Source organism: Dryobates pubescens, chromosome 28, assembly GCF_014839835.1.
Source record: "Dryobates pubescens isolate bDryPub1 chromosome 28, bDryPub1.pri, whole genome shotgun sequence".
NCBI classification, from domain to species: Eukaryota; Metazoa; Chordata; class Aves; order Piciformes; family Picidae; genus Dryobates; species Dryobates pubescens.
In genome coordinates this window covers 944,115-1,080,881 of record NC_071639.1, presented here as the reverse complement: position 1 = coordinate 1,080,881, position 136,767 = coordinate 944,115, and the positions used below count along the sequence as shown (strand labels likewise).

Here is a 136,767-nt window from a genome sequence, read left to right as displayed (position 1 = left end):
GCAGAGAGGCACTGAGCAGAGAGGAGGCACTGAGCAGAGGGGAGGCACTGAGCACAGGGGAGGCACTGAGCAGAGAGGCACTGAGCAGAGAGGAGGCACTGAGCAGAGAGGAGGCACTGAGCAGAGAGGCACTGAGCAGAGAGGAGGCACTGAGCAGAGAGGAGGCACTGAGCAGAGAGGAGGCACTGAGCAGAGGGGAGGCACTGAGCAGAGAGGCACTGAGCAGAGAGGCACTGAGCAGAGAGGAGGCACTGAGCAGAGAGGAGGCACTGAGCAGAGAGGCACTGAGCAGAGGGGAGGCACTGAGCAGAGAGGAGGCACTGAGCAGAGGGGAGGCACTGAGCACAGGGGAGGCACTGAGCAGAGGGGAGGCACTGAGCAGAGAGGCACTGAGCAGAGAGGCACTGAGCAGAGGGGAGGCACTGAGCAGAGAGGCACTGAGCAGAGAGGCACTGAGCAGATGGGAGGCACTGAGCAGAGGGGAGGCAGGGGAGCAGGGCAGGGCAGGGAGAAGCAGGGCAGGGCAGGGCAGGGCAGGGCAGGGCAGGGCAGGGCAGGGAGAAGCAGGGCAGGGCAGGGCAGGGCAGGGCAGGGCAGGGCAGGGCAGGGCAGGGCAGGGCAGGGCAGGGCAGGGCAGAGCAGGGCAGGGCAGGGCAGAGCAGGGCAGGGCAGGGCAGAGCAGGGCAGAGCAGGGCAGGGCAGGGCAGAGCAGGGCAGAGCAGGGCAGGGCAGGGCAGAGCAGGGCAGGGCAGGGCAGAGCAGGGCAGGGCAGGGCAGGGCAGGGCAGGGCAGAGCAGGGCAGGGCAGGGCAGGGCAGGGCAGGGCAGGGCAGGGGAGAGCAGAGCAGGGCAGGGCAGGGCAGGGCAGGGCAGAGCAGGGCAGGGCAGAGCAGGGCAGGGCAGGGCAGAGCAGGGCAGGGCAGGGCAGGGCAGGGCAGGGCAGGGCAGAGCAGGGCAGGGCAGGGCAGAGCAGGGCAGAGCAGGGGAGAGCAGGGCAGGGCAGGGGAGAGCAGGGCAGGGCAGGGCAGAGCAGGGCAGGGCAGGGCAGGGCAGAGCAGGGCAGGGCAGGGCAGGGCAGGGCAGAGCAGGGCAGGGCAGGGCAGGGGAGAGCAGGGCAGGGCAGAGCAGGGCAGGGCAGGGCAGAGCAGGGCAGGGCAGGGCAGGGCAGAGCAGGGCAGGGCATGGCAGGGGAGAGCAGGGCAGGGCAGGGCAGGGGAGGGCAGGGCAGGGCAGAGCAGGGCAGGGCAGGGCAGGGCAGGGCAGGGCAGGGCAGGGCAGGGCAGGGGAGGGCAGGGCAGGGGAGGGCAGGGCAGGGGAGGGCAGAGCAGGGCAGGGCATGGCAGGGGAGAGCAGGGCAGGGCAGAGCAGGGCAGGGCAGGGCAGGGCAGGGCAGGGCAGGGCAGGGCAGGGCAGAGCAGGGCAGGGCAGGGCAGGGCAGGGCAGGGCAGGGCAGGGCAGGGCATGGCAGAGCAGGGCAGGGCAGGGCAGGGCAGGGCAGAGCAGGGCAGAGCAGGGCAGGGCTGGGCAGGGCTGGGCAGGGCAGGGCAGAGCAGGGCAGAGCAGGGCAGGGCTGGGCAGGGCTGGGCAGGGCTGGGCAGGGCAGGGCAGGGCAGTCAGAGCTCTCCTCACCTCGATCATGCAGCGAGTCCTCTCCTGCTGGAAGCGCTGCAGGAAGGGCCCCACCAGGTGGTAGACATAGAGCAACTGGAACTCAGTCTGCACGATGGGGATCAGCACCTCTGTGAGGAACCTGCAGGGCACCACACACTGCTGCAGCTCTCTTAGCCTTGCATTGGTTTCTCCCTTCTTTCCCCCAGCCCAAGTTCTAGACAGAGCACCACAGCTCAGGGAGTGCAGCCTGGTAGCCCTCTCCTCACTGCAGCTCTGCTGAAACCCAACCAGCTCTTCATGGCAGTGCTGTCTTGGACTTGCTGGAAAGGACCTCCAGAGGTCTCCCAGTCCAAGCCCCTGACAGAGCAGGGCACCCAGGGCAGGGCACCCAGAACACATCCAGGTGGGGCTGGAAAGGCTCCAGAGCAGGAGACTCCACAACCTCTCTGGGCAGCCTGCTCCAGGCTCCAGCACCCTCACAGGGACAAAGTTTCCCTCCTGTTCCCCTGGCACCTCCTCTGCTCCAGCTTGCCCCCAGTGCCCCTTGTGCTGTCCTTGGCCATCCCTGAGCAGAGCCTGGCTCCAGCCCTGCACATCTTTATCCCCAGCCATGAGGGCAGCCCTCAGGCTGCTCTGCTCCCAGCTCCAAGCCCCAGCTGCCTCAGCCTGGCCTCACAGGAGATGTTCCACTGCCTGCAGCAGCTCTGTGCCTCTGGGATGGACTCTCTCAAGCAGTTCCCTGAGGTCCTTCTGGAGCTGAGGGGCCCAGAACTGGACACAATATTCCAGCTGTGGCCTCAGCAGGGCAGAGCAGAGGGGCAGGAGAACCTCTCTGACCTACTGACCACAGCCCTTCTAATCCCACTTCTTGGCCACCTGGGCACATTGCTGGCTCATGGCATCCTGTTGGCTACCAGGACCCCCAGGTGCCTTTCCCCAGAGCTGGTCTCCAATAGGTCAGTCCCTGCCCCATCCTTTAGCCAGCAAATCATCTCAAGGTGCAGCCAGAGACTGCTTGCTAGAACTGAGGACACATTTGCTGCTGACAGCTGATGCCTTAGGAGCATTCCACAGGCAGTGAGGGAAGATGAAAGCAGGAAAGCTAATCAAGCTTTCAAAGGCTCATTAAAGGCTGTCACACTCTAGACAAAATCCCTGAGGCTCAGAGATGGTCAGAGTGGAAGAGACCTCAGAGATCACCAACCCAAGCCCTCTGCCATGGGCAGGGACACCTCCCACCAGCCCAGCTTGCTCAAGGCCTCATCCAGCCAGGGAGGAGGCAGCCACAGCCTCCCTGGGCAACCTGGGCCAGAGTCTCCCCACCCAGCAACAGTTCTGCCAGTGGAAGAGGGAACTGGGGAAAAATCTCTGGTGATCTCCGGTGAGTTTTGGAGCTCTGCTGCCCCTGTGTGCCGCTGCTGGAGGGCAGCTGTCAGCTGGGACTGAGCACAAGTCCCAGGCACCACTGCACCTACTTGGGAATGAGAGAAAGCTGCCCAATGCTGGAATGGTGCCAGACAGCATGTGCCAGAGCCAAGGTGTAGCTGCAGCTCATCTCAGAGTAGGACTGGTGGCAGGCTGTGAAGTCGAAGAGCTGGAAGGGGTAGCCGACCCACTCGGTCTCGGAGGTGAGGCTGGGGCTGTTGATGACGCTGACGATGCGGTCGTGCAGCACGATCCAGTACGGCTCCTGGGGAGACACAGAGGCTGAGGGGCTCCTGCAGGGAACAGCTTCTGCAACTAGGCTTCCTCAAGTGCTGCTGCAGCTGCATGGGGGCCTCTAACCACCTCTGAGGAAGATGCAGTGGAGAAGCACAAGCCAGGAAGCAGTGCGTGGGGCAGGGGCGAGGCTCTGGCGTTATCCAGGCACGGCTCAGGAGCTGCAGTGCTCTCAGGGAGCTCACACAGAGGCCTCCTAAGGAAGCAGGGCAGAGGCCTTAGGGCAACGAGGCTGAGAAGTACAGGCACAGACTGAAACCCCAGGAAACAACAGAACCAAAAAGGTACCAAAGTCAGAGCATGCAGATGGAGATGCAAGGAGAGGGAAGAGGAGGAAACAGCAACACCCCTGAGGATGAGATCCAGGCTGGCTCTCTGCCCAGAGCAGGAACCCTGTGCCTGGGGAGAAGGAGTGGCAAGGAAAGAGAAACCTGCAGATGGGAGCAAGCCCAAGATGATTCAGGCAAGCCTGCTCAGGCACCAGGAGAAGGGCTAAGTGCTGACCATGGCCTTTAACCCTGTGTAATGGGTTGGGGCAGACCCCCTCCCCACCACAGGCAGAAATAACAACTCAGACAAACTGATTGCAAAAGTAGTGGAGAGTTTAAATAGAGAACAGTGAGTGTGCACAAAAGGAAACACAGTGACAAGAAAGGAACCAAAGTAAACCCAGAAAAACTCCAAACCCCACCTGAGGGTGCATCCAAAACCCCCAGGGCTCCTTCTTCCCCCTCCCTCTGCTGGGCTAGTCTCAGCTGGCCAGGCCTGAGACTGCCCATCCCCCTGTGGCCTTGGGCCCAGTCAGGCCCATGGCCGGGAGATCTCTCCCCCAGTTACCAAGTCTCGGAGAGGGAAGGAAAGAGGAAGTGCCAGACTCCACTGCAAAATGTATAGTGGTGCAAGGGATTATGGTAGAAATACCTAATTTCCTGAGTCCACCCACTGGGATGGACTTCTGGACACAGGAAACACCCCTGTAGCAGAGGGCACCCAGCCCAAACTACGACACCCTGCACACATTGCAGCTGCAGGCACACCTCACTGGCATGGCTTGAGAGGTGCAGGACATGCAGCACAAGCAGTAACAGAGCTGTGCTCTGGGCCTCCTGATTTCATGGCTCCAGCTCCCACTCAGTACCACACTGATGCTTTCCAGCAGCACTGATTTACCTCTTCTCATCCCAGCCTGGAAAAGCAGAAACCCTGCTGCAATCTCCCTGCTGGAGCAGCAGATGTTCCTCAAACACACCAGGGGAGCACACAGGTGGTGGCTGTGACACAGCACACTGCAGCAGTTTCTAGGCCATGCCCTAGCAAGGTGCTGAACTGCAGGCAGGGGAGAAGCTGGCTGTGCCCTGGCTGCCCCCCGCCACTCACCGGCAGGGCAGTGATGATCAGTCCGATGGCGTTCATCCAGGCCGTGATGTTCTCCCTTGGCACCAGGGGCTGGCTGGAGACAAGGCAAAGGCAAACTCACAACTGCACTCTTGTGCTCCTGGAGCACCAAAAGACAGGGTGCACTTAGGCCCACAGAAACACAGAGCTCTTGAGGCCGGGAGAGAGCTTGGAGATCATCCAGTCCAGCTGCTCACCACCCAGAGCTCACCCTGCCTCCACTGCTGCCAAGCCACTGCCACCATCCCAGGCAGAGGGAGAGGCAAGGGCCTGAAGCTGTGCCAGGGGAGGGTTGGGTTGGAGATGAGGAAAAAATGTTTGCTGCAAGAGTGGTCAGGGAGTGGCAGAGGCTGCCCAGGGAGGTGGTGGAGTCCCCATCCCTGGAGATGTTCCAGCAAGCTGTGGCCATGGCACTGGGGGCCATGGTTTGATGGCCATGGTGGGGTTGGGTCGATGCTGGACTGGATGACCTGAGGGGGCTTTGGCAACCCAAACAGTTCTGTGATTCTGGGCTGAAACAACTGATGCTGCAGCCCACACAACCCCTGCAGCACTGACACAGAATCATCCAGGTTGGAAGAGACCCCTGGGATCACCAAGTCCAACCACCGACCCTGCTCGGCAAGGCTCACCCCTGAACCACAGCCCTGAGCACCACAGCCAAACCACCCTGAAACACCTCCAGGGCTGGGGACTCCAGCACCCCCCTGGGCAGCCTCTGCCAGTGTCTGACCACTCTGGTGTGAAAAATGACTCCTGATGTCCAGCCTAACCCTGCCCTGCTGCAGCTCGAGGCCATTCCCTCTTGTGCTGTGGTTAATTCCCACAAGAGACCAGCAGCAGCCTCTCCACAGCCTCCTTTCAGGGAGGAACTGAACAAAGGACTTTTCTGCCTTGCTTGGCCTCCACAAACAGTTCTGGGTGAACTCAAAGCATTTCTGCTCAGCTAGAAATCAGCATCCCTCAGCACCTCAGCCCTCTGCACGCACTGGAGGAAGAAGTGAAGCCCCCACATACCTCTTCAGCACGACATCCAGGAGGGCATTGCCCACATCCTTGCCAGGAACAGCCAGAGCCATCAGCTCAACACAGGTGACGTGGAGGGCGTGGGCAGCTGGGTTGGGAAACTCATTGAACCTCCAGTCACAGTTTGGGAAGGGCCCAGGTGATTTGCCTGCCATGGGTGACAGTGGTTAAGGAACAAAACCACCCCAGTAAAGCCTCCTGTAAGCAGCACCTCTGTGTGTGTGCTGCACTTCAGTGTGGGGAGAGGCCAGGTGCTGGGGACAAACAGCACATCCACAGGTCACTAGAGAGGAGAGATGGACAGGAGCAGGATACAAGGCAGTGAGGTTGGAAGGGACCTCAGAAATCAACTACTCCAGGCCCCCTGAAGCCACAACCTTGCTGGGCAGCCTGTGCCAGAGTCTCACCACCCTCACACTGAAGAACTCTCAGCTCCAGTCTAACCCTGTTCTGCCTCAGCTCCAAACCATTCCCCCTGGGCCTGGCTCAGACCCCCTCAGCAAAAGTCTCTCTGCAGCCTTCCTGCAGGATCCCTTCAGGTCCTGGCAGGCAGCTCTGAGGTCCCCCTGGAGCCTTCTCCTCTGCAGGCTGCACAGCCCCAGCTCCCTCAGCCTGTGCTCACAGCAGAGCTGCTCCAGCCCTTGGAGCATCTTTGTGGCCTCCTCTGGGCTCACTTCGACAGTTCCTTGTCCCTCTCCTGCTGGGGACAGCAGAGCTGGAGGCAGGATTGGAGGTGAGGTGTGAGCAGAGCAGAGCCCAGGGGCAGAATCCCCTCTGCTGCCCTGCTGCCCACCCTGCTCTGGCTGCAGCCCAGCACACAGCTGCCTGAGGGCTGCAGGAGGCACTGCTGGCTCCTGGGGAGCTGCTCAGCACCCAGCACCCCAGTCACTGTGTCCATACAGAGCTATGAAGATGCTACACACAGAGGGCATGCAGGGGAGTAAGAGGTGGAAGAAAGTGAGACCTTCTCATTCATCACCTGCTTACAGGACAAGAAGATTAAAGGAAGAAGGATTTGCTGCTGTGCAGAACATGACACCATTAATCTGCCTCAGTGTAAGATCTCCCAGCACCCTGCTGGGGAACAGCTGATCAAAACCAGCACCTGCTCAGTCTCTGACAGTACTGCACTGAGGGGAGCTCCAGAGAAGCTGGAGAGGGACTGTTTGTAACAAGGGACAAGGGGCAACGCTCTGCCATGACAGCAGGGTAGGTGTAGGCTGGACTTCAGGAAGAAGTTCTTTAGAGTGAGGGAAGGGAGACTCTGGAAGAGGCTGCCCAGGGAGGCTGTGGTGCCTCACCCCTGGAAGCGTCTAGGACCGGGCTGGATGAGGCTTTGAGCACCCTCCAAGGTGTCCCTGCCCGTGGCAGGGGGTTGGAACCGGATGGTATCTAAGGTCCCTCCCAACCCAACCCATTCTGATTCTCTGCAGTTGGAGGCTTTGCCTCCTGTCCAGAGAGGGGAATGGAGCTCCGTGCTCGGCAGCGGCAGAGCCGCCGGCACACGGCGGGAAGGATATTGTCCACCAGCCTCCCGATCAGCTTGCAGTAGTAGGCGTCGTCGGGCACCCAGGGGTTCTCCTCGCGGGCGTTCATGGCGCACTTGAGGTAGGTGTCGCTGAGGCACCAGCCCAGGGGGCGGTTGTCCTTCAGGGAGCCGATGATGGCGTGCACCAGCTTGCGCTTCAGGTTGGGGCGCTCCCGCAGCTGCAGCTCGTAGTAGTGCAGCGTGTTGTACAGGTAGGTCACCGGCCGGTCTGCACCGGGGAAACGCACACGGCTCTGCAGCGCCCCCTGCACGGCACTGCGGCACAGCCGGCATTGCGGCACAGCTGGCATTGCGGCAGAGCCAGCACTGCGGCACAGCCGGCACTGCGGCAGAGCCGGCATTGCGGCACAGCTGGCACTGCGGCACAGCTGGCCCAGCAGCACAGCCAGCACTGCGGCACAGCTGGCACTGCGGCACAGCTGGCCCAGCAGCACAGCCAGCACTGCGGCACAGCTGGCACTGCGGCACAGCTGGCACTGCGGCATGCCCATCACTGCAGCATGCCCAGCACTGCGGCACGCCCAACACCGCGGCACAGCCTGCACTGCGGCATGCCCAGCACTGCGGCACAGCTGGCACTGCGGCATGCCCATCACTGCAGCATGCCCAGCACTGCGGCACGCCCAGCACTGCGGCACGCCCAGCACTGCGGCATGCCCAGCACTGCGGCACAGCTGGCACTGCGGCATGCCCATCACTGCAGCATGCCCAGCACTGCGGCACGCCCAACACCGCGGCACAGCCTGCACTGCGGCATGCCCAGCACTGCGGCACAGCTGGCACTGCGGCATGCCCAGCACTGCAGCATGCCCAGCACTGCAGCACGCCCGGCACTGCGGCATGCCCAGCACTGCAGCACAGCTGGCACTGCGGCATGCCCAGCACTGCAGCATGCCCAGCACTGCAGCACAGCCGGCACTGCGGCACGCCCCGCACTGCGGCATGCCCGGCACGATGGCACTGCCGGCACTGCAGCATGCCCAGCACTGCAGCATGCCAGCACTGCAGCACGCCCAGCACTGCGGCCCGCCCAGCACTGCAGGGCATGGCTTTGCCACTGTGCTGCTCCTAGGCTGGTGGCTGCACTGAACGATGCAGCTTTGGGCTCCCCAGCTCAAAAGACAGGGATCTGCTGGGCAGAGTCCCGTGGAGGCTATGAGGATGATGAAAGAGCTTCAACGTCTCTCTCATGCAGAAAGGCTGAGAAGAGATCTGAGGAGTGGGGGCAGGAAGGGGCCAGGCTCTGGGCAGTGGTGTCCTGGGATAGGACAAGAGGCAATGGACACAACCTGGAACCCAGGAGCTTCCACCTCAACATGAGGAGAAACTTCTCAGGGCAGACTGTTACAGTGTCTGAGTGTGCCACAGCAATGGCTTCTGTACACAAACTTACTGCAGAGGTGCAGGGATGGAAGTGGGGGAAGAGTCAGGCTGAGTTATTTGAGTAACATCAGCCCAGGCTGGAGGATGCTGAGACTGAGAGCAGCCCTGCAGAGAAGGACTTGGGGGGGCTGGCAGGGGAGAAGCTGGGCAGGAGCCAGAGTAAGATCCCCCAGAGCAGTCTGCACAGGAATGTGTCCAGGTGGGGTTTGAAAGGCTCCAGAGGAGGCTCCACAAGCTCTCTGGGCAGCCTGCTCCAGGGCCCTCACTGTAAAGTTCCTCCTCATGTTGAGGGAAGGATAAAACCCTGCTGTGGAGGCAGCCCAAAGCTGTCAATGAGACGGAGGAGGGCAGCGTGCTCAGCACAGGAGTAAAGCTCTGTGCCCAGAGAGACCTTACCATGGAACTTGTATAAACCTCCCAGGTGGTCCAGCAGAGTTTCCAGCGACTTGGAGACCGGGAGCAGCTCCAGGAACCGGTGGATGACGATGTCAAAGACCGGCAGGAAGCGCAGGCAGACGTTGCCGAAGTAAATGGGCAGGTACTGGGGCTGGATCTGCACTGGGGGGTTGACTTGCTCTGCCAGGCCTTCAAAGTACAGCTTCTCAGGGTATTTCTGGAGGGAAAGGTAAAGCCCCCAGAGTCAAGAGCTCCTCCCTTACAAGCAGTGTGTGAAACATTCAGACGCTTCACAAGGCTGATGCCCGCAGAGCAGTGCAGGGAGATGCCTGCACCATCAGCTCACCACAGAAACCTCAGCTCTGGGAGAAAGGCCTCTGCTACTGGCACCAGCAGCAAGAGCTCCCTGAGAAAAACCCAAACCAAACCACCTTGCACCACCACTCACAGCGGGCATAAGACAGCAGAAGATGGGACAAGAGGCAATGGCCTGGAATTGTGCCAGGGGAGGGTTAGGTTGGAGATGAGGACAAATGTCTTTGCTGCAGGAGTGGTCAGGGGCTGGCAGAGGCTGCCCAGGGAGGTGGTGGAGTCCCCATGCCTGGAGGTGTTCAGGAAACCTGTGGCCATGGTGGTGTTGGGCTGAGGGTTGGACTGGATGCTCTCAGAGGGCTTCTCCAACCCAACCAATTCTGTCACTCTGCTTTCCTTGCTCCCACCTTGCTCCTCCTCTTAGTACCATTGGGAGTCAGAGGCAGAATGGATCTTCTTTGGTCTGAGGGATGCATGGGTAACCTCTAGGCACTAGCTCTGAGGTGTGAGGGAGGTGTCCTCATCAGAGATAGAATAGAATAGAATAGAATAGAATAGAATAGAATAGAATAGACCAGGTTGGAAGAGACCTTCAAGATCATTGTGTCCAACCTATCATCCAACACCACCTAATCAACTAACCCATGGCACCAAGCATCCTGTCAAGCCTCGCCCTGAACACCCCCAGTGACGGTGACCCCACCACCTCCTCAGGCAGCCCATCCCAATGGGCAATCACTCTCTCTGTGTAAAACTTCCTCCTAACCTCCAGCCTCAACCTCCCCTGACACAGCTTGAGACTGTGTCCTCTTGTTCTGCTGCTGGTTGCCTGGGAGAAGAGACCAACCTCTGCCTGACTGCAACCTCCCTTCAGGTAGTTGTAGAGAGCAAGAAGGTCTCCCCTGAGCCTCCTCTTCTGCAGGCTAAGCAACCCCAGCTCCCTCAGCCTCTCCTCACAGGGCTGTGTTCCAAGCCCCTCACCAACTTGGTTGCCCTTCTCTGGACACCTTCCAGCAAGTCAACCTCCTTCCTAAACTGAGGGGCCCAGAACTGGACACAGGACTCAAGGTGTGGCCTAACCAGTGCAGTGTACAGGGGCACAATGACCTCCCTGCTCCTGCTGGCCACACTCTTCTTGATGCAGGCCAGGATGCCATTGGCCCTCTTGGCTGCCTGGGCACATTGCAGCCTCATGTTCAGCCTACCATCAACCAGCACCCCCAGGTCCCTTCCCACCTGGCTGCTCTCAGCCACTCTGCCCCCAGCCTGTAGCACTGCCTGGGGTTGCTGTGGCCAATGTGCAGCACCTGGCACTTGGATGTGTTCAATCTCCTGCCCTTGGCCTCTGCCCATCTGTCCAGCCTGTCAAGGTCCCTCTGCTCCCAAAGGCCCCCTCCCCCACTGCAGTAAGGGCAATGCATTTGGCATTCCTTCTTACCCTTGCAGAACAGCAAAACTCAATTTTGCCTTCAGTTCTGCACTGTTTTAAAGCAGCCTCAGCTGGACAGAGCCAGGCTGCCAGGGAGATGGCTGAATCCTCACCCCTGGAGGTGCTTCCAACAGGCAGAGCTGTGCTGCTGAGGGACGTGGTAGAGTCAGAGAATGCTTGGGACTCAATGATCTTAAAGCCAGTTTGGGTGTCAGGTACAAGCTGTTCCCCATGAGGGTGGTGAGAGCCTGGCACAGGCTGCCCAGGGAGGTGGTGGCAGCCTCCTGCCTGGAGGTGTTTGCAGCCAGGCTGGAGGTGGCTGTGAGCAACCTGCTGTAGTGAGGTATCCCTGGCCATGGCAGGGGGTTGGAACTGGATGAGCCTTGAGCTCCCTTCCAGCCCTGACAATTCTGTGTCCCATGCCTGGAGATACTCAAGGTGAGGCTGGGCAGGGCTCTGGGCAACCTGATCTAGTGGAGGATGTCCCTGCTGAGTGCAGGGGGGGTTGGACTGTGTGAGCTGTGGAGGTCCCTTCCCAGCCAGACCACTCTGTGATTCCAGTCCTGTGACTCTGTGACTCAGCATCCCAAGGCAAAGCTGAAGGCAGTGCTTTGTGTTCCTGGTTAAGTGCTTCAGGAGGCAAGCCTGGGGAGAGCCAGCACTGCTGGGCTGCTGCACCACATGCTGGGTGAGAACAGGAGCAGGAGCCTGCATCTGCACACTCCTACAGAAACAGCCCTTCTCTGCTGCTGTTTAACACCAGCCTCAAGCACTCCCTGCTTGCTAAGTCACTCCCCAGCCCCACAGAGCTGTGCTGTGGCTCAGGGACAAGAGGCTCTGGGGCCGGTCTCAGGCGCAGGGGAGGCAGGGCAAGAGAGGGCTGTGCTCACCTTGTGGTAGCTCATGTGCTTGGTGTGCCAGTCGTTCTGCAGCCAGTGCTCAGGGGAGTTCTCCTTCACAAAGTCACTCACTCTGTTCCTGAAGTCGTTGGGCTTCAGCAGCAGCAGCTGGATGATGAAGTAGCAGACCTGAGCCTCGTTGCCCTCGTGGCTGCGCATGGCCTGCGGCGAAGGGGAGCAGGAGAGAGGCACTCAGGGGGCTGGGAGCAGCCAGCAGCACCAGCCACAGCTGGCCAGCATCAGCAGCCACAGCTGGCCAGCATCAGCAGCCACTGCTGGCCAGCATCAGCTCCATCTGCACACACTCAGCAGAAGGCCTTGCAGCTGCATTATTCCAGTGAGGACACAGAACAGGGGCAGGTTCAGTCACTCCTCTTACAAGCACCTCTCACATCTAATCCAGGGGCCCAAAGTCTCACAAGCTCCACACTGACAGCACAGAGCCCAAGAAGGCCCTGCAGGTGCCCAAGGCCAGGCTGGATGAGGCCTTGAGCAAGCTGGGCTGGTGGGAGGTGCCCCTGCTCATGGCAGGGGGTTGGAGCTGGATGAGCTTTAAGGTCCCTTCCAACCCAACCCATTGCATGGATCTATAAAAGTTTAACTCTTCCTGCTGCCAGTTCCCTGCTTGGAAAGAGCTAATTGATGATAAGGAAGTTAAGACTGCTTCAAACTTCTGGCCACTCTGGACTTTGCTTTGAAAACCAAACTAAAGCTGAGAGAAGCAGTTGTGCAGTGAAATGAGATCTTAAGCTATAAATGCAGGGTAACTCCTGAGGGAAGATTTCCTTCTCCCCATGCAGGCTCTGCTTTATGTTGTAGGGTAGGCTGCAAGAGAGAGCATGGCACTGCTCCTCCTCTGGTGAAGCAGGCTGTGAGGACAGACTGAGGGAGCTGGGGTTGTGCAGGCTGGAGAGGAGAAGGCTCCCAGGAGACCTCATTGTGGCCTTGCAGGATCTGCAGGGGGCTCCAAGAGAGCTGGGGAGGGACTTTTGAGGGTGTCAGGGAGGGATAGGACTGGGGGGGATGGAGCAGAACTAGAAGTGGGGAGATTGAGATTGGCTGTGAGGAAGAAGTTGTTCCCCAGGAGGGTGGTGAGAGCCTGGCACAGGCTGCCCAGGGAGGTGGTGGCAGCCTCCTGCCTGGAGGTGTTTGCAGCCAGGCTGGAGGTGGCTGTGAGCAACCTGCTGCAGTGTGAGGTGTCCCTGCTCATGGCAGGGGGTTGGGGCTGGCTGAGCCTTGAGCTCCCTTCCAGCACTGACAGTTCTGTGATTCTGTGATTTCTAAGCAAATCCTGTAGGAGGCACAATGAATTCTGAGCAAAGGCAGCACACTGCTCACTTCTGAACCATGCCACAGCCCTTCTGCCTCTTCAGGCTGCAGAAACAGCTGCAGAGCTCCGAGTTCAGAGGCACCATGCACTAGTAACAACATCTGATAATGCCAATTCAAGTCTGGCCATTAAATAACCAAAGAAAGCTTCCCCTGAAGACTGACAGAACTGCAAGGCTTGGCTTTTTGTGTTGGTGACAGAAGGAATCTCTTGTTTGACTTGATTCCTGGGGGAGCAAATGGTCACCATGCAAAACCAGAAGACTGCTGCCACCAAAGGGCCTGAGAGAGCAGAGTCTGAGTGAATCATGGAATCACAGAATCAATCAGGTTGGAAAAGACCTCAGAGATCAGCAAGTCCAAGCTGTCACCCAGCACCTCCTGACAGCTAAACCATGGCTCCAAATGCCACATCCAGTCCCTTTTTGAACACCTCCAGGGATGGGGACTCCACCACCTCCCTGGGCAGCACATTCCAGTGGCCAATTCCTCTTGCTGTGGAGAACTTCCTCCTCACCTCCAGCCTAAACCTCCCCTGGCACAGCTTGAGACTGTGTCCTCTTGTTCTGCTGCTGGCTGCCTGGGAGAAGAGACCAACCCCCACCTGGCTCCAACCTCCCTTCAGGGAGTTGCAGAGAGCAAGAAGGTCTCCCCTGAGCCTCCTCTTCTGCAGGCTAAGCAACCCCAGCTCCCTCAGCCTCTCCTCACAGGGCTGTGCTCCAGACCCCTCCCCAGCCTCCTTGCCCTTCTCTGGACACCTTCAAGTCTCTCAATGTCCTTCTTGACCTGAGGAGCCCAGAACTGGACACAGGACTCAAGGTGTGGCCTGAGCAGTGCTGAGCACAGGGCACAAGGACTTCCCTGCTCCTGCTGGCCACACTCTTCCTGATGCAGGCCAGGATGCCCTTGGCCTTCTTGGCCCCCTGGGCACACTGCAGGCTCCTGTTCAGCTGCTATCAATCAGACCTGGCCTCTCCTCTCCTGAGGCAGTGCTTACCAGACACAGGATCAGTCTGTCCAGGGTTACAATGTTGTATTTCCACACCATGTCATTGAGAATCTCAATGCACTTGTTGAGCTGCTGGCCTCCTGCAGAGGTGGAGAATTCATACACCAGGAAATCTGCAAAGGTCCTGACATGTGCCACCAGAGCTCTGGCCCCAATTCTTTCCAGCACTCTGGCAGGGAAGAAGCAAAGCAAAGCAACAAGACAATGAAACAGAGCAAAAGCACAAAAAAAGGTCAGAGTAAGGATGGTCAGAGGTTAAAACAGCCAGAGGCAACTGCTGCTGCTCTCAGTCTGCTTTGAACTGCTCCTGTGGACAGGAGTGAGTGCATCCTGATAAAAACCCAAACCAAATCCCCTCCCTTGGAGAAATGAACTAAGAAAACAGCAAACCCCAGCAAATCCCAACCATGACCAACCAACCAGCACCTCATTCATGCTTATAAGGATGTGAGCAGTGAATGGCAGGAGCCAGGCTCTGCCCTGGGATGGCCAAGGGGCACTGGGGGCAAGCTGGAGCAGAGGAGGTGCCAGGGGAACAGGAGGGGAAACTTTGTGACTGTGAGGGTGACAGAGCCTGAAGCAGGCTGCCCAGAGAGGTTGTGGAGTCTCCTCTGGAGCCTTTCCAAGCCCCCTGCACATATTCTGCGTGCCCTGCCCTGGGTGCCCCTGCAGTGGGGTTCCAACCCCTAACACCCTGTGGTTCTGTGAGTCTGTTTTCTGCCTGAATTGCTGCCAAACTGCCTCATTCCAGCACCTCACTCACAGCCTTCTGTCTCCCCAGGGAGAACAGCCCCTGCACACCATGGTGTGCTGTAACCAGCCCTGGACAAAGCAGCTGTGCTGAGATGCTTGCTCCCAGCCAGCTCCATTCCTTGTTCCCATGCTCTGCATCCATCAAGCACCAATGGAGCTGCTAATGCTCAGGGCCTGTGCCCTCCTGATTCATAGGTTCACAGCATGGGTTGGGTTGGAAGGGACCTCAAGGATCATCCAGTCCCAAGCCCCTGCCATGGGCAGGGACACCTCCCACCAGCACAGGCTGCTCAGGGCCTCATCCAGCCTAGCCCTGAACACCTCCAGGGAGGAGGCAGCCACAGCCTCCCTGGGCAACCTGTGCCAGAGTCTCACCACCCTCACTGCCAAGAATTCCTTCCTCATCTCCAGTCTCAGTCTCTCCTCTCCCAGCTCAAAGCCATTGTTCCTCATCCTGTCCCTCCCAGCCCTTGCCCAAAGTCCCTTCCCAGCTCTCCTGGAGTCCGTTTGGGGTCCTGCCAGGTCACTACAAACACAGCTCCAATAACTCTGGGGCAGCACATCCTTTCAGGCTCACCTGTAGCCAATCTGATTAATGTGGTCAGTATCTAGCAGCATCTTCCAGAGGAGACAGAGGAAGAGTGGGGGTGAGCCCTGGATGGAGAAGTGTGTGATGATGTCGTTCTCGTTGCTCATCGACTTCCACTTGCGGTACTCCTCCTCCACGTTCTTCTTCAGGTTGAAGCGGCTCTCCTGAGGGACATTGTTCTGCTTGAAGAACACCTGAAACACAGCAGGCTCTGCTGGGACTGGCAGCACAACACCCCAACAGGCAAACCTCTGCCTGACTCCGCACCTCAGGAGTTTCTGCTTCCCTCTACCACTCAAAGCCTGCAGGGAGGGCTGTGGCTTCGCTGTGACAAGCTGCCACAGGAGGAGGTTCTTCTTGGTTCTCCTCCTTTAAACATCTGATTCACCTTCACTGAAAGCCCCTGCTGGCCAAGCCCTGCCTTAGAGTGCCCCAGGAACAGCTACTGCATTTCTGCAGGCACAGCAGTGTTACCCTGCACTCTCTCTCAGCTTTGGTCCCAGAGCAGACCAGAAGCCTTTGTGCCCCTCCCAAGGAGTGAACTGAAAATGCTCCTCCCAGAATTGGACCTTCAGGTGGAAATACCTTTACAAACACTGCACTATTGACACAGATGCAAAGCACCCAAACTCCCATCCCAGCTTACAGCAACCTCAGCAAGCCAAAAGCCTTCCAACAACCCAGGCTCCAGTGCCCCCCAGGCCTCCCCCCCGAGCTCCCTCTCCCCCAGGCTAAGCCGAATGGCACAGCTACAGACTTAGCTTTGCCCAGGCTGAGCCAGGCTGCAGACCTGCCCCACACTGCAAGGGAGGAGAGATCCACACTGGGAAGAGAGAGAGAGAGAGGCAGAAAAGGGCTGAGTTGACTCTGCAACCCTTTTATACAGCAGAGGCAGGAAGGATGCAGAGAGACTATTGGCAAAGGCCTGCAGGGACAGGACCAGGGGCAATGGCTTCCAACTAGAGCAGAGCAGATTGAGATTGGGTATCAGAAAGTAGTTCTTCACCAAGAGGGTGGTGGAACACTGGCACAGGTTGCCCAGGGAGCTGGCTGAAGCTCCATCCCTGGAGATACTCAAGGTGAGGCTCAACGAGGCCCTGGGCAGCCTGAGGCAGTTGGGGATGGCCCTGCTGAGTGCAGGGGGGTTGGACTGCATGAGCTTTGGAGCTGCCTTGCAGCCTGGACCATGCTATGATTCCATAGCAAAACAGTCACAGATTACAGTCTAAGCTGTCAGCCCCTGGCTTGGACAGCAGCTCTCTGAGCTGGGTTAGGAACTGGCTGGAGGCTGAGCCCAGAGAGTGGTGGTGAATGGTGCCACAGCCAGCTGGCAGCCAGGCACCAGTGGAGTGCCCCAGGGAGCAGTGCTGGGCCCCAGCCTGGTCAATATCTTCATTGATGATCTGGAGGAGGGCATTGAGTCCATCAGCAGTAAATGTGCAGATGACAGCAAGCTGGGGGCAGATGTTGGTCAGTTAGAGGGCAGAAGGGCTCTGCAGAGGGACCTCGACCGACTGGACAGATGGGCAGAGGCCAACAGGATGGCATTCAAGAAGTCCAAGTGCCAGGGGCTGCACTTTGGCCACAACAACCCCAGGCAGACCTACAGGCTGGGGTCAGAGTGGCTGAGAGCAGCCAGGCAGAGAGGGAGCTGGGGGTGCTGGTTGACAGCTGCCTAAACATGAGCCAGCAGTGTGCCCAGGGGGCCAAGAAGGCCAAGGGCATCCTGGCCTGCATCAGGAAGAGTGTGGCCAGCAGGAGCAGGGAAGTCCTTGTGCCCTGTGCTCAGCACTGCTTAGGCCACACCTTGAGTCCTGTGGCCAGTTCTGGGCTCCTCAGGTCAAGAAGGACATTGAGAGACTTGAAGGTGTCCAGAGAAGGGCAAGGAGGCTGGGGAGGGGTCTGGAGCACAGCCCTGGGAGGAGAGGCTGAGGGAGCTGGGGTTGCTTAGCCTGCAGAAGAGGAGGCTCAGGGGAGACCTTCTTGCTCTCTGCAACTCCCTGAAGGGAGGCTGTAGCCAGGTGGGGGTTGGGCTCTTCTCCCAGGCAGCCAGCAGCAGAACAAGAGGACACAGTCTCAAGCTGTGCCAGGGGAGGTTCAGGCTGGAGGTGAGGAGAAAGTTCTTCCCAGAGAGAGTTGTTAGCCACTGGGATGTGCTGCCCAGGGAGGTGGTGGAGTCCCCATCCCTGGAGGTGTTCAAGAGGGGATTGGATGTGGCACTTGGAGCCATGGTTTAGTCATGAGCTCTGTGGTGACAGCTTGGACTCGATGACCTTTGAGGTCTTTTCCAACCTTGGTGATTCTGTGACACTGTGATACAGTTCCCTGTGCCTGTCCAGCCCCTTGGAGGACTTTTCAACTCCATGGTTAAGACGTCCAGGTCTAAACTCACAGCAGGGACTTGAGAGGAGAATCTCACAAACAGGCAAAGGATTTTGTTAGGAGAGGAAATCCTCTGGTTATAAAACCATCAGCTGGAAGTCCTTACCTGCAGGGGAGCTGGGAAGCAGTCCAGAGTGTGTGATGCCCAGTTGTGTGGAGTGAAGCTCATGATAGTCTGCAGGATGTCCTTGCACCAAGTTCCCTGAATGGAATCAGAGCCTGTGAAAAAGTCTAGAGAGCAGATTGCTGAGATTAGAGCTCCACACAGGACAAAACCTCCCTCCTTGGCACACCTTCTGTAAGCACAGGCAGCAAGCTCAGGAGGGCTTCCTTTCTGGCCAGCCCTTCCCCCCAGCCCCTCTCAGTCTCATCTGCACTCCAGGCCAAGCTGGATGTTGTCTTTCTTCCATGCTATTAACAATAACAACTCTATTTTTAGCTTCTGAGCCAGAACCAAAGCAATCATGGCTTAAAGATTGCCTAATTAATCTCCTGTAATCACAGCATGACAAACTTCTGCTGATGAACTGATTAGAGCAGAAAAAACCAGCCTGAGGAAGGGAATGATGAGGAAATTGCCACATTCCCTTCCATGCTGAGTCAGAAGGACCCTTCCCAATGAAGCTGGAGAAACAAAAGATAAGCCCCAAGTGTTCCTTCACCCCTTCAGGCCTGGTGCTCATTTCACACTAAGGACTGAGCAAAGGTTACAAACCAAAGAGGAACTAACACAAAGCAGCCCTTGCCCTTCCCAGCCACCTCCACCACTCTGGGAGCAGTCAGCTCTTCCCTCTCCAGCCAGGCTCCAGACTTGCAGCATAAAATGAGATGGAGAAAACACTCCCCTCAGAGCACAGCCCTGCCCTGTGCACTGCAATGCACAGCACAAGCTGGCCCCCTGCTTCCCCAAGGGAGCAAACCCACAACACACACCAGGGCTGAAAGGACAGTGGAGAGGGGGTGGCCTCCACATGAGCAGCATGCTTGGGGAGCCCACCCCAGGGGGCTTTAGTGGCATGGACAGGAACCAGCCCAGGCAGTGCCACTGAAAACAAGGAACAGAGGAAGGAGGGAGCCCAACCCCAGCTAACCCCAGCTAGGCCTGAGAAGAAGAGAGCCCAACCCCAGCTAGGCCTGAGAAGAAGAGAGCCCAACCCCAGCTAGGCCTGAGAAGAAGAGAGCCCAACCCCAGCTAGGCCTGGGAAGAAGAGAGCCCAACCCCAGCTAGGCCTGGGAAGAAGAGAGCCCAACCCCAGCTAGGCCTGAGAAGAACAGAGCCCAACCCCAGCTGGGCCTGGGAAGAAGAGAGCCCAACCCCAGCTGGGCCTGGGAAGAAGAGAGCCCAACCCCAGCTAGGCCTGGGAAGAAGAGAGCCCAACCCCAGCTAGGCCTGGGAAGAAGAGAGCCCAACCCCAGCTAGGCCTGAGAAGAACAGAGCCCAACCCCAGCTGGGCCTGGGAAGAAGAGAGCCCAACCCCAGCTAGGCCTGAGAAGAACAGAGCCCAACCCCAGCTAGGCCTGGGAAGAAGAGAGCCCAACCCCAGTGAGGCCTGAGAAGAAGAGAGCCCAACCCCAGCTAGGCCTGGGAAGAAGAGAGCCCAACCCCAGCTAGGCCTGAGAAGAACAGAGCCCAACCCCAGCTAGGCCTGGGAAGAAGAGAGCCCAACCCCAGCTAGGCCTGGGAAGAAGAGAGCCCAACCCCAGCTAGGCCTGGGAAGAAGAGAGCCCAACCCCAGCTGGGCCTGGGAAGAAGAGAGCCCAACCCCAGCTAGGCCTGGGAAGAAGAGAGCCCAACCCCAGCTAGGCCTGGGAAGAAGAGAGCCCAACCCCAGCTAGGCCTGGGAAGAAGAGAGCCCAACCCCAGCTAGGCCTGGGAAGAAGAGAGCCCAACCCCAGTGAGGCCTGGGAAGAAGAGAGCCCAACCCCAGCTAGGCCTGAGAAGAATCACAGAATTGTCAGGGTTGGAAGGGACCTCAAGGATCAGCCAGTTCCAACCCCCTGCCACAATGAGGTCTCCTGGGAGCCTTCTCCTCTCCAGCCTGCACAACCCCAACTCCCTCAGTCTGTGCTCACAGCAGAGCAGCTCCAGCCCTCTGCTCCTCCTCCTGGCCCTGCTCTGGACACCTTCCAGCCCCTCCAGATCCTTCCTGGCACAGAGGCTCCAGCACTGGCCCCAGAGCTGCAGCTGTGGTCTCAGCAGAGACCTCCAACTCCTCCTGAGAAGCAAACATTCCAACCCCAAGCAGTCACACTCTGCCTCTGTGTAAGGGAAGCCTTTAAGCAGTGCCTGAGCCCAGCTCTGCTGCTCCCCCAGTAAGGCTCTGCCCACACACGAGCAGCTGGCAGTGAAGATTCTGCCTGCTCTCCACAGCAGCAGCGCAGGGCCATGCCTTGTGACTGGGCTTAGCCACCACTGGAGAGAGATGGCTGGGCTGCAGTTCGCCCCCAGATGTTACCTGTCACATGTGTGGCCCTTGCCAGGGTTAGGATCAAAGCCCTGTTGAGCTCCTCTGACTCTGCTGAGAGCACGGTCTTGGGGTCGCTGAGGAAGCGCGTGAACTGCGGCTGCACCTCCGAGCTGCCCAGCGCCGTGATCAGCCGCAGCGCTGTGCTCTCCACACTGCAGGGGGGAAAGAGGGCAGGTAGCAAACTCTGCTGCCCAGGCTCCACACATCACCACTGCCCCTCCATCCCCCCTTCACACAAACCCACAACACCTGCTTGGGGAGCGATGTGCTCAGCCTCCGGGCCAAGCCTGCGCTTCCCACCGGCTCCTGGCAGCCAGCAGCTCCCCAGGGGCTGGAAGCTGCCAGTGGGATGCACATCCTCAAGAAGGGCTGGAAGGAGGAACCTGCAAACTCCAGGCCTGGCAGCCTGAGCTCAGTGCCAGGCAAGATCATAGAAGAGATCATCCTGAGTGCAGTCACACAGCACTCACAGCATGGCCAAGGGCTCAGGCCCAGCCAGCATGGATTCAGGCAGGGCAGGGCCTGCCTGACCAACCTGAGCTCCTTCCATGCCCAGGTGACTGCCTGGTGGCTGTGGGGCAGACTGTGGATGGAGTCTGCCTGGACTGCAGCAAGGCCTTTGCCACCATCCCCCACAGCAAGCTCCTGGCCAAGCTGTCAGCCCCTGGCTTGGGCAGCAGCTCTCTGAGCTGGGTTAGGAACTGGCTGGAGGCTGAGCCCAGAGAGTGGTGGTGAATGGTGCCACAGCCAGCTGGCAGCCAGGCACCAGTGGTGTGCCCCAGGGAGCAGTGCTGGGCCCCAGCCTGGTCAATATCTTCATTGATGATCTGGAGGAGGGCATTGAGTCCATCAGCAGTAAATGTGCAGCTGACAGCAAGCTGGGGGCAGGAGTTGATCTGCTGGAGGGTAGAGAGGCTCTGCAGAGGGACCTTGCCAGGCTGGGCAGATGGGCAGAGGCCAACAGGATGGCATTCAACAAGTCCAAGTGCCAGGGGCTGCACTTTGGCCACAGCAACCCCAGGCAGAGCTACAGGCTGGGGTCAGAGTGGCTGAGAGCAGCCAGGCAGAGAGGGAGCTGGGGGTGCTGGTTGACAGCAGTTGAACAGGAGCCTGCAGTGTGCCCAGGTGGCCAAGAAGGCCAAGGGCATCCTGGCCTGCATCAGGAAGAGTGTGGCCAGCAGGAGCAGGGAAGTCCTTGTGCCCTGTGCTCAGCACTGCTTAGGCCACACCTTGAGTCCTGTGTCCAGTTCTGGGCTCCTCAGGTCAAGAAGGACATTGAGAGACTTGAAGGTGTCCAGAGAAGGGCAAGGAGGCTGGGGAGGGGTCTGGAGCACAGCCCTGTGAGGAGAGGCTGAGGGAGCTGGGGTTGCTTAGCCTGCAGAAGAGGAGGCTCAGGGGAGACCTTCTTGCTCTCTCCAACTCCCTGAAGGGAGGTTGGAGCCAGGTGGGGCTTGGTCTCTTCTCCCAGGCAGCCAGCCCCAGAACAAGAGGACACAGTCTCAAGCTGTGCCAGGGGAGGTTTAGGCTGGAGGGGAGGAGAAAGTTCTTCCCAGAGAGAGTAATTTGCCACTGGAATGTGCTGCCCAGGGAGGTGTTGGAGTCCCCTTCCCTGGAGGTGTTCAAGAGGGGATTGGATGTGGCACTTGGAGCCATGGTTTAGTCATGAGCTCTGTGGTGACAGCTTGGACTTGATGATCCTTGGGGTCTCTTCCAACCTTAGTGACACTGTGAGACTGTGATACAAGGAGCAAGATCCTGAGGCTAAGGAGAATTCTCTCTTCACTGGTTCCCTTTCTCCTTGCTGAAGGACAAGAAATGCTGTGCAGCAGGCTGCCTCACTGTGAGATGGCTCTGCTGGGGCTGCTCACCCCCCCCCGAAATACTCTACTCCAAGAGCAGGATGTTCTCCAGCTTTCCCACCACAAACCCCAGGTTCCAGACACAAACTCTCACACCCTCCAGCATTTCAAACACAAGCTCAGCTCAAAGCTTTACCCTGCACATCAACTCCAGAGCTGCCTTACCCAGCTTCTCCATCTCTCCTGGATGCAGAGCAGCCCCTGCCCCCTGGGTGGCTGGAACTGAGTGGAGCCAGCTTGTCATGGAATTCAACTCCAGCACAGGAGGTTCCACCTCACCATGAGGAGGAACTTCTTCACTGTGAGGCTCCCAGAGCCCTGGAGCAAGCTGCCTAGAGAGGTTGTGGAGTCTCCTGCTCTGGAGCCTTCCCAGCCCTGTCTGGATGTGTTCTGTGTGACCTGTGCTGGGTTCTCTGCTCCTGCTCTGGCAGGGCTTGGACTAGAAGGTCTCAAGGACTTCCCTGCTCCTGCTGGCCACACTCTTCCTGATGCAGGCCAGGATGCCCTTGGCCTTCTTGGCCCCCTGGGCACACTGCTGGCTCATGTTCAACTGCTGTCCACCACTACCCCCAGGTCCCTCTCTGCCTGGCTGCTCTCAGCCACTCTGCCCCCAGCCTGTAGCACTGCCTGGGGTTGCTGTGGCCAATGTGCAGCCCCTGGCACTTGGATGTGTTCAGTCTCCTGCCCTTGGCCTCTGCCCATCTGCCCAGCCTGGCAAGGTCCCTCTGCAGAGCTCTCCTACCCTCTAACAGATCAACTCCTGCCCCCAGCTTGCTGTCATCTACACATTTACTGCTGATGGACTCAATGCCCTCCTCCAGATCACCAATGAAGATATTGACCAGGCTGGGGCCCAGCACTGCTCCCTGGGGCACTCCACTGGTGCCTGGCTGCCAGCTGGCTGTGGCACCATTCACCACCACTCTCTGGGCTCAGCCTCCAGCCAGTTCCTAACCCAGCTCAGAGAGCTGCTGTCCAAGCCAGGGGCTGACAGCTTGGCCAGGAGCTTGCTGTGGGGGATGGTGGCAAAGGCCTTGCTGCAGTCCAGGCAGACTCCATCCACAGCCTGCCCCACAGCCACCAGGCAGTCAGCTGGGCATGGAAGGAGCTCAGGTTGGGCAGGCAGGACCTGCCCTGCCTGAATCCCTGCTGGCTGGGCCTGAGCCCTTGGCCATCCTTCAGGTGCAGTTATTGCCCCCAGGATAATCTGCTCCATCGCTTTCCCTGGCACTGAGCTCAGGCTGCCAGGCCTGAAGTTCCCAGGTTCCTCCACCCAACCCTTCCTGTGGCTGGGGATCTGACCCAAGCCTGCTGAATACCCACAGACAGGCCAGCTGTAGCACTGAGCCCCAGCATGTCCTCATGTCCTGTGTAAGAGTTCAGGCACAGCTCTCAGCACATGGTGAAGGAGGCATCTGAGATTAGGGCTAAAGATGGCCACCACCACTCACCAGAGGTGGAGCTGGTTCTGGTTAGTCTGTGGCACAGCAGCCAAGGAGTGGAGGTGGCTGAGCAGCTGGACTCTGTAGTGGGGCTGGATGTGGTGCATTCGGTAGCTGAACATCTCCAGCAGGGTGTGCAGGATGCCCCAGGCATGAGACTTGAACACCGTGGGCAGGAGCTGGCCTGAGGGGAGAGAGTTTGCACAGTAACTTCTGGAGGTGGTTACAGTTCAGAATAAACAACTGCAGAATGCACTGTGGGCAGAAGGCTACACTGAGCTGCAGCTCACAGGGCACTGCCTCCAGGACATGCAAGGGCTGCCTGCAGCAGCTGGGAGCGTGGGGAGCTCAGTCAGCTCTGGGGGGACACACAGCAGGCATGCCCATTGCTGCAGTCACCACTGCACTCTGCTTGCATTTCACTTGCAGCCAGGGACTTCATTGAATTCAGTGACTTTGCTGACAACCATTGCCCACTGAGCAGAGCTGTGCACAGTGCAGGGCAAATAGCAAGGTCCTGACCATACTCTGCTCTGCTCTGCTGAGACCTCACCTGCAGTACTGGGTACAGGTTTTGAGTCCTGAATATAGGCAGGACATGGAACTGATGGAGAGGGCCCAGAGGAGGCCACAAGAATGCTCAGGGGGTTGGAGCATCTCTGCTATGAGGACAAGCATGAGGGAGCTGGGGGTGTTCAGCCTGGAGAAGAGAAGGCTCCAGGGAGACCTAATAGCAGCCTGCCAGTACCTGAAGGCTGCAGAAGGACTGTTGCCAAAGGCCTGCAGGGACAGGACCAGGGGCAATGGCTTCAGACTAGAGCAGAGCAGATTTATACTGGATGTGAGGAACAAGTTCTGTACCAGGAGGGTGGTGGAACACCAGAACAGGTTGCCCAGGGAGGTGGCTGAGGCTCCATCCCTGGAGATACTCAAGGGGAGGCTGGACAGGGCCTGGGCTGGACAGGGCTGTGGGCAACCTGAGCTGGCTGGGGATGTCCCTGCTGAGTGCAGGGGGTTGGACTGGATGAGTTTTGGAGCTGCCTTCCAGCCTGGACCACTCTGTGCTTGTGTGATTCTCTAGCAGTGGTGGCACAGAGGGCCAGCAGCTCACAGCTCTGAAGCTCCCTGCAGCACAGGCAGAGCTCCTGCAGCTCCTTAGCACCCCAGTAACAGACAATGCATCAGTGCTGCACAATCACCCTGGGCCTCCAGCTGTCATTCAAAGAAAATGCTGCTGAACAAAAGGAGGAGGGGGGAAGAACATTGAAAGAGCAAAAGAAAGGTTTCCTTCCTTACTGATGAAGCCTTTGATGCCCAGGGACTCTATCTCCATGTAAACCAGCAGGCGGCTGTAGGTCTCCACCAGCGCCGGAGCCAAGGCCAGGCTGGACTTGGCATGAGCCAGCTTGATCACCCGAGTGGCTATGCTGTGGATCAGGCTGCAGGGAGAGAAAGCATCCAGAGCTGCCACACAGAGGCACCTGGGGGTGCTGAGTGGCAGCAGCTGAACAGGAGCCAGCAGTGTGCCCAGGGGGCCAAGAAGGCCAAGGGCATCCTGGCCTGCATCAGGAAGAGTGTGGCCAGCAGCAGCAGGGAAGTCCTTGTGCCCTTTGCTCAGCACTGCTTAGGCCACACCTGGAGTCCTGTGTCCAGTTCTGGGCTCCTCAGCTCAAGAAGGACATTGAGAGACTTGAAGGTGTCCAGAGAAGGGCAAGGAGGCTGGGGAGGGGTCTGGAGCACAGCCCTGTGAGGAGAGGCTGAGGGAGCTGGGGTTGCTTAGCCTGCAGAAGAGGAGGCTCAGGGGAGACCTTCTTGCTCTCTGCAACTCCCTGAAGGGAGGCTGGAGCCAGGTGGGGGTTGGGCTCTTCTCCCAGGCAGCCAGCAGCAGAACAAGAGGACACAGTCTCAAGATGTGCCAGGGGAGGTTTAGGCTGGAGGGGAGGAGAAAGTTCTTCCCATCAAGAGAGATTTGCCAGTGGGATGTGCTGCCCAGGGAGGTGTTGGAGTCCCCATCCCTGGAGGTGTTCAAGAGGGGATTGGATGTGGCACTTGGTGCCATGGTCTAGTCATGAGGTCTGTGGTGACAGCTGGGACTTGATGATCTTTGAGGTCTCTTCCAACCTTGGTGCCTGTGACACTGTGACACTGTGATTTGGCAAGCAAGCACAAGGGCCTGAGAGTTAAGAACATCTGAAGAAGACCTCCCGGCAGGCTGGAGAGGGACTGTTCAGAAGGGGCTGTGGGGACAGGCCAAGGGGCAGTGGTTTGAAACTGGAGCAGGGCAGAGTTAGGTTGGACATCAGGAGGAAGTTCTGCACCATGAAGGTGGTGAAATACTGGAACAGGCTGCCCAGGGAGGTGGTTGAGGCCTCATCCCTGGAGACATTCAAGATCAGATTTGATGTGGCCCTGGGCAGCCTGCTTTAGCTGGAGGTGTCCCTGCTGCCTGCAAGGGGATTGGACAAGGTGAGCTTGGAGGGCCCCTTCCCACCTGATGCACTCTGTGCTGCTGTGGAATGTAGGAAGCAAGCAAACAAGGGCAGAGCCAGGGAAGCTTTCCTGGTGAGAGTTAGTTCCACACAAACTGACAGCTGTCAAACCCCACTCTGGCTGCAGCACTGTACCTCATTTTGGCATGAACTGTGAGGGAGTCCAAGAGGTTCATTGGCAAGGGGGTAATGGAGCCTGATGCCATGCAGTTAGTCCCTGGAAGAGGGATCCTGACGTTGCCATTGCCATAAATGGTCTCCACAAGCACCCCCATGGGCAGGGTGAAGCACTCTGAGTTGGTGGAGTAAGCATTGCACAGCAGAGCAATCTTGTAGTCATTCATCTGCAGGCTCTTGTTCCTCAAGCTCTGCTGCAGGAACCTGTGTGCAGGAAGGAGGACAGCACTGAGCACCAAAGGCACTGTGCAACAGAAGCCCCAAAACATTTGGTGTAGTATTTACTGCAATGGTTTTATACAGGCTCACAGCTCACAGAGGTCAGGGGTTGGAAGGGACCCAAAGAGATCCTCCAGACCAACCCCTGCCAGAGCAGGAGCAGAGAATCCAGCACAGGGCACACAGAACACATCCAGACAGGGCTGGGAAGGCTCCAGAGAAGGAGACTCCACAACCTCTCTGGGCAGCCTGCTCCAGGGCTCTGGGACCCTCACAGGGAAGAAATTCCTCCTTGTGTTGAGGTGGAGCCTCCTGTGCTGCAGTTTCCATCCATTGCCTCTTGTCCTATCCCAGGCCACAGTGAGCAGAGCCTGGCCCTGTCCCCTCCCTCCTGACCCCCAGCCCTCAGCTATTGATAGACATTGATTAAATCCCCTCTCAGTCTTCTCCTCTCCAGACTAACCACCCCCAGGGCTCTCAGCCTCTCCTCTCCAGGCAGTGCTGCAGTCCCTTCAGCATCCTTGGAGCCTCCCTTGGACTCTCTCCAGCAGATCCCTGTCCCTCCTGAGCTGGGGAGCCCAGAGCTGGATGCAATATTCCAGGGGAGGTCTCAGCAGGGCAGAGCAGAGGGGGAGGAGAACCTCCCTGGCTCTGCTGCACACACTCTGACTGCACCCCAGGGCCCCCTTGGCCTTCTTGGCCCCCAGGGCTCATTGCTGTCCCATGCAGAGCTTGCTGCCCCCCAGCACTCCCAGGTCCTTCTCCTTGGGGCTGCTCTCCAGCAGATCCCCTCCCAGCTGTGCTGCTGCAGTTTATTCTTCCCTCCCAGCTGCAGGACTCTGCACTTGGCCCTGTTGAGCCTCATTTGGTTCCCCTGTGCCCAGCTCTCAGCCTGTCCAAGTGTTGTTGGATGGCTGCACAGCCTTCAGGTGTCTCAGCCAAGCCTCCCAGGGTGGTGTCAGCAGCAAAGCTGCTGAGCAGCCTCTCTGCCCCTTCACCCCTGGTGAGCTCACACTGCTCATTCCAGCACTCACTGCACACCCAGCAGCTCTGCTATGCTGAAAGCAGGCTGTTGGGCAGCTTTGCTCTGAGGTGTGTGCACAAACCATCACCACATGTGCACTGGAGATAGATGACCACAGGATACAGGAACAGCAAATAACCAGAGTAAACCACATCTCCCTCAGAGACATGTATTGTGTACATGGGGGAGAGAGATGGAGAGAGGCAGGGGAGAGACAGAGAGGTGAAACACCTCTAGTGAACCACAGCAAACCAGCTGCACCTCATGCCCCACTTCCACCCTGCTCTGACTTCCCTGTGCCACAGAAGCCTCTCAGGACACAAACACACTTTCAAATGCAGCCTCAGAGGTGTTGCAGCTGCTGGCTGTGTGCCAACAGCAGTTCCTGACTTTGAGCTCTCTCTTAGTCCTGCTGCATGGGTTTGGCAACCCTCACACCTGCACAGGACCACAGGACTGTCCCTCCAGGCTCAGCCAGTCCCAACCCCCTGCCATGGGCAGGGACACCTCCCACTGCAGCAGGTTGCTCACAGCCACCTCCAGCCTGGCTGCAAACACCTCCAGGCAGGAGGCTTCCACCACCTCCCTGGGCAACCTGTGCCAGTCCCAACACCCCTGCCATGGCCAGGGACACCTCACACTGCAGCAGGTTGCTCACAGCCACCTCCAGCCTGGCTGCAAACACCTCCAGGCAGGAGGCTGCCACCACCTCCCTGGGCAGCCTGTGCCAGGCTCTCACCACCCTCCTGGGCAACAACTTCTTCCTCACAGCCAATCTCAATCTCCCCATTTCTTGTTCTGCTCCATCCCCCCCAGTCCTATCCCTCCCTGACACCCTCAGAAGTCCCTCCCCAGCTTTCTTGGAGCCCCCTGCAGATCCTGCAAGGCCACAATGAGGTCTCCTGGGAGCCTTCTCCTCTGCAGCCTGCACAACCCCAACTCCCTCAGTCTGTGCTCACAGCAGAGCAGCTCCAGCCCTCTGCTCCTCCTCGTGGCCCTGCTCTGGACACCTTCCAGCCTCTCCAGATCCTTCCTGGCACAGAGGCTCCAGAGCTGGCCCCAGAGCTGCAGCTGTGGTCTCAGCAGAGTGGAGCAGAGGGGCAGAATCCCCTCCCTGGCCCTGCTGGCCACACTTCTCTTGCTGCAGCCCAGGCTCTGCTTGGCTCTCTGGGCTGCAGGTGCTCCCTGCTGGCTCCTGCTGAGCTTCTCCTCCCCCAGCACCCCAGGGCCCTGCCAACTCACTCGTGGTGCAGCTTGAGGGAGTGTGGGATGGGGATCTGCAGCTTGGAGTTGTCGCTGTGGGCCTTGCGGTTGAGGTGGATCCAGATGCAGGTCATGGCGAAGGCGTGGGTGGAGTGGGGCTTGGTGATGTCAGGCACAGGGATGCACTGCAGGCACAGGGATGCACTGCAGGCACAGGGATGCACTGCAGGCACAGGCAGCACTGCCACACGCTGCAGCCACTGCCCAGGGTGCCAGCAGCCTCCTGCTGACTGCTGGCACCTGCAGCAACAGCTCCAAGCACAGCCCCTGGCGCTCTGTGCCTGCACCTGGGCAGCCAGAGCCCGGCAGGGACCCTGCCCCAGCAGCAGGCTGGCAACAGCCAGGGCAGGGCACAGGGCACAGGGCACAGGGGCACAGAGGCACAGAGCGCAGGGCACAGGGGCACAGGGCACAAGGGCAGAGTGGCACAAGGGCACAGGGGCACAGAGGCACAGGGGCACAGGGCACAGAGGCACAGGGCGCAGGGCACAGGGGCACAGAGGCACAGGGGCAGAGGGGCACAGGGCAGAGGGGCAGTGGGGCAGAGGGCACAGGGGCAGAGTGGCACAGGGGCAGTGGGGCACAGAGGCACAGGGGCAGAGGGGCAGAGGGACACAGGGGCACAGGGCACAGAGGCAGTGGGGCACAGAGGCAGAGGGGCAGAGGGACACAGGGTCACAGGGGCAGTGGGACACAGGGCAGAGGGGCAGAGGGGCAGAGGGACACAGGGGCAGTGGGGCACAGGGCAGAGGGGCACAGGGACACAGGGGCAGTGGGGCACAGGGCAGAGGGGCACAGGGACACAGGGGCAGTGGGGCACAGGGCAGAGGGGCAGAGGGACACAGGGGCAGTGGGGCACAGGGCAGAGGGGCACAGGGACACAGGGGCAGTGGGGCACAGAGGCACAGGGGCACAGCATGGTTTGGGTGGAAGGGATCTTTAAGATCATCCATCCCCAGCCCCCTGCCATGGGCAGGGACCCCTCCCACCAGCACAGGCTGCTCAGGGCCTCATCCAGCCTGGCCTTGTCCCCTCCAGGCAGCAGGCAGCCACAGCCTCCCTGGGCAGCCTGTGCCAGGCTCTCCCCAGCCTCTCCTACTCTCCCCTCTTCCAGCTCAGAGCCATTGGCCCTCACCCAGCCCTTGTCCAAAGTCCCTCCCCAGCTCTCCTGGAGCCCTTCAGGTCCTGCAAGGCTGCTCTGAGGTCTCCCTGCAGCCTTCTCTTCTCCAGGCTGCACAGCCCCAGCTCTCCCAGCCTGGCCCCACAGGGGAGGTTCTGCAGCCTCTGAGCATCTTTGTGGCCTCCTCTGGAGCCTCTCCAACAGCTCCAGGTCCTTGTGCTGGGGGCCCCAGAGCTGGAGGCAGTGCTGCAGGTGGGGGCTGAGCAGAGCAGAGGGGCAGAATCCCCTCCCTGTGCTGCTGCTCTCCCTGCTCTGGCTGCAGCTCAGCACTCAGATGGCTCTGGGCTCTGGAGCTGCTGCTGCAGCTGCAGCTGCATGGCTGCAGAGATGTTTCATCTCCAAATGGACACTCCCAGGGTCTCCTGGCTGTGGCTCCCCAGTAACCACATTTGTGCAGTGGTTTTTAGGGGCCAAAAGGCTTCTGTTGTGCTCTCTTCCTTGGCTGAGGTTGTGAGGAGGCTGCTGAGGCACTGAGGGTGCTGCTTAGGAGGGATGTGGAGCTTTAGCAGTAGCTCTGGAGTGTCACAGAGTGATACACAGAGACACTTTCAGGTGCAAAGCACTGAGCAGGACATCTTGAAGGTGCTTTAGAGTAGAGGTTACTTAAACCAAATCCCATTGGAATGGAGGATCCTGAGGGGCAGGGGGGGGTTAGGGGAAGCTCTTAAGCTTCCATTGTGACAGCATGGTCAGCATCAGGCCCTGATGGCTTGCCCTTCTCTCAGTGCCTCCTGTTGGTCTGCAGGCAGGTTGGCACAGCTGTGGTGCAGCAGGCTGAGCAGCCAGCAGCAGTCTCTCCTCCCCTCCATGGGGCTCTGACTCACAGCAACTCTTGCACACAGTTTGTTCCATGGGCTCACAACTGCTTCTGTCAGAGCAGTGCAGGAGTCAGGGCTGCTCCTCCTGGCTGTGTGATGGGCTCAGAGCTGCACTGAGTCCATCAGCAGTAAATGTGCAGCTGACAGCAAGCTGGGGGCAGGAGTTGAGCTGTTAGAGGGTAGGAGAGCTCTGCAGAGGGACCTTGCCAGGCTGGGCAGATGGGCAGAGGCCAAGGGCAGGAGATTGAACACATCCAAGTGCCAGGGGCTGCACATTGGCCACAGCAACCCCAGGCAGTGCTACAGGCTGGGGGCAGAGTGGCTGAGAGCAGCCAGGCAGAGAGGGACCTGGGGGTGCTGGTTGATGGTAGGCTGAACATGAGCCAGCAGTGCGCCCAGGCAGCCAGGAGGGCCAATGGCATCCTGGCCTGCATCAGGAGCAGTGTGGCCAGCAGGAGCAGGGAGGTCATTCTGCCCCTGTACACTGCACTGCTTAGGCCACACCTGGAGTCCTGTGTCCAGTTCTGGGCTCCTCAGTTTAGGAAGGAGGTTGACTTGCTGGAAGGTGTCCAGAGAAGGGCAAGGAGGCTGGGGAGGGGTCTGGAGCACAGCCCTGGGAGGAGAGGCTGAGGTTGCTTAGCCTGCAGAAGAGGAGGCTCAGGGGAGACCTTCTTGCTCTCTGCAACTGCCTGAAGGGAGGCTGGAGCCAGGTGGGGGTTGGGCTCTTCTCCCAGGCAGCCAGCAGCAGAACAAGAGGACACAGTCTCAAGCTGTGCCAGGGGAGGTTTAGGTTGGATGTTAGTAAGAAGTTCTTCCCAGAGAGAGTGATTGCCCACTGGAATGGGCTGCCTGGGGAGGTGGTGGAGTCACCATCCCTGGAGGTGTTCAGGAGGAGATTTGATGGGGTGCTGGGTGCCATGGGTTAGTTGATTAGGTGGTGTTGGATTGGTTGATAGGTTGGACTTGGTGATCTTGAAGGTCTCTTCCAACCTGCTCTATTCTATGTATCCTATGCCAGTGGCTTTCCCCTCCCTGCAGGCTGGATGAGGCCTTGAGCAGCCTGTGCTGCTGGGAGGTGTCCCTGCCCCCGGCAGGGCCTGGGGCTGGATGGTCCCTTCCAACCCAACCCATTCTGGGATTCCATGAACTCAGCAATGAGAGGAGAGGCCTCAGCAGCCTCCCCAGGCTCCTTCCAGCCCCCAGCCCTCCGTGATGCTGGTGCCAGGACATTCAGATGTGAGGCTGCCAGGCTGAATGCCGAGGCACTTACCTCTTTCTCAGGGTAGAGGAGGTCGAAGAGCTTCATGACGGGCAGGAAGTCAGCCAGGGCGTTCTTCTGGATGCTGCCAGAGATGAACTGCAGCAGCACCCACATCAGGTGGTCCCTCCCCTTGATGAGCCCACGGCCTGCCAACTGCCAACAACACTCAGGAGCAGGGAAACACTGCATGCAGAGCTAAAACCACTGCAAGGAGTACCAGCAGAGCAGGGGGCACTGGGAATTTCACAGCAGGAGCCCTGAGAGGGGCAAGCTGTGCCCTCAGCAAGGTGGCAAACAGCTGCAGTGGGGGCTGGGCTCTTCTCCCAGGCACCCAGCACCAGAACAAGAGGACACAGTCCCAAGCTGTGCCAGGGGAGGTTTAGGCTGGAGGTGAGGAAGAAATTCTTCCCAGAGATTGGCCACTGGGATGTGCTGCCCAGGGAGGTGGTGGAGTCCCCATCCCTGGAGGGGTTTAGGGAGAGCCTGGATGAGGCCCTTGGTGCCATGGTTGAGTTGATCAGATGGTGCTGGGTGAGAGGTTGGACTTGATGATCTGAAAGGTCTGTTCCAACCTGGTTAATTCTATTCTATTCTATTCTATTCTATTCTATTCTATTCTATTCTATTCCATTCCATTCCATTCCGCTCCACTCCACTCCACTCCCCTCCACTCCCCTCCACTCCCCTCCACTCCCCTCCACTCCCCTCCACTCCTCAGCTGGAACACAGAACAGGACTCTGGGAGTCCCACACCAGCTGCTGCTGAAGTTTGTATTCAGCTCTTGAGGATTTGCCTTGAACAATTAGCAGCTGCTAAAGCCTGGGCTCCAGCTGTCCCCACCGAGCTCTGTGCTGGCAGGCCTCAGGGGCTGTGTTGGCTCTGTCTCTAAAGGAGGCCTCTGGACCAGAGCAACTTGGACTGGATTCACCTGGAGCCACCTGGAGTTGTTGTTACTTAACTTCCTGACCTGTGAAAGCAATTCTCTGCTAAGCAGTACTCCACTCCTTACCTCTCCTCTTCTCCAGCTTGCCTGAGCTTTAAATTGGAAGGAGGAAAAGCTTTCCCCATGAGCAGAGCCAGACATTGGAAGCAGCTCCCAAGGGCAGCAGTGGAGTCCCCTGCCCTGGGCAGGTTAAGGCTCAGCTTGCCAGGGCCAGCTCCTTGCAACTCTACTTTGACCTAGGAAGGTTTGGGCAGATGATTCCTGGGGCCCCTTCCAGCCTGGCACTCTGGAATTGCATGGTGTTGGATGCTGCCTGTTGTCTCTGTGGCTCATGAACAGGAACTGAAGGAATGCAGCCCTGCTAAGACTAATTTCAGGGACACCACAAAGAGCAGAGAGCCAGGATCCATCCCAAGGAAACCACAACAGACACAGAGCAAACTGTGCTGCAGCAGGGAAGTGGGGAGAGCAGATGGAGCAAAGTGCAGTGCATGGCAGACACTGCATGTGAAGAGCCAGAACCTAAACCACAGTGAGGAGGGCAGAGCCCTTCCCCACCAGCCACACCAGCTCACATGCAGCTGACCCTCCAGCTCCTCATGGAAGGCTGGCAGCAACCCCCTCCAGAGTGAGAGGCACTGAGCAGCAGGGAAAGGCTGGGAAGTGCAGCAGGGGTAAGTGGAGGGACACCAGCTCTGGCCTGGGCCTGCCAGCACTGCTGGGCCTGGCCTGTCTTGGACAGCACTGCTCTGCTCAGGCAAACCCAGGCTGCTCCACCCATGGGCATGGCAGGTTCCTTAGCACAGAGGCTGAGCAGGGCTTTCACTCTGCAGCTGGGCTGCAGGCTGCCTGCAGCAGCACAGTGTTGGAGCTTCTGATGGTGCACTTCATCAGAGAATAGCTCAGCTTGGAACAGACCTCAGCAGCCATCTAGTTCCAACCTCCCCACCATGGACACCTCTCAGCTACACTCAGCCACTCCAGGCCTCATCCAGCCTGGCCTTGAGCATCCCAGGCAGGAGGCAGCCACAGCCTCCCTGGGCAGCCTGGGCCAGAGTCTCAGCTCCCTCCTACTGAAGAACTTCTTCCTCAGCTCCAGTCTAACCCTGCTCTGCCTCAGCTCCAAACCATTCCCCCTGGGCCTGGCTCCAGACCCCCTCAGCAAAAGTCTCTCTGCAGCCTTCCTGCAGGATCCCTTCAGGTCCTGGCAGGCAGCTCTGAGGTCCCCTGGAGCCTTCTCCTCTGCAGGCTGCACAGCCCCAGCTCCCTCAGCCTGTGCTCACAGCAGAGCTGCTCCAGCCCTGGGAGCATCTTTGTGGCCTCCTCTGGGCTCATTCAACAGTTCCTTGTCCCTCTTCTGCTGGGGACAGCAGAGCTGGAGGCAGGATTGGAGGTGAGGTCTGAGCAGAGCAGAGCCCAGGGGCAGAATCCCCTCTGCTGCCCTGCTGCCCACCCTGCTCTGGCTGCAGCCCAGCACACAGCTGCCTGAGGGCTGCAGGAGGCACTGCTGGCTCCTGGGGAGCTGCTCAGCAATCAATACCCTCAAGGCTCTTTCTTCAGGGCCACTCTCAACCCACTCTGCACCCAGCCTGGGTTTGTGCCTGGCCTTGGCCTGTCCCAGCTGCAGGACCTTCATCTCCTCATGCTAGCTATCAGCAGTCTGAACCCACACACATCCACAGTGCAGCCTCCTGTAACCCAGTGCACTGGCCACAGACCTACCTCACAGCCTCAGCAGAGCCTGCCTGCCTTCTAGAGAGCACAGGGATCCAAACTTCAATTCCTACACCTCAGACACTTCCTGCAGGGCTGTGTCTGGGCCTTTTGAAACCTGCTGAGCTGTGCCTCTCACACCTCTCTCCCCCCAGGGGAGCCAGCCACACGGTTTACCTTTTGATGGAGGGACAGGACCATGTGAGGAAAGCTGGCAAACTGAAAGAGCACAAAGAAAATGAGCTGGCTGGAGAGATGCTGCCACAGAAGCTGACTGGTTCCACCATCATCAAACTTCTCTTCAGTCTCAGAGCGCTCCATGGCATACACCACCAGATCCACCAGCTGGTCCTCCAGCACAGGGCAGCGCTGCTTGTGCTGTAAGGCAGAGATCAGATACAGTATTCCAACGGCTTGGCCACCCCCTCCACCCCTTGCACAGCTGCACTCATGGTACACAACTTGGACAGAAGGCTGGGAAGCATGAAATGAAGTCTGAGCTCAAGTTAAGGATAAGCCAGTGTGTTAAAGCTGCACTATGTTACAGGCAAGCCCTGGAGGCATCAGCACCTGCCCAGCTCCCTGCTCGGCTCCCAGCCACAGATCACACCGGGGGCCTGCCGCTGCCTCTCACTCAGCTCAAGCAGCAAGCAGTGGAAACAGAGTCCCTGCTTCCCACACACTGATGGGGCTTCTGCTGCTGACTTGGGGGTGCCCTCCTTTTCTCCTTCCACTTCCCCTCAAAAGCAGAGGGCAGCAGGAGGACAATGACACACACCAGCTGCACCCACAGCGAGCAGCCCCGAGGGCTCCTGAGCCACAGCTGGCACAACTGGCATCTGATCACACCCTGACAGCTGGCAGCACAACTGGCATCTGATCACACCCTGACAGCTGGCAGCACAACTGGCATCTGATCACACCCTGACAGCTGGCACAACTGGCATCTGATCACACCCTGACAGCTGGCAGCACAACTGGCATCTGATCACACCCTGACAGCTGGCAGCACAACTGGCATCTGATCACACCCTGACAGCTGGCAGCACAACTGGCATCTGATCACGCCCTGACAGCTGGCGGCACAACTGGCATCTGATCACACCCTGACAGCTGGCGGCACAACTGGCATCTGATCACACCCTGACAGCTGGCAGCACAACTGGCATCTGATCACACCCTGACAGCTGGCGGCACAACTGGCATCTGATCACACCCTGACAGCTGGCACAACTGGCATCTGATCACACCCTGACAGCTGGCAGCACAACTGGCATCTGATCACACCCTGACAGCTGGCAGCACAACTGGCATCTGATCACACCCTGACAGCTGGCACAACTGGCATCTGATCACACCCTGACAGCTGGCAGCACAACTGGCATCTGATCACACCCTGACAGCTGGCAGCACAACTGGCATCTGATCACGCCCTGACAGCTGGCGGCACAACTGGCATCTGATCACACCCTGGCAGCTGGCAGCACAACTGGCATCTGATCACACCCTGACAGCTGGCAGCACAACTGGCATCTGATCACACCCTGACAGCTGGCGGCACAACTGGCATCTGATCACACCCTGACAGCTGGCGGCACAACTGGCATCTGATCACACCCTGACAGCTGGCAGCACAACTGGCATCTGATCACACCCTGACAGCTGGCAGCACAACTGGCATCTGATCACACCCTGACAGCTGGCAGCACAACTGGCATCTGATCACACCCTGACAGCTGGCAGCACAGCTGGCATCTGCTTAGCACCCTGACAGCTGGCAGCACAACTGGCATCTGACCACACCCTGACAGCTGGCAGCACAACTGGCATCTGCTTAGCACCCTGACAGCTGGCAGCACAGCTGGCATCTGCTTAGCACCCTGACAGCTGGCAGCACAGCTGGCATCTGCTTAGCACCCTGACAGCTGGCAGCACAACTGGCATCTGACCACACCCTGACAGCTGGCAGCACAGCTGGCATCTGCTTAGCACCCTGACAGCTGGCAGCACAGCTGGCATCTGATCACACCCTGACAGCTGGCAGCACAACTGGCATCTGATCACACCCTGACAGCTGGCAGCACTGGCACCTGGTTACCACCCAGCACCAGCTGGGACCAGCCCAAAAAGCTGAGGATCACTCCAGGCGGTTTGCTGTGCACTGTGCCTGCACAGCACCACAGCTCAGCTCCGCAGGCGCTGGCCGGACACAGCCACAGGCAGCTGGGAGGGCAGCGCGGGCTGGGATCCATGCCTGCCCTGCTGCCTCTCCGTCATGGCCAAGGAAGGACTGAGATACTCACCTGCTGAGATACTCACTCAGCTACTCATTCATCTCCTCAGCTACTCACCTGCTGAGCTACTCATCTGCTGAACTACTCACTCATCTTCTCAGCTACTCATCTGCTGAGCTACTCACCTGCTGAGCTACTCACTCAGCTACTCAGCTACTCACTGCTGAGCTACTCACTCAGGTACTCAGCTACTCACCTACTGAGCTACTCACTCAGCTACTCAGCTACTCACCTACTGAGCTACTCACTCAGCTACTCAGCTACTCACCTACTGAGCTACTCACTCAGCTACTCAGCTACTCACCTACTGAGCTACTCACTCAGCTACTCAGCTACTCACCTACTGAGCTACTCACTCATCTACTCAGCTACTCATCTCCTGAGCTACTCACCTGCTGAACTACTCACTCAGCTACTCAACTATTCACTCATCTCCTAAGCTACTCATCTGCTGAGCTACTCACTCAGCTACTCAGCTACTCACCTGCTGAGCTACTCACTCAGCTACTCAGCTTCTCATCTGTTGAGCTACTCATCTGCGGAGCTACTCACTCAGCTACTCAGCTACTCACCTGCTGAGCTACTCACTCAGCTACTCAGCTACTCACCTGCTGAGCTACTCACTCAGCTACTCAGCTACTCACCTGCTGAGCTACTCATCTGCGGAGCTACTCACTCAGCTACTCAGCTACTCACCTGCTGAGCTACTCACTCAGCTACTCAGCTACTCACCTGCTGAGCTACTCACTCAGCTACTCAGCTACTCACCTGCTGAGCTACTCACTCAGCTACTCAGCTTCTCATCTGTTGAGCTACTCATCTGCGGAGCTACTCACTCAGCTACTCACCTACTCACTCATCTCCTGAGCTACTCACCTGCTGAGCTACTCACGCATCTTCTCAGCTACTCATTCATCTCCTGAGCTACTCACCTGCCGATCTACTCACTCAGCTACTCAACTACTCACTCATCTCCTCAGCTACTCACCTGCTGAGCTACTCACTCATCTTCTCAGCTACTCATTCATCTCCTGAGCTACTCACCTGCTGAGCTACTCACTCAGCTACTCATCTGCGGAGCTACTGACTCAGCTACTCACCTGCTGAGCTACTCACTCATCTACTCAGCTACTCACTGCTGAGCTACTCACTCAGCTACTCACCTACTGAGCTACTCACTCATCTACTCAGCTACTCATCTCCTGAGCTACTCACTCAGCTACTCAGCTACTCATCTCCTCAGCTACTCACCTGCTGAGCTACTCACTCATCTACTCAGCTACTCATCTCCTCAGCTACTCACCTGCTGAGCTACTCACTCATCTACTCAGCTACTCATCTACTCAGCTACTCACCTGCTGAGCTACTCACTCGTCTACTCAGCTACTCATCTGCTGAGCTACTCACTCAGCTACTCAGCTACTCACCTGCTGAGCTACTCACTCAGCTACTCAGCTACTCACCTGCTGAGCTACTCACTCAGCTACTCAGCTACTCACCTGCTGAGCTACTCACTCATCTACTCAGCTACTCATCTCCTCAGCTACTCACCTGCTGAGCTACTCACTCATCTACTCAGCTACTCACCTGCTGAGCTACTCACTCATCTACTCAGCTACTCATCTGCTGAGCTACTCACTCAGCTACTCAACTACTCACTCATCTCCTGAGCTACTCACCTACTGAGCTACTCACTCATTTACTCAGCTACTCACTCATCTCCTGAGCTACTCACCCACTGAGCTACTCACTCAGCTACTCAACTATTCACTCATCTCCAAAGCTACACACCTGCTGAGCTACTCACTCATCTACTCAGCTACACACCTGCTGAGCTACTCACTCATCTACTCAGCTACTCCCCTGCTGAGCTGCTCACTCATCTCCTCACCTGCTGAGCTACTCACTCATCTCCTGAGTCACTGACCCCTTGAGATACACCTGGTAGTACAGGTGTGTGTCAAGCAAGCCCCCTAGCAGTGCTTCAGGGCTCAGCCTCTGCATGTTCAGTGTAACACCCTCACAGCACCACCTCTCAGGCCCCTGCTTCTGTGGAGTTTCACTCCAAGGACAACTGCTGTGGGCAAGAATCTGGTGTGGAATTGAGCTCCTTCCAGTGATTGATAATTTAGCACTTTGGACACAGCCTGAGCTCTGTTTGTTTACACAGTCTCTACTCAGGCCTGGCTCTGCTGGGGTTTTCCCCCACGTCTGATGCCTGTAATATAATGCAGCCTTAATGCAAACACTATTGCTGTCACGACACCAAAGGAGAGGAACTGAGCTGCTCAAACACTGACCATGGAAACACAGAATCCCTTTCCAGAGGCAAAAGTGTGTGGCAAAGGAGTCTGCCCAAACACTTGCAGCACCTTGCAGGGATGCCTTAGGTGAGGTCTGTGACTTCCTAGGCAGGCAGCCTACAAACCCCCTTTGAATTCACAGAGGAGGAAAAAAGAGAAGGGAAGAGAGGTGCTGAAAGGAGATGCTTGCTCTACCTTCATCCACGGTAGTCTTTTGCCATGAGAACCAACCCCAAAGATTCTCTCCAATTCAAAACAAAAGGCAGGAATGGGAGAAGCTGAGAAGCTCCAGCAAGCAGTGCCCCTGCTGCATGCTCTCCAGCTCAGGAGCCGCCAGGGAGCCCCGGCTCCGGCAGCGCTCGCCTGAAGCATGCTCCGCACAAACCTCTCGCGGGACAGGAAGCATCGAGCCCAGTCTCCCCTTCTCCTCCAGGGCAGGGATCCCCCAGGGGGCAGCTCCACAGAGCAGGGCGAGCACCACCAGTGGGAGGAGGCTGGTGAGCTCTTGCTGCTTTGGCTCGGCCTTTTTCTCTTCCCCCTCCCAGAGCAACTCGTTATGAAGCAGAGCAGGGTGCAGCAGACGAGACTACAGCCTAGGTTGTGATCCAGCATGCACACACTACCACGTACAGGGCTTGAAATTTAGAGTTGGCTAAGCACTGGGTTAATGTCCACAAGCCTAAACATGTTAGGCTACATGAATTTAGAGTAAAAGTTATTCAAGGAATACAACAGGAAAATATTACTGTGAAAAAGAGAGTCAGGATTTCCAGCAGGCACTGGCACCAGCCTGGCTGATCTGAAGCTTGGGGAAAGCTTAGGACTCAGGGAACTCAACCAGGGAAATTCACCTTGGGCTGCTTGTTGCTGTGCTGAACAGCTCAGGCTTGTGTGGCTTTAAGAGTGGCTTTCAGCCTCACCCACAGCAGCACTGTCTGCAGCCATTTCCCTGCCTGGCTCTCCCCCCCTGTGTTTTCACACTCGTGCATTTGGGCACACATTTGGTGTCTGTGGCTTTGGAGCACTCCAAACTGCCTGGGCATCTGCAGAACTGGGGCCTCCTTTGAGTAGCTGCTGGCTGCTGGAAGAACATCTCAGTATCTACTGAGAGAAAGACAAGTCCAGGGGCAGGCTGAAGGCCTTCATGAATCAGCAGGAATCCAGGTTTGGGTATGGCTTAAACAAGACAGACCCAAACAGAAGACAATGCAGACCATGGTTTGGAGCACAGATGGGGAACTCCAGCAGCCAAGCCCACTGGCTTCCTACTAGAACATCAGTCAAGCTTTGCCAGGCTGGTGAGGGGTCTGGAGAACAGGGCCAGTGGGAGCTGGGGTTATTGAGCCTGGAGAAAAGAAGGCTGAGGGGAGACCACCTGGCTGTGCCCAGCTCTGAGAAGGGGTTGGAGCAGGTGGCTCTTGGTTTCCTCTCCCAAGGAACAAGTCACAGGACAAGAGGGAATGGCCTCAGGTTACCCCAGGGGAGGTTCAGGTTGGGCACAGAATCATGGAATCACAGAACTGTCAGTGCTGGAAGGGACCTCAGGGCTCAGCCAGTCCCAACTCCCTGCCATGGCCAGGGACACCTCACACCACAGCAGGTTGCTCACAGCCACCTCCAGCCTGGCTGCAAACACCTCCAGGCAGGAGGCTTCCACCACCTCCCTGGGCAGCCTGTGCCAGGCTCTCACCACCCTCATGGGCAACAACTTCTTCCTAAAGTCTAATCTACCTCTCCCCTCCTCTAGCTTGGATCCATTCCTCCTAGTCCTAGCCCTACCAGACAGCCTAAAATGTCCCTCCCCAGCTTCCCTGTAGCCCCCTACAGATATTGCAAGGCCACAATGAGGTCTCCTGGGAGCCCTCTCCTCTCCAGACTGAACAGCCCCAACTCTCTCAGCCTGTCTCCATAGGACACTTTCTTCCCCTTGAGGGCTATCAAGGCCTGGCCCAGGCTGCCCAGGCCAGTGGTGAAATCCCCATCCCTGGAGGGGTTTCAGAGCCATTAGGGAGATGTGGTGTTGAGGGGCATGGTCTAGTGGTGACCTGGCAGGGCTGGGTTCAGGGCTGGGCTTGATGATCTCAAGGTCTCTCCCAACCAAAACCAGTCTGCAGGTCTGCAGCTGTGTTCCATAACTCCACCATTGTCCATCTGGCCCAGAAAAGAGGATTCCATCATCCAGCTGCTGCTAAGCCAGAAAGCAATACAGGGCAGGGAAAAGCACTCCTGTGACAACCTGAGACTCAAACTTCTTGATGGACCAGTGGCACTTTGTAAAGTGGGTTAAAGGCTCAGCTGGGGGTTGGGTGGTTGGGTTTGGGGGGGGTTGTGAGGGGACAGGGGTAGCAGAGTATGTTATCAAGCCACTCAGGCCAGCTGCAGGCTAGTGTGGTTGGGGGGTTTGAATGGTTTCAGCAAACAACATTGAGCTTAAAAACCTTTCATGTCTCCACTCAAGACATGGATTCAGAAGAGCAAAGTGCATAGGCCAAGATCCTTGCCGCAGCAACTGCTGTGTCCCCAGGTCCAGCTCAGAATGCAGGAGTTCAATGCCTGAAGACACAACTGCAGCCTCCTGCTGCCATTGCCAGAGAGTCCTGCAGTGGGTTGGCTTGGAAGAGACCTTAAAGAGCATCCAGTTCCAGCCCCTTGCCATGGGCAGGGACACCTCCCACCAGCACAGCTTGCTCATCCAGCCTGGCCTGGAACACCTCCAGGCAGGGCACAGCCACAGCCTCCCTGGGCAACCTGTTCCACTTTCCAAACTGTATGTTGCCAAGATCCAAACCCTTAAAGCTTCTTGGTTCTATGATGCCTGAGTCTGTTCCTGCCAAGCCTGTTGGGCATTCCAAGCTTTCCTCTTTGGAACATGGAGTCAGCTGCACCAAGGGAGCTGCTCTCCAGTGCTCTCCATCTTTTGCAGTCAAAAACACATGACAAAACCTGCTGCCAGCCCCAGCTTTAGGCACTGTGCCATGCTGCCAGCAGGCAGCAAATGCCCACCATCAGCCTGCAGTATTTTACAGCTACAAAGGAATGGAAGGGAACCCTCTGAGCATTGCCTGATGGCATTGCTGTCCTGCAGTGCCTCTGCTTAGAGAGGGCATGGACAGAGAGGAAAGCAAGCACACCTTGCCCAAGCACACCCTGCTGCTCTGGGGCTCCCCCTTCCCCTGGGCAGAGGATGGCTTCCTACCCACAGCTGCAGGCTTAAGAGGTGAGCACTCAGAGAGCAAACTCATCAGCACCAGAGCTGCTAACTGAAAGGTTGTGTAATGTAAATGAGACACCTGACAGCTCCCTCCTGTCAAAGGCTTCCCAGAGACACCTCCAAGCTTCACCAGGATTCTCACTCTTCAGATGGCTGCAGCAGTCCTGGCTGCAAAGCCCAGGATCACCCCAGGGACTCCTGCTTTGGCCAGGGGGTTGAACAAGGGGGCAAGGAGGCTGGGGAGGGGTCTGGAGCACAGCCCTGTGAGGAGAGGCTGAGGGAGCTGGGGTTGCTTAGCCTGCAGAAGAGGAGGCTCAGGGGAGACCTTCTTGCTCTCTGCAACTCCCTGAAGGGAGGTTGGAGCCAGGTGGGGGTTGGTCTCTTCTCCCAGGCAGCCAGCAGCAGAACAAGAGGACACAGTCTCAAGCTGTGCCAGGGGAGGTTTAGGCTGGAGGTGAGGAGAAAGTTCTTCCCAGCAAGAGAGATTGGCCACTGGGATGTGCTGCCCAGGGAGGTGGTGGAGTCCCCATCCCTGGAGGTGTTTAAGAGGAGCCTGGATGAGGCCCTTGGTGCCATGGCTGAGTTGATCAGATGGTGCTGGGTGCTAGGTTGGACTGGATGATCTCAAAGGTCTCTTCCAACCTGGTTAATTCCATTCTATTCTATTCTACTTGTTTAACCAGAAAATTTTCCTGTTCACCTTCCAGCATATTGGAGAACCAGGAGAAAATTAGCTGAACCATAGCCAGGCTGTGATGCCAAAAGATTCAAAGGGAGGCTCCACTCCTGCACCTGGATCTGTGTGACTACTGACAGGGCAAACAAGCAGCTTGGCATAGTTAATCATAGAATTGTCAGGGCTGGAAGGGACCTCCAGGCTCAGCCAGTCCCAACCCCCTGCCATGGGCAGGGACACCTCACACCACAGCAGGTTGCTCACAGCCACCTCCAGCCTGGCTGCAAACACCTCCAGGCAGGAGGCTGCCACCACCTCCCTGGGCAACCTGTGCCAGGCTCTCACCACCCTCCTGGGGAACAACTTCTTCCTCACAGCCAATCTCAATCTCCCCACTTCTAGTTCTGCTCCATCCCTCCCAGTCCTATCCCTCCCTGACACCCTCAAAAGTCCCTCCCCAGCTTTCTTGGAGCCCCCTGCAGATCCTGCAAGGCCACAATGAGGTCTCCTGGGAGCCTTCTCCTCTCCAGCCTGCACAACCCCAACTCCCTCAGTCTGTGCTCACAGCAGAGCAGCTCCAGCCCTCTGCTCCTCCTCGTGGCCCTGCTCTGGACACCTTCCAGCACCTCCAGAGCCTTCCTGGCACAGAGGCTCCAGCACTGGACCCAGAGCTGCAGCTGTGGTCTCAGCAGAGTGGAGCAGAGGGGCAGAATCCCCTCCCTGGCCCTGCTGGCTTTGAATCTCTTGCTGCAGCCCAGGATGTGATTACTGATCAGAAATCAGTAATGATCATTGCTGTGAGCTGTTTCTGGCTTTCAATCTTGCACTGCTGGCATTTCTAAGTGCCTTCTGTTGCAGTCCCAATTCACCTCTGCAGCTTAGCTCAGCTCCAATAATAAAAAGCACAACCCTCAGCCACTGTCAGTGACAGCAGCAGGAGTCACCCAGCTGCTGCCAAGCCTGCTGCTGCCTCTCATGCAGTGTTTGTGGCTCCACTAACAAATGCCCTCCAGTTCATTTGCACCCAGAAGCAAGCCAACTCTCCAGGTCTGCCACAGCTCTGAACAGAACACAGGAATGCTTGGCTGGAGCCTTCTTCCCTCCTCAGCACCACTGCAGCACCCCAGCCTAGATGGGGATTTTCAACAGCCCAAACACTTCCTCGCTGCTGGCAGTGCAGGAGCACAGCTACAGCTCCTGCTCTGTCTGCTCTTCCTTTGCAAGCAACATCCCTCAAGCTTGGCCATCAAAATCCAGGCCAGGCTGAACCTTTGGGGGGGGGATTCCTATACTGGTAGGCAACTTGTAAAGAAGCACAGCTGAATATATTCCCTCCTTTCACTGCACGTCCCTTCAGTGGTGACATGCCAGTGATTTAAACTCATGACATGCCAGTGACTTGCACTGAGGACAACAAACTGACTCTTGAGGGTGCCAGGGAGTGATGGGACTGGGGGGATGGAGCAAAACCAGAACTGGGGAGATTCTCTCTGCTGAGACCACAGCTGCAGCTCTGGGGCCAGCTCTGGAGCCTCTGTGCCAGGAAGGATCTGGAGGGGCTGGAAGGTGTCCAGAGCAGGGCCACGAGGAGGAGCAGAGGGCTGGAGCTGCTCTGCTGTGAGCACAGACTGAGGGAGTTGGGGTTGTGCAGGCTGGAGAGGAGAAGGCTCCCTGGAGACCTCATTGTGGCCTTGCAGGATCTGCAGGGGGCTCCAAGAAAGCTGGGGAGGGACTTTTGAGGCTGTCAGGGAGGGATGGGACTGGGGGGGATGGAGCAGAACTAGAAATGGGGAGATTGAGATTGGCTGTGAGGAAGAAGTTGTTCCCCAGGAGGGTGGTGAGAGCCTGGCACAGGCTGCCCAGGGAGGTGGTGGCAGCCTCCTGCCTGGAGGTGTTTGCAGCCAGGCTGGAGGTGGCTGTGAGCAACCTGCTGCAGTGTGAGGTGTCCCTGCCCATGGCAGGGGGTTGGCACTGGCTGAGCCTTGAGCTCCCTTCCAGCCCTTGCAATTGATGAAATTAAACTGATGACATTCAACAGACTCAAATTGATGAAGTTAAATGGATTTAAATTGATTCAACTCATAGAATGGCCTGGGCTGGAAGGGACCTCCAAAAGTCACCCAGTTCAACCCCCCTGCAGCCAGCAGGGACATCCTCCACCAGAGCAGGATGCTCAGAGCTGTGTTAAGCCTGACCCAGTCTCATTTCTGCATTTCAGCAGATTGTGTTAGCCTGGAGAAGGCTCCAGGGGGAAGTTAAATTGATTGAAATGGATGAAATTCAATTGATTGAACTGGAGCAAATGAAACTGATTGAAACTGATGAAATTGAACTCTTAAATGGAGTTCTTTTAGAGGACAAAAAGTAGGGAGTCAAAGGCAGCATTATTCACACCAATGTTTTTGACCTGAAGGCACACAGCAGGAAGAACAGCTGGCCCCAATACATCTGTGTTTTGCCTAGGACACAGGTCTGTGTTTGGGTTGGATCTCAAAGATCATCTAGCTCCAAGCCTCCTGCCAGGGGAAGCTCTTGCACTGCTGTTCCCTCTTGCACTCTTCAGCAGCTACCAGCTGCAGAGAGGAACAGCTTGATTCACAGGAGCATAGCATGGCTCAGCTGGGAAGGGACCTCAGAGATCACAGAATCAGTAAGGGTGGGAAAGACCTCAGAGATCATCAAGTCCAACCTGCCACCCAGCCCCTCCTACAACTAAACCATGGCTCCAAGTCCAATCCCTGCCCTGGGCAGGGACCTCTCTCCTCTAGACTTGGCTGCCCAAGGTCTTTATGAAGTGAGGAGCAGGCCCAGCATACAAACAGCACTCATGGCAACACTGAAGCTGGCAGCCTGTGTCCAAGGTTTACCATTTCAGCTGCATTAGGGCTCAGATACCTTTGAGCCTGTGCTGTACTCTTGGCCAGGATGTTCAAGAGCAGTGTCCCAGGAGAGGAGGAGCTCTGCTGTATTTCACTTACAGTGTGTGGCAGGCTGAGGCTGCTGCCAGGGGAACTGCCCAGCTCCTGGGTAGGAAGGGGCAGAATGCAAATCAATTACCTTGGATGCTGCTCAGGACTAACCAATCCCTCTGCTCTGAGACCTCACACCAAGTGAGTTGGATAACCTATTGCTCTCTCTTCCTGGGCTCTGGGCTGTAGCTGAGAGCAGCTGGGGGCTGCTGCTTGGCTGCTGCTGACCTTGGCTGTGCTCTTCTTGTGGCTAAGTAACTAAGAGCTGCTCTCTGCTCTCCTCTTGTCTTTGTCCAGGGGGAAGGAGGCAGAGAGGGGAAGCTGTTGGTAGCTCTCAGGTTTTGCCCAGGGGGTCCTTGTGCTGCTTATAAATTGCCCACCCATGGCAGTGTTGTCTGTTTGGTTCATGCTCAGTGCAGCCCAGATCTCTGGACTGTGGCTTGCCTGGCACCAGAGCTTCCTTTGCTGCCATCTGAGCTACTCTGGCAAATCCAAGGAGGCCAATGGCATCCTGGCCTGCATCAGGAAGAGTGTGGCCAGCAGGAGCAGGGAAGTCCTTGTGCCCTGTGCTCAGCACTGCTTAGGCCACACCTTGAGTACTGTGTCCAGTTCTGGGCTCCTCAGCTCAAGAAGGACATTGAGAGACTTGAAGGTGTCCAGAGAAGGGCAAGGAGGCTGGGGAGGGGTCTGGAGCACAGCCCTGTGAGGAGAGGCTGAGGGAGCTGGGGTTGCTTAGCCTGCAGAAGAGGAGGCTCAGGGGAGACCTTCTTGCTCTCTGCAACTCCCTGAAGGGAGGTTGGAGCCAGGTGGGGGTTGGGCTCTTCTGCCAGGCAGCCAGCAGCAGAACAAAAGGACACAGTCTCAAGCTGTGCCAGGGGAGGTTTAGACTGGAGGTGAGGAGAAAGTTCTTCCCAGACAGAGACATTGACCACTGGGATGTGCTGCCCAGGGAGGTGGTGGAGTCCCTGCCTCTGGAGGTGCTCAGAAAAGGCTTGGATGTGGCACTTGGAGCCATGGTTTAGTTGTCAGGAGGGGTTAGGGATTAGGTCATAGGTTGGCCTGGATGATCTCTGAGGTCTTTTCCAGCCTGGCTGATTCTGTGATTCCCTGAATTTTATTTGGGAGGTAATTTTCTGCAAAGCAGTTGGGGGGAGGTAATTTCCACCCAGCACAGAGTGGCAAGGACACTCAAGGGTTCAGGATCAGATCAATTTTATAGTCAGGTCACAAACCTGGCAAAGTTTGTGACATGGCAGCACTGACACAACCTTCACTGTGGCACTGCAGCAGCAGTGCTCATTGGTACCTCTTCAACAAGGGCTGTGGAAAGCAGCTGGCAAAGTGGTGCCTGGCAGAAGGGATGAGCTGGAAGGGTAACAGCTCTCATGGCAAATTTCAAGCAGGAGCCCCCTGGGATGATTTGCTCAAAGGGGATTTGTTCCTTCAAAGCAGCAGTCAGATTTTAAGGAGCTACTGTTCAGAAGGCATTTCTGCAGGGCCTTTCCTTCACCCAGCCTGCAGCATCTTATCACTGCCTGGGGGGAAGTTTGGAGCATGAAGGCTGGGCTCAGAGTGGCTGAGAGCAGCAGGGCAGAAAGGGACCTGGGGGTACTGGTGCACAGCAGCTGAACAGGAGCCAGCAGTGTGCCCAGGGGGCCAGGAAGGCCAAGGGCATCCTGGCCTGCATCAGGAAGAGTGTGGCCAGCAGCAGCAGGGAAGTCCTTGTGCCCTGTGCTCAGCACTGCTGAGGCCACACCTTGAGTCCTGTGTCCAGTTCTGGGCTCCTCAGCTCAAGAAGGACATTGAGAGACTTGAAGGTGTCCAGAGAAGGGCAAGGAGGCTGGGGAGGGGTCTGGAGCACAGCCCTGGGAGGAGAGGCTGAGGGAGCTGGGGTTGCTTAGCCTGCAGAAGAGGAGGCTCAGGGGAGACCTTCTTGCTCTCTGCAACTCCCTGCAGGGAGGTTGGAGCCAGGTGGGGGTTGGTCTCTTCTGCCAGGCAGCCAGCAGCAGAACAAGAGGACACAGTCTCAAGCTGTGCCAGGGGAGGTTTGGGCTGGAGGTGAGGAGAAAGTTCTTCCCAGCAAGAGAGATTGGCCACTGGGCTGTGCTGCCCAGGGAGGTGGTGGAGTCCCCATCCCTGGAGGTGTTTAGGAAGGGCCTTGGTGCCATGGTTTGGTTGATGAGATGGTGCTGGGTGAGAGGTTGGACTGGATGATCTCCAAGGTCATTTCCAACCTGGTTCATTCTATTCTATTCTGTAAGAAAAATCCACTAGGAAAACCTTTTGGTGGTTTTTTCCCCCTCTTTTTAAAGAATGCTGTATTTACAGCTGTGTACTCCTGCAGTGCAGAGCAGAGGCTGTTTCTCCTCCTGCATGAGCAGAGACTTTTGTCACCTTAAGAATCTCTCCTCAGCCGCAGCCTCTGGCGAGCAAAGTGAAGGCTCCTGCGAGGGGCAAGGGAAGTGGCAGCCATCATTCCAGGGACAGTTTTAGGACCAAGGTGGTCAGCTGCAGGCTACATCTGGAGGGGGGTGGTGGGCCTCTGCCCTTGGCTGGTGTGGTGGCAATTTCAAGCCCTGGCTGTAGCTGGGGGGCTCTGTGGGATCAGTGGCTAGGAAGCGGCCGGCGGGGCGTTAGTCACAATACAACAGTAAGGTCGTGAACATACCTGAGCAATGTTCAAGGTCTAGAGCATTGGAGGATGGGCAGGACAAGACAGGACAGAACAAAAATAAAGGAAGAAAAAAAGAAAAGACAAAACAGTGACTATGAGGCCAGCCTCAAGGATCCCCAAGCCAGACTAAAGCCCTCCCACTCTAAGGTAGAAACAGAGCAACCTGGGACAGCCCAGCTCCAGCTCCTCACTGCTCTACTGCCTGACCATGCCCAGGAAAGAGAAGTGCTCCTCAGCCCAGGGAACAGCCCCCCCCTTGTGCTGCTGCAGCCAGCAGGCTCCTGCTGTCTGTCAAAGGTGTGCTTGAGGCTGGCCTTATAGGAAAAAAAAGCAATGCAAAAAATAACAAACTAAAATAAATCCAAAGAAAAACCAAAAACCCCAAAACTCATCTTTCCAGGCTCTGCTTTTTGCAGTGGCACACTGGGAAAGCAATACACAAAGGAGAGGAACAGCAGTGTCCAATCCACCTGGCAGGAGCTCAGAGGAGAAATCAAAGCAAAATAAGAACAGTAACAAAAAAACCAACCAAACAAAAAAGAACTCAAATGAAAGCCAAGAACCTTCCCTCTCTGGCCCTGAACTGTTTTGCTGAGTTAAGCTGGAGCAAAGAAAAGGGGAAAAAAAGAGTAGTGCAGATTCTATGCAGAGCTGGAGCAGAGAGCAGAGTGCAGCACAGTACCTGCTTGTTCAGCCCTAGCATGTTGCAGACCATGTCCCTGGAGTAGGGCTGCTCCAGCACGTAGCGCAGCAGGGCAGTCTGGGGCTCAAACAGGTCCTGGGGGAAGAACACAGAGCAGTCACAAACACCTCCTGCTCCACACTGCTTCCTCCTGCCTGCAGCTCAGGGACTGGGGGAAGCAGTCACAGAGTGCTAGGGCTTGGAAGGGACCTCCAGAGAGCACCCAGTCAAGCCCCTGCCAGAGCAGGGCACCAAGGGCAGGGCACACAGAACACATCCAGGTGGGGCTGGAAAGGCTCCAGAGCAGGAGACTCCACAACCTCTCTGGGCAGCCTGCTCCAGGGCTCAGCAGCTTCACACCAAAGAAGTTTCTCCTCAGGTTGAGGTGGAACCTCCTGGGTTCCAGTTTGTGTCCATTGCCTCTTGTCCTATCCCAGGACCACTGCCCAGAGCCTGGCCCCTGCCTGCCCCCCAGCCCTCAGATGTCCCACACCACATCCTGGTCTCCAGGCTGGTGCCACATGGGTGTGATGGGTGACCACTAGATGCATACAGAACAGGCTGGATGGCTGCACCCAAAGGGTGGCTGTCCATGGGTCCATGGCCCAGGGGAGGCCAGGGACAAGCAGAGTCCCTCAGGGATCAGTCCTGGGACCAGGCTTGTTCAACATCTCTGTGGGTGCCATGGACAGTGGCACTGAGTGCACCCTCAGCAGGGTTGCTGATGGCACCAAGCTGTGTGGGGCAGCAGACAGCTGGAGGGAAGGGATCCATCCAGAGGGACCTGGACAGGCTGGAGAGCTGGGCACAAGCCAACCTCAGGAGGGGCAACAAGACCAAGGGCAGGGTCCTGCAGCTGGGTGGAGGCAATGCCAGGCACAAATGCAGGCTGGGCAGGGACTGGCTGGAAAGCAGCCCTGAGGAGAGAGCCTTGGGGGTGCTGGGGGAGGAGAAGCTCAGCAGGAGCTCTCAGTGTGCACTTGCAGCCCAGAGAGCCAAGCAGAGCCTGGGCTGCAGCAAGAGAAGTGTGGCCAGCAGGGCCAGGGAGGGGATTCTGCCCCTCTGCTCAGCTCTGGGGAGACCCCACCTGGAGTACTGCCTCCAGTTCTGGAGCCCCTATTGCAAGAGGGATCTGGAGGGGCTGGAAGGTGTCCAGAGAAGGGCCAGGAGGCTGGGGAGGGGTCTAGAGCACAGCCCTGTGAGGAGAGGCTGAGGGAGCTGGGGTTGCTTAGCCTGCAGAAGAGGAGGCTCAGGGGAGACCTTCTTGCTCTCTCCAACTCCCTGAAGGGAGGTTGGAGCCAGGTGGGGGTTGGGCTCTTCTCCCAGGCAGCCAGCAGCAGAACAAGAGGACACAGTCTCAAGCTGTGCCAGGGGAGGTTTGGGCTGGAGGTGAGGAGAAAGTTCTTCCCAGAGACAGTTGTTAGCCACTGGGATGTGCTGCCCAGGGAGGTGGTGGAGTCCCCATCCCTAGAGGTGTTCAAGAGGGGACTGGATGTGGCACTTGGAGCCAGGGTTCAGCTGTCAGGAGGTGTTGGGGGTTAGGTCATAGGTTGGACTTGATGATCTCTGAGGTCTTTTCCAACCTGGTTGATCCTATGAGTCCATGCTCCCCAGCAGCCATGGATTTCCCCCAGCCCAAGGCACAGCAGCTGTGTGCCTGCTGAGGAGAGGCAGGAGGTGCAGACCTACCTTGTCATAGGGCAGCAGCCCCTTGAGGGGGAAGCGCAGGGTGCTGGGGTCCAGCTTCCAGGAGTTGCACATGGCCCCGGAGTTGTTCACCACGGGCAGCAGGCTGCAGCGACCTGCAGGCAACCAAACACAAACTGAGCAGCCACACTGGCCCTCAGCTGCACCAGGCTGAAGCTCACACTGGCCTCAGCCACCCCTGCTCCCTCCTGCAGCTGTCCCTGCTCACAGCCCTTTGCAACAGGACTGCCTCAGGCTCATTCTATTTCCCTCGCTCCTTTTCAGCTCGTGAATGCTAAAATGCTTTGGGCTGGAAGGGAGCCCAAAGCTCAGCCAGCCCCAACCCTGCCATGGGCAGGGACACCTCCCACCAGCCCAGGCTGCTCAGGGCCTCATCCAGCCTGGCCTGGAACACCTGCAGGGAGGAGGTGTTCACAACTTCTCTGCACAACCTGTGCCAGGCTCTCCCCAGCCTCACTGCCAAGAATTCCTTTGTCCTCTCCAGTCTCAGTCTCTCCTCTCCCAGCTCAAAGCCTTTGTTCCTCACCCTGGCACTCCCAGCCCTTGTTGAAAGTCCCTCCCCAGCTCTCCTGGAGCCCCTTCAAGTACTAGAAGGCTGTTCTGAGGTCTCCCCAGAGCCTTCCCTTCTCCAGACTGAACAGCCCCAGCTCCCAAATACCTAAGGAGTAAAATTCCCTTCTCTTCAGACTGAATACCCTCAAAGGAAGAAGCATTTGCCAATGTTCATCCAAAACTGCTCCTGCAGGTTCCCACAAGGCTGTTCCATTGCCATTGCTGGAGCTAAGGGTTTCATTTGTGGTGCACTGCCCCTCTGCCCACCCAAAATGCTGCTCCTGATCCAAGTACCTAACCCAGGCCTCCAGTCTGCTTCCCTGGCCCTGCAGGGCTCCTGTGGGCTGGCTGCTGCTCAGGAAGCCTGCCAAACCCAAGCACCTGCCCCAGCTGCAGCCAGGGGAGAGCTTTCCAGTGCAGCAAAGGGAGAGTGTTTGAGCCAGTGCAGCTTACAGACAGCTGGGATGGAGTCAGCTGCTCAGGCACATGCAGCTGAGCTGAGCCTGTGTAACATCATCTGAATGCAGCTGCCTTCTCTTCCACCTAAATCTCACTGCCAGGTCAAGTCCCTGGCTGCTGCTGGCCAGGCTGCTGTGAGACAAAGCAAGAAGGAAGGAAGGCTTCCCTTCTCTTCATCCAGACACATGCAGGTGCTCCACACACACAAGGCCTGTCCACCTCTGTGTGACTCCTGCAAGCCCAGCTCCAAGGCTGTCACACCTGCAGCAGGCACTGCAGGGGAAGTGACACTCTCCACCTCTGCACTGAAGCAGCTCAGCTGCACTAAACCCTCCTCAGATCTCAGGAACAATGCAGCTGCCACTGAGCTCCTTCCTTCTCAGAGCAAACAGAAGGCACTTGAGAATTTTGGAAGTGAAATGCAAGGCCTCAGAATTAAAGCAGCTGCACTTCAGCCTTTGTGTTTCCAGCAACAGCCCCCAGGGCAGGCACAGGAGAGCCAGGAAATGTTCACTCAGAAGCTTGCAACAACAGGGACAGGGCAGAGCAGCTCTGAAAGCTCCACTGGCAACTGAAGCCAGAAGACACTCCATGGCTAAGATACCAACTCCAACCCCTTGAGCCCAGGACAGATGATTTTCTTATCACCAGCTGTGTGTCCATGGGATTGAGCAGCAGGCTCACTCTACCAGCTTGGAGTAAACAAGGAGCTGGATCCAATCAGCCCAAATTTTCCCCAACAAATGAAGAGAAGCAAAGGCTGGGAACAAAGTGACAGCAGTCAAGGCACCACAGGAAGGAGCAGCTCTGAGCCATTCAGCTGAGGTGAGCCCAGGCAACAAAAGAGCTGACAAGAAAGGTTTTGGAAGTCATCCATGAAGTCATTGTCTTACCACAGATGGAATTGATTCTGGCTGTGGGTCTGAAGGTATCCACAAAATCTGACACCAAGTTCCCCAGCAGCTGGGGGGGAGAGAGGAAAAGCAAAGCTTCAGTTCCAGACACTGAGAGGGAGGATTTAAGGCTTTAAAAGACTTTACACATTTGAGTAAGTCATAGAGGGATGCACTGACAGAACTCCCTCCCCACACCCCCCAGTGGGACAGAAGCAGCAGCAAAAGGGAGCTCAGAGAGGAGTGGCAGGAAGCTCCCTTCTGAGTCTGAGTTCACCTCTTTCCCCTGGGCATGCCCTGCTCCCTCAGTGCACACCACTGGGTAAGGGAGGATGTGAGGCAAGCTCAAAGGGCTCTGTTCAGGAGATCACAGAATGGCTCAAGTTGGAAGGACCTCAGAGATCACCTACTGCCATGGGCAGGGATGCCTCTGAGCTGGACTCACCACTTGCCTCTGAGCTCAAAAGAGGTCAGGAACAGCTCTGCCATTACCTCCAGGGAAGCTGGGCTGTATCCCTTCCCTGACACCCAGGATGACAACAGCATGCACACCAGAACAGCTGGATCACTCTCTTGGGAAGCAATGACCATTTGCACTGCACCAGAGCCTCAAATGCCTCTGCACAACTGAGTTTGAACAAGAAGCAAACACTGGTGAGCCCCTGGAGAGAGCTGCTCTTATCCTGAAGCCATGGGACTGGCAGGCAAGCCTGACCTGCACTTCCAGGTCTATGCACCAGAACCAGCTCAGTGCTCCAGGAGCTAGGGACACCAGGCAGCAGCAGCAGCTCCCAACTCTGCCATCAGTTCCATACAAGAGCAAGAAAGCTGCTGCTGCAGTCAAGGCTGGGTTTGAATTTCCCTGCCTAAGCACAGAGCATTGTTGAACAGAAGACTTCACAGCTCCAGGAGGAGGAGGAGCAGAGGGCTGGAGCTGCTCTGCTGTGAGCACAGCCTGAGGGAGTTGGGGTTGTGCAGGCTGGAGAGGAGAAGGCTCCCAGGAGACCTCATTGTGGCCTTGCAGGATCTGCAGGGGGCTCCAAGAAAGCTGGGGAGGCACTTGTGAGGGTGTCAGGGAGGGATAGGACTGGGGGGAATTGATCCAAGATAGAGGAAGGGAAGAAGTTGTTCCCCAGGAGGGTGGTGAGAGCCTGGCACAGGTTGCCCAGGGAGGTGGTGGCAGCCTCCTGCCTGGAGGTGTTTGCAGCCAGGCTGGAGGTGGCTGTGAGCAACCTGCTGCAGTGTGAGGTGTCCCTGCCCATGGCAGGGGGTTGGGGCTGGCTGAGCCTTGAGCTCCCTTCCAGCCCTGTGATGGTGTGATTTCAAGAGCCTTGTTTTACAACCCCCCAAGCTGTTTGTTAGGTGAGGCAGAGAGCTGCAGCTGTGTGATTTGATGCCATCCTTACCCAGTGGGGAAGCTTTCCTTCAGGGTACAGCTTCCTGATTTCTGTAACTGCAAAGTAGGCAGGCAGCAAACAGGCATTCCTCTCCAAAATGTAGGCTACCACCTGGGAATAAAAACCACAGCAGTGTGAGAGGTTAGGAGGAGGTGCACAAAGGTGCAGTCTCTCTGCTAGTCTGAGGCAGCCCATGGAAACAGACACAAGGATCAAAACCACTTCCTGAAGCACAGAACACCAGGGCTGGGAAAGGACCTTGAGAGCTCATCTGGGCCAACCCTCCTGCCTGAGCAGGACCACCCAGAGTACACTGAAGCTGAAGTATTGAATGTGCTGCCCAGGGAGGTGGTGGAGTCCCCATCCCTGGAGGTGTTCCAGAGGGATTGGATGTGGCACTTGGAGCCAGGGTTGAGTAGTCAGGAGGTGTTGGGTGACAGCTTGGACTGGATGATCTCTGAGGTCTTTTCCAACCTGATTCTGTGATTCTATGAAGCTGTATTCTGACAGTGCTCTATTAGTTTAAACCCCAGTTTTAATTACAAAGTGTAAATTAGATTGGTTAAGGCTAAGAAACACTACAGGAAAACAACCCCTGGCTTTACTCTCTCATTCATTCACCTCTGTCTCACACTTTGTACCTTCCCCAACTCAAACCCTGAGCCTGACTCTGCCCTTAGGGGTTACCTACTGCATGCCCCAGCAGCTCTTTGTTACCTGTATAAAATGCAATCCAGGCAAGAACCAGAGCACAGAGTTAGGTGTTTGCTGCTGCCCTGCACTGACCTTCCCAAGGTAACCCTCCCAGCTGCTCACAACCAGCCACAGAATGAGGCCTACCTGCCTGCCTAGTGACAAAGCACAGCACCCAGACGCTTACCTCTCTTGCTGCCAGAAGCTGCTGCACCACAGCTGAGCTGACAGTGCTGGGGATGGTCAGGATTTTCTCCAGGATCACTTTCAGCAGGTCACGAACCCCCTGCAAGGAGAGAGAGCTCAGAGCTGAGAGCACAGCCAGCCTGCACTGCCCACCCAGGGGCTGCACAGGGGCTGCACAGGGGCTGCACAGAAGGAGCAGCTGCTGAGCACAGCCAGCCTGCACTGCCCACACAGGGGCTGCACAGGGGCTGCACAGGGGCTGCACAGGGGCTGCACAGAAGGAGCAGCTGCTGAGCACAGCCAGCCTGCACTGCCCACCCAGGGGCTGCACAGGGGCTGCACAGGGGCTGCACAGAAGGAGCAGCTGCTGAGCACAGCCAGCCTGCACTGCCCACCCAGGGGCTGCACAGGGGCTGCACAGGGGCTGCACAGAAGGAGCAGCTGCTGAGCACAGCCAGTCTGCACTGCCCACCCAGGGGCTGCACAGGGGCAGCACAGGGGCTGCACAGAAGGAGCAGCTGCTGAGCACAGCCAGCCTGCACTGCCCACACAGGGGCTGCACAGGGGCTGCACAGGGGCTGCAGAGAAGGAGCAGCTGCTGAGCACAGCCAGCCTGCACTGCCCACCCAGGGGCTGCAGAGAAGGAGCAGCTGCTGAGCACAGCCAGCCTGCACTGCCCACCCAGGGGCTGCACAGAAGGAGCAGCTGCTGAGCACAGCCAGCCTGCACTGCTCACCCAGGGGCTGCACAGAAGGAGCAGCTGCTTGTGAGCACAGCCAGCCTGCACTGCCCACCCAGGGGCTGCACAGAAGGAGCAGCTGCTGAGCACAGCCAGCCTGCACTGCCCACCCAGGGGCTGCACAGAAGGAGCAGCTGCTGAGCACAGCCAGCCTGCACTGCCCACCCAGGGGCAGCACAGAAGGAGCAGCTGCTGAGCACAGCCAGCCTGCACTGCCCACACAGGGGCTGCACAGAAGGAGCAGCTGCTGAGCACAGCCAGCCTGCACTGCCCACCCAGGGGCTGCACAGAAGGAGCAGCTGCTTTTGGCTCAGGGTCAGCAGGCAGCCTGCTGCTGAGACAGTGACCACCAACCACACCTTGGCTTGCCTCAGCACTGGTGTGGGCAGCAGCAGCAGGGTACTGATGCCCTGCACTGGGCACTGATGCCCTGCACTGGGCAGTGCTGAGGCCGGGTACCGAGTTCAGTTCTGGGCCTCTCACTGCAAGAAGGACTTTGAGGGCTGGAGCAGGTCAAGAGAGGGACAAGAAGGCTGGGGAAGGGTCTGCAGAACAGGGCTGGGGAGGAGCAGCTGAGGGAGCTGGGGGTGTTTGGTGTGGAGAAGAGGAGGCTGAGGGAGACCTCATTGCTCTCTGCAGCTCCCTGAGCGGAGGTTGGAGCCAGGTGGGGGTTGGGCTCTGCTCCCTAGCACCAGGTGATAGAAGGAGAGGAACTGGCCTGAAATTGTGCCAGGGGAGGGTTAGTTTGGAGAGGAGGAGAAATGTCTTTGCTGCAGGAGTGGTCAGGGATTGGCAGAGGCTGCCCAGGGAGGTGGTGGAGTCCCCATGGCTGGAGGTGTTCAAGGAAGGTGTGACCATGGCACTTGGGGCCATGCACCTGGGGCCATGGTGGGGCTGGGCTGCTGGTTGGACTCAATGACCTTAGAGGGATTCCCAAGCAAAGCAGTTCTGTGATTCTATTCTTCTTTGACATTAAACTCCTCAGGATAACACTTAAGACACCCCAGAGGAGGCAGTCATTGAGCTGCATCAGGACATCCAACCTTCAATGGCTTGTGCAGGCAGAGCAATGTGCCTGCAGTGTACCAGTTCAGCCCACCACAGCCACCATGGCTGCTGAGATGATTCCCTCCAGCAGATCTAAGTCCTTCTGTTGGTTGTTCCCTGGTGGAGGCTCAGCTCTCAGGACCCTTTGCCTACATAGCAGAAGGGGTCAGAGCAGGTGGCAGCACTTCAGCCTTAAAGCTTGCCAGTGCTGCTTTCCCATGGGTGCTACTCCTGCAGCTGCAGGAGGGCAGTTGGTCACTGAAAGAGCCCACCCAGGGGCTGCACAGGGGCTGCAGAGAAGGAGCAGCTGCTGAGCACAGCCAGCCTGCACTGCTCACCCAGGAGCTGCACAGAAGGAGCAGAGGGAAAAGGGGAGGAAGGCTTCCATTCTCCTACAGAGTCTTCCATGAAGACAAAGCTGAGCTGTGAAAAACCACTCCAAGCAGCCCCACTCAATTATGTTTCCTTTCATATCAGAGCTGGCTTTGATACACTGGATGGCTCTGCCACAAGTGAAACAAAGCTGGAACACCAACATGATGACAGGATGCCAGGGGCTGGAAGGGACCTCCAGAGATCACCCAGTCCAACCCCTGCCAGAGCAGCATCACCCAGGGCAGGGCACACAGGAACACACCCAGGTGGGTGTGGGAAGTCTGCACAACCTCCCTGGGCAGCCTGCTGCAGGGCTCTGTGACCCTCAGAGTGAAGCAGCCTCTCCTCACGCTGAGGTGGAGTTCCTGGTTCCCAGCGTGCGCCACTGCCACAGCAGAGAGCCTGGCCCCTGCCTCGGGACGCCCACCCCCCTGAGACTCAGCAACTCCCTCTCAGCCTTCTCCTCTCCAGACCAGGCAGCTCCAGGTGCCTCAGTCCTTCACCCCAGGAGGGCTGCTGAAGCCCCTGCCAGCAGGGGCAGGGGGCAGGTACCTTGTAGTCCACGCCGCCGATGATCTTGCGCACCAGCCGGAAGGTCAGGGCCCAGAGCTGCGTCCGCTCCCACTCCAGCGTGTCCGAGTTGAGCAGGGCCTCACAAACCAGCCTGCAGGGCACAGGGCAAGGCAGAGCCACAGCTGACCACCAGCAGCTCCCCTGCAAGCACCACCCCCCGCAGCTCAGCCCCACACAGCTCACCTGGGGGGCAGGAGGCCGGTTTCCACCGCCATTGCCAGGCAGTCGTAGAGGAAGGAGATCCTCTTGGGGCTGTGCTGGCTGTGGATGAACCTCACGATCCACTGCACACACTGCTCGTGGGAGTCCTGCAGGAGAGAGGAGGTACAGCAGCCTGCTCCAACCAAGACAGTGTCCTACAAGGCTGTCCAGGGCAGAGCTGGGCAGCACTGGCAGCCCCTCCAAGCTGAACACTGAGAGCTGAGCTCAGCCTTTCTGCTCCAGGCAGCTGTGCTGCTCCCTGCTCAGCCAGCACAGCACAGACCAGCACTGCTCTCTGGTTTGTCTCCTGGGGTTTGTTCATCTTTCAGGGTGAGGGCAACAGCTTTAAGCTTGAGGAGGGTACATTTAGCCTGGAGATCCTACACTTTGGTCACAACAACCCCAGGCAGTGCTACAGGCTGGGGGCAGAGTGGCTGAGAGCAGCCAGGCACAGAGGGACCTGGGGGGAGTGGTTGATGGTAGGCTGAACAGGAGCCAGCAGTGTGCCCAGGCAGCCAGGAGGGCCAAGGGCATCCTGGCCTGCATCAGGAAGAGTGTGGCCAGCAGGAGCAGGGAAGTCCTTGTGCCCTGTGCTCAGCACTGCTTAGGCCACACCTGGAGTCCTGTGTCCAGTTCTGGGCTCCTCAGCTCAAGAAGGACATTGAGAGACTTGAAGGTGTCCAGAGAAGGGCAAGGAGGCTGGGGAGGGGTCTGGAGCTCAGCCCTGGGAGGAGAGGCTGAGGGAACTGGGGTTGCTTAGCCTGGAGGAGAGGAGGCTCAGGGGAGACCTTCTTGCTCTCTGCAACTGCCTGAAGGGAGGTTGGAGCCAGGTGGGGGTTGGTCTCTTCTGCCAGGCAGCCAGCAGCAGAACAAGAGGACACAGTCTCAAGCTGTGCCAGGGGAGGTTTAGGCTGGAGATGAGGAGAAAGTTCTTCCCAGCAAGAGGAATTGGCCACTGGGATGTGCTGCCCAGGGAGGTGGTGGAGTCCCCATCCCTGGAGGTGTTTAGGAGGAGCCTGGATGAGGCCCTTGGTGCCATGGTTCAGCTGATCAGATGGTGCTGGGTGAGAGGTTGGATTGGATGATCTCAAAGGTCTTTTCCAGCCTGGTTAATTCTATTCTATTCTAAATTCTTGAGTGTGAGGGAGGTGAGACACTGGCACAGGCTGCCCAGGGAGGCTGTGGCTGCCTCCTCCCTGGAGGTGTTCTGCAGCCATTAACCACCTGCTCTTGTCTGTCTCTTCCTGCTACAAACCCTTTTGCTTACCTTCATTTGCACTGCACACTGAGCCCTGCTGGACACCTCCATCCTCTCACAATGTTCAAATTCATCTTTTCCCTTGCAAAGCCTTCCTGCATTTTCTGCTGTGCCCCACCTGCACCTTTGAGTGCCTGGACAGAGACCTTGGAGCCTCAGGGCTTGTCTGCTTCACCAGGCATCAGCATGCATAAGCCAAGCACACAAAGCACACCCAAGCAACAGAGTGCTGACCTGGGAAAGGCTGCTCCAGAACTGCCTGAAAGCACTCAGGCAGCTGATCAGTTTGGTTCTCTCATCTTCAGGAGTGTCCATAAACATCCTGGTGGAAGCAAGAACAGGAGTTACCAGCAGTACCCAGGGGAAGAGCACAGGCAGAAGAACAGCTGCAGAGTCTTGCAGCAGGGCTCTGACTCCACACTCACCCAGGGAAAGCTTCCTCAATGACTTCTGTTTTCTGCAAGAGAAAAAGCCAGGTCAGGTGCTGTGGGAAGGTCTCTGTGAGCACCACAGCACCAGGCTGCAGCACAAACCTCCTGTCAGCTGCACTGCTCTGGGAGTGCAGCAGGGACAGGTCACAGAACCAGAGAATGGTTTGGGCTGGAAGGGACCTCCAAAGGTATCACAGGATCACAGTAACTAAGGTTGGAAGAGACCCCAAGGATCATCAAGTCCAACCTGTTCCAACAGACCCCACAACCAGACCATGGCACCAAGTGCCACGTCCAATCTCCCCTTGAACACCTCCAGGGACGGCGACTCCACCACCTCCCTGGGCAGCACATCCCAATGACAATGATTTTGCCCAACCCCCCTGCAGGGACATCCTCCACTAGATCAGGCTGCTCAGAGCCTTGGCCAGCTTGACCTTCAGTATCTCCTTGGATGGGGCCTCAGCCACCTCCCTGGGAAAGCTCCTGCAGTGTTCCAGCAGCCTCCTGGTGCAGAACTGGTTCCTCACACCCAACTGAGTTTCTGTATTGCAGAAGAGCAGAGAACAGCAGCAGCCTTCTGGGGATCTCTGTCAGGCACACAGCCCAGAGCTGCCTCTCACTGCCACTCAGAGCCTTCTCAAGAAGCACCAAGGTTGGAGGAGACCTCAAAGATCATCAAGTCCAAGCTGTCACCACAGACCTCAGGACTAACCCATGGCACCAAGTGCCACATCCAATCCCCTCTTGAACACCTCCAGGGATGGGGACTCCACCACCTCCCTGGGCAGCACATCCCAGTGGCTAACAACTCTCTCTGGGAAGAACTTTCTCCTCACCTCCAGCCTAAACCTCCCCTGGCACAGCTTGAGACTGTGTCCTCTTGTTCTGCTGCTGGCTGCCTGGCAGAAGAGACCAACCCCCACCTGGCTACAGCCTCCCTGCAGGGAGTTGCAGAGAGCAAGAAGGTCTCCCCTGAGCCTCCTCTTCTGCAGGCTAAGCAACCCCAGCTCCCTCAGCCTCTCCTCACAGGGCTGTGCTCCAGACCCCTCCCCAGCCTCCTTGCCCTTCTCTGGACACCTTCAAGTCTCTCAATGTCCTTCTTGAGCTGAGGAGCCCAGAACTGGCCACAGGACTCCAGGTGTGGCCTAAGCAGTGCTGAGCACAGGGCACAAGGACTTCCCTGCTCCTGCTGGCCACACTCTTCCTGATGCAGGCCAGGATGCCCTTGGCCTTCTTGACCCCCTGGGCACACTGCTGGCTCATGTTTAGGCAGCTGTCAATCAGAAGCATCCTTGCAGGTGAAAGTGGGTCAGCTGCCTGGCCCCTGAGGTGGATTGGTAGCTGCTTCATGCAAGAGAGTTCAGAGAGCTGTGCTCAGCAGTGCAGAGTCCAGCTGTGGTGTTCCACAGGGATCAATACTGGCTCCAGTTTTGTTCAGTATCATCAATAACCTGGGTGAGGGGATTGAGTGCAGACAGCCACCCTGGGAGCTGAAGGGGCAGAGCAGAGCCCAGGGTCCATCAAACAGAGCACCACCAGCCAGTCAGGAGAGATTATCACCCTGCTGTTCAGAGCTGCTGTGGCCACACCACAGCACCCTGGCACTCTGGGCCCCACAATTCAAGAAGGCTTTGAAGGTGTCCAGGAAGGCAACAAACTGGCTGGAAGGTACTGTGAGGAGCAGCTGAGCTCTCTGGGCTTGTCTGCTTGGTTGGCAAGGAGGCTGAGGGTGACCTCCTTGCTCCATTCAGCTTCCTATGGAGGGCAAGTGGAGAGGGAGGTACTGATCCCTTCTCCCTGGGAGCCAGTGACAGGATGCATGGGAATGGTTCAAAGCTGCACCAGGGGAGGCTCTGAATGGACCTGTCCACAACTCCCTGCAGGGAGGTTGGAGCCAGGTGGGGGTTGGTCTCTTCTGCCAGCCACCCAGCACCAGAACAAGAGGACACAGTCTCAAGCTGTGCCAGGGGAGGTTCAGGCTGGAGGGGAGGAGAAAGTTCTTCCCAGAGAGAGTTGTTAGCCACTGGGATGTGCTGCCCAGGGAGGTGGTGGAGTCCCCATCCCTGGAGGTGTTCAAGAGGGGACTGGATGTGGCACTTGGAGCCATGGTTTAGTCACGGGGTGCTGGGTGAGAGGTTGGACTTGATGATCTCTGAGGTCTTTCCCAACCTTGTGGACTCTGTGATTCTGTGACATTAGGAAGCAGCTCCTCACAGAGTGGCCCAGCACTGGAACAGGCTCTCTGGAGAGGTGCTCAATGCCCCAAGCCTGTCACTGTTTAGGAGACACTTGGACACTGCCCTTCGTGGTGTGCCCCAGCTGCTGGCCAGCCCTGTCCCGGGGAGGCAGCTGGGCTGGATGACTGCGAGAGGCTGCCTGCAAGTGAAGCGCTGCGCTGCCGCCCTGCCGGCCCGGCAAGCCGTGCCCCACTCTGCTCCCCGCACGGCGGCATGCCCCCGGCTCCCCCGCTGCACCGAGACAAACCCGCCCTCACGACACTCGTGCCCTCTCGCTCCCCTCGAAACGTCTCCTTGAGCTTCTCGCTCTACAGCAAGCTCAGATCACAGCCCGGGGAGGCGCCCTGCCGGCCGCCGTTTCGTGCCGGTCCGGCCGCACAGAAGCTGCGCTGGGACACCTCCCCCCCGGCTCCTCTCCCGGCAGCGCCCGGCCTGGGCCCGGCGGCGAACAGCACCAACCACCGCCAGGGGAACACAGAACCTCCTCCTCAGGGCTCCCGAATGCCCGGCTCGGGGGTCCGTATGTCCGCGCACACGGCGAGCGCGGCCGCCCGCAGCGCCCCGGCCCGGCGCTGCCTCCCGCTCGGGCGCCGGACTCACCACCACCTCCTCGAAGATGCTCTGCAGCTGCGTCTCCATCGGCACCATGGGGACGGCCCCGCCGCCGGCCCCGGGCCCGGCCCCGCTCCGCGCACCGCCGCCTGCAGATGGCGGCGCCGGGTCCGACCCCGCCGGACGCTCCGGGCCAGACCCCGCCGGACGCTCCGGGCCCCGCTCCGCCGGACGCTCCGGGCCCCGCTCCGCCGGAAGCGCCGGGTCCGACCCCGCCGGAAGCTGCAGGCCCCGCTCTGCCGGAAGCTTCGGGCCAGACGCCGCCGGAATTTCCGGGTGCCCTCCGACCCCGCCGGCAGCGCCGGGCCCCGCTCCGCCGGAAGTTCCGGGCGCGCGCCGGCCCCGACCCCGCCGGCAGCTCCGGGCCCGACCGCGCCGGCACGGCCGTTCCGGGCGGCACTCTCCGCCTCTGCCGGCCCGGTGCGGGGCGCGGTGCCGCCCCCGGCCTGCCGCTGCCGCTAACCTCCCCTGCTGTGCCTGTCCCTGCCCCTGCCCTCGCCCTTGCCCTTACCCCTGCCTTGTGCTGCCCCTGTTCCTGCCCTTGCTCCTGCCTTCGCCCCTGCTCTTGCCTTTGCCTTTACACCTGCCCCCGCCCTTGCCCTTGCTCTCAGTCTTGCCCCTTCCCTTGCCCCTTCCGCTGCCCCCTCCCTTTCCCCTGCCCCTTCCCCTTCCCCTTCCCCTTCCCCTTCCCTTGCCCCTGCCCCTTCCCCTTCCCCTTCCCCTGCCCCTTCCCCTTCCCCTTCCCCTTCCCCTTCCCCTTCCCCTTCCCCTTCCCTTGTCCCTTGCCCCTGCCCCTTCCCTTGCCCTTGCCTTGCCCCTTGCCCATCACCCTGTGTGTTTCCTAGCAAGGCAACAAGCTGGGCCCGAGGGTGCAGAGGGGAAAGCAGGAGCCACGACCCCTGGGAGCTGGGGTTCCTTATGAAAATCCTTGCTTAGGCTCCTTTGCCTTTAAAATCATCAGTCCAGCCTAGAGTCATGCCACAAGCTCCTGTCCTGACAGCGGGTCGCAGCGCTGCTCTGGCACTGTTGCTGTCCTTGCTGCAAAATGAGAGAACAGTTCCTTCCACTGAAGTCAGAACACACTGCACAGAAGAAAGTGCCCTGAGAGCACCTGAGGATACAGCCAGAGGCTGGGGTGGGGGCTGAGCCCTCCCTGAGCTGAACCCACAGGGGTGCTTTGGGGCACCCACGGTGGGGCCAAGGCCCCCAAGAGTGGAAGGATCAGTGGCAGTAGGAAGTGTGTTAGAAATGACAAGAGGTGATGGAGAGGTGGAGCTTGGAGACTGGAGTTAGTGCTGACCAGGCAGTGTTGGGCTGATGGTTGGGCTTGCTGGTCTTAGAGGTCTCTTCCAGCCAAACCCAAGAGAGTTAAGTTGGGTCAGGATGTGCTGGAGCACAGGCTCCTGAGCTTGCCATGGGACTTGCTTCCTTTGCTGTGTTAGCCTCTAGTCATTGTCACTGGCTGCTCTTTGCTGTGGTGTCACCATCTCCCTTGGCTGTGGTGTCACCTCCCTTGGCTGTGGTGTCACCATCTCCCTTGGCTGTGGTGTCACCATCTCCCTTGGCTGTGGTGTCACCATCTCCCTTGGCTGTGGTGTCACCATCTCCCTTGGCTGTGGTGTCACCATCTGTTTGCTGTGGTGTCACCTTCTCCCTTGGCTGTGGTGTCACCTTCTCCCTTGGCTGTGGTGTCACCATCTCTTTGCTGTGGTGTCACCATCTCCCTTGGCTGTGGTGTCACCATCTGTTTGCTGTGGTGTCACCTTCTCCCTTGGCTGTGGTGTCACCATCTGTTTGCTGTGGTGTCACCTTCTCCCTTGGCTGTGGTGTCACCTTCTCCCTTGGCTGTGGTGTCACCATCTCTTTGCTGTGGTGTCACCATCTCCCTTGGCTGTGGTGTCACCATCTGTTTGCTGTGGTGTCACCATCTCCCTTGGCTGTGGTGTCACCATCTGTTTGCTGTGGTGTCACCATCTCCCTTGGCTGTGGTGTCACCATCTCCCTTGGCTGTGGTGTCACCATCTCCCTTGGCTGTGGTGTCACCATCTCCCTTGGCTGTGGTGTCACCATCTCCCTTGGCTGTGGTGTCACCATCTCCCTTGGCTGTGGTGTCACCATCTCCCTTGGCTGTGGTGTCACCATCTCTTTGCTGTGGTGTCACCATCTCCCTTGGCTGTGGTGTCACCATCTCCCTTGGCTGTGGTGTCACCATCTCCCTTGGCTGTGGTGTCACCATCTCCCTTGGCTGTGGTGTCACCATCTCCCTTGGCTGTGGTGTTAGCATCTCCCTGTGCTGTAGTGCTGTTATCTCCTTGCTGAGGTGTTATCTCTGTGCTGTGCTGTTATCATCTCCCCTTGCTGCAGTGCTTCCCTGTCTCTCTGCTGTGCTGTTATCTCCTTGCTGAGGTGTTCTCTCTGCTGTGCTGTTATCTCCTTGCTGAGGTGTTCTCTCTGCTGTGCTGTTATCTCCTTGCTGAGGTGTTCTCTCTGCTGTGCTGTTATCTCCTTGCTGAGGTGTTCTCTCTGCTGTGGTGTTATCTCCTTGCTGAGGTGTTCTCTCTGCTGTGCTGTTATCTCCTTGCTGAGGTGTTCTCTCTGCTGTGCTGTTATCTCCTTGCTGAGGTGTTCTCTCTGCTGTGCTGTTATCTCCTTGCTGAGGTGTTCTCTCTGCTGTGCTGTTATCTCCTTGCTGAGGTGTTCTCTCTGCTGTGCTGTTCTCTCCTCCCCTTGCTGCAGTGCTGCCCTGTCTGTGCTGTGCCTGGGAACAGCCTGCTGAGGGCACAGGCCACGTGCCTGGGCTGCCATAGGGCAGGGCATTGCTGCTGTGCCTCTGCTGAGCCTCAGCGGAGGGACTGTGACCTGTTGAGTAACTCCCTGCTGGAGCAGATCCACCTCCAAGCACCTGGGGGTGGGGGTGGGTGTGCAGTGGAGCATGTGCACCCCTGGATCATAAAGTCCTGCAATCATTTAAGCTGGAAAAGCCCTTTAAGGCCATTTGGCCCAACCATAATAGTGCCAAGTCCACCAGAGGTTTTATCTCCAGATCTTCAGGGACTGTGACACTTCCCTGGGCAGCCTGGGCCCATGGGTAATGAGCTCTCAGTGACAAAGGTTCTTCCTAATACCCAATTTAACCTCACCTGGAACAACAGGAGGTCATTCCCCCTTGTCCTGACCTGTTCTGTCACTTGGGCAGAGACTGACCCTTGCCTTGCTCCAACCTCCTTCCAGGGAGCTGCAGAGAGTGAGAAGGTCTCCCCTCAGCCTCCTCTTCTGGGCTGAAGCCTGAACACCCCCAGGTCCCTCAGCTGCTCTGCACCAGCCCTGTTCCCCAGACCCTCCACCAGCTGTGTTGCTCTTCTCTGCACACACTCCAGCACCTCAGTGTCTTTCCTCCAGTGAGGGGCCCAGTACTGAACATGATACTTGAGGTGCAGCCTCACCAGTGTGGAGCACAGGGTGATGATCCCTGGTGCTGCTGGTCACACTGTCCCTGCCCCAGGCAGGGTGCTGCTGGCCTGTTTGGCCACCTGGACACACACTGGCTCAGATTCTTTTCACTGTTAACCAACAGCTCCAGGTCCTCTTTCCCTGGGGGCACCTTTCCTGCTAAGGATTGAGAGTGCAGCTGGTGGATAAGTCCACACCAGGCATGGGCAAGGGGAGAGGTGTACTGCAATATTCAGCCTCATGGCTTTGCTCCAAGGGGTCAGGGAGATTGTAATGGAGAGAGCCCTGCTCTGGGTGCAGCTCTGGGCCCTCACTGCAAGAAAGATACTGAGGTGCTGGAGTGGGTCCAGAGGAGAGCAACCAGCCTGGGGAAGGGACTGGAGGGAAAGTCTGATGAGGAGAGGCTGAGGGAGCTGGGGGTGTTCAGCCTGGAGGAGAGGAGGCTCAGGGGAGACCTTGTCACACTCTATAACTACCTGAGGGGAAGTTGTAGTCAGGTGGGGGTCAGGCTCTGCTCCCAGGCAACTTGTGACAGGACAAGAGGGCATGGCCTGAAGCTGTGCCAGGGCAGGTTTAGGTTGGATGTGAGGAAGCAATTCCTCATGGAAGGGGCAATCAGACACTGGGATGTGCTGCCCAGGGAGGTGGTGGAGTCCCTGTCCCTGGAGGTGTTTAAGGCAAGACTGGATGTGGCACTCAGTGCCATGGCCTGGGCCATGTGGTGGTGTTGGGTCACAGGCTGGGCTGGATGAGCTCAGAGCTCTGTTCCAGCCTCAGCAATGCTGGGAGCTTGTGATTCACTAACTCTGTGATTGCTGTACAGTGTTGAGCTGCGTGTTCTAGGAGGTAGAATACATAGAATAAACCAGGTTGGAAGAGACCTTCAAGATCATTGAGTCCAACCCATCAACCAATCCAACACCACCTAAACAACTAACCCATGGCACCCAGCACCCCATCAAGTCTCCTCCTGAACACCTCCAGGGATGGTGACTCCACCACCTCCCTGGGCAGCACATCCCAGTGGGCAATCACTCTCTCTGTGGAGAACTTCTTCCTAACATCCAACCTAAACCTCCCCTGGCACAGCTTGAGACTGTGTCCTCTTGTTCTGCTGCTGGCTGCCTGGCAGAAGAGACCAACCCCCTCCTGGCTACAACCTCCCTTCAGGGAGTTGCAGAGAGCAAGAAGGTCTCCCCTGAGCCTCCTCTTCTGCAGGCTAAGCAACCCCAGCTCCCTCAGCCTCTCCTCCCAGGGCTGTGCTCCAGACCCCTCCCCAGCCTCCTTGCCCTTCTCTGGACACCTTCAAGTCTCTCAATGTCCTTCTTGAGCTGAGGAGCCCAGAACTGGACACAGGACTCCAGGTGTGGCCTAAGCAGTGCTGAGCACAGGGCACAAGGACTTCCCTGCTGCTGCTGGCCACACTCTTCCTGATGCAGGCCGGGATGCCCTTGGCCCTCCTGGCTGCCTGGGCACACTGCAGGCTCATGTTCAGCCTACCATCAACCAGCACCCCCAGGTCCCTCTGTGCCTGGCTGCTCTCAGCCACTCTGCCCCCAGCCTGTAGGTACTGTGGCAGGAACCACCTGAGCAGAGGAGAAGCCTTACAGCGGGCCCTGCACGTCTGACCCAACCTGAATAGGTTTTGGCAGCCACAGCCTCCCTGGGCAGCCTGTGCCAGTGTCTCACCACCCTCACTGCAAAGAATTTCTTCCTTATCTCCAGTCCAAATCTGCCCTCTCCCAGCCCCAAGCCATTCATGGCCTTTCCAGTGGGATGAGTCGTGCCTTGGCAGCTTCACCCTCCAGTTCCTTGGGGACCTGGGGCTGAGAGCTCAGCAGGCCCCATGGGCTTGTGCCCCTTCAGGCTAAAGAGATTCAACACTTTCTTTGAAGATAACAAAAGCCTGGGGGAGAGGCTTTCAGCCTGGGAGCTGAGTGCTTCGGCTCCTGTGCCGTTTGCATTTTCTGGCTTGGCAGCATGTCTCTGCTGATCTCCTGGGAAGAGTTCGCCTCAGGCTGCTCTTATCTTGACACGGTGCCTTGTGCTCTGCACACAGATAATGCTGCCCAGCCTTTGACCCCTCGGAGCTTTCTTGCTTACTTTGACTTCTTCCAAGCTTATCAGTGGTGTGAAACCCCTGGGATCTGATAAAAGAGCAAGGGCATGCAGGCTGGGAGCAGGGGCAGCACCCCCGTGGCAGCCAAGGCAGCTGGGGAGGCTGAGCAGCGCAGTGGCCGAGAGGCAGAGCTGCTCAGGATGGAGCTTGCAGGCCATGTGGTCGGTGAGGAGGGCAGGCACTTGGATGAGATCTCTTCAAAATCAACAGAGTATGTGAAGAAAAGGAAGCTCCTGACCTACCAAGTCATCTGTGCTGTAAGTAGGTGCTGCCCTGCAGGGCAGAACAGTTCTCGAAGCTGAAGAACCTTTGCAAGTTCCCTGGTGCTGCAATAGCCCTGCAGGGCCCTGTGGGCACTGAGGCTTAAAGCCCTGCTGCATGAGTGCACTCATCCCCCTGCAGAGGTCTCAGGGCCCTCAGGGACTCAGCAAGGGCATTTGCCATTGATTTGTTTGGCAGGTGGGTTGGTTCCCCCTGGCACTGAGCTGCACTTTCTGCTTGGCTGTGCCAGCCCAGCAGCTCTCTTGCCCAGCAAAGACATTGCTCCCATGCTTCATTTGGTACATTGGCTCCAAACAGATGTGTGTGAGGCCTGAGCAGCTTCAGTGCCTCTTTGGTTGCCTTTTTTTTAATCTATGGATTTGTGGTAAACAGAACAAAGCCTTTAGGCAAGCTGCTGGTGAGCAACATCCAGGAAGCAAAGCATGGGAGGAGAGTAATGAACTGTTACTGTCAGCCCCTCGCCTCACACCCTCCTGGGGCAGCTCTTGCCACCTTCCCTGGGGCTGTAAGAGCCATGTAGCTGCCCTGCAAAGAGTCCTGTGGAGGAGGTTTGTCCTGGGTCTCACAGGGGTAAGGTTCTGCTTGTGGCCACAGCATCCTTGCAGCTGAGCTGAGGCAGTGTGGTCTGGAGGATCAGGGAGGGAGGTGGATGGGAACTGGTTGAAGGGAAGGGGTCAGAGAGTTGTGGGCAAAGGACAGAGTCCAGCTGGAGGCCTGTGTCTGGTGGAGACCCTGAGGGGTCAGCACTGGACCCAGAGCTGTTCAGTATCTTCATCAATGACCTGGATGAGGGCACAGAGAGCACTGGCAGCAAGGTTGCTGATGGCACCAAGCTGGGAGCAGTGGTGACCCAGGAGGCTGTGCTGCCATCCAGCCAGACCTGGACAGAGAGAGCTGGGCAGGGAGAGATGGAATGAAATCCAACAAGGACAAAGGTAGAGTCTTGTACCTGGGGAAGAGCAACCCCATGGAGCAGGAGGGGTTGGGGACTGAGCTGTTGGAGAGCAGTGAAGGGGAAAAGGACCTGGGGGTGCTGGTGGGTGGGAGGCTGACCATGAGCCAGCAGTGTGCTCTGGTGGCCAGGAAGGCCAAGGGCAGCCTGGGGTGGGTTAGAGGGGCTGTGGTCAGTAGGTCAAGAAAGGTTGGAATGGAATGGAATGGAATGGAATGGAATGGAATGGAATGGAATGGAATGGAATGGAATAGAATAGAATAGAATAGAATAGAATAGAATAGAATAGAATAGAATAGAATTGAATAGAATAGAATTGACCAGGTTGCAAAAGACCTTTGAGATCATCAAGTCCAACCTATCACCCAGCACCATCTGATCAACTAAACCATGGCACCAAGGGCCTCATCCAGGCTCTTCCTAAACACCTCCAGGGATGGGGACTCCACCACCTCCCTGGGCAGCACATTCCAGTGGTCAATCTCTCCTGCTGGGGAGAACTTTCTCCTCACCTCCAGCCTAAATCTCCCCTGGCACAGCTTGAGACTGTGTCCTCTTGTTCTGCTGCTGGGTGCCTGGGAGAAGAGACCAACCCCCACCTGGCTACAACCTCCCTTCAGGGAGTTGCAGAGAGCAAGAAGGTCTCCCCTGAGCCTCCTCTTCTGCAGGCTAAGCAACCCCAGCTCCCTCAGCCTCTCCTCACAGGGCTGTGCTCCAGACCCCTCCCCAGCCTCCCTGCCCTTCTCTGGACACCTTCAAGTCTCTCAATGTCCTTCTTGAGCTGAGGAGCCCAGAACTGGACACAGGACTCCAGGAGTGGCCTAAGCAGTGCTGAGCCCAGGGCACAAGGACTTCCCTGCTCCTGCTGGCCACACTCTTCCTGATGCAGGTTCACTTCCTCCTCCTCTGCTCTGCCCTGCTGAGGCCACAGCTGGAATCTGGGATCCAGCTCTGGGCTCTCAGTTCAGGAAGGACCTCAGGGAACTGCTGGAGAGAGTCCAGCACAGAGCCACAAAGATGCTGCAGGCAGTGGAAAATCTTCCTCTGAGGAGAGCCTGAGGGAGCTGAGGGCTCTGGAGCTTGGAGAGGAGGAGCCTGAGGGTGAGCTCCTTGCTGTTGCTAAAGCTGTGCAGGGTGATGCCCAGAGGCTGGAGCCAGGCTCTGCTGGGGGATGCCCAATGCCAGCACCAGGGGCAGTGCTGGAAGCTGAGGCAGAGGAAGCTCCATGGAAGCAGGAGGAGAAATTTTTCCCTTGTGAGAGAGGCCTGGAGCAGGCTGCCCAGGGGGGCTGTGTAGTCTCCTCTCTGGAGACTTCCAAATGCCAGCTGGCTGTGGCTGTGTACCTGCTGGTGGCAGGAGGGCTGGGCTGGGCTCCAGAGTGCCTCCCAGCCCCTGCCACTGTGTGATTGTGTCCAACAGCTTACCTCAAGTGTGAACTTGCATCTCCTGTTTCTGTTGACAGGTCCTGCTGTGTGCTCTGGTGGTTGTCTCGCTGGGACTAGGTCTGGGCCTAGGCCTGGGCCTAGGAGCACAGCAGGAGCAAAGTAAGTCTGTGGCACGTTCAGCGTACCAAGCACGGCAGCTGGAGAAGGACTGCAGCAGAGGCTCTGCCAAAGCATGACTCCAATGCTCTGTGAAGATCAAGAGGCCACCTGAGGAGAGCCCCAGATCTCCAAAGACAGCTCCAGTCTGCCCTGCACAAGGGCCAGAGAGCTCACTCTGCCTGAAGCTCTTTGAGCACCCACATTTCCTCTAGAGCTGGGAAGGTCTTGTGTGGTGTGTGGGGAATGCCTTCAGAGACAGCAGCCCTGCACCTGCACAGCCTGAAGGAATCAGATGGCCTGGGGGTGTTGGGTGGCAGCCACTGACCAGGAGCCAGCAGTGCCCAGGGGGCAGCAAAGCCAAAGGCCTCCTGGCTTGGGTCAGAAACAGGGTGGGCAGCAGGGCCAGGAGGTGACCATCCCCCTGTGCTCAGCACTGGGGAGGCCACAGCTGCAGTGCTGTGCTCAGCCCTGGGCCCTCCCTGCAGGAAGGACACTGAGGGGCTGGAGCCTGTCCAGAGCAGGGCAGGCAGGCTGGAGAAGGGCCTGGAGCCCCTGGGCTAGAGGAGGGCTGAGGGAGCTGGGGGTGTTCAGGCTGGAGGAGAGGAGGCTGAGGGAGACCTCCTTGGGCCACGAGGAGGAGCAGAGGGCTGGAGCTGCTCTGCTGTGAGCACAGACTGAGGGAGTTGGGGTTGTGCAGGCTGAGAGGAGAAGGCTCCCAGGAGACCTAATTGTGGCCTTGCAGGATCTGCAGGGGGCTCCAGGAAAGCTGGGGAGGGACTTTTGAGGGTATCAGGGAGTGATAGGCCTGGGAGGGATAGAGCAAAAATAGAAGTGGGGAGATTGAGCTTGGCTGTGAGGAAGAAGTTGTTCCCCAGGAGGGTGGTGAGAGCCTGGCACAGGTTGCCCAGGGAGGTGGTGGCAGCCTCCTGCCTGGAGGTGTTTGCAGCCAGGCTGGAGGTGGCTGTGAGCAACCTGCTGCAGTGTGAGGTGTCCCTGCCCATGGCAGGGGGCTGGGACTGGCTGAGCCTTGAGCTCCCTTCCAGCCCTGGCAGCTCTGTGACCCTGTGTTTTCCCCAGCTGGGCTGTATAAAGACTGCACACTCACAGATCCCTGCCCTGGGCTGGTGCAAGCACTTCCAGTGCAGGCCAGGACATGAGGACTTTCTGCATGTGAAACCATCTGGCCAGCTTGAACAAAGTCCTTTCAGCTCCACATGTCTTCTGCACAGTGGGTGTTAGAGCCCAGTGTAGGCAGTGCACCCTGCATGAGGCTTTTTGCAGCCCCAGCAGGGCTGAGCTCTCCTTGCCTGGGTGAGTGGCAGCTGGCAGTGTAGGTGCTCAGAGGGCTTCAAGCAGTGTGGACTGTCCTCTCCTTGTGCTGTGTTTGGAGGTTTGGGGCTGTGCTCAGGTGGCCTCAGGAAAGCCAGAGCTTTCCCTCTGCCCTGCAGGCAGGTGCCACAGCTGTGGTGTCTCCATCTCCCTGAGGACCCTCATTTAAACTCTATCTGTGGACCACAGCAAACCAACCTGGAGGTTGTGAAGGGACTTTGTAAAGATTAAGCAGAGAGGTCTGAGCAGAGTCCCAGGTGCAACAATAAGACTTATGGGCCCTGCCCATCACCCCAGGATTGCTGCCCACCCTACCCATGGCTCGAGAACCCATTTCAGTCCCTGCCCAGTGACGGTGCAGCAGGTCTGGTACCCAGGTCCCCACAGCCATGCCCTGTGTGGCCATGGGTCCCCTGAGCCAGGCCACCCCCAGGCCAGCAGCCTGGCCTTGTGCTGTCCCTGTGCCCACTGCCTGCTGCCTGGCTCAGCAGTGGGATGGGCTCTGGCTGCCAGGCCCTGAGCAGCTGTCCCCAGGGAGTGCCCACGGCTCTGAGAGCCCTGTGCCGTGCAGCTCCTTGGCAGGTCCAGCAGGGGATGGCCGAAGTGGGAGGCACTCCTCATCTTGCACCCACACCCCACAGGTGATGCCACTTTCCCCCTCCTCATGCTGGGAGGGTGGGACACCTGGGCATTGCCTCCTGTGCCACCAGTCCTGGGGGGCCCTGCCCCAGAAGAGCCCTGCCCCAGGCTCTGGCTCCAACAGCCAGCAGGACCCCCAGCACCCGCAGGGCTTCCTGCGGCTTTTGGTTTGCCTTCCTGTCCCTGAAAACTCCTCAGGAAAGAGATCTAGGAAGTTGCTCAGCACATTCCTCCTCCCAGCCTGAGCCCATGACCCATCTCTGTGAGCTGTGTGGGTTGTGCCAGCACTCAGGCTCTGCCTTCTCCTCACAGCCAGCTGTAGGCACAAGTGCCACGACCCCGCCGGGGCTGGGGCGCGAGGCTGCCGCTGCGACAGCGCCTGCCAGGAGCGGGGGGACTGCTGCTGGGACTATGAGGACACCTGCCTGGAGCCAGGTATGCCCTGCAGGCACTGCCCACGGCCTGCCACTCTGCTCTGGGGCTCTGCCCTCTGCTCAGCACTGCTCAGGCCACCCCTGGAGTCCTGTGCCCAGCTCTGGGCCCCTCAGCTCAAGAAGGACATTGAGAGACTTGAAGGTGTCCAGAGAAGGGCAAGGAGGCTGGGGAGGGGTCTGGAGCACAGCCCTGTGAGGAGAGGCTGAGGGAGCTGGGGTTGCTTAGCCTGCAGAAGAGGAGGCTCAGGGGAGACCTTCTTGCTCTCTCCAACTCCCTGCAGGGAGGCTGTAGCCAGGTGGGGGTTGGTCTCTTCTCCCAGGCAACCAGCAGCAGAACAAGAGGACACAGTCTCAAGCTGTGCCAGAGAGATTGGCCATTGGGATGTGCTGCCCAGGGTGGTGGTGGAGTCACCATCCCTGGAAGTGTTTCAATAAGCAGCTGCAGGGAGCAATGAAAAACCAAACTGACCTACACCCCACAGCACCACATCAGGCAAGGATTAGGGTCTCCACCTGGCAGAGGAAGGGCAAGCTCCTGGGTTCATGTCCAAGTGGAAGCCAGGGACAAGTGGAGTCCCCCAGGGCTCAGCCCTGGCACCAGTCCTGTTGAACATCTGTGTTGGGGCCAGGGACAGTGGCACTGAGGGCAGCCTCAGCAGGGCTGCTGATGGCACCAAGCTGTGTGGTGCTGACAGCTGCAGGCAAGGATCCATACAGAGGGACCTGCACAGGCTGCAGAGCTGGGCCCAGGACAGCCTCAGGAGGGTCAACAACACCAAGGGCAAGGTCCTGCAGCTGGGGCAGGGCAATCCCAGGCACCAATACAGGCTGGGCAGGGACTGGCTGGAGAGCAGCCCTGCAGAAAAGGCCTTGGGGGTGGAATCCTGAGCAACAGCAGGGAAAAGAAGGAGAAATATGGCTTTGAGCATCATTGTTTTTTAAAGTCTTCCTGCAAGGCTGGGAGACACCAGGGAGGGAAACCCTGGGGACTCCTTTGTGAATACAAATGACTCTGTGGCTCTGCTGCTGTTCAGTGGGGCAGACATTGGCCTCATGTGCTGCAGGCAAGCTTGAGCCTTCCTCCCAGGCAGGGTGGGCAAACCCTACTTGGAGAAAAACTCATTGCAAATACAAGACACAAATCAGAGCCTGAGAGACCTCCACACCAGTGACCTTCCACAAGGGCTGTGGGATCCACCTTCCAACCTCTGCCTTCCCCTGCAGCCCGGTCGTGGAGGTGCAGCAAGTTCCGCTGCGGCGAGGCGCGCCTGCCGGGCAGCCTCTGCGCCTGTGCCGAGGACTGCCTGGAGAAGAAGGACTGCTGTGCCAACTACTACACCGCCTGCAGAGGTAAAGCAGCAGGGGAGAGCAGCAGCAGCAGCAGCCTGGCATGTGGCAAGATACATTTGTGTCTTGAGAGCAGAGCCTTGCTCTGGCACCTCCGGAACAAAGCTGTGCCGAGGGCAAGCTTTGGGTGCTGTTAACTGGAAAAGATGGATGCTGGAGCACAGTGTCAATGTGTGCTCCTCCTCTCCTCTCCTCTCCTCTCCTCTCCTCTCCTCTCCTCTCCTCTCCTCTCCTCTCCTCTCCTCTCCTCTCCTCTCCTCTCCTCTCCTCTCCTCTCCGAACCTCTCCTCTCCTCTCCGAACCTCTCCTCTCCTCTCCGAACCTCTCCGAACCTCTCCGAACCTCTCCTCTCCTCTCCGAACCTCTCCTCTCCGAACCTCTCCGAACCTCTCCTCTCCTCTCCGAACCTCTCCTCTCCTCTCCTCTCCGAACCTCTCCTCTCCTCTCCGAACCTCTCCTCTCCTCTCCGAACCTCTCCTCTCCTCTCCGAACCTCTCCTCTCCGAACCTCTCCGAACCTCTCCTCTCCTCTCCGAACCTCTCCTCTCCGAACCTCTCCTCTCCGAACCTCTCCTCTCCCCTCCCCTCCCCTCCCCTCCCCTCCCCAGTGATATTTTCTCCATCTTCCTGCTTGCCTCCCTGTGCAGCCAACCTGCTTTGCTCTGCACTTGCAACACTCAGCCTCAGCCCTTGCAGGGCACAAGAGGTTGCACTAAATTCTTTCCAGAGGCACTTTCAGGCCTACATTTCTATGATTCTCTGCTGAAGCTGGGAACTAAAGAACCAGAAGGGCTCTCAAATGACAGCCTGGAAACGCCTTCTTGTTTGGGTGCTGCCTTAAAATGCTGACTCAGTGTTTCCTTTGGTCCTTTCAGGTGAAAAGCCTTGGGTAGAAGAGCCATGTGAGTCACTGGAGACTCCTCAGTGTCCCTTGGGGTAGGACTAACTCATTTTGTCTTGCTAGGGAACAGAATTGTTGTGCCTGTCAGCAGCACTCCAGGGGCCTGAAGCAGGTCTTCAGGAGGCTTTGGTCTTTACTGAGCAGGAGGTTTTCTGCCCTTGCAGTGGTTTGTGGCTGCCCAGCAATGTTCTTTCTCCTGCACATTGGTTTATCAGTTACAGTTCAGAGCAGAGGGCAGAGTTCAGACCGAAAGTCACTTTGGAAAGAGCTGGACCGATGGTTAGAGTTCTCCCCAGGCTCAGCTCTCCCACACCTCTCATGTTCCATCTTATGTCCCATGTTCCATCTGGGCTAATTCTGCGAAGGCAGCCAGGGCAAGCTGTGACAGCTGCCAGAGCCTGTGACTGCAGTTCTTTATCTCAGTTAGAGGGCATGTCTTGCTTGCCTTGTCTGTCAGAAGAAAGGGCTGAGGAAGAGCAAGCTGTGAAAGCAGCCTGAGATCTACAGGCACTGAAACCTGATAGCTGTGATGGCTGCCTGCAGAGCAGAGAATCACAGGATGGCTCAGGCTGCAAGGGACCTCAGACATCAGCAGCTACAACCCTGCCTCAACCAGACTCAGCTGCCCAAGGCCTCATCCAACCTGGCCTTGAACACCCCCAGGCAGGAGGCAGCCACAGCCTCCCTGGGCAGCCTGGGCCAGAGTCTCAGCTCCCTCCTACTGAAGAACTTCTTCCTCAGCTCCACTCTAACCCTGCTCTGCCTCAGCTCCAAACCATTCCCCCTTGGCCTGGCTTCAGACCCCCTCAGCAAAAGTCTCTCTGCAGCCTTCCAGCAGGATCCCTTCAGGTCCTGGCAGGCAGCTCTGAGGTCCCCCTGGAGCCTTCTCCTCTGCAGGCTGAACCCCCCCAGCTCCCTCAGCCTGTGCTCCCAGCAGAGCTGCTGCAGCCCTTGGAGCATCTTTGTGGCCTCCTCTGGGCTTACTTCAACAGTTCCTTGTCCCTCTTCTGCTGGGGACAGCAGAGCTGGAGGCAGGATTGGAGGTGAGGTCTGAGCAGAGCAGAGCCCAGGGGCAGAATCCCCTCTGCTGCCCTGCTGCCCACCCTGCTCTGGCTGCAGCCCAGCACACAGCTGCCTGAGGGCTACAGGAGGCACTGCTGGCTCCTGGGGAGCTGCTCAGCTACCAACCAGTGAAGGGCCTGGAACATCTGTGTGCATTCAGAAGAGTGTGGCCAGCAGGGCAAGGAAGGTTCTCCTTCCCCTCTACTCTGCCCTGGTGAGACCACATCTGGAGTATTGTGTCCAGTTCTGGGCTCCCCCCTTCAACAGGGACAGGGAGCTGCTGGAGAGAGTCCAAGGGAGGCTACAAGGATGAAAGGAGTGGAACATCTGTGTGGCTGAGAGCCCTGGGGGTGTTGAGCCTGGAGAAGAGAAGGCTGAGAGGGATCTGATCAATGGTTACAAATACCTGAGGGGTGGGGGGCAGGAAGGGGCCAGGCTCTGGGCAGTGGTGTCCTGGGATAGGACAAGAGGCGATGGACACAAACTGGAACCCAGGAGGTTCCACCTCAACCTGAGGAGAAACTTCTTTGGTGTGAGGCTGCTGAGCTCTGGAGCAGGCTGCCCAGAGAGGTTGTGGAGCCTCCTGCTCTGGAGCCTTTCCAGCCCCACCTGGCTGTGCTCTGTGTGCCCTGCCCTGGGTGATTCTGCTCTGGCAGGGGGTTGGACTGGGTGCTCTCTGGAGGTCCCTTCCAGCCCCTGGCATGCTGTGATGCTGTGTGCCTCCTTGCTCTCAGAATGCAGCTGTGTGTTCACTGTGACACTATTTGTGACAGATACTCATTTGTTGTGTTTTAGTTATCTATATTTGTTCAGTGCTTGGCACCTGTGGATCTTCTGTACATGTATTTGGTTTATATGCCTCTGTCTGCCTGCCTGCACACATCCATGTCTCTGGAGCTGTGTCTTTGTCCTGTGTATTTGTCTTACATATTCACTTGCTGCTGTGATGTCATTTCTGGAGTTCCCAGGGAGGTTCTGGATCCTGCTTCTAAGAGTGGGCTGTGTGTTTTGTTTGTGTGCCTGTGCTTAGCAAGCCCCCAGCTCTCCAAGCTGCTGTTCTCTTGCAGGGAGACTCCCCCACCACTTATCCTGTTCTCCATGGATGGCTTTAGAGCAGAGTACTTGCACACCTGGAGCTCCTTGCTGCCAAACATAGCCAAATTCAGTAAGTTCCTTCAGACTGCTTTGAATCTTCTCTTTAAAAGCCTCCCTGCAGCCTCCCCAGTCCTTTCTGCTGCTCTGTGCTGGGTTGAAATTACTCCCTAATTAATTTGAGAGATTTAGCCCCCCCCCCCCCCCCCCAATAAATCTCCAGAGTTCTGGGGTGGAAGCAGCTGAAGCTGTATCTGCAAGCAAACTACCATCCAGAACATGAAAAGCAATGGATGTGCACCAAATGGACAATAGCTATGTACAACACAGGGATTCACCGTTTGTGAACAACACAGAAACTCCCTGGGTGGATCCAGGGAAACCATTCACCTCCTCCCCCACTCCCTCCCTCTTTCACAGGATCACAGAAGTGTCAGGGCTGGAAGGGAGCTCAAGGCTCAGCCAGTCCCAACCCCCTGCCATGGCCAGGGACACCTCACACTGCAGCAGGTTGCTCACAGCCACCTCCAGCCTGGCTGCAAACACCTCCAGGCAGGAGGCTGCCACCACCTCCCTGGGCAGCCTGTGCCAGGCTCTCACCACCCTCCTGGGGAACAACTTCTTCCTCACAGCCAATCTCAATCTACCCACTTCTAGTTTTGCTCCATCCCCCTCTTCCATTCCTCTCCTCCCAGGGCTGTGCTCCAGACCCCTCCCCAGCCTCCTTGCCCTTCTCTGGACACCTTCAAGTCTCTCAATGTCCTTCCTGAGCTGAGGAGCCCACAACTGGACCTGTAGCTCCTTTACTCAGAGTGGAAATGATGCTGAGTAGGCAGATTCTCTCATGCATTAGTCAGTTATTCAGCCCTTCTTTAAACACCCTTTAAGCCCTTTTTTTTCCCCCTGTCCCACACTGGAACAGCTTTGGTGAATGCTTTCAGGCTTTCACTGCTTAGCTGATGTTGTTTAGTTACAAGCAGTTTGCTCTTGGGCTGAAACACTGTACAGCAAAGTGAGTTTGGGTGTGGATAGGATAGGATAGGATAGGATAGGATAGGATAGGATAGGATAGGATGGAATGGAATGGAATGGAATGGAATGGAATGGAATGGAATGGAATGGAATGGAATGGAATAGACCAGGTTGGAAGAGACCTTCAAGATGATGTGAAGCAAAGGATCATCCAACTGCAGCTAAATACACAACCACTGCTCCCTGTCAGAGTGAAAAATGGCTTTAAGGCATCTTCCAGGCATCACACCTCTCTCTTCTGGATGAATCAGTTGGGTTCTACACTGGGTTTGATAAATAACTTGGGTACTGCACTTGGGTTGCATAAGTAAGTTGGGTGTGGCACTGGAGTTGATAAATAAGTTGGGTACTGGACTGGAGTTGATAATTGAGTTGATTACTACACTAGGACTGATAATTGAGCACTACACTGGGCTTGATAAATAAGTTGAGTACTGCAATAGATTTCATCATTAAGTTGGGCACTGCACTGGGTTTGATCATTGAGTACTGCACTGGGTTTGATCATTAAGTTGGGCACTGCACTGGGTTTGATCATTGAGTACTGCACTGGGTTTGATCATTAAGTTGGGTACTGCACTGGAATTGATCATTAAGTTGAGTACTGCACTGGGTTTGATCATTGAGTCCTGCACTGGGTTTGATCATTGAGTCCTGCACTGGGTTTGATCATTAAGTTGGGCACTGCACTGGGTTTGATCATTGAGTACTGCACTGGGTTTGATCATTGAGTACTGCACTGGGTTTGATCATTAAGTTGGGCACTGCACTGGGTTTGATCATTAAGTTGAGTACTGCACTGGGTTTGATCATTAAGTTGGGCACTGCACTGGGTTTGATCATTGAGTACTGCACTGGATTTGATCATTAAGTTGGGCACTGCACTGGGTTTGATCATTAAGTTGAGTACTGCACTGGGTTTGATCATTGAGTACTGCACTGGGTTTGATCATTAAGTTGAGTACTGCACTGGGTTTGATCATTGAGTACTGCACTGGGTTTGATCATTGAGTACTGCACTGGGTTTGATCATTAAGTTGAGTACTGCACTGGGTTTGATCATTGAGTACTGCACTGGGTTTGATCATTAAGCTGGGCACTGCACTGGGTTTGATCATTAAGTTGGGTACTGCACTGGGTTTGATCATTAAGTTGAGTACTGCACTGGGTTTGATCATTGAGTTGGGTACTGCACTGGGTTTGATCATTAAGTTGGGTACTGCACTGGGTTTGATCATTAAGTTGGGTACTGCACTGGGTTTGATCATTAAGTTGAGTACTGCACTGGGTTTGATCATTGAGTACTGCACTGGGTTTGATCATTAAGCTGGGCACTGCACTGGGTTTGATCATTGAGTACTGCACTGGATTTGATCATTAAGTTGGGTACTGCACTGGGTTTGATCATTAAGTTGGGCACTGCACTGGGTTTGATCATTGAGTACTGCACTGGGTTTGATCATTTAGTTGGGTGCTGCACTGGGTTTGATACCTGAGTACTGCACTGGGTTTTATCATTAAGTTGGGCACTGCACTGGGTTTGCCAAATAAGTTGGGTACTGCAATAGGTTTGATAATTAAGTTGGATATCCCACTGGGTTTGATAGTCAAGTGGAATGCTACACTGGGATTGCTAATTAAGTTGGGTCCTGCACTGGGTTTGATGCACAAAGTGGGTGCTGCACTGGGGCTGGTAGCTGAGTCCTGCACTGGGTTTGATGCACAAAGTGGGTGCTGCACTGGGGCTGGTAGCTGAGTCCTGCACTGGGTTTGATGCACAAAGTGGGTGCTGCACTGGAGCTGATAGCTGAGTCCTGCACTGGGTTTGATGCACAAAGTGGGTGCTGCACTGGGGCTGGTAGCTGAGTCCTGCACTGGGTTTGATGCACAAAGTGGGTGCTGCACTGGGGCTGGTAGCTGAGTCCTGCACTGGGTTTGATGCACAAAGTGGGTGCTGCACTGGGGCTGGTAGCTGAGTCCTGCACTGGGTTTGATGCACAAAGTGGGTGCTGCACTGGAGCTGGTAGCTGAGTCCTGCACTGGGTTTGATGCACAAAGTGGGTGCTGCACTGGGGCTGATAGCTGAGTCCTGCACTGGGTTTGATGCACAAAGTGGGTGCTGCACTGGGGCTGGTAGCTGAGTCCTGCACTGGGTTTGATGCACAAAGTGGGTGCTGCACTGGAGCTGATAGCTGAGTCCTGCACTGGGTTTGGGGGGTGCAGGTATTCAGGCTTGGCAATGCTTTACAATTCTGCAAGTGATGCAGTAGTTGGAGATGAAGGTAGGAGCCCTGGGGGGGATTCACTGCACAGCAGGACAGCTCCATTCTGATGTGCTCCTGGGGCAGTCTGCATGTGAGATGTCTCCCTGCTTGCTGCAGTGAGAGCATTTATGGTTGGTACAACCAGGAGAGAGCCCAGAGAGCAAGTGAGTTCAGACCACAGGCAGAGGGTGCCACAGGACAAATTCTTGCCTTAACCTGGTACTCTTCAGAGCCCTGTGGTGTATCCTGGGTGATGTTCAGCAGCTGTGTCAGGAGGACACAGAGCCTTGTCTCAGACCTGCCAACTCTCATGCAGATGTCTTGGGTAACTGAGGATGTCTGAGATGGCAGCAAACCAGTGCAGAGTCCTGCACTGGGGCCAGAGCAATGCTCACTGTCAATCCAGGCTGGGGCAGGAGGTGATGGAAAGCAGCCCTGAGGAAAAGGACTTGGGGGTGCTGGTGGGGGAGAAGCTGGCCAGGAGCAGGCAGTGTGAGCCTGCAGCACACAAGGACCAAGGGCAGCCTGGGGCTGCATCCAGAGCAGCACTGCAGAGCCAGAGAGGGGATTCTGCCCCTCTGCTCTGCTCTGGGGAGACCTCCCCTGCAGTGCTGTGTGCAGGGCTGGAGCCCTCAGCACAGGAAGGACCTGGAGCTGGTGGAGAGGGTCCAGAGGAGGCCACAAGAATGATCAGGGGGTTGGAACAGCTCTGCTATGGGGACAAGCATGAGGGAGCTGGGGTTGTTCAGCCTGGAGAGGAGAAGGCTCCAGGGAGACCATAGAGCAGCCTAGCAGGACCTGAAGGGGCTACAGGAGGGCTGTAGAGAGACTTTGCAAAGGCCTGCAGGGACAGGAGCAGGGGCAATGGCTTTAAGCTGGAGAAGAGCAGATTGAGATTGGATGTGAGGAACAAGTTCTGCACCAGGAGGGTGGTGGAACACTGGAACAGGTTGCCCAGGGAGGTGGTTGAGGCTCCATCCCTGGAGATATTCAAGGTGAGGCTGGACAGGGCTCTGGGCAACCTGATCTAGTTGGGGATGTCCCTTCTGAGTGCAGGGGACTTGGACTGGGTGAGCTTTGGAGCTGCCTTGTGGCCTGGGCCATTCTGTGATTCTATAATTCTGTGATTTCATGATTCTCTGTTCAGTGCTGAGCCAGCTGAGCCCAGCATCAGCTCCCCAGGCAGCTCTGCAGTGTCCTGCTTGGGCTAACCTGAGGCCTCAGTCTCACTGCATAAAGATATCCTTCTAGTGCCATCTTGGGTCTCATGTGAGACACTGCTGTGGGGAGGCAGCCAGGCTGTAGAAGCAGGAGCTGAAGGGCAGGCAGGGTCATTAAGGATGACTGCCTTGGCCCACCCAGGCTGCAGGCAGAGTGCCCAGGGCCCATTGCCTGCAGTGGGGCAGGAGGCCTGGCTCTGGAGGAGACACTGAGATGTGTGCATCTTGACTGGCACTGACATTTCCTCTCTGATCCCTGACTCTGAAGGGGTTTTGGTTGCTTTTATGACTCTCAGCTTTCAACTGAGACAAATCCTAAACACATTAATTCCATGGTCTGTTGCAGAAACATGTGGCACACATCCAAGCTACATGAGAGCTGTTTACCCCACCAAGACCTTCCCAAACCACTACACCATTGCCACAGTAAGTGAGAATTTGCTGGTTTGTTCTTTTCATACCTGGGTGACTTAGGGAGGATAGAGGACACAGAAAGAACTTGCAGGAGCAGAGCCAGAGGAGGGTCACAAAGATGATCAGAGGGCTGGGAGAGCTGGGGCTGTTCAGCCTGGGGAAGAGAAGGCTCCAGGGAGACCTCAGAGCTGCATTTCAACATCTTCAGGGGAGCTGCAGGCAGCTGGGGAGGGACTGTTCAGAAGGGGCTGTGGGGACAGGACAAGGGACAGTGGTTTGAAACTGGAGCAGGGGAGGTTTAGGTTGGGCATTAGGAGGAAGTTCTACACAATGGAATACTGGAAGAGGTTACCCAGAGAGGTGGTGGAGGCCCCGTGCCTTCCAGCTTGGGGCCCTGAGCATCCTGCTCCAGCTGGAGGTGTCCCTGCTCACAGCAGCAGTGCTGGACAAGATGACCTTGGAGGATCCCTTCCAAGGCAGTGAATTCCCTGATGCTGTGGTTTTGTGGTGCCAATCTGTGGGCCATGGGAGCTCAAGCTGCAGCAGTACAAGAGGGAGGCAGATCCAGAGAGGGTGGATGTGGGAAAGGTCTGTGTGGCTGCACCTGCTCTCTGCCCCTGGGCTGCTTGTTCCTCACCCTTGTCAGCCTGACTGCATCCAGGAGAGTGTGGGTGAGGACACAGCCATGTGATGAGAGTGTGAGCTAGGAAGGGTCTGGCAGCTGATGGGCAGCCATAGGGCACAGGGAGAGATTACAGCACCTTGGGGTTGTGTTGGGCTGGGGGGGAGCTAGGGGAACTGCAGGGGTAGGGGCAGGCAGGTGGAGTTCCTTGGCCGGATCTGGCTGAGCCTGGCAAGCTGCTCTGGTTCTGCAAACCAGCCCAGCAGTGTGCACTGCAGCATGGCTGAGGCTCCTTCTGACTCCAAGAGGGCTCTTTGTGTGGTTTGCTTGAGCAGGGGCTGTACCCAGAGTCCCATGGCATCGTGGACAACAACATGTACGACGTGACCCTGGACAAGCACTTCTCGCTCTCGGGGCCAGAGAAGCTCAACCGCCAGTGGTGGAAGGGGCAGCCAGTAAGTCTCCCTCTCACCACAGTATTCCTTGTGGCTGGATGGGACAGAGCTCACATCCACTGCCCCTCACCCTGTCCCTGGGAACTGCTGAAGAGAGCCTGGCTCCATCCTCCTGACAGCCACCCTGCAGCTAGTTGGAGACATCGGTGAGGTCCCCTCTCAGCCTTCTCTTCTCCAGGCTCAACAGCCCCAAGCCTCTCAGCCTTTCCTTCTGAGAGCTCTCTCCTGAGCTCTCTCAAGCAGCCCCCTGCCCCTCTTGAACTGGGGAGCTCAGAACTGGACACAGTGCTCCAGATGTGGTCTAACTGGGGCTGAGTAGAGGGGCAGGAGAACCTCCCTTGACCTGCTGGCCACACTTCTGAATGCACCCCAGGATCCTATTGGCCTTCTTGGCCACCAGGGCACATTGCTGTCCCATACAGAACTTATTGCTGCTGGGGCAGACGGCCTGGATGGGCAATGAGCTTCTGAAGGAACTAAGGGACAAAAAGAGGGTGTATCATCTTTGGAAGAAAGGGGAGGCAACCCATGGAATGTTTAAGGATGGTGCTAGGTCTTGTGGGAAGAAACTGAGGGAGGCAAAAGCACCTTTGGAGCTTAGCCTGGCCTCTGCTGTGAAGGACAACAAAAAGTCCTTCTATAAATACCTGAATAGCAAGAGGAGGGCAGGGACAACCTCCACTCCCTGGTGGACACGGAGGGGAAGGTTGTAACAAAGGCTGAGGAGAAGGCAGAGGTACTTAACACCTTCTTTGCCTCAATTTTTACTAGCAGGACAGAATGTCTTCCAGACAGCTGGCCTGCAGAGCTGGCAGAAGGAGTTAGGGAGCAGCATAGCTTCCCTCTGTTCCAGAATGGGGTAGTTGGTGATCTGCTCAGCCACTTGGATCCCCACAAGTCCATGGGACCAGATGGGATCCATCCCAGGCTGCTGAGAGAGCTGGCAGATGAGCTGCCAAGCCACTCTCCATCATTTTTCATCAGTCCTGGCTCACTGCAGAGGTCCCAGAGGACTGGAAGCTGCCAAGGTGGTGCCCATCCAGAAGCAGGGCAGGTTGGATGAGCCAGGGAATTCCAGGCCTGTCAGCCTGAGCTCAGTGCCAGGCAAGGTTATGGAACAGTCATCCTGAGTGCAGTCACACAGCACTTAGAGCATGCATCAGGAAGAGTGTGGCCAGCAGGAGCAGAGAAGTCCTTGTGCCCTGTGCTCAGCACTGCTTAGGCCACACCTTGAGTCCTGTGTCCAGTTCTGGGCTTCTCAGTTTCAGAAGGACATTGAGAGACTTGAAGGTGTCCAGAGAAGGGCAACAAAGCTGGGGAGGGGTCTGGAGCACAGCCCTGGGAGGAGAGGCTGAGGGAGCTGGGGTTGCTTAGCCTGGAGAAGAGGAGGCTCAGGGGAGACCTTCTTGCTCTCTCCAACTCCCTGCAGGGAGGTTGGAGCCAGGTGGGGGTTGGTCTCTTCTCCCAGGCAGCCAGCAGCAGAACAAGAGGACACAGTCTCAAGCTGTGCCAGGGGAGGTTTAGGCTGGAGGGGAGGAAGAAATTCTACACACAGAGAGTGATTGCCCATTGGAATGTGCTGCCTGGGGAGCTGGTGGAGTCACCATCATTGGAGGTGTTCAGGAGGAGACTTGATAGGGTGCTTGGTGCCATGGGTTAGTTGATTAGGTGGTGTTGGATGATAGGTTGGACTCAATGATCCTTGAGGTCTCTTTCAGCCTGGTTAATTCTATTCTATTCTATTCTATTCTATTCTATTCTATTCTATTCTATTCTATTCTATTCTATTCTATTCTATTCTATTCACTGGTACTGAAGGCTGGAGGGTAGGAGAAGTGCCCCTGAAGCACAGAGTGTGTCAGTGTCATCTGCATCTGATAGTTATTCACATGGATCTGGATGTCTGTTCAGCCATGGTCATGGGGTCCCCCAGTACTCAGGTTTGAGTGCTGCTGTTGCATGAAGGTCTCCATCAGGTCTGCAACAGAACCATATCCACACCCTGTGAGATGGACAGAAATATCCCTTCTGTATTAGAGTCAGAGCTGGAATCTGTCAGAGGGGAGGGAGAGGGAGAGGGAGAGGTTCGGAGAGGAGAGGTTCAGAGAGGAGAGGAGAGGTTCAGAGAGGAGAGGAGAGGTTCAGAGAGGTTCAGAGAGGAGAGGTTCAGAGAGGAGAGGAGAGGAGAGGTTCAGAGAGGAGAGGTTCAGAGAGGAGAGGTTCAGAGAGGAGAGGAGAGGAGAGGTTCAGAGAGGAGAGGAGAGGAGTGGAGAGGTTCAGAGAGGAGAGGTTCGGAGAGGTTCGGAGAGGTTCGGAGAGGTTCGGAGAGGTTCGGAGAGGAGAGGAGAGGTTCGGAGAGGAGAGGAGAGGTTCGGAGAGGAGAGGAGAGGAGAGGTTCAGAGAGGAGAGGAGAGGAGAGGTTGATCACCTCTCTAGAAAGCCTGTTCCAGTGCTGGGTCACTCTCTTGGTAAGGAATTGCTTTCCAGAGTCCATGTGGAACCTCCCCTGCAGCACCTCTGCACTGGGCTGTCCTTCCACTGGCTCTTGCAGAGCACAGAAGGTCCTTCCCAGTGCCAGCTCTGGAGGCGCCTGGATGAATTTTTACTGTGTTGAGAACAGCCACTGCTGGCAGCATCCTCCTGCCATGCTGCTGGGGGCCAGAGGAGGGCACAGAGGCTGCTGAGGGGCCTGAACACAAGTCCAGAGAGGAAAGGAAGGGCTGAGGGAGCTGGGGTTGTTCAGCACGAAGAGGACATTGAGGAGAGACCTCACTGCTCTCTACAGCTCCCTCAGAGGAGGCTGGAGTGAGGTGGGAGGTGGTCACTTCACCCAAATAGCAAGCCATAGGGCAAGAGGAAATGGCCCCAAGTTGCATCAGGGGAGGTTCAGGTTGAATATTAGGAAAGATTTCTTCGCCAAGGGGCCATGGGATGCTGGCAGAGGCTGCCAGGGAGGTGCTGGAGTCCTCATCCCTGGGGGGGTTTAAAAGATGTTTGGTTGAGGAGCTTAGGGTTGAGGAGAGTTGTGTGCAGGGAGATCATAGACTCATAGAATCAACCAGGCTGGAAAAGACCTCAGAGACCATCAAGTCCAACCTAGTACCTAATACCTAACCCCTCCTGACAACTAAACCCTGGCTCCAAGTGCCACATCCAAGCCCCTCTGGAACACCTCCAGGGATGGGGACTCCACCACCTCCCTGGGCAGCACAACCCAATGGCTAACAACTCTCTCTGGGAAGAACTTTCTCCTCCCCTCCAGCCTAAACCTCCCCTGGCACAGCTTCAGACTGTGTCCTCTTGTTCTGCTGCTGGCTGCCTGGCAGAAGAGACCAACCCCCACCTGGCTACAACCACCCTTCAGGGAGTTGCAGAGAGCAAGAAGGTCTCCCCTGAGCCTCCTCTTCTGCAGGCTAAGCAACCCCAGCTCCCTCAGCCTCTCCTCCCAGGGCTGTGCTCCAGACCCCTCCCCAGCCTCCTTGCCCTTCTCTGGACACCTTCAAGTCTCTCAATGTCCTTCTTGAGCTGAGGGGCCCAGAACTGGACACAGGACTCAAGGTGTGGCCTGAGCAGTGCTGAGCACAGGGCACAAGGACTTCCCTGCTCCTGCTGGCCACACTATGTTAGGTTGTGGTTGGACCTGATGATCTTAAGAGCTTCTCCCAGCAGGCAGCTGTGTTTCTCCAGAATGTGTATGTGAAAAACAAACTTCAGGTCAGATCTGGTCCTTGGGCAGCTATGTGCTGTGTGATAGGAGAGAAATAAATGCAAGCTTGCAGCCCTTTTTTTCCCACCAAGTTCTGTATCTTGACTTTGGTGGCTTGAAGTCAGAGAGCACTGGCAGCAAGGTTGCTGATGGCACCAAGCTGGGAGCAGTGGTGACCCAGGAGGCTGTGCTGCCATCCAGCCAGACCTGGACAGAGAGAGCTGGGCAGGGAGAGATGGAATGAAATCCAACAAGGACAAAGGTAGAGTCTTGTACCTGGGGAAGAACATGGAGCAGGATGGGTTGGGGACTGAGCTGTTGGAGAGCAGTGAAGGGGACAAGGACCTGGGGGTGCTGGTGGGTGGGAGGCTGACCATGAGCCAGCAATGTGCTGTGGTGGCCAAGAAGGCCAAGGGCAGCCTGGGGTGGATTAGAAGGGCTGTGACCAGTAGGTGAAGAGAGGTTCTCCTCCCTGTGCTCTGCCCTGGTGAGGCCACATCTGGAATATTGTGTCCAGTTCTGGGCACAAAAATCTTCCTCATGAGGAGAGCCTGAGGGAGCTGAGGGCTCTGGAGCTTGGAGAGGAGCAGCCTGAGGGTGAGCTCCTTGCTGTTGCTAAAGCTGTGCAGGGGCAGTGCCCAGAGGCTGGAGCCAGGCTCTGCTGGGGGATGCCCAATGCCAGCACAAGGGGCAGTGCTGGAAGCTGAGGCAGAGGAAGTGCCATGGAAACAGGAGGAGAAATTCTTTCCCTGTGAAGGTGACAGAGGCCTGGAGCAGGCTGCCCAGGGGGGTTGTGGAGTCTCCTCTCTGGAGATGTTCAAGAGCTGCCTGGCTGTGTTCCTGTGTGCCCTGCTCTGAGTGACCCTGCTCTGGCAGGGGGTTGGGCTCCAAAGTCCTTCCCAGCCCCTGGCATTCTGGGGTCTGTGATTCTGCCAGCCCTCCAGTGCTGCCAATGCCTTCAAACCCTATGTTTGTATCTTTGCCTTTAGATCTGGCTGACAGCAATGGACAATCTCCTGAGAGCAGGCACCTACTTCTGGCCAGGCTCTGATGTCCCCATTAATGGATCCTACCCCACCTACTACCATGTCTACAATGGGTAAGCTTTGATAAGGCTTTTGCTACATCACTGCAATGACTCTGAGCCTCCCAGGGGCCATTTGACAGCTGAGGGAAGTGAAACTGAGGGCCTTCAGACAGCAGCCTGAGAGACCAGGGCCATGCCTTCCCACCCTCATTTTGCCATGGAACCCCCAAGAGCAACTTAATTTGTTCCAAGCCATTTAGGGGCCTCAATGAGAAAGCCAAAGGTGCTGAGCCCTCCACTCTCCCAGACAAGCTGTGAAGGTTTCAGCCAACTGCACAGCACTGAGATGGGAAAGCATCCTGCAGCTGCTCAGCAGCCAGTGAGCAGAGAATCAATCATCCAGGTTGGAAGGGACCTCCAAAGCTCATCCAAAGCTCATCCAAAGCTCACCCAGTCCAACTTCCTGCACTCAGCAGGGACCTGCTCCACTAGATCAGGCTGCTCAGAGCCCTGTCCAGCCTCACCTTGAACATCTCCACTCTGGGGCCCCAGCCACCTCCCTGGGCAGCCTGCTGCAGTGCTCCACCACCCTCGCTGCACAGAACGTTTGTGTAAGCTCCAGTCTAAGTCTCCTCTTCTCTAACATGCCAATGATTCCCCATTCCCACACACCAGCCCCACACATCCTGTATAGCCCTTGAAAAATCCTGGGACTTGACAACAAGCTCTCAGGTAGCCTGAATTTGTCAGCTGAGAGGTCAGCCAGGGCTGACCTTCACCTAGGGAGAGAAAAAGCCTCAGCATTAAAATGGTTCCTCCTTTATTCATAGAGCCACAGAGCTGCCAGGGCTGGAAGGGAGCTCAAGGCTCAGCCAGTCCCAACCCCCTGCCATGGGCAGGGACACCTCACACTGCAGCAGGTTGCTCACAGCCACCTCCAGCCTGGCTGCAAACACCTCCAGGCAGGAGGCTGCCACCACCTCCCTGGGCAGCCTGTGCCAGGCTCTCACCACCCTCCTGGGGAACAACTTCTTCCTCACAGCCAATCTCAATCTCCCCATTTCTAGTTTTGCTCCATCCCCCCCAGTCCTATCCCTCCCTGACACCCTCAAAAGTCCCTCCCCAGCTTTCTTGGAGCCCCCTGCAGATCCTGCAAGGCCACAATGAGGTCTCCTGGGAGCCTTCTCCTCTCCAGCCTGCACAACCCCAACTCCCTCAGTCTGTGCTCACAGCAGAGCAGCTCCAGCCCTCTGCTCCTCCTCCTGGCCCTGCTCTGGACACCTTCCAGCCCCTCCAGAGCCTTCCTGGCACAGAGGCTCCAGAGCTGGCCCCAGAGCTGCAGCTGTGGTCTCAGCAGAGTGGAGCAGAGGGGCAGAATCCCCTCCCTGGCCCTGCTGGCCACACTTCTCTTGCTGCAGCCCAGGCTCTGCTTGGCTCTCTGGGCTGCAAGTGCTCCCTGCTGGCTCCTGCTGAGCTTCTCCTCCCCCAGCACCCCCAAGGCCTTTTCTGCAGGGCTGCTCTCCAGCCAGTCCCTGCCCAGCCCCTCTGCATGTACTTAATGAGCAGTGGGAGTGCTCCCAGCACCATCACATGTTTGTGGTGGCCAGCTCAGGAGCTGTCTCCTTTACCATTAGAGGTGAGAAGAAGCCTTCAGCCAGGACTGAGGAGACTGCTGGCCCCTTGCTGAATGGCATCACTTGAAAGCCACACCTGGGACTTGCTTACAACACTGGGGCTGGACACTTCCTCTGTCTCCAGGGGTCAGGAGGGCTAATCAGGAGCCTTGCTCCCATCAAAGCCTTTTGCTGTTTGCTTTTGTTGTTTTGCAGCTCAGTGCCATATGAGCAGAGGATTTCAGGGGTGCTGGAGTGGCTGGATTACCCCCAGCCCAAGAGGTAATGTCTGGCTGGTTTGTGAGCCTGGGCCTGAGAGTGATGTGACTGCTTAGAGCTGCAGTGCCTGCTGTGCCTGTGAGATGTGCAACCTTCCTCACCTCTGCAGAAGGTCACTTGCTGGACTCAAAGCTGTTCTCTGAATGGAGCTAATCACAGAACAGCAGCTTGGAAGGGACCTCAAGCATCATCTGCTCCAACCTTTCCAGTCCCACCCTGCTTCCTACACCTCTGCCCTGGGCTCTGCCACAGATGCCTGAGAGCCCAAGACAGGGACAGAAGCACCCAAGGCACTGGGAGACTCTTCTGCTCTGGCACCATGGCACTGACATCTCCAACTCAGGACACAACCACAAAGACCCCAGGTCTGCTCTCCCCTCCCAGGGCAGAGCCAGGCAGTGCTGTTTGGGAGCACAGCACAGAGCCAGAGCAACCACAGAGGCAGAGGGACATGGGGGCAAGGAGAGGGTCCCCCCTCTGCCAGCTGCTCTGGGCTTGTAGCCTGCAGCTCCTGCCCTCAGATCAGAGCTTCCTGCTGTGGCAGGGGGGTTGGACTGGATGATCTTTTGAGGTCCCTTCCAGCCCCTGAACTTGTGTGATGCTGTGATTCCCTCAGTTTAGGGTAGGAGTGGGGATACACAAGATGGCAAAGTGATCATCTGTGTGAATGGGGGGTTTGCTGTCACTGCTGTGTCCTTCTGCTTTGGGCATGGCCTGGAAGAAACAGGGGAGACTCAGTCTGTGGTCTGAGTGTGTGTGTGAAAGGCTTTGCATGCAATACAGTGCCCCAGGCAGGTGAGTGTCTGAAGGGAACTGCAGGCAGCAATCCAGGATGCAAAGTACCTCTCAGTACTGCCTGTGGGGCTCAGCTCTGTGGCATGCAAACAAGTGAAATGTTTTACATCACAAGGTGTCCTGGCTCACTGGAGAGGTCCCAGATGACTGAAACTGGCCAGTGTGGTGCCCATCCACAAGCAGGGTTGGATGGAGGAACCTGGAAACTCCAGGCCTGGCAGCCTGAGCTCAGTGCCAGGGAAAGTGATGGAGCAGATTATCCTGGGGGCAATAACTGCACCTGAAGGATGGCCAAGGGCTCAGGCCCAGCCAGCAGGGATTCAGGCAGGGCAGGTCCTGCCAGACCAACCTGAACTCCTTCCATGCCCAGGGGACTGCCTGGTGGCTGTGGGGCAGGCTGTGGATGGAGTCTGCCTGGACTGCAGCAAGGCCTTTGCCACCATCCCCCACAGCAAGCTCCTGGCCAAGCTGTCAGCCCCTGGCTTGGGCAGCAGCTCTCTGAGCTGGGTTAGGAACTGGCTGGAGGCTGAGCCCAGAGAGTGGTGGTGAATGGTGCCACTGCCAGCTGGCAGCCAGGCACCAGTGGTGTGCCCCAGGGAGCAGTGCTGGGCCCCAGCCTGGTCAATATCTTCATTGATGATCTGGAGGAGGGCATTGAGTCCATCAGCAGTAAATGTGCAGCTGACAGCAAGCTGGGGGCAGGAGTTGAGCTGTTAGAGGGCAGAAGGGCTCTGCAGAGGGACCTTGCCAGGCTGGGCAGATGGGCAGAGGCCAAGGGCAGGAGATTAAACACATCCAAGTGCCAGGGGCTGCACATTGGCCACAACAACCCCAGGCAGTGCTACAGGCTGGGGGCAGAGTGGCTGAGAGCAGCCAGGCAGAGAGGGACCTGGGGGTAGTGGTTGACAGCAGCTGAACATGAGCCAGCAGTGTGCCCAGGGGGCCAAGAAGGCCAAGGGCATCCTGGCCTGCATCAGGCAGAGTGTGGCCAGCAGGAGCAGGGAAGTCCTTGTGCCCTGTGCTCAGCACTGCTTAGGCCACACCTTGAGTCCTGTGTCCAGTTCTGGGCTCCTCAGCTCAAGAAGGACATTGAGAGACTTGAAGGTGTCCAGAGAAGGGCAAGGAGGCTGGGGAGGGGTCTGGAGCACAGCCCTGTGAGGAGAGGCTGAGGGAGCTGGGGTTGCTTAGCCTGCAGAAGAGGAGGCTCAGGGGAGACCTCATTGCCCTCTACAACTACCAGAAAAGTGGTTGTGGCCTGGAAGGAGTTGGTCTCTTCTCCCAGGCAGCCAGCAGCAGAACAAGAGGACACAGTCTCAAGCTGTGCCAGGGGAGGTTTAGGCTGGAGGTGAGGAGAAAGTTCTTCCCAGTGAGAGTTGTTAGCCACTGGGATGTGCTGCCCAGGGAGGTGGTGGTGTCCCCATCCCTGGAGGTGTTCAAGAGGGGATTGGATGTGGCACTTGGTGCCATGGTTTAGTCCTGAGGTCTGTTGTGACAGCTTGGACTTGATGATCCTTGGGGTCTCTTCCAGCCTTAGTTATACTGTGAGACTGTGAGACTGTGTTAACCACTCCCCAGTCTAGTTCAACTGCTGCTCCACACCAAACCACCCCAGCTCCCTTAGCTGCTTCTCCCCAGCCCTGCTCTCCAGACCCTTCCCCAGCTTCTCTGGACCTGCTCCAGCTCCTCTATGTCCTTCTTGGCATGAGGGAAGTGGTCCCCAGAGCCTCACAGCTTACTCAGGAAGAGACCCTTTAGGTGGTAGTTCCACTTACATCTCAAACAGAACCAGCTTGCTCTGCTGTCTCAGATCTTGAAGGCTCTCAGGGTGATTTATGGGTACCAATTAAAGGCACTGGATGCTGTATCTGAAACTGTACCTTCCAATGGTTTATGTTGCATCCATGGGCAGAGCCCAATGGGATGAGGTTCAACAAGGCCAAGTTCTGGGTCCTGCACTTGGGTCACAGCAAGCCCATGGATGCTCCAGGCTGGGGCAGGTTGCCTGGAAGCTGCCCAGCAGAAAAGGACCTGGAGGTGCTGGTGGGCAGCAGCTGGAGATGAGGCAGCAGTGCCCAGCTGGGCAAAAGGTCACCAGCCCCTGGCCTGGAGCAGCAGTGGTGTGGGCAGCAGGAGCAGGGCAGGGATTGTGCCCTGGGCTGGGCACTGCTGAGGCTGCACCTTGAGCCCTGGGCTCAGTTTTGGGCCTCTCACTCCCAGAAGGACTTTGAGGGCTGGAGCAGGGCCAGAGAAGGGCAACAGAGCTGGGGAAGGGTCTGGAGAGCAGGGCTGGGGAGGAGCAGCTGAGGGAGCTGGGGGTGTTTGGTGTGGAGCAGAGGAGGCTGAGGGAGACCTCCTTGCTCTCTGCAGCTCCCTGAGAGCAGGCTGCAGCCAGGTGAGGGTTGGGCTCTGCTGCCTTGTGACAGGATGAGAGGAGATGGCCTCAGGTTTCACCAAGGGAGGTTTAGGTTGGAGAGTAGAAGAAACTCCTTCCCTGGAAGGGTTCTCAGGCACTGGCCCAGGCTGCCCAGGGGGGTGGCTGAATCCCCATGCCTGGAGGTGTTTCACAGAGGCAGAGCTGTGGTGCTGAGGGCCATGGCTTAGCCCCAGCCTCGGTGCAGCTGGAGCATGGCTGGAGGGGAGGATCTGAAAGGTCTTTTCCAACCAAGCTGTGACTCTCCTTTGAACTGCAAAGCTCAGATGAAGTGGAATGATGATGAGATGAAGTGGGTGTGATTTATTAAGGCATCAAAGAGTTTGTTTGTGCTTCCATTGCAGTGTCTTTGGGCTGTCTCTAAGAGCTCACAATTATCTCCTTGCTTTATCTCTAACTCAAGGCCTCATTTCTACACTTTATACATTGAGGAACCAGATTCTTCTGGCCATTCTTCTGGACCAGTCAGTGGCAGTGTAAGTAGTTCTTGGGGTTCTCTTTGACTAAATCACACAAGAAATGGTGCCAGAGCCTGAGCTCAGCCAACTGAGCATCCTACACACCACCAAAAGTCCTCATGATTGGTTTGTTCACCCTGCATGTGGGTGAACCAAGCAGGCTGGCAGGGAGTCACTGCTGTGAACTGTTAATCACTGTGGTTAAACATGGGTTTAATACTCATGACAAGGCCAAGATAGCAACAGCCAGGCTGTTTGTTACACAAATGAGGTGGATGGATCAGAAGGGGAGAGAGGAGAGGAATTAGATTACCACACCCCTGACCCCCCAAGACAGTTGGAGTCTGTGGAGGAAAGGTGCTGCAGCTTTGGATGCAGAGGAGATGTTGGGTCTGTAGGGAGAGGGTGCTGAGGCTTTGGCTGTAGAGGAGATGTTGTCCTCTGAGCAGCCTCTGCAGCTCCAGGAGTTGCAGCAGGCAGAACTTAGGACATGGAGAGAGGGTTCCTCTTGGTGTGCCTCTTCCAGGCTCCATGGGGATGTCTCTCTCCTGGTGTTCTCTCTGTTTTTCTTCAGAGCGGCATCACTGGTGCCACATGGGTGTGATGGGTGACCACTAGATGCATACAGAACTGGCTTGAGGGCTGCACCCAAAGAGTGGCTGTCCATGGGTCCATGGCCCAGTGGAGGCCAGGGACAAGCAGAGTCCCTCAGGGATCAGGCCTGGGACCAGGCTTGTTCAACATCTCTGTGGGTGCCATGGACAGTGGCACTGAGTGCACCCTCAGCAGGGTTGCTGATGGCACCAAGCTGTGTGGGGCAGCAGACAGCTGGAGGGAAGGGATCCATCCAGAGGGACCTGGACAGGCTGGAGAGCTGGGCACAAGCCAACCTCAGGAGGTGCAACAAGACCAAGGGCAGGGTCCTGCAGCTGGGTGGAGGCAATCCCAGGCACAAATCCAGGCTGGGCAGGGACTGGCTGGAAAGCAGCCCTGAGGAGAGAGCCTTGGGGGTGCTGGGGGAGGAGAAGCTCACCAGGAGCTCTCAGTGTGCACTTGCAGCCCAGAGAGCCAAGCAGAGCCTGGGCTGCAGCAAGAGAAGGGTGGCCAGCAGGGCCAGGGAGGGGATTCTGCCCCTCTGCTCAGCTATGGGGAGACCCCACCTGGAGTACTGCCTCCAGGTCTGGAGCCCCTATTGCAAGAGGGATCTGGAGGGGCTGGAAGGTGTCCAGAGCAGGGCCAGGAGGAGGAGCAGAGGGCTGGAGCTGCTCTGCTGTGAGGACAGACTGAGGGAGTTGGGGCTGTGCAGGCTGTGAAGGCTCTGAGGTGACCTCATTGTAGCCTTCCAGGATCTGCAGGGGGCTCCAAGAAGGCTGGGGAGGGACTGCTCAGGATCTCAGGGAGTGATAGGACTGGGGGGAATGGAATGAAGCTGGAGGTGGGGAGATTCAGGCTGGAGGTGAGGAGGAAGTTCTTCCCCATGAGAGTGGTGAAGCCCTGGGATGGGTTGTCCAGGGAGGTGGTTGGGGCCCTGTCCCTGGAGGTGTTTAAGCCCAGGCTGGATGAGGCTCTGGGCAGCCTGATCTAGTGTGGGGTGTCCCTGCCCATGGCAGGGGGGTTGGGACTGGCTGATCCTTGTGGTCCCTTCCAGCCCTGACTGATTCTATGATGCTGTGATTCTAACTCTGATCATTGGCCCAGGTCACACTACTGGAGATAATATTAGTGGTGGTAATTAGGCTGAGCTTTCACTTGACTGCCAGGGGGCAGCAAGTGGCCTGGCAAACCATCAGCACTGTCCTTTCTTTATCCCTAACACTGTCCTGCAGTGTTTGCAACCCAAACATTCAGCATTTTGCCTGGCATGGAGGCAAAGGTTTTGTTCTTTTGGGGGCTTAGGCCTTGCCAGAGCAGCTCCTTCCTGCAGGGCTTCTGTTTGGTGTGAGGTGAACACAGGTGGTGATGAAGCTGGTGTGTCCCCCAGGTCCTCAAAGGCTTGCAGGCAGCAGATCAAGCCCTGGGGATGCTGATGGATGGACTGAGGCAAAGGAACCTGCACAAATGTGTCAACATCATCGTTGTGTCTGATCACGGTGAGGCACCTGGGCTGGGCTCTGAAGCGGAATGAGTCACTGATCTGTGCAATGCAGGGGTGATAGCAAACATGGAGTATGGAGACTAGTGACACCCCTCAGGCCAGGGCTGGTCAGCATCTCTGTGGGTGGCATGGGCAGTGGGATGGAGGCAGCCTCAGCAGCTCTGCAGATGACACCAAGCTGTGTGGTGTGGTTGAGGGAAGGATCCATCCAGAGGGACCTGGGCAGGCTGGAGAGGTGGGCACAAGCCAACCTCAGGAAGTTCAACAAGGCCAAGTGCAAGGTCCTGCAGCTGGGTCAGGGCAATCCCAGGCACAAATCCAGGCTGGGAATGGCTGGAGAGCAGCTTTGGGGGGAAGGCCTTGGGGGTGTGAGTTGGTGACAAAGTCCCCAGGAGCCAGCACTGGTCCCTGGCAGCCCAGAGCCAGCTGAGTGCTGAGCTGCAGCCAGAGCAGGGAGAGCAGCAGCACAGGGAGGGGATTCTGCCCCTCTGCTCTGCTCTGCTCAGCCCCCACCTGCAGCACTGCCTCCAGCTCTGGGGCCCCCAGCACAGGAAGGACCTGGAGCTGCTGGAGAGGCTCCAGAGGAGGCCACAGAGATGCTCAGAGGCTGGAGAGCCTCTGCTGTGGGGCCAGGCTGGGAGAGTTGGGGCTGTGCAGCCTGGAGTAGAGAAGGCTCCAGGGAGACCTTAGAATAGACCTCCAGTGCCTGAAGGGCTCCAGGAGAGCTGGGGAGGGACTTTGGACAAGGGCTGGGAGTGCCAGGGTGAGGAACAATGGCTTTGAGCTGGGAGAGGGGAGACTGAGACTGGAAATGAGGAGGAAATTCTCCACAGTGCAGGTGGTGAGACTCTGGCACAGGCTGCCCAGGGAGGCTGTGGCTGCCTCCTCCCTGGAGCTGTTCCAGGCCAGGCTGGATGAGGCCCTGAGCAGCCTGTGCTGGTGGGAGGCGTCCCTGCCCATGGCAGGGGGCTGGGGCTGGATGATCTTGCAGGTCCCTTCCAAGCCAAGCCATGCTGTGATTCTGTGTGGTTACCACTATCTTCTGCTCTGTACTGAGGTGCCATGCCCTGGTTTGCACATGCCAAGTGCCTCTCCACGTTGCCCTGCAGGGATGGAGGCCACCAGCTGCCAGCAGCTGGAGCTGATGACTGACTACTTCGAGCAGATCGATTTCCACATCTACAGTGGGCCTGCAGCTGGCATTCGAGCAGCCAAGGTGCCAGAGGACTACTTCAGCTGTGAGTCAGGGGGGGCTGTGGGCTTGCAGCCTCAGGGGGGGCTGTGGGCTTGCAGCCTCAGGGGGGGCTGTGGGCTTGCAGCCTCAGGGGGGCAGGCAGCAAGCAGGCAGGAAAAGGAAGAGCCAGCAGAGTCAGCAGCTCTGTGCCACGTCACCCGCTGCAAGCAGCCAAGGGAGTTGGTTGTTTTCTGCTCCTGGTGCTTATTTCAGGCATGACTCCTTTGGATTGAGTGGAGGGTTAGCAGAGCTTGTTGCAGGCTCTGATGTGCAGTTCCTGCTCATCTGGAAAGATGAAGTCAGGCTGATGAAGGCCTGGTGACCCTCAGGTCTTTCGTAAGAGCACCGCTCTCTGGGTTCCCTGCCCAGCAGCTGCTGCCGAGTGGGATCCAAGCCATAGCTGAGGCCTGGGGCTGGAACCAGGAGAGGACACAAAATTGAAAGCATGTGGGCTGCCTGCCTTGTCAAAAACAATTGCCTTAAACCTTCCTGTATCCAGGAAAAGAGTGAGGAGCAGGAAAACCATAGAGGGGCTCCAGCTGGTGAGTTTGTAGAGCTCAGAAACACCCTGGAAGGCAGAGCTGGGGCCCCACTCTGCTCTTGCCTTTGTAACTTATATTTGCAGGCACAGTATTTATCCAACACAGGGCAGACTTGCCTTGGGTTGGGTGAAGGAGACTCTCCTGGCTGACAGGAGCAGAGTGGTGGGCAGGAGGGGGGAAAGCCATGTGGTGTGTGTCCTAAGCTCACCATCATTGTCCACTCAGCAGCTTTGCTGTTTCTGGAGGAACTTTCCTTCTGTGAAGCACTGAGAGTTGTTCTCTAGAAAGCTCCTGTGTGCTGGGGTGAAACTACCCCCAAATGATCTAGAGGATTACCCCCAGAACAAACCAGCAGAGCAGCTCAGCTTGGGATGGCAGCAAAGGAAGCTCTGGTGCCAGGCAAGCCACAGTCCAGAGATCTGGGCTGCACTGAGCATGAACCAAACAGACAACACTGCCATGGGTGGGCAATTTATAAGCAGCACAAGGACCCCCTGGGCAAAACCAGAGAGCTACCAACAGCTTCCCCTCTCTGCCTCCTTCCCCCTGGACAGAGACAAGAGGAGAGCAGAGAGCAGCTCTTAGTTACTTAGCCACAAGAAGAGCACAGCCAAGGTCAGCAGCAGCCAAGCAGCAGCCCCCAGCTGCTCTCAGCTACAGCCCAGAGCCCAGGAAGAGAGAGCAATAGGTTATCCAACTCACTTGGTGTGAGATCTCAGAGCAGAGGGATTGGTTAGTCCTGAGCAGCATCCAAGGTAATTGATTTGCATTCTGCCCCTTCCTACCCAGGAGCTGGGCAGTTCCCCTGGCAGCAGCCTCAGCCTGCCACACTTCTGTCAGAAGCTGAAAACCCCTCTGAAAATGTGGGAGGCAGAGCTCCTGAGACAGGTTGGGCTTCCTGTGCCTGCTGCTGGAAGTGGCACACCAGGCAAGGGCTGCAGGGGCAGTGCAGGGTGGAAAGCTGCTGCTTCAGAGATGGAAATGGTTCTGATTGTCAGCTCCTTGCAGGCTGTCCTGACCTACCCAAAGGGCCTGGCACTGCCTCACCTGCACAGGCACAAAGCACTGCTGCCCTGGCAGGTGATGGCCTGCAGCACCTTTGCAGCTGTGGGCAGGGCTGCAGACAGAAGCATGCTCACGCTGCTGGGACCTGCACCTGGCTGGCTGTATCTTAATGATTTCCTCTTTTCCTTTCAACAGTTGACTCAGAAGGAATTGTTAGAAACCTCACAGTGAGTAAACCTTTTCATGGCTTTTCCTCCTGGCCCTTCTTGATGGGAAGCTGCACCAGGAAGCAGTTTGTGAGCAGTAAAGAGTGCAGGCAGTGCAGTGTGCCACAGCAGGCACTTCTGGAGGTGCTCAGAGGCAGTGCAGCAGCTTTTGCCATGGGAGACCTCAGCTCAGGGCAAAAGGGTTTTCTGTGCTTCCCCTGGGGGCTGGCTTCACCTGGAGAAAGCAGGGAACACCTTCACTAGGGAGCAGAGTACAGCCCAGAGGTGCTCTGCATAAAGCTGCTCTGTGCTGTGTTCTGCCAGCAGCAGGAGGGAAGTGACCCTGGGGCCAGGCTTGGGTCTCTCACTGCAGCAGGGCCAGAGGAGGGCAACCAAGCTGCAGAAGGGTCTGGAGGAGAGGGCTGGGGAGGAGCAGCTGAGGGAGCTGGGGCTGTTCAGCCTGGAGAAGAGGAGGCTGAGGGAGACCTCCTTGCTCTCTGCAGCTCCCTGAGAGGAGGCTGGAGCCAGGTGGGGGTTGGGCTCTGCTCCATAGTGTCAGATGACAGAAGGAGAGGCAGTGGCCTGGGATTGTGCCAGGGGAGGCTTAGGTTGGAGGTGAGGAAACTTTTCTTTGCTGGCAGAGTGGTAAGGGATTGGAAGAGGCTGCCCAGGGAGGTGGTGGAGATGTTCAAGAAACCTGTGGCCATGGCCCTTGGGGACATGATTCAGTGGCCATGGTGGTCATGAGTTGCTGGCTGGACTGGATGACCTCTGAGGGCTTTTCCAACCCAAACAATTCTGTGGTTCTATGACAAAAGGCATCTCATAGCTCTGGACCACAGCCACTGCACCCAGGCTAGGTTAAAACACCTTCCCTACACCTCAGATAATGCTGTTGTGGCCTGCACTGCCCCAGGGTGCTTTAGAGCCTGGAAAAGTGAATAGGAAAGGGCAATTTTAGGTTAATCAATAGAGGAGCAGGCTGTAAGGGCTGTTAAACATGAGCCACAGGAAACCTCTGACAAGAAATAGCTGAGCTTAAGCACAAGAAAGAAGGCTCATTCAGTGCTTGACTTGTTCTCACTCTAAATGTCTGCTTCTGGAGGATCTGGAGGTCAGGCTGGACACAGAGCACTAGGTCAGGTGGAGCTTTGGCATGGGCCAGGGTGGCTCTTGTAGCATCATTGGTTGTTGGTGGGGCCATGCCCTCAGTGCTGCCTTCAGTTTTGGGGCCCTCGCTGCAGGAGGGACACTGAGAGGCTGGAGCAGGGCCAGAGAAGGGCAACCAAGCTGGGGAAGGGTCTGGAGAAGAGGGCTGGGGAGGAGCAGCTGAGGGAGCTGGGGGAGTTCACTGTGGAGAAGAGGAGGCTGAGGGAGACCTCCTTGCTCTCTGCAGCTCCCTGAGCAACTACTGGACTGAGGTGTGGGTTGGGCTCTTCTCCCCAGTGATAAGTGACAGGAGAAGTGGAACTGGTCTCCACTTGCCCCAGGGCAGGCTTAGGTTGGCCATTAGGAGAAACTTCTTCCCTGAAAGGGTTGTCAAAGCCTGGCCCAGGCTGCCCGGGGGGGTGGTTGAATCCCCATCCCTGCAGGTGTTTCCAGGCTGTGGTGCTGAGGGCCCTGGGTTAGCAGCAGCCTTGGCAGAGCTGGAGAGTGGTTGGGCACAATGGTCCTAGAGGGCTTTTCCAACCAAAACAGGTCTGTGGTGCTACCTGCAGTGCTTGTAGGTGCACTGCACTGGGCCCCATGCTGCTGCTTTTCCTGGGTCTGTGAGACACTGACTGGGTGAAGCACCTCAGGGCAGGCTCAGGCTTGCCTGTCTCACCCATGCAGAGCGTGGCTCACTGTGGGCATGGCAGCTGAGCCCTGCAGGATGCAATCAAGGGGTGGAGAAGGTGTAAACCAAAGGGAGGCCAAGGCTGGCTGTTTCACTGAGCAGTGCTGAGCTGTGACAGTGCAGGGGTTTCTCCTGCTCTTCTGGGTGCACAGTTCACTGCCTGGGGCTTTTTAGTGTTCAAGACATGCATTGATACCTGTGGGAGAAATGTGGAGACAAAGTAAAATGCCTGGAGGGAAGCTGTCCCTCTGCATTTCTCATCTAGAGTGAGTCAAACAGGACAGCTGCTTGCTGGGGACTCCTGTAATTTTCCCTCCCTCCCTTCATGGCCACTTTGCTCTCCTGTGAGGAGGCCAAGCAGCAGACAGCTCTGCTGATGCTGCAGAATGAATGCTCTCAGCTTGGAAAAATCCTGGGCTGGCCCAGCTGGGGAGGCTCCTGATGAGTCACCACAGGAGGTCTTTCCTTAACCTGCTGCACAACAGCTTCCTTGTGCAGTACTGCCGTAGCTGTTGCTTGCCCCTCAAGGCCAAAGGGCAGTGAACACCTAAGAACACAGCCTGCATGGCCTCAGTGCAGCCTGCATGGCCTCAGCGCAGCCTGCATGGCCTCAGCGCAGCCTGCATGGCCTCAGTGCAGCCTGCATGGCCTCAGTGCAGCCTGCATGGCCTCAATGCAGCCTGCATGGCCTCAGCGCAGCCTGCACGGCCTCAGCGCAGCCTGCACGGCCTCAGCGCAGCCTGCATGGCCTCAGTGCAGCCTGCATGGCCTCAGCGCAGCCTGCATGGCCTCAGTGCAGCCTGCATGGCCTCAGTGCAGCCTGCATGGCCTCAGTGCAGCCTGCATGGCCTCAGTGCAGCCTGCATGGCCTCAGTGCAGCCTGCATGGCCTCAGTGCAGCCTGCATGGCTTCAACGCAGCCTGCATGGCCTCAGTGCAGCCTGCATGGCCTCAGCGCAGCCTGCAAGGCTTCAACGCAGCCTGCATGGCTTCAACGCAGCCTGCATGGCTTCAACGCAGCCTGCATGGCTTCAACGCAGCCTGCATGGCTTCAACGCAGCCTGCATGGCTTCAACGCAGCCTGCATGGCTTCAACGCAGCCTGCATGGCCTCAGTGCAGCCTGCAAGGCTTCAACGCAGCCTGCAAGGCTTCAACGCAGCCTGCATGGCTTCAACGCAGCCTGCACGGCCTCAGTGCAGCCTGCACGGCCTCAGCGCAGCCTGCACGGCCTCAGTGCAGCCTGCACGGCCTCAGCGCAGCCTGCACGGCCTCAGCGCAGCCTGCACGGCCTCAGTGCAGCCTGCATGGCCTCAGCGCAGCCTGCACGGCCTCAGCGCAGCCTGCACGGCCTCAGTGCAGCCTGCACGGCCTCAGTGCAGCCTGCATGGCCTCAACGCAGCCTGCACGGCCTCAGCGCAGCCTGCACGGCCTCAGCGCAGCCTGCACGGCCTCAGTGCAGCCTGCACGGCCTCAGCGCAGCCTGCACGGCCTCAGCGCAGCCTGCACGGCCTCAGTGCAGCCTGCACGGCCTCAGCGCAGCCTGCACGGCCTCAGTGCAGCCTGCACGGCCTCAGCGCAGCCTGCATGGCCTCAGTGCAGCCTGCATGGCCTCAGTGCAGCCTGCATGGCCAAGGGCTCAGGCCCAGCCAGCAGGGATTCAGGCAGGGCAGGTCCTGCCTGACCAACCTGAGCTCCTTCCATGCCCAGGTGACTGCCTGGTGGCTGTGGGGCAGGCTGTGGATGGAGTCTGCCTGGACTGCAGCAAGGCCTTTGCCACCATCCCCCACAGCAACCTCCTGGCCAAGCTGTCAGCCCCTGGCTTGGACAGCAGCTCTCTGAGCTGGGTTAGGAACTGGCTGGAGGCTGAGCCCAGAGAGTGGTGGTGAATGGTGCCACAGCCAGCTGGCAGCCAGGCCCCAGTGGTGTGCCCCAGGGAGCAGTGCTGGGCCCCAGCCTGGTCAATATCTTCATTGATGATCTGGAGGAGGGCATTGAGTCCATCAGCAGTAAATGTGCAGCTGACAGCAAGCTGGGGGCAGGAGTTGAGCTGTTAGAGGGTAGGAGAGCTCTGCAGAGGGACCTTGCCAGGCTGGGCAGATGGGCAGAGGCCAAGGGCAGGAGATTGAACACATCCAAGTGCCAGGGGCTGCACATTGGCCACAGCAACCCCAGGCAGAGCTACAGGCTGGGGGCAGAGTGGCTGAGAGCAGCCAGGCAGAGAGGGACCTGGGGGTGCTGGTTGATGGTAGGCTGAACAGGAGCCAACAGTGTGCCCAGGCAGCTAAGAAGGCCAAGGGCGTCCTGGCCTGCATCAGGAAGAGTGTGGCCAGCAGGAGCAGGGAAGTCCTTGTGCCCTGTGCTCAGCACTGCTTAGGCCACACCTTGAGTCCTGTGTCCAGTTCTGGGCTCCTCAGCTCAAGAAGGACATTGAGAGACTTGAAGGTGTCCAGAGAAGGGCAAGGAGGCTGGGGAGGGGTCTGGAGCACAGCCCTGTGAGGAGAGGCTGAGGGAGCTGGGGTTGCTTAGCCTGCAGAAGAGGAGGCTCAGGGGAGACCTTCTTGCTCTCTGCAACTCCCTGAAGGGAGGCTGGAGCCAGGTGGGGGTTGGTCTCTTCTCCCAGGCAGCCAGCAGCAGAACAAGAGGACACAGTCTGAAGCTGTGCCAGAGGAGGTTTAGGCTGGAGGTGAGGAGAAAGTTCTTCCCAGCAAGAGGAATTGGCCATTGGGATGTGCTGCCCAGGGAGGTGGTGGAGTCCCCATCCCTGGAGGTGTTTAGGAAGAGCCTGGATGAGGCCCTTGGAGCTATGGTTTAGTTGATCAGATGGTGCTGAGTGATAGGTTGGACTGGATGATCTCAAAGGCCTCTTCCAACCTGGTTATTTCATTTCTATTCTATTCTATTCTGAAGTGCAGATGGAGAGCAGTGACAGTGGTGTCCCTCAGGGCCCTGGGATCTGTGCTGGTCAATATTTCTATCAATGACAGAGAGTGAGATTGAGAGCCCCAGCAGCAGTGTGCAGGTGGCACCAAGCTGAGTGGTGCTGTGGATGTGCCAGAGGGACAGGAGGGCATCCAGAGGGACCTGGGCTGGAACAATGCTCACTGTCAATCCAGGCTGGGGCAGGAGGTGATGGAAAGCAGCCCTGAGGAAAAGGCCTTGGGGTGCTGATGGGGGAGAAGCTGGCCAGGAGCAGGCAGTGTGAGCCTGCAGCACACAAGGACCAAGGGCAGCCTGGGGCTGCATCCAGAGCAGCACTGCAGAGCCAGAGAGGGGATTCTGCCCCTCTGCTCTGCTCTGGGGAGACCTCCCCTGCAGTGCTGTGTGCAGGGCTGGAGCCCTCAGCACAGGAAGGACCTGGAGCTGATGGAGAGGGTCCAGAGGAGGCCACGAGAATGATCAGGGGGTTGGAACAGCTCTGCTATGGGGACAAGCATGAGGGAGCTGGGGGTGTTGAGCATGGAGAGGAGGAGGCTCCAGGGAGACCTAAGAGCAGCCTGCCAGGACCTGAAGGGGCTGCAGAGAGACTGTTTGCAAAGGCCTGCAGGGACAGGACCAGGGGCAGAGAGATTGAGATTGGATGTGAGGAACAAGATCTGCACCAGGAGGCTGCTGGAACACTGCCACAGGTTGCCCAGGGAGGTGGTTGAGGCCCCAGCCCTGGGGATGTTCAAGGTGAGGCTGGACAGGGCTGTGGGCAGCCTGATCCAGTGGAGGATGTCCCTGCTGAGTGCAGAGATTTTCCTCCTGTTCTGGATCTCAGAGGGGAAGCTGTCAGATCAAAGCCCAGGGTGCTGCAGCTTGTGCTGCCTGTGTGGGGGAGCAGCTCCACTCCTCTGGCTGCCCAACTTCCTAGCAGCTCTTCCCCAGCTTCCTGGCAGCTCTTCCCCAGCTTCCTGGCAGCTCTTCCCCAGCTTCCTGGCAGCTCTTCCCCCAACTTCCTGGCAGTTCTTCCCCCAGCTTCCTGGCAGCTCTTCCCCCAGCTTCCTGGCAGCTCTTCCCCAGCTTCCTAGCAGCTCTTCCCCAGCTTCCTGGCAGCTCTTCCCCAGCTTCCTGGCAGCTCTTCCCCAGCTTCCTGGCAGCTCTTCCCCCAGCTTCCTAGCAGCTCTTCCCCCAGCTTCCTGGCAGCTCTTCCCCAGCTGCCTGGCAGCTCTTCCCCAGCTCCCTGGCAGCTCTTCCCCCCGCTTCCTAGCAGCTCTTCCCCCAGCTTCCTGGCAGCTCTTCCCCAGCTCCCTGGCAGCTCTTCCCCCAGCTTCCTGGCAGCTCTTCCCCAGCTTCCTAGCAGCTCTTCCCCAGCTTCCTGGCAGCTCTTCCCCAGCTTCCTGGCAGCTCTTCCCCAGCTTCCTAGCAGCTCTTCCCCAGCTTCCTGGCAGCTCTTCCCCCAGCTTTCTGGCAGCTCTTCCCCAGCTTCCTGGCAGCTCTTCCCCCAGCTTCCTAGCAGCTCTTCCCCCAGCTTCCTGGCAGCTCTTCCCCAGCTTCCTGGCAGCTCTTCCCCCAGCTTCCTGGCAGCTCTTCCCCCAGCTTCCTGGCAGCTCTTCCCCCAGCTTCCTGGCAGCTCTTCCCCAGCTTCCTGGCAGCTCTTCCCCAGCTTCCTGGCAGCTCTTCCCCCAGCTTCCTAGCAGCTCTTCCCCCAGCTTCCTGGCAGCTCTTCCCCAGCTGCCTGGCAGCTCTTCCCCAGCTCCCTGGCAGCTCTTCCCCCAGCTTCCTGGCAGCTCTTCCCCCAGCTTCCTGGCAGCTCTTCCCCAGCTCCCTGGCAGCTCTTCCCCCAGCTTCCTGGCAGCTCTTCCCCAGCTTCCTGGCAGCTCTTCCCCCAGCTTTCTGGCAGCTCTTCCCCAGCTTCCTGGCAGCTCTTCCCCCAGCTTCCTAGCAGCTCGTCCCCCAGCTTCCTGGCAGCTCTTCCCCCAGCTTCCTGGCAGCTCTTCCCCAGCTTCCTGGCAGCTCTTCCCCCAGCTTCCTGGCAGCTCTTCCCCCAGCTTCCTGGCAGCTCTTCCCCAGCTTCCTAGCAGCTCTTCCCCAGCTTCCTAGCAGCTCTTCCCCAGCTTCCTGGCAGCTCTTCCCCAGCTTCCTGGCAGCTCTTACCCCAGCTTCCTAGCAGCTCTTCCCCCAGCTTCCTGGCAGCTCTTCCCCAGCTGCCTGGCAGCTCTTCCCCAGCTCCCTGGCAGCTCTTCCCCCAGCTTCCTAGCAGCTCTTCCCCCAGCTTCCTGGCAGCTCTTCCCCAGCTTCCTGGCAGCTCTTCCCCAGCTCCCTGGCAGCTCTTCCCCCAGCTTCCTGGCAGCTCTTCCCCAGCTTCCTGGCAGCTCTTCCCCCAGCTTTCTGGCAGCTCTTCCCCAGCTTCCTGGCAGCTCTTCCCCCAGCTTCCTAGCAGCTCTTCCCCCAGCTTCCTGGCAGCTCTTCCCCCAGCTTCCTGGCAGCTCTTCCCCAGCTTCCTGGCAGCTCTTCCCCCCGCTTCCTGGCAGCTCTTCCCCCAGCTTCCTGGCAGCTCTTCCCCCAGCTCCCTGGCAGCTCTTCCCCAGCTCCCTGGCAGCTCTTCCCCAGCTCCCTGGCAGCTCTTCCCCCAGCTCCCTGGCAGCTCTTCCCCAGCTTCCTGGGAGCTCTTCCCCCAGCTTCCTGGCAGCTCTTCCCCCAGCTTCCTGGCAGCTCTTCCCCCAGCTCCCTGGCAGCTCTTCCCCAGCTCCCTGGCAGCTCTTCCCCCAGCTTCCTGGCAGCTCTTCCCCAGCTTCCTGGCAGCTCTTCCCCAGCTTCCTGGCAGCTCTTCCCCAGCTCCCTGGCAGCTCTTCCCCAGCTCCCTGGCAGCTCTTCCCCCAGCTCCCTGGCAGCTCTTCCCCAGCTCCCTGGGAGCTCTTCCCCAGCTCCCTGGGAGCTCTTCCCCAGCTTCCTAGCAGCTCTTCCCCCAGCTTCCTAGCAGCTCTTCCCCAGCTCCCTGGGAGCTCTTCCCCCAGCTTCCTAGCAGCTCTTCCCCAGCTCCCTGGCAGCTCTTCCCCCAGCTTCCTGGCAGCTCTTCCCCCAGCTTCCTGGCAGCTCTTCCCCAGCTTCCTAGCAGCTCTTCCCCAGCTTCCTAGCAGCTCTTCCCCAGCTTCCTGGCAGCTCTTCCCCAGCTTCCTGGCAGCTCTTCCCCCAGCTTCCTAGCAGCTCTTCCCCCAGCTTCCTGGCAGCTCTTCCCCAGCTGCCTGGCAGCTCTTCCCCAGCTCCCTGGCAGCTCTTCCCCCAGCTTCCGAGCAGCTCTTCCCCCAGCTTCCTGGCAGCTCTTCCCCAGCTTCCTGGCAGCTCTTCCCCAGCTCCCTGGCAGCTCTTCCCCCAGCTTCCTGGCAGCTCTTCCCCAGCTTCCTGGCAGCTCTTCCCCCAGCTTTCGGGCAGCTCTTCCCCAGCTTCCTGGCAGCTCTTCCCCCAGCTTCCTAGCAGCTCTTCCCCCAGCTTCCTGGCAGCTCTTCCCCCAGCTTCCTGGCAGCTCTTCCCCAGCTTCCTGGCAGCTCTTCCCCCAGCTTCCTGGCAGCTCTTCCCCCAGCTTCCTGGCAGCTCTTCCCCCAGCTCCCTGGCAGCTCTTCCCCAGCTCCCTGGCAGCTCTTCCCCAGCTCCCTGGCAGCTCTTCCCCAGCTCCCTGGCAGCTCTTCCCCCAGCTCCCTGGCAGCTCTTCCCCAGCTTCCTGGGAGCTCTTCCCCCAGCTTCCTGGCAGCTCTTCCCCCAGCTTCCTGGCAGCTCTTCCCCCAGCTCCCTGGCAGCTCTTCCCCAGCTCCCTGGCAGCTCTTCCCCCAGCTTCCTGGCAGCTCTTCCCCAGCTTCCTGGCAGCTCTTCCCCAGCTTCCTGGCAGCTCTTCCCCAGCTCCCTGGCAGCTCTTCCCCAGCTCCCTGGGAGCTCTTCCCCCAGCTCCCTGGCAGCTCTTCCCCAGCTCCCTGGGAGCTCTTCCCCAGCTCCCTGGGAGCTCTTCCCCAGCTTCCTAGCAGCTCTTCCCCCAGCTTCCTAGCAGCTCTTCCCCAGCTCCCTGGGAGCTCTTCCCCCAGCTTCCTAGCAGCTCTTCCCCAGCTCCCTGGCAGCTCTTCCCCCAGATTCCTGGCAGCTCTTCCCCAGCTCCCTGGGAGCTCTTCCCCAGCTTCCTAGCAGCTCTTCCCCAGCTCCCTGGAAGCTCTTCCCCAGCTTCCTAGCAGCTCTTCCCCCAGCTTCCTAGCAGCTCTTCCTCCAGCTTCCTGGCAGCTCTTTCCCAGCTTCCTAGCAGCTCTTCCCCAGCTTCCTGGCAGCTCTTTCCCAGCTTCCTGGCAGCTCTTCCCCAGCTTCCTGGCAGCTCTTCCCCCAGCTTCCTAGCAGCTCTTCCCCAGCTCCCTGGCAGCTCTTCCCCCAGCTTCCTGGCAGCTCTTCCTCCAGCTTCCTGGCAGCTCTTCCCCAGCTTCCTGGCAGCTCTTCCCCAGCTTCCTAGCAGCTCTTCCTCCAGCTTCCTGGCAGCTCTTCCCCAGCTTCCTGGCAGCTCTTCCCCAGCTTCCTAGCAGCTCTTCCTCCAGCTTCCTGGCAGCTCTTCCCCAGCTCCCTGGCAGCTCTTCCCCTTAGCATTTCAGATGTTCTGTGTTGTCCCAGTCATGCTCCCAGGCTGGGTAGAAGGCTTGCCACTCCTTGCCACGAGCCTGGCAGCCAGCAGTGGTTCCTGGTGGCCACAGGTGGCTGAATCTCTGCAGTACCTCACAGGGTTTGCATGAGGCTCTCAGTGCCAGAGCCACTCGTGGCAGGTCTGCTGGCACACACTTGCCACTGCACTGTGGCCTCCAGCTGGCAGCTGAGCACTGGGCAGCAGGCAGCAGGCTGGGGGCAGAGAGGGAAGAGAGCTGCATGAAGGAGAAGGACCTGAGAGTGTTGACTGCTGGCTTGCTGAGCATGAGCCAGTGTGTGCCCAGGTGGGCAAGAAGGCCAATGGCATCCTGGCCTGGATCAGCAGTGGTGTGGGCAGCAGGAGCAGGGCAGGGACTGTGCCCCTGGCCTGGGCACTGCTGAGGTCATCCCTGGAGTGCTGGGTTCAGTTTTGGGTCCCTCACCACAAGAAGGACACTGAGGGGCTGGAGCAGGGCCAGGGAAGGACAACCAAGCTGGGGAAGGGTCTGGAGAACAGGGCTGGGGAGGAGCAGCTGAGGGAGCTGGGGGTGTTCAGTCTGGAGAAGAGGAGGCTGACAGAGACCTCATTACTCTCTACAGCTCCCTGAAAGGAGGCTGGAGCCAGCTGGGGGTTGGGCTCTTCTCACATGCAACAAGGGACAGGAGAAGAGGAAACAGCCTCAAGCTGTGCCAGGGGAGGCTCAGGTTGGAGATCAGGAACAATCTCTTCCCAGCAAGGGCTCTCAGGCCCTGTCCCAGGCTGCCCAGGGAGCTGCTGCAGTCCCCAGCCCTGGAGGGGTTTCAGAGCTGCATGGATGTGGTGCTGAGGGCTGTGGGGCAGTGGCAGTGGCTCACAGCAGGGCTGGGGCTGTGAGCTCTGGGGGAGAGGTTGGGCTTGGTGATCTCAGAGGCCTCTTCCACCCTGGGCAGCTGTGTGGGTCTGTGGTTGGTATGGCATTGGTGTCCAGCCTTGCAGCCAAAGCCCAGGGCTGTGCTATGGGATGTATTCTTCTTGTCTGTGTTATTTATTGGATGGCATAGTGATGGCAGGTGGTGGAAACAGTGTGCCAGGGAACTCTCTCTGCTGGAGGGTAGTCTTAGGCACTAGATGTCAGTGACATTAGTGTGGACATTGTGCCTAGGGGTCCTTCCCCCACTGTGCTTGTGACCCTGCAGTACAGGGACAGTAACACTGTGAGAGCTTCCCCTGCTTCCTGGGACAGAGCTCTGCAGCTTATCCAAGCAGCTCCCTATGAGTACACAGAATCACAGAGTCTGGGGGCTGAAGGGACCTCCAAAGCTCCTCCAGTCCAGCCCCCTGCCAGAGCAGGGTCACCCAGAGCAGGGCACATAGGAGCACAGCCAGCTGGGGTTTGAGACTCCACAACCCCCCTGGGCAGCCTGCTCCAGGCCTCTGTCACCCTCACAGTGACTGAGTTTTCCCTCCTGTTTCCATGGCACTTCCTCTGCCTCAGCTTCCAGCACTGCCCCTGGTGCTGGCATTGGGCATCCCCCAGCAGAGCCTGGCTCCAGCCTCTGGGCACTGCCCCTGCACAGCTTTAGCAACAGCAAGGAGCTCACCCTCAGGCTCCTCCTCTCCAAGCTCCAGAGCCCTCAGCTCCCTCAGGCTCTCCTCATGAGGAAGATTTTCCTCTCCCCTAATCAATTCTGTGGCTCTGTGCTGGACTCTCTCCAGCAGTTCTCTGAGGTCCTTCCTGACCTGAGGGGCCCAGAACTGGACCCCAGGTTCCAGCTGTGGCTCAGCAGGGCAGAGCAGAGGGGCAGGAGAAGCTCTCTGTCCTACTGCCTGCCGGGCTCCGTGCTCCCGTCCTGTGCCCCGGCTGCTGGGCTGGGCTCGAGCGCTGGGCTGGACTCTGATGCTGAGCAAAGCTCCTGCCTGGGCTCTCTCCTCCTGCACCCAGTGCCAGAGGTCTCCTCAGCACTTCAAGCCCTACCTGACGCCCGACCTGCCGAAGCGCTTCCACTACGCCAACAACATCCGCATCGAGCGAGCGCACCTGCTGCTGCGGCGGGGCTGGCAGGCCGCCGGGTAACAGCCTGCCCCGTGCCCTGTGCCCCTGCCCTGTGCCCTGCTGCCCCTGCCCTGCTGCCCCTGCCCTGTGCCCCCTGCCCTGCTGCCCCCTGCCCTGTGCCCCTGCCCTGTGCCCCCTGCCCTGCTGCGGCGGGGCTGGCAGGCCGCCGGGTAACAGCCTGCCCCCTGCCCTGAGCCCTGCTGCCCCTGCCCTGTGCCCTGCTGCCCTGCTGCCCCTGCCCTGTGCCCTGCTGCCCCTGCCCTGTGCCCCCTGCCCTGCTGCCCCCTGCCCTGTGCCCCTGCCCTGCTGCGGCGGGGCTGGCAGGCCGCCAGGTAACAGCCTGCCCCCTGCCCTGTGCCCCCTGCCCTGTGCCCCTGCCCTGTGCCCTGAGCCCTGCTGCCTCTGCCCTGTGCCCTGTGCCCTGCTGCCCCTGCCCTGTGCCCTGCTGCCCCTGCCCTGCTGCCCCTGCCCTGTGCCCCCTGCCCTGCTGCGGCGGGGCTGGCAGGCCGCCGGGTAACAGCCTGCCCCCTGCCCTGTGCCCTGCTGCCCCCTGCCCTGTGCCCCCTGTCCTGCTGCGGCGGGGCTGGCAGGCCGCCGGGTAACAGCCTGCCCTGTGCCCTGTGCTCTGCTGCCCCTGCCCTGTGCCCTGCTGCCCTGCTGCCCCTGCCCTGTGCCCTGCTGCCCTGCTGCCCCCTGCCCTGTGCCCCTGCCCTGCTGCCCTGCTGCCCTGCTGCCCTGCTGCCCCCTGCCCTGTGCCCCTGCCCTGTGCCCCCTGCCCTGCTGCCCCCTGCCCTGTGCCCCTGCCCTGTGCCCCCTGCCCTGCTGCCCCCTGCCCTGTGCCCCTGCCCTGTGCCCCCTGTCCTGCTGCGGCGGGGCTGGCAGGCCGCCGGGTAACAGCCTGCCCTGTGCCCTGTGCCCTGCTGCCCCTGCCCTGTGCCCTGCTGCCCTGCTGCCCCTGCCCTGTGCCCTGTGCCCTGCTGCGGCGGGGCTGGCAGGCCGCCGGGTAACAGCCTGCCCTGTGCCCTGTGCCCTGCTGCCCCTGCCCTGTGCCCTGCTGCCCCTGCCCTGTGCCCTGCTGCCCTGCTGCCCCTGCCCTGTGCCCTGCTGCCCCCTGCCCTGCTGCCCCTGCCCTGTGCCCCCTGTCCTGCTGCGGCGGGGCTGGCAGGCCGCCGGGTAACAGCCTGCCCCCTGCCCTGTGCCCCTGCCCTGCTGCCCTGCTGCCCTGCTGCCCTGCTGCCCTGCTGCCCCTGCCCTGTGCCCCCTGCCCTGCTGCCCCCTGCCCTGTGCCCCTGCCCTGTGCCCCCTGCCCTGCTGCGGCGGGGCTGGCAGGCCGCCGGGTAACAGCCTGCCCCGTGCCCTGTGCCCCTGCCCTGTGCCCCCTGTCCTGCTGCGGCGGGGCTGGCAGGCCGCCGGGTAACAGCCTGCCCTGTGCCCTGTGCCCCTGCCCTGTGCCCCTGCTGCCCCTGCCCTGCTGCCCCCTGCCCTGTGCCCCCTGCCCTGTGCCCCTGCCCTGTGCCCTGCTGCCCCTGCCCTGTGCCCTGCTGCCCCTGCCCTGTGCCCCCTGCCCTGTGCCCCTGCCCTGTGCCCTGCTGCCCCTGCCCTGTGCCCCCTGCCCCCTGCCCTATGCCCTGCTGCCCCTGCCCTGTGCCCCCTGCCCTGCTGCCCTCCTGCCCTCCTGCCCTGCTGCCCCTGCCCTGCTGCCCCTGCCCTGTGCCCCCTGCCCTGCTGCCCCCTGCCCTGCTGCCCCTGCCCTGTGCCCCCTGCCCTGCTGCCCCCTGCCCTGCTGCCCCTGCCCTGTGCCCCCTGCCCTGCTGCCCCTGCCCTGTGCCCCCTGCCCTGCTGCCCCCTGCCCTGCTGCTGCCGTACTGGCAGGCTGCCAGGTAACAGCCTGCCCCCTGCCCCTTGCCCTGTCCCCCCTTCCCTGCTGCCCCTGCCCTGCTGCCCCTGCCCTGTGCCCCCTGCCCTGTGCCCCCTGCCCTGTGCCCCCTGCCCAGTGGCCCCCTGCCCTCTGCCCCCTGCTCTGTGCCCCCTGCCCTGCTGCCCCCTGCCCTGTGCCCCCTGCCCTGTGCCCCCTGCCCTGCTGCTCCTGCCCTGTGCCCCCTGCCCTGTGCCCCCTGCCCAGCTGCCCCCTGCCCTCTGCCCCCTGCTCTGTGCCCCCTGCCCTGCTGCCCCCTGCCCTGTGCCCCCTGCCCTGTGCCCCCTGCCCAGCTGCCCCCTGCCCTGTGCCCCCTGCCCTGTGCCCCCTGCCCTGTGCCCCCTGCCCTCTGCCCCCTGCCCTGCTGCCCCCTGCCCAGCTGCCCCCTGCCCTGTGCCCCCTGCCCTGTGCCCCCTGCCTGCCACCACCCTTGGAAGGGACCCACAGACATCCCCGAGGCCAAGCCCCCTGCCAGAGCAGGAGGGACATCCGAGGGTGTCAGGGAGTGATAGGCCTGGGGGGGATGGAGCAAGACTCAAAATGGGCCTCGTGGCCCTGCTCTGGACACCTTCCAGCCCCTCCAGAGCCTTCCTGGCACAGAGGCTCCAGAGCTGGCCCCAGAGCTGCAGCTGTGGTCTCAGCAGAGTGGAGCAGAGGGGCAGAATCCCCTCCCTGGCCCTGCTGGCCACACTTCTCTTGCTGCAGCCCAGGCTCTGCTTGGCTCTCTGGGCTGCAAGTGCTCCCTGCTGGCTCCTGCTGAGCTTCTCCTCCCCCAGCACCCCCAAGGCTCTCTCCTCAGGGCTGCTTTCCAGCCAGTCCCTGCCCAGCCTGCATTTGTGCCTGGGATTGCCTCCACCCAGCTGCAGGACCCTGCCCTTGGTCTTGTTGACCCTCCTGAGGTTGGCTTGTGCCCAGCTCTGCAGCCTGTCCAGGTCCCTCTGGATGGATCCTTCCCTCCAGCTGTCTGCTGCCCCACACAGCCTGGTGTCTAATGGGTTGATTCAGACTGGCTGTGAGGAAGAAGTTGTTGCCCAGGAGGGTGGTGAGAGCCTGGCACAGGCTGCCCAGGGAGGTGGTGGCAGCCTCCTGCCTGGAGGTGTTTGCAGCCAGGCTGGAGGTGGCTGTGAGCAACCTGCTGCGGTGTGAGGTGTCCCTGCCCATGGCAGGGGGTTGGCACTGGCTGAGCCTTGAGCTCCCTTCCAGCCCTGGCAGCTCTGTGGTTCTGTGGTTTCTCCCTAGGGACAACACTTACACATTCTGTGATGGAGGCAACCATGGCTATGACAACAGGCTGAAAAGCATGGAGGTGAGAAAGGTTCTGCTCCACCCTTACACCTTCTCCTGCAGAGAATCCCCCTGAGCCAGGTGAACCACCAGGAGGCTGAACACACTCTGCTTCTCTTCCATGGCACCTAATGCATCAGCAATGCACACAGGCTGGGTCTGCAGGCTCCTCTTGCCTTCCATCCATGTGTTCCCTTGGGATCCTGTAACAAAAGCTGTCTGGGTTCAGCTTACCTCCCTGAAGCCAGGCAGATGCCAGGGAAGCATCTGCTGTGGGGCACTGACTTCTGTCATTCTTTTCTCCTTCTACTGATGCAAAGACTAACAAATGTTCACAGGCTCTTGGAGCTCAGCTCAGCACCTGAAGCCTGCATGCTCAGGAAGGCAGAGGAGATGAGCTGTAGGTTACCTGCCAGGATTTATCACAGCAGTGGGGAAAAAGCCATCAGGATAAGCTGTGTGCTGGTGCAGCCTGTGCTGCACTTCCATCTCACTCCCACTGCTGCTTAGAGTGAGAGGATTTTGAGGTCCTGAGCTTTTGGGCTCTTGAAGTCCATTCTGGGGTGAGCTTTAGGTAAGGTCAAGTATGCCTCTACTAATCCCATAGTCTGTGCCTCAGCTCCTCCTGGAGCTTCACAGCTGGATGCCAGCTGTGTCAATACCCTGCCAGACTGCTGCTGTGTGGGCAGGAGAGGAACCTCCTGCTTCCCAGGGAGGACCTTGGGCTGGGGGCACAGGGAAGGACTTATTTTTGTCTTTTCTGTGTAGAATGGCACTAAAAATTCCTTTCCTCTTATGGGAATCTTTGTCTAGACCAGATCATTGTCCTGCTTAGTCAGGTTTCCTGTGCCTTATGGGCAGAGAGCTCGGGAGGCTTATGAAGCAGTGGAAACCAGTGGGAGGCTGCAGGCAGTAGCAGTGTTCTGCAGTGCCTGCAGAGCCCAGCAGGGCTGCTCAGCACCACCTTGTGCCATTGGTGGGACTGATACACATCTCTGCTGAGCTCAGGATGGTTCTCCACATGCCCTGCTCCATGCCTTGGGCACAGCTATAGGCTCTTGAGGGGCTCCAGGAGAGCTGGGGAGGGACTTTGGACAAGGGCTGGGAGTGCCAGGATGAGGAACAATGGCTTTGAGCTGGGAGAGGGGAGACTGAGACTGGAGATGAGGAAGGAATTCTTGGCAGGGAGGGTGGGGAGAGTCTGGCACAGGCTGCCCAGGGAGGCTGTGGCTGCCTCCTGCCTGGAGGTGTTTGCAGCCAGGCTGGATGAGGCCCTGAGCAGCCTGTGCTGGTGGGAGGTGTCCCTGCCCAGGGCAACCCAAGGGGTTGGCAAATTTACCTCCTTTCCCAGCACAGTGTTGTGTTTAACTCTGACTGTGCAAAGACTCTGCTTTAGCCTGCAGAAGAGGAGGCTCAGGGGAGACCTTCTTGCTCTCTGCAACTCCCTGCAGGGAGGTTGGAGCCAGGTGGGGGTTGGTCTCTTCTCCCAGGCAGCCAGCAGCAGAACAAGAGGCCGCAGTCTCCAGCTGTGCCAAGGGAGGTTTAGGCTGGAGGTGAGGAGAAAGTTCTTCCCAGCAAGAGAGACTGGCCACTGGGATGTGCTGCCCAGGGAGGTGGTGGAGTCCCCATCCCTGGAGGTGTTCAAGGGGGGATTGGATGTGGCACTTGGAGCCATGGTTCAGTTGTCAGGAGGTGCCAGGTTGGACTGGATGATCTCTGAGGTCTTTTCCAACCTGATTGATTCCATGATTCTGTGCTTCTATGGTTTGTTCCAGTGTCCCTGGCCCCACAAAGTGCACTCAGTTGTCTTTGCTTTGGGATTCCTTCAGACAACAGCTTCTGTTTTCTTGCACTGCAGGCTATATTCTTAGCTTATGGCCCAAGCTTTAAAGAGCAAACAGAAGTGGAGGCTTTTGAGAACATAGAGGTTTACAACCTTATGTGTGGTGAGTAGAAACAATCCAGCACTTGAGATGGCACTGGGGGCTGTGGCTTAGTGGCTGTGGTGGTGTTGGGCTGCTGGTTGGACTGGATGATCTCTGGTTCTATGATAAACCAGGAGTGCTTTTCAAACACAAGTGCTGGAAGAGCTAAAAGGAGAGCCACTAAAAATGGAGTCACTAAATCCAGGGGCTGATTTGCACACACAGCCCTGAAGCTGTGTCCATTTGCCTTCTGCACAGTGCTGAAGGACTCACTGGCAGCAGTGGCTCTGCTTTGAAGGGTGGCTCTGAAGGATCAGAAGGAAGTGCTGCTGCTGCCGCTGCCATGAGGCCTTGAAATGATGCCTGTGGAATAATTGTGGGGCAAGGGTTTGTGGGGCTCTTGCTCCTGAACTTCAGGTGAAGCACTGCAGCCCTGGTGCAGCACTCAGGAGGCAGCTGCCTGAGGAAGGAGGGATGGAGGCATCACACAAGAGTGCAGCAGGCTTGCAAGGGTCCCAGGTGGTGCCTTTGCAGTCACTCTGTGCTCTGGATTGAACCATCAGTGTGATGGCAATGCCCCAGACTGTCTCCACAGCACTCAGGCACATCCTTCCCATAGCCTGGTGTGGGGAGAGATGGCAGTGACCCTTCACACCCAGCACAGAGCAAGGCAGTGGTGCCAGCTCCCCTAGCAGCTCAGACAGCAGAGGCTGTTTCCTGTCTACCAGAGGGAATGCAGAGGCCCTCTGCAGGCTGGGGAAGCTCAGGGCTTTGAAGAAGTTGATGGCAACAAATTCCACCTCTTCCAACAGATTTGCTGGAGATTGCTCCAACAGGAAACAATGGAACCCATGGCAGCTTGAATCACCTCCTGAAAAAGCCCTTCTACAACCCTTCCCATGCCAGAGAGCAGGCAGCTCCTTCTGCATGTCCAGTTTCCCACCTGATTCCCACAGATGACCTGGGATGCAGGTGTGAGGCTGTAAGTAGGGGCTGCTAGGACCTTGAAGCCCTTTTCCAGTGTGCCCTCTTTAGGTTGTGTGAGCTGGCTTCTTGTCTTTCACAGATAACAAATGTTTCACAAGCAAACCAGAGGCTAAATCTCACCACAGAAGAGGGTAAGTAGCAGGACCTGAGAAGGAGAGCAAGGCTTCCAACCCTGTGCCTGATGAAGGGTTGACATCCCTGGGTTCAGTGGGAGCTTGGGCAATGGTAGTGACAGCTTCAGGGGAAGTAGAAAAGCCAGGGCAGAGACATAACATGCATGCTTGTGTTGGCTGTTCTGTGTGTTGGTGCTGTTATAGCAGCAGTTATGCTCAGGAATCCCAGAGCCCAGAGTCCACCCAGCTGGCAGAGCCCTCCCAGCTCCCCCAGCCCAGCCCTCCCCCCAGCACTGCAGGCTCAGCACCAAACCAGGTCCCTAAGCACCAGCTCCATGCTGCTGGAACACCCCCAGAGATGGGGACTCCAGCACTGCCCTGGGCAGCCTCTCCCAATGTCTGAGAGCCCTTCCAGGGCAGAAATAGTTCCTCACATCCAGCCTGAGCCTGCCCTGGGGCAGCTTGGAGCCATTGCCTCTGCTCCTGTCCCTTGGCACCAAGGAGCAGAGGCTGCTCCCTCCTCACTGCAACCTCCCTGCAGGGAGCTGCAGAGAGCAAGGAGGTCTCCCTCAGCCTCCTCTTCTCCAGCCTCAACCCCCCCAGCTCCCTCAGCCCTCCTCTAGCCCAGGGGCTCCAGGCCCTTCTCCAGCCTGGCTGCCCTGCTCTGGAGAGGCTCCAGCCCCTCAGTGTCCTTCCTGCAGGGAGGGCCCAGGGCTGAGCACAGCACTGCAGCTGTGGCCTCCCCAGTGCTGAGCACAGGGGGATGGTCACCTCCTGGCCCTGCTGCCCACCCTGCTTCTGACCCAAGCCAGGAGGCCTTTGGCTTTCCTCCCCCCTGGGCACTGCTGGCTCAAATGTGAATCCCATTGAAATCTTGGAGGAACCCATAGAGGTTTTGGTGGCCTTTGGAGAAAGCCTAAGAACTTCCAGACTCTGTGGCACACCTCCAGTTCCCCTCCTTGGAACCAGACCTCTGCCTTTCTCTGATCACAAATTGCCAGAGATACTTGTGTGTGCTCTGGGGACACTTCAGGAAGTGCTGCAAGGCTTCCTAGGCAAACAGGGTGTGAATTTCCCTCCACTTGACAGGTGAGGTCAGAATCTCCATGCTGGTAGGCAAGCACAAGCCAACAGGAGTTTGCAAGCCTGGTTTATTACCCTGACCACTGCACATCCAACAGAGAGTCAGAGAATGGCTCAGGTTGGAAGGGACCTCAGAGATCAGCTGCTCCAACCCCCCTGCCATGGGCAGGGACACCTCTCAACTAGACTCAGCTGCCCAAGGCCTCATCCAGACTGGCTTTGAACATCCCTGGGAGGAGATATCCACAGCCTCCCTGGGCAGCCTGTGCCAGAGTCTCACCAGCCTCACAGTGAAGAACTTCCTCAGCTCCACTCTAACCCTGCTCTGCCTCAGCTCCAAACCATTCCCCCTGGGCCTGGCTCCAGACCCCCTCAGCAAAAGTCTCTCTGCAGCCTTCCTGCAGGATCCCTTCAGGTCCTGGCAGGCAGCTCTGAGGTCCCCCTGGAGTCTTCTCCTCTGCAGGCTGCACAGCCCCAGCTCCCTCAGCCTGAGCTCACAGCAGAGCTGCTCCAGCCCTTGGATCACCTTTGTGGCCTCCTCTGGGCTCACTCCAGCAGCTCTGTGTCCTTCTGCTGGGGACAGCAGAGCTGGAGGCAGGATTGGAGGTGAGGTCTGAGCAGAGCAGAGCCCAGGGGCAGAATCCCCTCTGCTGCCCTGCTGCCCACACTCCTCACTTCATGTTCTCCTACCTGCAGCACTCTCTCCCATGCCTTGCATGGAAGGCCAGCACAGACACAGCTCCACCTGGCACCAGAGTTTCTACACTTCCTCTGTGCTCCCTGTTGGCTTATTTGTGTTTGGCAACATTTCAATTGGTTGTTTTTTCTCTTTGTGCCACCCAAAGCTTTGTAGAGGAATGAGCCAACAATTGCTGTTTCCATTCCAGTGTCTGAGGCTCACTCCTATCACCTGCCATATGGGAGACCCAGACTTCTTCAGAAGGAGAAGACCTACTGCCTCCTTTCCCATCACCAGTATGTGAGTGGATACAGCTATGACATCCTGATGCCTCTGTGGACTGCATACACTCTGAACAAGCCTGTAGGTCATCAAACATCTCTCCTATGTATAATGACAGGGAAGTCATTCAGCACTGCTGAGGCCACACCTGGAGTCCTGTGTCCAGTTCTGGGCTCCTCAGCTCAAGAAGGACATTGAGAGACTTGAAGGTGTCCAGAGAAGGGCAAGGAGGCTGGGGAGGGGTCTGGAGCACAGCCCTGTGAGGAGAGGCTGAGGGAGCTGGGGTTGCTTAGCCTGCAGAAGAGGAGGCTCAGGGGAGACCTTTTTGCTCTCTGCAACTCCCTGCAGGGAGGTTGTAGCCAGGTGGGGGTTGGTCTCTTCTCCCAGGCAGCCAGCACCAGAACAAGAGGACAGAGTCTGAAGCTGTGCCAGGGGAGGTTTAGGCTGGAGGTGAGGAGAAAGTTCTTCCCCGCAGGAGAGACTGGCCATGGGAATGTGCTGCCCAGGGAGGTGGTGGAGTCCCCATGCCTGGAGGTGTTCAAGAGGGGATTGGCTGTGGCACTTGGAGCCATGGTTTAGTTGTCAGGAGGTGTTAGGGATTAGGACATAGGTTGGACTTGATGATCTGTGAGGTCTTTTCCAGCCTGGTTGATTGTATGAGTCTATTTTAAGCTATGAAATGCAGCAGCCTGAAGATCTGCTCCATCCCTCAGGACTCTCAGAGCTGAGGCACTGTGGGTGCCCTGTGGCTGAAGCTCTCATGTCTCAATAGTTGTCTGTGACACATTTTCAGTTTCAAATGTTGGAAGATGTTGTTTCAAAAGTGGGATTGGCTGCCTCTTAGTGGGGCAAAAGGGCACAAAGGATGCTGCTGCTGGTGAGGTGCTGCCAGTAAGCCTGTGCTGTGAAAGGGATAAGCTGTCAAGGCAGGGCCATGAGCAGCCTTCACATCCTAAATGGATGGAAGTGCTGATGTGTGCTGGGCAGGCAGCTCCCAGCCAGCTCTGTCTGCCTGGGCACTTGGCTTGGAGCTCTTAGGTCACAGAGTTGGCTTCAAGACACTTGAAAGATGAGAAGGGTTGGGTGGTGTCCTCATCAAGCTGCAGAAAAGGTGAATGCTGCTCAGATTCATGACACAGGGCAGGAGCAGATTGTGTTTGGCTGCTGGATGTGACCAAGGTGCTCAGGGAGAAGGAGGAAGTTCTCTTCAGGACAGTCCTAGGCAAGTTCCCTCAGACCTGTGTTACTTTGGTTCTGGTTTGCCCCCAGAGACCATAAAGCCATGGCTGGGGATCAGCTCAGTTACCAAGTGTACAGTGCAGGTTTCTGCAGCCACCCTGATCCATCAGCCCTGCCCTGGAGACCAGAAAGGACAAGCAGCTCAAAGAGATGTCAGCTTTGCACTGGGATTCACAGCTGCTGGGGGAAAGGACAGCTCAGCTGCTCTGGTGCCAAAGGCAGCCTTTGGCCCTTGATGCTTCACTCCATGTGGAGAGTTTCTGTTGATCACAGCATCAGAGAATTGTTAGGGTTGGAAAGGCCCTCAAGGACCATCCAGTTCCAGCCCTTCTGCCCTGTAATACACAACCTGACCATCAGATGGGCATCTGCTGAGGCCACAGCTGGAGCTCTGGGTCCAGTTCTGGAGCCTCTGTGCCAGGAAGGCTCTGGAGGTGCTGGAAGGTGTCCAGAGCAGGGCCACGAGGAGGAGCAGAGGGCTGGAGCTGCTCTGCTGTGAGCACAGACTGAGGGAGTTGGGGTTGTGCAGGCTGGAGAGGAGAAGGCTCCAGGGAGACCTCATTGTGGCCTTGCAGGATCTGCAGGGGGCTCCAAGAAAGCTGGGGAGGGACTTCTGAGGCTGTCAGGGAGGGATAGGACTGGGGGGGATGGAGCAGAACTAGAAGTGGGGAGATTGAGATTGGCTGTGAGGAAGAAGTTGTTCCCCAGGAGGGTGGTGAGAGCCTGGCACAGGCTGCCCAGGGAGGTGGTGGCAGCCTCCTGCCTGGAGGTGTTTGCAGCCAGGCTGGAGGTGGCTGTGAGCAACCTGCTGCAGTGTGAGGTGTCCCTGCCCATGGCAGGGGGTTGGAACTGGCTGAGCCTTGAGGTCCCTTCCACCCCTCAGGTGCCCCTCCAGGCAGGAGGCTTCCACCACCTCCCTGGGCAGCCTGTGCCAGGCTCTCACCACCCTCCTGGGGATCAACTTCTTCCCAACATCTAATCTACCTCTCCCCTGCTCTACCTTGGGTCCATAAATAAAGGTGATAGAAAAAATACTGCTTCTCAGGATCACTTTTGGCCACATCCTAGCTGGAGTGCAGTGAAGTTGAGAAGCAGCCAGCAGTGTATTGCTTTTCCTGTTCCTATGTGCAGCCTTTCCCCTGCAGCAGCTCAGACTCTTACTCTGCAGCCAGCATCCTCAGCTGGTGTGGTGAGGTGCCAGAGCCATCTGTCTAGAGCAGCTGCTTCCCAGGAGGATGTGACAGCAAGTCTGTGTTGCCAGAAATACCTCCAAGTGAGGAATGAGCCAGACTTGCCATCTGCCTTTGCCCACCCCTATTCTGCTGCAGTTGTTTTACAGCCTGCCTAAGGACTTCCCTGAGCTACCTGAGCAGGGCAGGGGAAGGACGAGCCCTGCTCGGGGCGCAGGGAGGCTGCCGCTCGCCTGCCCCTGATCCCCTGGCCAAACAGGAGGGGGTTCAGTGAAGGCCGTTCTAGAAAGCCAAAGCCTTAGCAAGCAGTGGCTCAGCCACAGCCCTGGGTGTAACCCTCTTGCTTTTTTTTCCTCCTTTTCACAGGAAAACACATCTGCTCTGCCTCCCACTGCTGCAGACTGTCTGCGGGCTGATGTCAGGATCCCTGCTGCCCGGAGCCAAAATTGTTCTGACTACCAAGCAGCTCTGCCCTTCACCCGCAGCTTCCTCTACCCTCCCAGTGAGCAGGGCTCTTTTTATAGCCAGAGCTTAGAAAGCCCTCAGCAGCTGGATGTGGCTTTGTGTTTAAACATATATCCAAACACCCAAACAAGCTGCCTGGGCTCAGCAGCTGGGCAGGAACAGGCCTGCAGTGTTCGCAGCCTGAGCAGAGCGGGGCAGCTGCTGCTCTCCTCTCGGGGCTTTCACTTTCAGGCCTTTCTTTAACAAATGGAACAAGCTGGCTGCGGTGAAAAGTGGTTGGAAAGATACAAAGGGTTGGTCTGAAGGGCTGTGCCCTCTTCCTCCCTGTGGACATTCCTTTCACAGATTCACAGATTGCCCTGGGCTGGAGGGGAGCCTCAAAGGGCATCTCGTCCAACCCTCCTGCACTCAGCAGGGACATCTCCAGCCGCAGCAGGCTGCCCAGGGACACATCAAGGCTGCCCTTGAATGTCTCCAGGGATGTGGCTTCCACCACATCCCTTGGCAGCCTGTTCCAGTGTCTCCCCACCCTCATGGTGCAGAACTTCCAGTCCCTCCCCAGCCTTCCTGCAGGTTCCCTTCAGATTTTGAAGTGCAGCTCTAAGGTCACCCTGGGGCCTGCTCCAGGCTGAACAGCCCCAAGTCTCCCAGCCTGTCCCCACAGCAGAGGTGCTCCAGCCCTCTGAGCATTTTTGAGGCATCCTCTGGACCTGTTCCACCAGCTCCATGTCCTTCCTGTGCTGAGGGCCCCAGAGCTGGACACAGCACTGCAGGTGAGGGCTCAGCAGAGCAGAGGGGCAGGATCCTCTCTCAGCCTGCTGGCCACACCGCTCTTGGTGCAGCCTCCTATCATCAAATGGGGCAATTACTTTAGAATCCAATTTGATTTGACAACAAATGCTGAGCTGTCTCTGCAGCAGTAGGATGCACTCATGCTCAGATCTCACCCCTGCAAGTGGCAGTGCCACAGGGATCAGTCAGGTCTGTCCATGTGTGCTGCTTGAGTCATTCACACCCTGCTCTTTCACACAGACTTCAGCTCACCTGCTGCTGCGCAGTATGATGCTTTACTCACCACCAACATTGTTCCCATGTACACAGCCTTCAGAGGTAGGTTGCAAAGTTGTGCTTCATTTGGGTTAATTTTATGTAATTATGGGTCCAGATTGGGTAGAAATAGGCCCAGGACTTACCCCAGGAATGTGTGGCCTGCAGCACATCCAGATCTTGTGCAGAGGCAAAGGGGAAGGTTTAGGTTTTAAAGCTCACCTCTGTAAGCATGGTCCTGCCTGGCCTCTGCCTAGGTCTACCTCTTCACTGTTGAATTTGTTCTCCAGCTCCTGTCCTAACAGGAAATGTTGGCTATGGAACTCCTAGGGAAGTGCTCAGGGTGACTGGAAATGGCACTGTTCCTTTGCAAGCCCTGGAGGGCAGCCAGGACAAAGCTTGTAAGCAATGCCCTGGGGCAGTGCCTGCTCTTCATCACCAAAGCCAAGCTGGGCACTCTTAGTCCTGCAGTACTTGGGGGCAGATGCTGCTGTCACCCAAGTGCAGTAAGCTGCACTGACCCTTCCATCCAGCCTGACTCACATGGATTCAGAAGCTCTGATAAGGCATTTTCCACAGCTGCATCTTGTCCTGTTTGGCTCTTAGGCCTGGACTCATCTGCTTAGACACAGAGGAATTGCCTAAGGAAGAAGCTGCAGGGAAAGCAGTGTTGTAGCTACCTTTCTAATGCCTTCAGATCTCATTTCTTCATCTGCTTATGTCACAAAAGAAACAGGGATCCAGAAAGCCCAAGTGGTTTTAATCCTCCAAATAAAGACATTACAGCACACCCCACACCCCCCCTTTGCCAAGGGAAAACCTACAGGAGGTAAAACCTTACAGGAGTTTCCTTCAGACCACAGGCAGGAGGTGAACCAGCAGGGATGCCCTCAGCTTCCCAAACCCATCTGGGTTTCTTGCCAGCAGTCTCCCCAGCTGCTATCCTGCAGTGTGTTTTCATGGAATTGCTTGGGTTGGGAAAGCCCTCTGGGATCCAACCACCAGCCCAACAGCACCGTGGCCACCAAGCCAGGTGCTGAAGTGCCATGGCCACACCAAGAGGCTGCAGCCCCCTTTTCCCCAAAACCACCTGGGAGCTAAGCCACAATCTCTGGTGGCATTTGCATCAGTCCTGCAGAGCCACTCTCAGGTGCTGCATGGTCATTAGCTCAGTTCTCATTAGCCTCATTAGCTCAGATCTCCACTACCTCAGATCTCCAGTAGCTCAGACCTCAGATCTCCACAACCTCAGATCTCAACTCTCCACTACCTCAGATCTCAAACCTCCATTAGCTCAGACCTGAGATCTTCACTACCTCAGATCTCCATTAGCTCAGATCTCAGATCTCCATTAGCTCAGATCTCAGACCTCCACCTCAGAACTCCATTAGCTCATATCTCAGACCTCCACTACCTCAGATCTCAAACCTCCATTAGCTCAGATCTCAGACCTCCAATACCTGAGAACTCCATTAGCTCAGATCTCAGATCTTCACTGCCTCAGATCTCAAACCTCCATTAGCTCAGATCTCAGACCTCCAATACCTCAGACCTCCAATACCTCAGACCTCCACTACCTCAGATCTCAAATCTCCATTAGCTCAGATCTCAGATCATCACTGCCTCAGATCTAAGATCTCCATTAGCTCAGATCTCAGATCTTCACTGCCTCAGATCTCAAACCTCCATTAGCTCAGATCTCAGATCTCCATTAGCTCTGATCTCCATTAGCTCAGATCTGAGATCTCCACTACCTGAGCTCTCCATTAGCTCAGCTCCTAGGCACTGGCACAGTGGCAGGTGCTAGCAGCTGTGCTAGGAATGAAGGACCTCTGAGCTCTAGAACTGTGTCTGCAGCTGCTGCCTGAGTGTGCTCTCTGCAGCAGTGCAATGGGCACAGCTGGAACAGCACCTGCCATGCCTCTCTCCGTGGTGAGTGGCAGACTGTCCCTCTGAGGACACAGAGTGTGCCTACCAAAGAGCTGCTTCCCCAGGCAGCTCAGCCTGGAGCTTTTCATTATCCACCTGTGAAGAAGGAGAGCTCTGATTTTGCTTTAGCTTCAGATTTCTGCTAACTGGGGCTCTGGTTTCTTCTGATGACAGAGATCTGGGACTATTTCCATGATGTGCTTCTGCAGCAGTATGCCAGAGAAAGGAATGGAGTCAATGTTGTCAGTGGGCCGGTGTTTGACTACGACTATGATGGCCACTTTGACGCTCCGGAGGACATTGAGCAGTAAGTGTGTGGAGAAGGCAGAACCCAAGCCCAGAGCATGTCCTGCTCGACTTGCACACAGCTTTCTATTGCCAAGGAACAGGAAGCAATGAGAATGCAGTGCTCCTGGTGCAGGGCTCCTGGTGCAGGGCTCCTGGTGCAGAGCTCCTGGTGCAGGGCCTGGTGCAGAGCTCCTGGTGCAGGGCTCCTGGTGCAGTGCTCCTGGTGCAGGGCTCCTAGTCCGGAGCTCCTGGTGCAGGGCTCCTGGTGCAGGGCCTGGTGCAGAGCTCCTGGTGCAGGGCTCCTGGTGCAGAGCTCCTGGTGCGGGGCTCCTGGTGCAGGGCTCCTTGTGCAGGGCTCCTGGTGCAGGGCTCCTGGTGCAGGGCTCCTGGTGCGGGGCTCCTGGTGCGGGGCTCCTGGTGCGGGGTTCCTGGTGCAGGGTTCCTGGTGCAGAGGTCCTGGTGCAGGGCTCCTGGTGCAGGGCTGTAATGGGTTGGGGCAGATCCCCTCCCCACCAGGGGCAGAAATAACGACTCAGGCAAACGGATTGCAAAAGTGATGGAAAGTTTAAATAGGAAAACAATAACAAACAACAATGAAAGTTTTACAGAGACCCACAAGCACCATGACAAAGAGAGAGATCCCAGAACATACCCAAGAACATCCCATCCCCACCTGGGGGTACACCCAAACCCCCCCAGGGCTCTTTCTCCCCCCCCCAACCCAGCCTTGGGCCTGAGCAGGCCCAAGGGAGGCAGCTCAGCCATGTTACCTAGGCAGCAGCAGGGGACGAAAGAGGAAGTGAAGACCCTGCATGGCCTTTTTATAGGGGAGCAGGGCATTATGGGAATGGAATACCTGGTCCCTGTGACCACACCCTGGGCTGGGCCCACCCCTTGGGACCTCCCAGGTGTGGCCTGCGCAGTGGCATCTGGGCCAGCACCCAGCCTAAACCACGACAAGGGCTCCTGGTGCAGAGGTCCTGGTGCAGAGCTCCTGGTGCAGGGCTCCTGGTGCAGAGCTCCTGGTGCAGGGCTCCTGGTGCAGAGCTCCTGGTGCAGAGCTCCTGGTGCAGTGCTCCTGGTGCAGAGCTCCTGGTGCAGAGCTCCTGGTGCAGTGCTCCTGGTGCAGGGCTCCTGGTGCAGAGCTCCTGGTGCGGAGCTCCTGGTGCAGGGCTCCTGGTGCAGTGCTCCTGGTGCAGGGCTCCTGGTGCAGTGCTCCTGGTGCAGGGCTCCTGGTGCAGGGCTCCTGGTGCAGTGCTGCAGCCACTGCTGCTCACACAGCAGTAAATGCTCTTGCAAACAGCTGCACAGCTGTAGGGGCTGCAGTTCCAGTGAAGAGAAAGCAGCTTTGCAGCTCGAATCACACAACTGGGGAGGTTGGGAGAGACCTCTGAGATCACAAAGTCCAACCTCTCCCCCAGAGCTCACAGCCCCAGCCCTGCTGCTGAGCCACTGCCACTACCCCACAGCCCTCAGCACCACATCCATGCAGCTCTGAAACCCCTCCAGGGCTGGGGACTGCAGCACCTCCCTGGGCAGCCTGGGACAGGGCCTGAGAGCCCTTGCTGGGGAGAGATTGTTCCTAATCTCCAACCTGAGCCTCCCCTGGCACAGCCTGAGGCTGTTTCCTCTTCTCCTGGTACTTGTTGCATGTGAGAAGAACCCAACCCCCAGCTGGCTCCAGCCTCATTTCATGGAGCTGTATAGAGCCATGAGCTCTCCTCTCAGCCTCCTCTTCTCCAGACTAACCAACCCCAGCTCCTCAGCTGTTCTCCAGCTTTGCTGCCCTTCTCTGCCCCAGCACCTCAATGTCCTTAGAGGGGCCCACACCTGAAGCCAGTATTTGAGGTGCAGCCTCACCAGTGAAGAGTAGAGAGGCACAACCCCATCCCTAGTGCTGCTGGCCACACCACTGCTGATCCAGGCCAGGATGCTTGGTGGCCTTCTTGGTCACCTGGGCACCCCCTGGCTGGTGCTCAGCTGCCCTGTGTGTCACACCCAGTCACTGCTGCCCCTGCACACAAGCACAGGAGAAGGGCAGCACTTCATTTCCCAAGCTTAGGCCAAGCTGCTCAGGGCTCTGCAGCTGGACTGCTGTACAGGATACTCAGGAGATGCTCAAGCACTGTTGTCTCCCTTCCATGCTGCACTCACTCAGCTGTGGCTTGCTCTCCCTCTTGTCTCAAATGGATGATTTTTGTCCAGATTTCTCTGTTTGCCTTCACTGAATCCATGCCTCTGGGAATGCCAGATGGAAAGCTCCTGAGTGAGACCTTCCCAAAGCTCTGCCCTGCACCGCTCACACAAAGCCCTGACAAGGTCTGGGTACCTTTTAGTGAGCTCTGGTAGCTCAGCTGAAAGCATCTGACCACTCTTCTGGATGTAGGAAGAGGAGCAAGAGAAGCCTGGCATTAAAAGAGAAAGGGAAGAGCTCTCCAGAAGAGCAATGGAACAGCCCAAGCCAGCTGTGTGTGAGGGCAGGAGGGCAGGAAGAGGCACAGGCAGGACAAGCAAATCAGAGCTTTCTTTCCAAATATAGGGCAAAGGCCAGTAAGAAACATCCCTGTAGCAGGGAAGTGCTGGGAAATCTGCCCAGCTGCATCTGCCCCTGCAGAGGTTTCAGTCAAGGCCAGGCTGGATCCCACATCTCTCAGAAATGGTTTGGGAAGGGGAACTCAGCTCTGCACCGAGCAGGAGGGTGGGAGGCAGGAGGGGCTGGAACTTCCTTCCAGGCAGAGCGCTGCCGTGCCCAGCTGACCACAGGATGTCCACTATGGTTTGGAACGAGCACAATGGCTGCAGCATGGTCAGTCACTCACAGTGCTGATGCTGTTGGGATGTTGCTGAGTGCTGCAGATGTGCAGCACAGCTGGGAAGCAGTCAGCTCCTCCTGACCTGCGCACAGCAGTGGCCATGCTCGTGGAGCAGCCAGAACAGGGAGGCAAAGCCCTTCTCGGTCAGCTGTGCTGAGCTGGTCTCCAGAGCACACAGCCACAGCTCAGCTCTCATTGTTCCTGGGGTTTCTTGCTGGCCAGGAACCAGAAGCTGATTTTCTCATCACTTGCCTCCAGCTCAGTTTCATCGCTGCAGGGCTCTCTGGCTGGGGCAAAGCAGAGTGCTACCACCTAGGCAACCACAGAATCACAGTCCCCTGGCTTTCCAGGATCCTGGAGTCCAACCATGACCTAACACCTCCCTGTACACAACCCTTAGACCATGGCCCTGAGCTCCTCAGCCACATCACAAAGGATGTGAGGGGTTGGAAGGGGCCTCTGGAGACCTTCCAGTCCAATCCTCTGCCAGAGCAGGAGCAGAGAATCCAGCCCAGGTCACACAGGAACACATCCAGACAGGGCTGGGAAGGCTCCAGAGAAGGAGACTCCACAACCTCTCTGGGCAGCCTGCTCCAGGGCTCTGGGACCCTCACAGGGAAGAAGTTCCTCCTCATGTTGAGGTGGAACCTCCTGTGCTGCAGTTTCCATCCATTGCCTCTTGTCCTGTCCCAGGCCACAGTGAGCAGAGCCTGTCCCTGTCCCCTCCCTCCTGACCCCCCACACTGAACAGCCCCAGGGCTCTCAGCCTGTCCTCCCCAGGCAGTGCTCAGTCCCCTGATCATCCTCATAGCCTCTGCTGGGCCCTCTCCAGCAGATCCCTGTCCCTCCTGAGCTGGGGAGCTCAGACCTGCTCCAGTGCCCTGTGACCCTCACAGTAAAGAAGTTGTCCCTTGTGCTGGGGTGGAACCTCCTGTGCTGTGGTTTCTATCCATTGTCCCTTGTCCTGTCACAGGGTGCCACTGAGCAGAGCCTGTCCCTGTCCCTTCCTTCCTGACCCCCAGTCCTCAGGTATTGATAGGCATTGATCAGATCCCTCTCAGTCTTCTCCTCTCCAGACTGAGCAGCCCCAGGTCTTTCAAACACCTCCAGGGGTGAAATCCTTTGGGTTTCCCTGGGACTCCTCGAAGCAGAGCTCTGCCCCCTGTGTGTGTGGCTCTCTGTGCCATCAGGTGGCCATTCCAGTGCTGGGAGGGAGTAGTGCCAGCCTGTGCTGGGTTCCCTCCATGACCAATGGAGCAGTGTCAGTAGCTGGTATCCATGCAGGTCCCTTCACCAGTGCTTGTCTTGCAGGCATGTGAATCACACAGAGATCCCTGTCCCCACCCACTACTTCGTGGTGCTGACCAGCTGCAAGAACAGGTCCCACACTCCACTCAACTGCTCAGGCTCCTTGGATGTTCTCTCCTTCATCATCCCCCACCGAGCTGACAACTCTGAAAGCTGTGCTGTAAGTACAGTTCTGTGCTGCTGGGGGCAAGGAGCTTTGGGAAGTGGCTCCCACTGCAACCCAGGCATCTAAGGGTTTCATTCCCCTTGAGCTGAGAGTGAGCTGAGAGCTGAAGTGGTGACTCAGAGAGCAAGAAGGTCCAGCACAGGTAGCTGGAAAGCAATGAGGGGCAAGGAAGAAGAAGAAAGGATTTGACCAAAGGCCATGGAAATGTCTCCTGGGAAGGACTGAGAGCAGCAGCACAGCCAGCAGTGAGGAGGGAGCTTCATGGGGGGTTGCAGGGTACAGTTACTGCAGGGGGCTTGGAGTGTTACTCCCTTCAGTGTAGCCAGAAGAATGAGCAGTCCCTTGCTCCAGCTTTAGCAGCATTACACAGCAGGCATTGGGATGGGGATCATAGAGGCACAGATGGCTCAGGTTGGGAGAGACCTCAGAGCTCATCTCCTCCAACCTCACTCCCAGGGGCAGGGACACCTCTCAGCTAGCCCAGGCTAGCCTCATCCAGCCTGGCCTTGAGCACCTCCAGGGAGGAGACCTCCACAGCCTCCCTGGGCAACCCCTTCCAGTGTCTCACCACCCTCATGCTGAAGAACTTCTTCCTAAGATCCACTCTAATCTGAGAGCCAATCTAACCTAAGATCCAATCTAATATCCAATCTAAAATCCAGCCTAATCTGAGACCCAGTCTAATCCCCAAGTGTAAGGTGGCTTGGAAAACCTGGAAGGAGTCTGACCACCTGGAGGCCTTTCTTCTGTCATGGAATCATCACAGCATGGCCTGAACTGGAAGGGACCTTAAAGAGCATTCAGTTCCAATCCCCTGCCATGGGCAGGGACACCTCCCACTAGCCCAGGTTGCCCTAAGCCTGGTCTTAGACACTTGCAGGGATGGGGAACCTACAACCTCCCTGGGCAGCCCACTGCAGTGTCCCCCCAGCCTCACTGCAAAGAATCTCTTCCTAATGTCAGCCCCAAAGCTGCCCTGCTCCAGTGTCAAAGCAGTGCCTCGTGTCCTGCCACCACAGACCCTTCTGAGCAGTGGCAGTTTGGACACTGGTGGCTGTGTAGCAGCAGCCCCAGCGAGCAGAGTGCCTCCAGTGTGTGAGCATGGTCCTGCTGTGTTTTGGCAGGCAAACAAAGCCCCTGCTGAGTGGGTTGAAGAAAGAGTCTGGGCTCACACGGCGCGGGTGCGGGACGTGGAGCTGCTGACGGGGCTGGACTTCTACCAGGACAGGCAGGAGCCCATCCCACAGCTCCTCAGGCTCAAGACATTTTTGCCAATGTTGGAGACTGAAAGTAACTGAGGGTCTGCTCAAGGTGCCAGTGCCTGGGAGCAAGCCAATGGCAGTGACTGAGCTCTGCTCCTGGCTCAGCCACTGCTGTGCCCCAGGGACACGCAGAGCTGCTTGGCTGCTCCTCACCTGCGTTGTGTCTGAAGTGTTTTGTGCCTGCAATGCAATCACCTGGAGGAAGGCACAGAGTCACAGATTGCACTGGGCTGGAAGGCACTCTCAAAGGTCCAACCCCCTGCAAGCAGCAGGGGCACCTCTGCTCGGGGCAAGCTGCCCAGGGCCACATCAAGTCTGCTCGTGAATGTGTCCAGGGTCAGGGCCTGCACCACCTCCCTGGGCAGCCTGTGCCAGAGTCTCACCACCCTCACTGTGCAGAGCTTCCTCCTCATCTCCAGTCTCAGTCTCCCCTCTCCCAGCTCAAAGCCATTGTTCCTCACCCTGTCACTCCCAGCCCTTGTCCAGAGTCCCTCCCCAGCTCTCCTGGAGCCCTTCAGGTACTGGAAGGCTGCTCTGAGGTCTGCCTGGAGCCTTCTCCAGGCTGAACAGCCCCAGCTCTCCCAGCCTGTCCCCACAGGGTGCTTCTCCAGCCCTCTTTCTGGTCTCCTCTGGACCCTCTCCAGCAGTTCCAAGTCTTTCTTGTGTTGAGGGCCCCAGGCTTGCAAAACAGAGACTATTTTACCAGCAGTGGTTTCCATTAAGCCTGCAAAAGGTCCATGTCAGAGAATCCCCTGAAGTGTAACTGTACAGGAGACATTTCTTTGCTGGAACTGGAAAGTATCAGAGTATCACAGAGGTTGGAAGAGACCTCAAAGATCATCAAGTCCAAGCTGTCACCACAGAGCTCATGACTAAACCATGACTCCAAGTGCCACATCCAATCCCCTCCTGAACACCTCCAGGGATGGGGACTCCACCACCTCCCTGGGCAGCACATTCCAATGGCCAGTTCCTCTTTCTGGGAAGAACTTTCTCCTCCCCTCCAGCCTAAACCTCCCCTGGCACAGCTTGAGACTGTGTCCTCTTGTTCTGCTGCTGGGTGCCTGGGAGAAGAGACCAACCCCCACCTGGCTCCAACCTCCCTGCAGGGAGTTGCAGAGAGCAAGAAGGTCTCCCCTGAGCCTCCTCTTCTGCAGGCTAAGCAACCCCAGCTCCCTCAGCCTCTCCTCACAGGGCTGTGCTCCAGACCCCTCCCCAGCCTCCTTGCCCTTCTCTGGACACCTTCAAGTCTCTCAATGTCCTTCTTGAGCTGAGGAGCCCAGAACTGGACACAGGACTCAAGGTGTGGCCTAAGCAGTGCTGAGCACAGGGCACAAGGACTTCCCTGCTCCTGCTAGCCACACTCTGCCTGATGCAGGCCAGGATGCCCTTGGCCTTCTTGGCCCCCTGGGCACACTGCTGGCTCATGTTCAGCTGCTGTCAACCACTACCCCCAGGTCCCTCTCTGCCTGGCTGCTCTCAACCACTCTGACCCCAGCCTGTAGCACTGCCTGGGGTTGCTGTGGCCAAAGTGCAGCCCCTGGCACTTGGACTTGTTGAATGCCATCCTGTTGGCCTCTGCCCATCTGCCCAGCCTGGCAAGGTCCCTCTGCAGAGCTCTCCTACCCTCTAACAGATCAACTCCTGCCCCCAGCTTGCTGTCAGCTGCACATTTGCTGCTGATGGACTCAATGCCCTCCTCCAGATCATCAATAAAGATATTGACCAGGCTGGGGCCCAGCACTGCTCCCTGGGGCACACCACTGGTGCCTGGCTGCCAGCTGGCTGTGGCACCATTCACCACCACTCTCTGGGCTCAGCCTCCAGCCAGTTCCTAACCCAGCTCAGAGAGCTGCTGTCCAAGCCAGGGGCTGACAGCTTGGCCAGGAGCTTGCTGTGGGGGATGGTGGCAAAGGCCTTGCTGCAGTCCAGGCAGACTCCATCCACAGCCTGCCCCACAGCCACCAGGCAGCTGCAGGGGAGGAGAGAGCCCTGCTGGGGAATGGCTGAGGAGACTCAGGAAGGCAGCCAGGGAATGCCATTTCCACCTCCCCAGCCCTTCTGCTTTGGAGCTCTTTATTGCCACTGCTGTTTGTCCTTGGGAGGGAAGCTGCCAGAGCTGTGTCTGCCCAGGCTGCAGCTGTGAATCCCATCTCTGCCTGCCCCAGGCCACTGGCAGGGTGTCCTCCCCACCAGGCATTCACAAGTGCTTCAGGAAGGAGAGCTGCCTCTCCTTGCTCCTGAGGAGTTTCTCCTCAGTGCCAGTCAAGAGGATGTTTGCTGCAGCTGGGAGCAGAGTGTCCTGCAGCAGCAGATTCCAAAGGGGCTGCAGCTCTCCTTCCCCTCTTGCCTAGGGGCATTGTCCACAGCTTCTCAACTCCACTGCTGTTCAGGTTACAGAGGCTGGCTGTCTCCCCACACCCCTGAGCATTTCAGATCAGCCTCCAGTGCCAAGGGGGAAGAAAGGCAGAGCAAAAGCTCTGTCAGAATGTTCAAGCTTCTGTTCCTTGGGACTTCTAAAAGCTCAGCTGCTGACCCCTGGGAAAGGTGAGCTCAGGCTGGAGCTGCCTCTCAGTCTTTCCACAACATGAGAACTCTTGCCTCATTTCCTTTCCTCAGGCAGCAGCTGGAGCACATTTCATGTGCTATGAGACTGAGTGTTATGAGCAGTGCAGTGCTCTGGGAGCAGTGCTGCTGCACAGACACAGAAGCTGTCTCCAGTTTGGTTCAGGGTATTTTCCCTCATGAGCACTGAGAGCAGCTCTCAGGCTCTGCTGGGCACACCAAGCATGCTTCTGCTGGCTTGGCAGCAAATCCCCCCCTGCAGCCATGGCTCTTACAGGCACAATGCCTCTGTCAATGACCTGGATGAGGGAATCTGGGGCTCCCTCAGTCAGTTTGCAGGTGACACCAAGCTGGGCAGGAGTGTTGATCTGCTGGGGGGCAGGAAGCCTCTGCAGAGGGGTCTGGAAAGGCTGAATGGATGAGTGGAGGTCAGTGGGATGAGGTTCAACAAGGCCAGGTGCTGAGTGCTGCACTTGGGTCACAGCAACCCCATGGATGCTCCAGGCTTGGGGCAGAGGGCTGGAAAGTGCCCAGCAGGAAAGGCCCTGGGGGTGCTGAAGATGGGGCAGCAGTGCCCAGGTGGGCAAGAAGGCCACCAGCAGCCTGGCCTGGAGCAGCAGTGGTGTGGGCAGGGATTGTGCCCCTGGACTGGGCACTGCTGAGGCTGCACCTTGAGTGATGGGTTCAGTTTTGGGTCCCTCACTCCCAGAAGGACTTTGAGGGCTGGAGCAGGTCCAGAGAAGGGCAACAGAGCTGGGGAAGGGTCTGGAGAACAGGGCTGGGGAGGAGCAGCTGAGGGAGCTGGGGGTGTTTGGTGTGGAGAAGAGAAGGGTGAGGGAGAGCTCATTGCTCTCTGCAGCTCCCTGGAAGGAGGCTGCAAGGAGGTTGGGGTTGGGCTCTGCTCCCCAGTCTCAGGTGATAGAAGGAGGGGAACTGGCCTGGAATTGTGCCAGGGGAGGGTTTGCTGCAGGAGTGGTCAGGGCCTGGCAGAGGCTGCCCAGGGAGGTGGTGGAGTCCCCATCCCTGGAGGTGTTCCAGAACCCTGTGGCCATGGCACTTGGGGCCAGGGTTTGGTGTCCTTGGTGGGGTTGGGCTGCTGGCTGCGCTGGGTGACCTTGGAGGGCTTCTCCAAGGCAGACACTGCCCTGGCTCTCTGGAGTGACAGCAACCAGCAGGCTGCCTGGTGGGAAGGCAGAGAAGGAGATGGCAGTGAAGCTGGTTTGGAAAAGGCCTGGGAGCACTTCCCTGGCAGGCTGTGGAGGGCAGGACTGGCAGTGACCCTCTTTGGAGCTGCCCCTCAGCACATGAGCTCTACTTGCTTCAGCTTCTGCTCTTGGGCAGGGTCTCTGTGGCTCTGCCTGCTGCCCATCCTCCCTTTCCCATGGCTCCTGCTTCTCATTGCTCTGGCTCCAGTGTGTTTCTTTCCCTCCTCCCAGCCCCAGCCACGTTTCTCCCCAGCAGCTGTGCCCTTCAGCTGCTCCAGAAAAGAGTCCCCAGCCCTTCCTCCAGCTTCAGCACTTGGCCCAGCTGGTTTTGTGCCAGCCAAGCTCCCCAAAGGATCCCTCTGGAATCAAAGCAGAGTGTGAGCTCCCACTCAGTCTGTGGGGCTGTGACCACAGCCAGCCAGTGCTTGCTCAGGCCACAAGTGCTGCTCCTGCACTCAGGACTTGCAGGAGGCTGCACAGCTCTTGGACACAGGCCCTGGTGTGTTCTGTGTGCTCAGGGACTCTCCTGCAGACACTGGGGATTGCTTATTGGGCTGTGGGGGTGAAGTGAAGAAGATGATTTCCTCCTGGCCTTGGATGAACCATCTGCTTTAAACTGCTCCCTCTCATTTCTCAGCTGTTGTCAGCTTCCACCTCCTGAATCATGGGATCACAGAATGCTCTGGCTTGGAAGGGAGCTCCAAAGCCCATCCAGTCCAAGCCCTCTGCACTCAGCAGGGACATCCTGCACTAGGTCAGGCTGCCCAGAGCCCTGCCCAGCCTCCCCTTCAATATCTTCAGGGCTGGGGCCTCAACCACCTCCCTGGACAACCTGTGCCAGTGTTCCAGCAGCCTCCTGGTACAGAACTATGGATGACTGGATGCAGCTGAGCTGTGCCTTTGGTGTTCCTCTGGCCTCATGGCTTGGCTGAGTGACAGCTGCAGTGCTGTCCTGATGGCCAAGGAGAGCAACAAACAACTCTGTGATTTCTTCTTCAGAGCTTAGTTCTGAGTGGTTTCGCACACAGCTACCTACAGCTTTGCCCAGCTGTAGTTGGATGGCACAAGGACTGTGCTGTAAGCCTGGCATGACCACCAGTGGCACTGACAGCCCAGGGCTCTCACTTAGAATAGAATAGAATAGAATAGAATAGAATAGAATAGAATAGAATGGACCAGGCTGGAAGAGACCTTCAAGATCAAGTCCAACCCATCAACCAACACCACCTAATCAACTAACCCATGGCACCAAGCACCCCATCAAGTCTCCTCCTGAACACCTCCAGGGATGGGGACTCCACCACCTCCCCAGGCAGCACATTCCAATGGGCAATCACTCTCTCTGTGTAGAACTTCTTCCTAACCTCCAGCCTAAACCTCCCCTGGCACAGCTTGAGACTGTGTCCTCTTGTTCTGCTGCTGGCTGCCTGGGAGAAGAGACCAACCCCCACCTGGCTCCAACCTCCCTTCAGGCAGTTGCAGAGAGCAAGAAGGTCTCCCCTGAGCCTCCTCTTCTGCAGGCTAAGCAACCCCAGCTCCCTCAGCCTCTCCTCCCAGGGCTGTGCTCCAGACCCCTCCCCAGCCTCCTTGCCCTTCTCTGGACACCTTCAAGTCTCTCAATGTCCTTCTTGAGCTGAGGAGCCCAGAACTGGACACAGGACTCCAGGTGTGGCCTAAGCAGTGCAGTGTACAGGGGCAGAATGACCTCCCCACTCCTGCTGGCCACACTCTTCCTGATGCAGGCCAGGATGCCATTGGCCCTCCTGACTGCCTGGGCACACTGCAGGCTCATGTTCAGCCTACCATCAACCAGCACCCCCAGGTCCCTCTCTGCCTGGCTGCTCTCAGCCACTCTGCCCCCAGCCTGTAGCTCTGCCTGGGGTTGCTGAGGCCAATGTGCAGCCCCTGGCACTTGGATGTGTTCAATCTCCTGCCCTTGGCCTCTGCCCATCTGCCCAGCCTGGCAAGGTCCCTCTGCAGAGCTCTCCTACCCTCTAACAGCTCAACTCCTGCCCCCAGCTTGCTGTCAGCTGCACATTTGCTGCTGATGGACTCAATGCCCTCCTCCAGATCATCAATGAAGATACTGAACAGGCTGGGGCCCAGCACTGCTCCCTGGGGCACACCACTGGTGCCTGGCTGCCAGCTGGCTGTGGCACCATTCACCACCACTCTCTGGGCTCAGCCTCCAGCCAGTTCCTAACCCAGCTCAGAGAGCTGCTGCCCAAG

General features: G+C 57.9%; 2 protein-coding genes across 3 annotated transcripts in view; one reads left to right on the top strand and one right to left on the bottom strand.

Annotated features, from left to right (window-relative positions):
- Positions 1–62,856, bottom strand: part of MED23 (mediator complex subunit 23) — a 67,101-nt gene extending 4,245 nt beyond the window's left edge. The window contains exons 1-28 of one of the 2 annotated variants that reach the window (XM_054174025.1): positions 62,798–62,856; positions 59,952–59,983; positions 59,761–59,848; positions 58,251–58,375; positions 58,047–58,158; positions 55,335–55,433; positions 54,464–54,565; positions 53,058–53,127; positions 51,136–51,248; positions 49,447–49,542; positions 48,759–48,776; positions 34,815–35,015; positions 31,990–32,133; positions 28,701–28,846; positions 26,174–26,419; positions 24,846–24,988; positions 23,559–23,733; positions 20,237–20,400; positions 17,887–18,011; positions 15,387–15,592; positions 14,045–14,225; positions 11,710–11,880; positions 9,079–9,295; positions 7,271–7,507; positions 5,742–5,907; positions 4,707–4,779; positions 3,086–3,300; positions 1,629–1,749 (exon numbers count right to left, since the gene is read on the bottom strand). In XM_054174025.1, the coding sequence (XP_054030000.1) occupies positions 1,629–1,749; positions 3,086–3,300; positions 4,707–4,779; positions 5,742–5,907; positions 7,271–7,507; positions 9,079–9,295; positions 11,710–11,880; positions 14,045–14,225; positions 15,387–15,592; positions 17,887–18,011; positions 20,237–20,400; positions 23,559–23,733; positions 24,846–24,988; positions 26,174–26,419; positions 28,701–28,846; positions 31,990–32,133; positions 34,815–35,015; positions 48,759–48,776; positions 49,447–49,542; positions 51,136–51,248; positions 53,058–53,127; positions 54,464–54,565; positions 55,335–55,433; positions 58,047–58,158; positions 58,251–58,375; positions 59,761–59,848; positions 59,952–59,983; positions 62,798–62,845 (3,834 nt within the window). In that variant the 5' untranslated portion in view covers positions 62,846–62,856. The remainder of the gene's footprint in view (positions 1–1,628; positions 1,750–3,085; positions 3,301–4,706; positions 4,780–5,741; positions 5,908–7,270; positions 7,508–9,078; positions 9,296–11,709; positions 11,881–14,044; positions 14,226–15,386; positions 15,593–17,886; positions 18,012–20,236; positions 20,401–23,558; positions 23,734–24,845; positions 24,989–26,173; positions 26,420–28,700; positions 28,847–31,989; positions 32,134–34,814; positions 35,016–48,758; positions 48,777–49,446; positions 49,543–51,135; positions 51,249–53,057; positions 53,128–54,463; positions 54,566–55,334; positions 55,434–58,046; positions 58,159–58,250; positions 58,376–59,760; positions 59,849–59,951; positions 59,984–62,797) is intronic. The other variant, XM_054174026.1, reaches the window with a different exon arrangement.
- Positions 62,857–68,503: 5,647 nt separating this feature from the next.
- Positions 68,504–130,804, top strand: LOC104309614 (ectonucleotide pyrophosphatase/phosphodiesterase family member 3-like). Its single transcript, XM_054174023.1, has 25 exons — positions 68,504–68,635; positions 71,075–71,156; positions 73,437–73,559; positions 74,783–74,908; positions 75,780–75,840; positions 77,935–78,032; positions 82,822–82,901; positions 83,847–83,966; positions 88,662–88,771; positions 90,529–90,594; positions 94,221–94,293; positions 96,257–96,365; positions 97,480–97,608; positions 99,347–99,378; positions 110,683–110,810; positions 113,948–114,014; positions 115,851–115,938; positions 116,730–116,899; positions 116,984–117,035; positions 118,988–119,142; positions 121,857–121,992; positions 122,988–123,065; positions 125,106–125,238; positions 129,344–129,500; positions 130,631–130,804. The coding sequence occupies exons 1-25, from the start codon at positions 68,519–68,521 to the stop codon at positions 130,802–130,804; spliced, it is 2,664 nt and encodes an 887-aa protein (XP_054029998.1). The 5' UTR covers positions 68,504–68,518.
- The last annotated feature ends 5,963 nt before the right edge of the window (positions 130,805–136,767 follow it).

What these genes read in the sequence shown, in the direction of transcription:
- LOC104309614 (XM_054174023.1), top strand. Translation starts at nt 68,519, where the DNA reads ATGGAGCTTGCAGGCCATGTGGTCGGTGAGGAGGGCAGGCACTTGGAT. An exon ending in GGACACCTGCCTGGAGCCAG is followed by an intron (nt 73,560 to 74,782) that starts GTATGCCCTGCA and finishes CTTCCCCTGCAG; the next exon opens with CCCGGTCGTGGAGGTGCAGC. An exon ending in GCCAAACATAGCCAAATTCA is followed by an intron (nt 78,033 to 82,821) that starts GTAAGTTCCTTC and finishes GGTCTGTTGCAG; the next exon opens with AAACATGTGGCACACATCCA.